The sequence below is a fragment of the Sciurus carolinensis genome, chromosome 15 (assembly GCF_902686445.1).
Source record: "Sciurus carolinensis chromosome 15, mSciCar1.2, whole genome shotgun sequence".
In the NCBI taxonomy this organism is placed as follows: Eukaryota; Metazoa; Chordata; class Mammalia; order Rodentia; family Sciuridae; genus Sciurus; species Sciurus carolinensis.
Genome location: NC_062227.1, coordinates 45,049,786 through 45,172,698, shown reverse-complemented (window position 1 = coordinate 45,172,698; position 122,913 = coordinate 45,049,786). Strand labels below are relative to the sequence as shown.

Sequence of the window (122,913 nt, the reverse complement as noted above, 5' to 3'; positions counted from 1 at the left end):
GGAATCTCCACACTGCTTTCCAGAGTGGCTTCACTAATTTGCAGTCCCACCAGCAATGTATGAGTGTACCTTTTTCCCCACATCCTCTCCAACACCTATTGTTGCTGTATTCTTGATAATCGCCATTCTAATTGGGGTGAGATGGAATCTTAGGGTAGTTTTGATTTGCATTTCTCTTATTACTAAAGATGGTGAACATTTTTTTCATATGTTTGTTGATTGCCTGTACATCTTCTTCTGTGAAGTGTCTGTTCAAATCCTTAGCCCATTTGTTGATTGGGCTATTTGTATTATTCATGTAGAGTTTTTTGAGTTCTTTATAGATTCTGGAAATTAGTGCTCTATCTGAAGTATGACTGGCAAAGATATTCTCCCACTCTGTAGGCTCTCTCTTCACATTGCTGATAGTTTCCTTTGCTGAGAGAAAGCTATTTAGTTTGAATCTATCCCAGTTGTTGATTCTTGCTTTTATTTCTTGTGCTACGGGAGTCCTGTTAAGGAAGTCTGATCCTAAGTCAACAAGGTGAAGATTTTGACCTACTTTTTCTTCTATGAGATGCAAGGTCTCTGTTCTGATTTTGAGGTCCTTGATCCATTGTGAGTTGATTTTTGTGCAGGGTGAGAGATAGGGGTTTAGTTTCATTCTGTTGCATATGGATTTCCAATTTTCCCAGCACCATTTGTTGAAGAGGCTATCTTTTCTCCATTGCATATTTTTGGCCCCTTTGTCTAGTATGAGAAAATTGTATTTATTGGGTTTGTATCCGTGTCCTCTATTCTGTACCATTGATCCACCTTTCTATTTTGGTACCAATACCATGCCGTTTTTGTTACTATTGCTTTGTAGTATAGTTGAAGTTCTGGTATTGCGATACCCTCTGCTTCATTCTTCCTGCTAAGGATTGTTTTAGCTCTTCTGGGTTTCTTATTCTTCCAGATGAATTTCATGATTGCTTGCTCTATTTCTGTAAGGTACATCATTGGGATTTTAATTGGAATTGCATTGAATCTGTATAGCACTTTTGGTAGTATGGCCATTTTGACAATATTAATTCTTCCTATCCAAGAACATGGGAGATCTTTCCATCTTGTAAGGTCTCAGGAAGAGAATCTTACATGCATTGGATTGGGTGGGAATTTAAGGTGGTTTCTAAAGTTCAAGTACAACTGATACAGGAAGACAGTGGAAGAGTTGGAATCACAGGTGAAGACACAAATTGGGAGATGGTAAGTAGCAATTTTGGTGACTGCAGGGCTCACGGAAGGGAACAGTGTTAAAGATATTTTTAGGTCTCTGAAGATAGGGAGGTTAAACTCAGACTGTGTTTGTTTCAAATCTAGGTTAAGTGAACTGGATAAGCAGGAAGGTACAGTGGAGAAAGTGTAGAATGACCCAGGAATGGACATGAGAGAAGGAAGTGAGAAGGAGTCTCAATCATTGGAGTGAGAGAAGAAGAAAGGAGACTTAGTTCACCTCTTCTCTTTGAACTTCAAGTTATTGTCATGAAAAATGGGCAAGATAAACTGTACTTGTAACCAAACTGATGAATAAACATATTGATGAGTGCTTGGTGCAAAGTTCTTGAACAGTACTTCTCAAAAGCTGGTTTAGGAATTTCTGTGGTTTCTAACTATTTTCTTGTATTGATATTTAGACTGTGACAATGTTCACTTTTTGGTATCCTTTCTGAATTACCATAGTTAAGGCGAATATCAAGCCAAAATGTGATGGGTTAATGATGAGATTTCTGAAAATTAATTATTTGTTGTATTGCTGAGGATTGGATTTAGGCTCTTGTATATGCAAAGCACGTGCTGTACCACTGAGTTACCATCCCAGCACCCTGAAATTAAATTTAGCTGTATGAGTAATACATGAACATATTATTATCATAAAAAATGAAAATATAGCCTATAGTCCCAGCGACTTAGGAGCTGAGGGAGGAGGATTGCAGGTTCAAGGCCAGCCTCTACAACTTAGGGAGACCCTGTTTCAAAATAAAAAAAACAAAAAGGACTGGGGATGTAGCTGGATAGTAAAGCACCCTGGGTTCAATCCCCTGTACCAAAAAAGAAAAAAAAAAAAATATATATATATATAGAGAGAGAGTGTGTGTGTTTAATGGTTCCATTTGATCCTCTCCCTGAGACCACTATTAATGTGTTAATGTATTCTCCAGACCATTTGTCATTCAGATACTTGTGAATTCATATAAAGTACTTAAAACAAATGTTATATTGTACTTTTGTTTATGCAAGTTTTAAAAAAGCAAATCTATCATATCTGAGATTATTCATCTTTTAGACTGCTATGTGTACTCTGCAACATGGATGTGTAATGTTTATCCATTTACCTGTTGTGACTGTCCCAACTTTTCACTAGTACTATGTTGGATCAAATACCTAGCATATAACTCCAGTGCAAACATACTGATGTTTCTCTAGCATTGATAGCAATTAGTGAATTTCCACAGAAGTGCATGTCATTTATTTATATTTTAGTTTATTTTCTGAATCTTGTTTCTTTTTTTTTATTTTTTTTTTTTAGATGTTGATAGACCTTTATTTTGTTCATTTATTTATATGTGGTGCTGAGAATCGAACCCGGTGCCTCACACATATGAGGCAAGCGCTCTTCCACTGAGCCACAACTCCAGCCCCTGTTTCTTTTTTATATAATTCTGGGTCTGGAATCTGATACAGAGCAGCTGAGAAAGAATTATGTTGCTGAGGCTGAAGATGAAGTGCAGAAGTATGGGTCCAGCTATCTGAGGGAGAGAAGGAGTTCGGGTTAGCCTAGAGCCATTTCTTTCTCAGAGTCTTATGCAGAAGTATGGTTTCCATCTTCATGTGTGTGATCAGGATATCTGATTGTGTCTTTTTCACACACACACACCTACAAAGAGCTCATGACTGTTTCGATGTAGTTAAAACATCCAGGAGCTACTAGCTCCTTCAGAGTACAAGAAAAATGCCAGGAGAATCATGACCATGTGCTTCTGGAGGTATAAGGGGGCTTTGTTTTTTGTAGTCTCCCCTGGGAACAGGAATAATCTGTAGAAATAGGCAGGTAGTCCCAGAAACAGGGATGAGCAAAGTTAAGGACACAAAGACTTTATGTTGCCTGGCTTCTGGATTTCAAGAAACTTGGTGTTGACAATAGTGTTCAGCACACAGGGCCAAGTAGTAGTCATGAAAGGCAGAGCTCACATGTATGATGGGTAATTCTGTGTGGGGAGTAGGCAATGGCTGAGTCTGGGGAAGAAAAATCAGTCAAACCAGTGTCAACCACAGGGACCCCTTGAAAGATTGTCCCTAGCATCTGGCTTAGACCTTAAAATTCCCACAGACTGACTAGTGGATTGTTATTTATTTATTAATTTTTGTTTCTGGGGATTGATCCCAGGGCCTCACACAAGGAACGCATGCTGTATCACTGAGCTACACTCCCAGCTCCTTATTGGTATATTTTGCACCCACCCCACCCCCCTTTTTTTGACATGGTCCTACTGTGTTTCCTAGGCTGTCTTTGAGCTCCTGAGGGACTGGAACATAGGCACATGCCACCAGTGAGGCTTATATGTTGTTGTTTTTTATTTATTTATTTATTTATTTATTTTCCTACAGTGAGGATTAAACCCGAGGTCTCAGCATGCTAGCAAGCGCTCTATCATCTGGTTACATTGCCAGCCCTTTAAAATTTTAAGACGGGATCTCCCTAAGATGCATAGACTAAACCTTGAGTTTGTGATACTCCTGCCTCAGCCTCCTGAGTAGCTGAGATAATGGAGTAGTTTTCAATGTAATAATCATGCAAATAGTCTTCCAAGGTGACTGCACCAATTTAAATCAATATGCCCACCCATGTAGTTATCTATAATAACAGCTTATTTTGCAGAGACAGCGTTCCCCAAAAGGACTCTAGGCCCGACCAACACAAGCCCTGCCTTTAGTGCTGACCCCGCCCACTTCCCAGGCACTAGCTTCGGCCCTACCCCTTCCGCCCGGTGGTCCCGCCTCTCGGCGGCGCCTCCTTTCCCAGGGCTAGTAGCGGGAGGGGCGGGGTGGGCAGGCCGTGACGTCACTGCCGGCCGGACGCCATCTTGCTGGTTTGCGGAGGGACTTGGATGTAGCGGCGTCGGTGGTGAGGGCGTGGGGAAGGGTGGGGTGAGGGGGCGAGGCCGCGACGAGCGCGGCGAAACTCTCCTCCCCTTGGCCCCACCGCGTGGGACGGCGTGAACGCGGTTTTGGAGGGATGTCCGCTTTCTCTGAGGCGGCGCTGGAGAAGAAGCTGTCGGAGTTGAGCAACTCGCAGCAGAGCGTGCAGACCTTGTCCCTGTGGCTCATCCACCACCGCAAGCACTCGCGGCCCATCGTCACCGTGTGGGAGCGGGAGCTGCGGAAAGGTGAGTCTCCTGCGCCTCTCGGCTGCTGGCCCGCCACTTGGCGGGTTTCCTGGCGCCCCGGGGATCCTGTCCCCCTCCCCCGGTTCTCGGCTGGCTCCCTAGAGGCCCCCGGGGCCCGCCGACTCCCCAGCGTCGGGAGAGACGTCTTCGTACCCTCGCGCTGTGGTCCGTGAGCTTGGAGGAGCAGCGTGCATCGCGCTTCCTGCGAAGTCGGCGCTTAGTACCTATTTATTGAATAAAGAAGTGAATAATACTTTTATAAATTCCACTAATTTAACGCAGGTACAGCAGCAGGAGCTTGAAACTCTGCACCCAGCTAGGGCCAGAAACTCAAGCTTTCGATATCCCCCCCCCCCCAAGTTATAATAGAGGATGGGAGGGAATAGATAGGGAAATAGAAAGGAAAATATTGGGAATTATTTCCATAGTGTCTAGGACATATCAACCTAGTCTTGTAAAATTAATGAGAGATCAGTTTTAGAACTGAGAGTCTAAAATAAGAAGACGCGTGATGCAGTGGAAAGAGCCCCGACTTTGTGGATTTTTAGAGGATCTGAATTGGTAAATTTCTTTTAACCTCTATATTGTAGATTCCTCACCTGAAAATGAAGGGGTTAGAGCTAGTGATCTAAAGGCCGGTTTTGCTTTATGATTATATGCCTCTAGTACAGTGTTTTTGTTTTGCAGAACATTTGATAGCGTTCCTGTAAATAAAGTGAACTTTTTTGAACCTCAGTCTCGATAAAATATCCAAAATCATTTCACTAATGCAGAGCACCTGAAAAACAAATTATGTTAGTGTGAACGGAAAGAAAAAATTCCCCATTTCCACTTGCTTAGTCTGAGTTTGTATCTTTATTCCTAATTCATCGGGTTGAGTGGGCCCTCTTATTGTTTTAGACATCTTGATGGATATGGTGATTATTAAAGTGTGAAGGTTTTAATAAACTTATTAATCAAAATAGATCACTACTAAGTGGCCCTTGTGAAAGCCAAAATATGGTGATAACTGTATAGAATGGAGACAGACTGTGCTTGTCTTGTATATTTACTGTGGTTAAGGAAATGTCATCCCTTAGAAGAAATTGAGTTACAGCCCTGTTTCTCAGTTTATGTAGAAGTATATGTGTATTGACTTTGAAGGAGTGATTCACCTATGAGTGGACAAAATGTTTGAGAAACATTGATATAAAGGTCTTCAAAGTAGCTGTGAACTTGAGAAGTCAGGAATTGACTTTGTTTCTACAGTACTAGATTTCAAAATCAGCACCAGGTTTATCCTTTTGGGGGTTGGGGGTGGGGAAAGCATGTAGAAACACGAATAACCAATAAGGTTTGATACCCAGGCTACATTAAGAACTGTTAGAAATTAATAGAAAAATGACAGTACTGTTTATGGACTTTTCACAAGAGGAAACCTGAATGCCAACAAATGATACTTAGTAATGAAAAATAACCAGCAAGGTATCACTTTATGTTTATCAGTTAGGCAAAATTGAAAAGAATGACAGTAACAAGAATTGCTGAGGATGAAGAGAAACAGTAACTTTTATTTATTTATTTGGTATTAGGAATTGAACCCAGAGTTGCTTTACCACAGAGCCACATCCCCAGCCCTTTTTATTTTGAGACAAGGCCTCACTTAGTTGCCCAGGCAGGCCCCAAACTTGAATTTGAGACCCTCCTGCCTCAGCCTCCTGAGATGCTGGGATTACAGTTGTGGGCCACCACACCCAGTGAGAAACAATAACACCACACTGCTTGGTGGAAATGTGAAAAGGTAAAATAATTCTGGAGGTCAGTTTAATAACCTCCAATGAAGTTGAAGGTACCCTTTAACTTAGCAGTTCTCTTTCTAGGAATATATCCTAAAAATGAGTACATGCTACAGAATTGTTTTATTGCAGCTTTGTAACAAAAATGGAAATAATTTGAACATTCTATTAGAGAATGGGCAATTACTTTTTTAAATGCATACAATATAATATTGTCCAACAGTTTTTATAAATGAACTAGAGCTACATGAAAGGACATGACTGAATTAAGAAACAACAAACAAAATCTTGAGGTAAGAAAACAGTATAGACCAGTATGCCATTTGGTAAAGTTTAAAAACATGCAAAATGATACTCTTTTTTTTGCTTACACGTACATGTAAATATAATTAAATCATGAATAGCAGTGTTAACACTATATTCCAAGATAGTAGTTACCATAGGAAGAGAGGAAATGGAATGGGATTTGTGCTAACTAATGTTCCATATGTTTTAAAACATATATAGGTACAAGCCCAACACAGTAGTACCTCTCCCAGTTACTTGGGAGATTGAGGAAAGAGGATCACAAGTTCAGGCCCAGTCTGGGCAATTTACAAAGACCCTATCTCAAAATAGAAATAAAAAGGGATGTAACTGTAAATTTTGAAAAGTCAAGAATTAACTTTGTAGTGGTAGTGTTCTTGCCTATTGTGTGAAGCCCTAAATTCAATTCCAGTATTGCAAAAGTTAGAAAAGGGTATAAACATGGGAAAATGATAAATGTGCTGTTAACTGGATTTAAGGATGTTTCCATCTGTTTTAAGTACTTCATAATTAGAACAAAATAAGGCATATAAATAGATGCTTTAGGAAGAGAGTGGCGATGGTGAAGATAGTAGTGGTGAACATGCTGCTGCTGCTGCAGTTCTTAAGTTGGTCTGGGTTAGTCTGCCAGGAGTTTCCTTTCCTTGACATACAGACTACTTTTGCTGGGTACCTTTGTGTCCTCCCACTCCCTGCAGTTTTACTTGTCAACTTCAGAATTGGGAGTCTCCTGTAGCACAATGATAATGGCAATCACATACTGATTGTGTACTAGGAAACTATCTCTTCATGCTTCGTGTAGACTGAGGGTGTGTGTCATATTAGATGGTGGGTTTCTTTGTGTTGTTTTCCTGTTTCAGTTTTTAGCTTTCTTAGCCCCAGTAGACTACTTTTATTTAAAAATATTTTTTTAGTTGTCAACGGACCTTTATTTATTTATTTATTTTTATTTATATGCAGTGCTGAGAATCGAACCCAGTATATCACGCATACTAGGCAAGCACTCTACCACTGTGCTACAAACCCAGCCCCCCACCAGACTACATTTGATGAAAGTTTTTGGTATTTGTTGAATTCATATTCACTAATAAGGTTCTAGGTTAGATGCAGGTTCTTGTGTACTGTTTATTTTTAACTGCTCTGTTTTATTTGGTTTAGAAAAGTAGAAAGTTAAAGAACATTTTTCATTTGCTTTAAAAACATAGTGATATAAGTCATTGAAACAGAAGGATTCTGAGTTGACAATTCTGTGGCCTCTATATTGTTTGATAATGTTACTTCTATCTCTTTTAGAGTTAGAACTGAACAAGTAGACAATGTTTATATTTTCTAAGTTGTATACTTAAAAGGATTTGATGTTTTCAAACTAACTGTGAACTTAATCATATTTTCTGCATCTTTGAAGATAATTGTCAAATTATATTCTGGTTACTTAACATTGTTTCATTTTCCTTTTCATAGATTTTTCACATTCCTTTCCAATAACTAGATCTGTAGTATAAAGTGATTTTTGTAGCATTTTGATGGCAGTCAGTAGGCTGATTAAAAAACAAGACAAGTCATTATAAAAGATGTCAAACAGGTATAAATTCCCATTGTAGTCATTGCCCAACTTCAACAGTTTTAGTGTTCTTTAACATCTGAAAAAAGTTACTTAAAATATCAAATATTCAAACTGTATTTGTTCTCTTGGTTATCTTGTTCTTTTTCTTATTTTTAGCCATTTGTTTGATTCAGGATCCAAGTAAAGCTTCCTTATTACAATTGATTACCATATTCCTTAAATCTCTTTACATCTGTGTTTTTTTTTTTTTTTTTTCATTTTAAACTTATTCATTGAAAAAAATCAAATTGGTTATCTCATAGAAATTTCCACAGTCTAGGAATTTCTGGGTCTTTCAGGTTTGAGGATTCCTTTACTTTTAAAAATTATTGTGGAGTTCAGTGTGGCGGTACACACCTGTAATCTCAGCTATTTGAGAGGCTGAGGCAGGATCACAAGTTAAGGCCAGCCTGGGAAATCTACTGGGACCCTGCCTCAAAATAAAGTAAAAAGGGCTGGGCTGTAGTTCAGTGTTAGAGTGCTTGCCTAGCATGAATCAGAACCTGGATTCAATTCCCAGCACTTGGGTGGGGGTAACTATTGAGCATTTCAGGGTTTTTTGTTTTGTTTTGTTTTTTTATGTAGATTAAATCTATTGGCAGTTACTACACTAGAAATTAAAACATTTAAATAATTAACTTACTAAAAATGACAAAACTAAATTGATTTTAGGTTAACATAAAATAACATTTTGAATGAAAAATAATTATATTTTCTAAAAAAAAAATAGAGAAAGGAGAGATTGTTTTACATTCTTAAAAATCTTTTTTGTGTTTATGATGCTGGTCCAGGGCTTCCTGCATGGTAAGCATGCACTCCTCCACTGAGTTATACTTAACCCCTGCATATCTTTATAATGTCTTAATGGAAAACAGTTGGATTCTCACGTATGTTTCTGCATCCAGTCACACATCACATGACCTCTGGAAAACACCACTCTGTGTTTGAGAGAACAAGAGTAAAAAAAGACAAATGATAACTTAGCATAATTGTGAAAGAAGTTCTAATGTCAGAGACCCCTTGAAATAGACCTGAGGACCCCCAGGAATCCACAGACTATTTGTTAAGAACTAGATAATTTCCTGTAAATTGTTGATAAGATCAGGAGCCTAGAATATTATGCTTTTCCTTGAGTAGTCGTGTTCCCTTTCAACTGTTGATTCCCCTCAAATCTTAGTGAATTTATGAAATTTCCCTTTGACCTAAAAATGTAATTTTCTTTAACTTTACTTACCTATAACATAAACTTAAAAAAGACTTGATATCATTTTGCTTTTGGTTAAGCAAATTACATTGAATTTCTAATAAAAGTAAAGGTGTGTTTGTACATAAAACAAACAATATGACTGTTTAATTTTGTTTTTTTTACAAAATGAATTTTTATTCAAAATGGACAAGTAGACCTTTCCTCTGTTGGTTTCCTTTATTCAGAAAATAATTACTGAGCTCCTTCCTCTGTTAATAGACTAATAATGATTCAGCAGATAAAAGACACAGCTATCTTCATGAAGCTTATGTACCAACTAGGGAAGTAGACTATTAAATAAGTAACAGTACAGTAATACAAAGGAAAAATATGGTTGGACATCTGGCTTACTTTAGAGACACTGGGAAGGCTTCCTTTTTTTAAGTTTTGAAGTATGAGTAAGTAGAATTTGCTAGAAACTGCACAAAGAATATAGACATAGTGTTTGCTGGTGCTTTAATCATTTGAATGTATATTTACATTTGACATTTTATGTAGAACATTTTAATTCAGAAATCATTTTTGTAGCAAGGTTTTACAGTATAAATTTTAGTTAAACCTTTAGTTTTTTAATGTGTGGAAAGAACTTCAAATGGTTTAGGATATTGTAATCTGTTCTTCAGAATACTTTAAGGTGATAATAATGATTAATTTTTTTATTTCTTCACTTCCTTGTCATGTAGACTTTTTTAGTCATTTTTTTGTTTGTTTTGCTTTTTGTTTTTGGTACTGGGGATTGAACTCAGGGGCACTCTACCATTGAGCTATATTCTCAGTTCTTTTTATTTTTTTATGTTGAGATAGGGTCTTTTTTTTTAATTGTAAACAAATGGGATACATGTTGTTTCTCTGTTTGTACACGGCGTAAAGGCATACCATTTGAGATAGGGTCTTAATAAGTTACTTAGGGCCTTGGTGAATTGCTCGGCTGTTCTTGAACTTATGCCCCCTGAGTTGTTGGTATAACAGGCTTGTGCCACTGCACCCTGGTTTTTGAGTTATGGGATGACTCATGGCTGCTATCAGGTGCCGGTTAGTCTTGCTGTCTTTCTTAGAGCTTTTCTTTAGTCCTTTCTCTCTATAATGAGAAACTGAAAAAGTTTACCATGATATTGTAAATGCTTGGATTTTTCAGGTATAGTTTTTAAACTATACTCATGTTTGATTAGGTAATTGTATGCACAGTTAAGTTTTAAGTAATCATCCAACTTTGTGTTATATACATCTGTTTTGTCAATTTTTTCACCACTGTGACCAGGGAACCTGACAAGCACAATTTTTAGAGAGGAAAGTTTATTTGGTGTTCATAATTTTAGAGGTCTCAGTTCATAGATGGCCAACTCCATAGCTCTGGTACAGGTGAAGCAGAACATTGTGGTGAAAGGGTGGGGGCAGAGGAAAGTTCTCCAGGACATGATATTTAGGAAGCAAAGAGCTCTCCACTGACAAGGACAGGGGCAAGACCCTAGTGACCCATCTGCCCTAACCACAACCTACCTGCCTACAGTTTCTGCCCAGTTAATCTGTTCAGATGGATCAATACACTGATAGATTAAGATCTCATAATCCCATCATTTCACCTCTGATCGATCTCGTCTCACACATGAACTTCTGGGGGGCACATTAGAGCTAAACCATAACATGAATCTTATTTGGTTCTTGATTCCTCTACTAAGAGGAAAGTGTTAATTCCTTAAGTTACATTCCAAAAAAACCTTAAAGTTGAAGAATTTTTTTTTTATTTATTTAGAAAAGTGGTCTGAATTGGTCAGTATTTGTGATGGCATATTTTGGTTTGATTCAAGTCACATTATTATTTTTCAAAGAGCATGGCTTAAAAAAAATCTTAGGCATTTAATCCTAAAGGTTGTCTTTCTCCATCATTTGCTCAAATTATAAGTTATACTGTGTTCTATTTTATAGATTATTATTTGGAACAAATTACATTTGTTTGGGTAGCCAAGGATTCTATTTTTGCCAAACTACAAAGAAATTTAGTTTTCTTAATACAGTATTAAAAAATATTATAATACGTGTAAAGGTTGATATGGGTCATCCTTTTTTTTTTTTTTGGGTGCTGGGGATCGAACCCAGGGCCTTGTTCTTACAAGGCAAGCACTCTACCGACTGAGCTATCTCCCCAGCCCCCATATGGGTCATCTTGACTGTGCTACAAGGTACCCAAGACATTCCGTCAGATATTTTGGATGTGTCTGAAGGTATTTCTGGATAAAATTAACATTTGAATGTAGATTGAGTGAAGTAGCTACCTTCATAATGTAAGTGGGCTTATCCAGTCAATTGAAGACCTGAATAGAACAAAAAGGTTGACTGTCCAGTGAATAAGAGAAAAGTCATGCCCGACTACCTTGTAGCTGGGTCATTGTTTCTTTCTTGCTTGATCTGAAATACCAACTGCTTATTATCCTGGGGCCCAGTTTATAGCCTTTAGACTGACACTTCTGGTTCTTAAGTCTTTGGGGTTGAACTCATCTTCACTGTTTGCTCTCTTGGGTTTCTCATTTGTCAACTGCAGAACTTGGGATTCATCAGCCTCCGTAGTCCCATGAACCAGTTCATTATAGTAAATCTCTATCTCTATCTCTATCATATTGGTCCTGTTTCAATGGAGAATCCTGAGTAATAGCTGAGTAAAAATAATCTGAACTCCTAACATTTACTAACATTTAATCATTAAGTCAACTGTATGTGTTTCTAATTTGATGGTTTAGATGGCATTGTTTCTATTTTATACCATCAGTTTGTTGATAACTTAGGATTCCTTTCTCTGTCATGGACATGAATGTCCAGTGACAGATGAATGGATAAGCAAAGGTGGTATATCCATACAGTGGAATATTATTCAACCAAAAAAGGAACAAAGTACTGATACATGCTGCGGTGTGGATGAACCTTAAAAGCATGCAAAGCAAAAGAATCTAGACACAAAAGATCACGTCATATGATTTCATTTATGTGAAATAATTAGAATAGATAAATCTGTATGATAGAAATTGGTTGCCAGGTGATAAAGGAGACAAGTGGGGAGTGACTGATTAATGGATGTGATGGGGTCTTCTTTGGAAGTGCTGAACGTGTTCTAGAACTAGATAGAGGTGATGGTTATACAACCATACAAATGTACTAAATTCCTTGAATTGTATTACTTTAATTATATTATGTGAGTTTCAACTTAATATCAAGAATGATATTAAAAACCTTGCACTTTTATGAATCTATGTACTTTTTAAAAAAATTTTTTATTTTTTAGATGTTGATAGACGTTTATTCATCTATTCATATGTGGTGTGGAGAATCAAACCCAGTGCCTCACAGTTGCCAGGCAAGCACTCTTCCACTGAGCCACAACCCCTTCCCCAGATTTTTTTTTAAAAAGTAAAAATATAAGAATACACAACAAAACTGTCATATATTATTCAGACATCCCATTCCTCAGTAAATTGATGCATGAAAATATTCGGATTCAAAGATGGTAGAGATATGAAAAAAAAAAAGGAGGAAAGTCTCAATGGAAAATTGAATGATTGCTTCTATTGACTTTGAAAAATTTTCTCAGCTTCCCTTTTCCACCAGTAGGGGAGGTTGTCTGAAGTTTGATGTTAGCTCCAGTCCAGTTGGTGCTGGACCTGTTGGGTGGGTGAGCTGACAGCAAGATGCCTTCACACCCTCTTACAGTCTTCCCACCCATTGTAGCTGGTCCCTCCCATCCCTGCACACTTCAGGACTCACTGACCTGGAGAGAGCCCAGTTCTCCCCAGTTTCTTCAACCGGTGCTCTTCCCAGGAAACTGTCCCTAGTCTCGGGCTTTCCATAGGCTTGCCAGACCCAGACTGGCCCACATAAACTCAGCTGCAATCTGATGGACCCGGGCTTCAGCTTCCCCAGGCCTTGTTTTGCTGCAGTCCAGAGATCTCAATGCCCTTTTTACTAGCAGAGAGACCAACAGGGATGCACTCACGGAAAGGAGCAACCCTGCAAAGAGGCAGCCAGATGGCAGCCACTACCACCCTGAACAGAAAGACCTCAGGTGCAACCAGACCTGCAGGTACCCCAGTATATCTCCAGGCCCTGGCCTGGATCCCCAGACCAAGGTGGTCACACCCTGAGATGGCAGCAGCCATGGCAGCAAACCTGCAGGCCCTGGCTGTTGTCCCAAAATGGCAGCAGCCACACGTAACCAAACCTGCAGGTACTGTGACAATGGACTTCCAGGAAACAGCAGGCAGCAGGTGATCCACTGGCGGTCTGCAGGCAGTCTGCAGGCTAATGCAGACAATCAAAGGGTAGACGTCGGGTGGTGGGTGATGGGCAGGCAAGAGGCAGGCAAACTGGCAAATGGCAGATGATAGGTGGTAGTCAGTGAGGGATCCGCACTCAAAAAGCAGGTGATATGCTGGCAGATGGCCGGTGATTGCAGTGGATGAATAGGGTAAATAGCAGGTGATGGGTAAGCATCCAAGACTGACTGGCAGAGAAACAGTATTTCCTGTTTGAATCCTGAGTTACAAAGTGACAAGGAATGCAGTATCCCTCTAGTCCACCATCTTGGATCCCTTCATAATAGTGATTTTTGTTTTGTTTTGTTTTGTTTTGTTTTGAGATGGAGTCTTACTATATTACCCAGGTTGGTCTCAAACTTGTGAATTCAAGCAATTCTGCCTCAGCTTTCAGAGTAGTTGAAAGGCTACAGGTGCATGCCACTGCACCTAGCCTAATAAATTCTTAATAAATATTAGCTGGGAATGTGGGAATTTAGTTGGAAAATTACCCAAAACAGCAACAGAGACATGAATACCATTAACCTCTAAACTGTGTAGCAAAGGGTATTAATCCCAAGTATTCAAAACTGGTTAATGAACAAGAGTCCTTGTAGAAGGCTTTCTGGAGGCAGTGTGGTCTTTGAAGAACCTTGAAAGTTGGGCAAAGTTTATATAAGGAAAAAAAAGAAAGACTATCCCAAACCAGGCAAAGATCCATGGACTGAATGTTTTTGCCTGCCACCAATCATCACCAAAAAAAATTCATGTTGAAGCCTAAATGTTGGTGTTTGAAGGTGGGGTCTTTGGGCTATAATTCTGTCATTAGGTGGAGACCTCATGAATGGGATTAATGTCCTTTTAAGAAGAGATGGGAGAAAACTTGCTTCCTCTTTCTGTTCTCTGCCACGTGAGGATACAAGACAAGCCACGTTTAGGAGCTTAAGCCGGGGACGATGGTGTGCATTGTCCTTGTATCATCATTCCAGTTCTGCTCTGGATCTACAAAAAATTCCTGGAACCGGACCATATACCCAATGACTTCCCCTTTTGCATTTGGATATGGCCTGGAAAACCTTATTTTTTCCTTCTAAACACATCTAATTAAAATCATCTTTACACGGGATGTTGGTCTCCTTTTGTCTTTACGTAAAGTGACTTAAAAAGAAATTCAGAATTTTCCCGTTCAGAAAATCAATTGTGGCACACCCATTCTAGATTCTGGCCCGCCTCTATTCCATCATATTTATGTACTTTTATATACTCTTCCAGTTTTTTGTTTGTCCTCTTTCTCCTTGTCTTCAGACTCTAGTGACAACAACTGCTGCTTTGCATTCTCTTCTCGGAGGAATTATTTGCCCATCCACGATCCCTAGTCTTATTTTTTGAAATGGGGTTCTTTTTAAAAATTCCACTTAATCAACCAACATCACCCTATGTAAACGTATGATTACACAAATGGTATGCCTTTACTCTATGTACAAACAGAGAAAGAACATGTATCCCATTTGTTCACAATAAAAAAAAAAAAAAAGAAAAAAAAAATGATTAAAAAAAAAAATTCCACTTAACATCCTAAATTTATAGCAGCCTAATTTGAACTGATAACCAATTTATTTTCAAAAACTCTTGTTCCTGTATGGTTTTGTCCCTTCTTTACATGGTTATTGTCACAAATTACATCTTTTTATGTTGTGTTTAATCAATAAACTTGTAAATTGCTTTATGCATTTGGTTTTTAAATCACATACAAAACGAGGTTTTACAAAACCGAAACCACAAAAATATTGACTTTTATATTTACTTATATAATTATCTTTACTGGTGTTCATTATTTCTTACTACTTTGTTTTCTAGTGTTTTTTCCACTCTAGCCTGAAGGTTTTCCTTTAGCATTTCTTGTAGATCAGGTCTACTAGTGATGAACTTACTCAGGTTTTGTCTGTCTTGAAATATTTTATTTCTCCTTCAGATTTGAAGGATAGTTTTGCCAGATACAAAATTCTTGGTTTACAAGTTGTTTTTTTGTTTTGTTTTGTTTTTCCTTTGAGTACTCTTCTCACTGTTTTTTGGGTGCCATAGTTTCTGAGAAATTGGCTTTTCATTTTATCAAGGCTGTACAGTACAGGACAATCACTTCTTTCTTACTATTTTCAAGATCCTCTGTCTTTCTTTTGATGGTTTGATTATAGTGCTTCTCACTTGGGAGCTGGGTTGTTGGTGCATGTATGCCTGTAATCCCAGTGACACAGGAGTCTGAGGCAGGATTGCCATGTTCCAGGTGAGTCTGGCAACTCATTGAGACCTCATCCCAAAATAAAAAATAAAAAGGGCTGGGGATGTATGTAGCTCAGTTGTAGAGTGCTCCTGGGTTCAGTATCCAGTATGGGAGAAATGGGGGAAGTGATTCAGTGTGGGTCTCTTTGAGTTTATCCTGTTTGAAGTCATTTATCTTCTTAGATTTGTAGACTGATGTCTTTCCTCAAGTTTTGGAGTTTTCAGCCATTACAGTAACCTCCTCTTGTCCACAGGGGATACCTTCCAACACCTACGTGGATGCCTGAAGCTACAGATAATGCTAAAACCTATATATGCTATTTTTTCCTATATACAGTATACTCAAATTTAACACATTTTTCATCTTAACTAAGTGCTTGTCATGCACTGTGGTGGAAACTTGCAGTTTGAGGTTTGACAGCAAAACTACCATGAGTTTCTTTTTCCTTCTTCACAATTTAATAGGTAGAAGATTTGTTCTTACTGTAGATCTTAGCGACCACAGCATATGATTTTTTTTCCCTTTCCTTATTAAAAAAATGATCTCATCTCTCTAGTTCTTTTATTTTACTTGTTTCTTTTTTCTTTGCTTTCTCTTTGATTGTGTATTCTTTCAGAGTAGGGATATGTTTTATGCTTTTCGATTATTTTTTTGATACTAGGGATTGAACCCAGGGGTGTATAACCAGTGAGCCATATTCCTGGCTATTTTTATTTGTATTGTTTTTATTTTGAGAAATGGTCTTGCTAAGTTTCTTTTTAAAAAATATTTGAAAATTTTGTTCTAATTAGTTATACATGATAGTAGAATGCATTTTGACACATCATACATAAATGGAGTATAACTTCTCATTCATCTTGTTGTACATGATGTAGAGTTACGCAGAATATGTAATCATATATGCACTATGGTAATAATGTCCAGTTCTTTCTACTATCATTCTTACTCCTATGCCCTCCCCTCCTCCTTCACTCCCCACTGTCTAGTCCAAAATAACATCTTTTCTTCTCCCCCACCCTTATTGCCTTACTGTGAAATAGCATCCACGTATCAGAGAAAACATTCAGTCTTTGGTTCTTTGGGATTGGCTTATTTTGCTTAGTAGAATATTATCCAGTTTCATCCATTTATGGGCAAATGCCATACTTTTATTTAAGACTGAGTAATAGTACATGTGCACATATACCACTGATTCTTTATCCATTCGTCTGTTGAAGGGCACTTAGGTTGGTTCCATACTTTAGTTATTGTGAATTGAGCTGCCATAAACATTGATGTGGCTGTGTCACTATAGTATGCTGATTTTAAGTCCTTTAGGAATATGCTGAGGAGTGGGATAACCGGGTCTAATGGTGGTTCCATTCCAAGTTTTCTTAGGAATATCCATACTGCTTTCCAGAGTGTTTGCACCAATTTTCAGTCCCACCAGCAACGTATGAGTGTACCTTTTCCCCTACATCCTTGCCAACATTTTTTGTTGCTTGTATTCTTGGTAATTGGCATTTTGACTGGAGTGAGTTGGAATCTAAGTATAGTTTTGATTTGCATTTCTCTATATTTCTTGCTAAGTTTCTTAGAGCCTCACTAAGTTGCTGGGTTGACCTCAAATTTGCAGGTGTCCTGCTTCAGCCTCCTGGGTGGCTGGGATTACAGGAATGCACCACCACACCCCTCTCCCTAGTTCTTTTTACTGCTATTATTATAGAATTTATCACATTGTTTTTAAATGATTCTGTGTTTCTTATTACTGGAGGGCTAAATCTATTACTTTATTTTTTTCAGAGCTAGTACACAATAGACATTTGAGTAATTGATTACAGGTATATACTATTGTGCACAACTTAATCATTTCTTAATGTCTAACTCATTGGCATTAAGTCCATTAATCAGTTTTGCCGCCATCACCGTCCATCTCCGGAGCTTTAATACTTGTCCCACATGAAAACATCTATAGTAACTTTCCCCGTTCCCCCTGCTGAATTCAGCTGCTCTAGTTATCTCATATAAAAGGAATTAAATTTTTTTTTTCTTTTAACTGACTTACTTAACTTTACAAAATGTCCTCAGAGTTCATCCAAATTGCAGCATGTGCCAGAATTTCTTTCCTTTTTACGGTTGAATAATATTCCATTGCATGTATATATAGCATTTCATTTATCTTGGACACTTGGGTCGTTTTTACTTTTGGAGTATTAATGAGTAATGCTTCTGTGGTTGTACAGGTATCTGTATGAGTCCTTGTTTCCTTAAGAGTACACTCAGAAGTGGAATTGCTGAATCATATGGTAATTGTATGCTTTTACTTTTTTTTTTTTTTTTTTTTTTGCGGTGCTGGGGATTGAACCCAGGGCCTTGTGCTTGCGAGGCAGGCACTCTACCAACTGAGCTATATCCCCAGCCCTGCTTTTACTTTTTTGAGGAATTGTCATTCTGTTTTCCATAGTGGCTGTGCCAGTTTACATTCCAACTAGCAATGCACCAGGGTTTCTATTTCTCTATAATCTTGCTGATACTTATTTTATTTTTTGTTTTTTCCCCTTCTTAGTAGTTGTATTAGTCCGTTTTCTGTTAGTAATAGGACCACAGACTGGATAAGAAAAGAGGTTTATTTTGGCTCATAGTTCTGGAAGTACAGGTTCAAGGGTCTGTATCTGGTTTATGCCTTTTGAAATTGGCAGTCTTGAGGTGATGCCAAGTATCACATGGCAGGAGTCAGAGAAGGGTGTGTGTGTGTGTGTGTGTGTGTGTGTATGTGTATGAATAAATGAATGTGTTTTCTGGTCTTCTTTTTCTTAAAAAGCTACCAGGATTCAGCCAAGGATGCTCCATCCTAATGACCTCCCAACGACCTAATCTAAGTTTCCACCCTCTTTGTAACTCACAGTGGGGATTACATTTCAATATATGAAGCCTTGGAGGATACTTAAAACATTGAAACTGTAGAAATACAGTTTCTACACTGTATGCACATAAAATGGTATCTGTTTCTGGTTTTAATTTGTGTTTCTCTAATGACTAGTGGTGTTGAGCGCATTGTTTCATGTATTTATTGGCTATTTGTATATCTTCTTTGGAGAGATGTCTTTTTTTTTTTTTTTTCCTTCTTTTTTTGGTACTGAGGATTGAACTCAGGGACACTAAACCACTGAGCCACATCCCCAGCCCTGTTTTATATTTTATTTAGAGACAGGGTCACTCTGAGTTGCTGAGGCAGTCTTTGAACTGGTGATCTTCCTGCCTCAGCCTCCCAAGGTGCTGGGATTACAGGCATGTGCCACCATACCCAGCCTGGAGGAATGTCTATTGAAGTCCTTTGCCCATTTTTGAATTGAGTTTTTTGTTGAGTTGTAGTTTAAAAATATATTCTGGCTATGAATCTTTCAGAAGATCTATGATATGCAAATCATATATGGTTTTCTCCCATTCTGTGGGTTTTCTTTCCACTTATTGATAATGCTTTTCATATTAAAACTTTTGATTTTTGTCAAAATCCAGTTTATCTTTTTATTGTTGTTGTTGCCTGTGTTTTAGGTAGCCTAGCCAAGAAATCATTGTCATATCTAGTATCTTGAAAATTTCTCTGTTTATTTTCTGTGGATCTTATTCTTTTGGTTCTTAGTTTTTAGAACTTTGATTTATTATGAATTAACTTTTGAATAGTATGAAATTTAGGTTGGGGTTTATTTTTTTCTTCTTATTTGTCTATGAACATTCATTTGCTCCAGCACCATTTGTTGCAAAACTATTTTTTTCTTCATTGAATTGCTTTTGCACCTTTGTTAGAAATAGCCTGGACATATTTGTTTAGGTTCCTATCTGGATTCTCTGTTCTATACTATTGACTTATGTGTCTTTCCTGCCAGTATCACACAGTCTTTATTACTGTAGCTGTATAAGAAGTCCTAAAATCAGGCAGATATCTCTTACTATATTGTTTTTAAGAATTGTTTTAGTTATTCTAGTACCTTTCTGGGTGCTGTGGTGCTCACCTGTAATCCTGGTGACTCAGGGAGGATGAGGCAGGAGGATTGCAAGTTCAAAACCAGCCTCAACAACTTAGCAAGGCCCTAAGCAACTTAGTGAGATCCTGTCTCAAAATATAAAATAAAAAGGGCTGAGAGATATGGCTCAGTGGTTAAGCATCTCAGGGTTCAATCTCTGGTTACCCCTCCTACCCCAAAACAACAACAAAAACCTGTTCTACTTCCTTTGCCTTTGTATATACATTTTAAAGTAATCTTGTCTATACCTGTAAGAAAACATTCTACTAGAATTTTGATAAGATTTACATTAATCCTATATATCATTTTAGGGAGAATTGACATCCTTAATTTGTTGAGCCTTTGAATCCATGAAACTGGTATACATCTCCATTTGTTCAGATTTTCTTTGATGCTTTTTGTCAGCATTTTGTAGGTCTCAGATACAAGTCCTGTACATGTTTTGTTAAACTTTCACGTATTTCAATTTTTTAACCACTTTAAAATGGTATTGTATTTTTAATTTTGCTTATTTACATGTTCATTTCTAATATATTCAAATACAACTAAATTTTGAACATTGTTGTGACTTTGCTAATTACATTTATTATGTAATGCTTCTGTGGGTGTACAGATATTTGTATGAGTCCCTGCTTTCACTTCCTTAAAGAGTACACTCAGAAGTGGAATTGCTGAATCATATAATTGTATGCTTTTACTTTTTTGAGGAATTTTTTCATAGATTCCTTAGAATTTTCCTTTTTTTTTTTTTGGTACTGGGAATTGAATTCAGGGGCACTTGACCACTGAACCACATCCCCAGACCCATTTTGTATTTTATTTAGAGACAGGATCTCACTGAGTTGCTTAGCACCTTGCTTTTGCTGAGACTGGCTTTGGATTCGTGATCTTCCTCTGGAGAATCTCAGCCTCTGGAGCTGCTGGAATTGCAGATGTGTACCCCGCGCCTGGCAGAATTTTCTTTATAGATAATTAAGTATGTCATCTGCAAATAGAGATAGTTTTATTTCTGACTTCTATGTCTTTCATTTTTTCTTTCCTTATTGTACTTATTGGAATTTTCAGTACTGCATTGAATAAGAATGCTGAGAGATTGTTTCTGATCTTAGGGAGAATGCATACAGTCTTTCACAATTGGACTAAAAGTTTAACTGAAGAATTTTTTATTTGTTTATTATCAAGGTGAAGAAATTACTCTCTAATAACTGGTTTCCAATAGATTTTATCATGAGTGATTGTCGAATTTTCTTAGAAGTTTCTTCTGCATCAGTTGATAGAATTGGGCAATTTTTTCTTCTTTATTATGTTAATATGAGATTATTTCTGATTACATTGCCTGTTGTGTTAATCTTGAGCCAATTTCCCATCTCTGGAATGAATTTCACTTGTCTCTTGTATAATTCAGCATATAAATTGCTGAATTTCATTTACTAATGTTTGCAAGGATATTTGCATCTGTGTTTGTGAGGACTGTTGGTCTGTAGTTCCCCCCCCCCTTTTTTTTAGTATTATATCTGTTTTTGATATCAGATTAGAAATTAATAAAATGAATTGGAGTGTATTTCCTCTTCTGTTTTTTTTTTTTTTTTTTTTTTTTTTTTGGGGGTGCTGGGGATCGAACCCAGGGCCTTGTGCTTACAAGGCAAGCACTCTACCAACTGAGCTATCTCCCCAGTCCCGCCTCTTCTGTTTTCTGGAAGAAATTGAAGAGAATTTTAAAAATTCTTCTTTAAACATTTGGTATGATTCTTTGTTTGGAAACTATCTGGACTTGGAGATTTCTCTTTTAGGAGTTTAAATTTGTAAATTTGTTTTCTCTAATTGTTGTGATATTCAAATTATTTTATATTGAATTGAGTGTGGTAGCTTGTGTTTTGTTTGAGGAAGCGGTCCACTTTGCTAAAGTGTTTCTTTAGTTGTTTATAGTATTCCCTCACTATCCTTTTGATGTCTGTAGGGTCTGTAGCAATACTCTGTTTCATTCCTGACATTGATCATTCCTTCTTTTTCATTTGTCACTCTTGTCTTTGTTGTATTGGTTTTTTCATTCAAAGAACTGACTATTTGACATATTTTTTTCTCTGTTTTCATCTCAGTTGATCTCTTACCTTTATATTTCTTTCGTTTTATTTGCTTGAGTTTTGTTGCTTTATTTCCTCCTTACTAAGGTGGAATTTGAATTACTGGTTCGAGTCTGTTCATCTTTCCTAATGAATACATTTAGTGTTGTATCTTCTCTCTCAGCACTACTTCACCTGTGTCCCACAGATTTTGATGTTGTATTTTTAACATTTTCATAATTGGAAGCATTTATTTGATAGCTGCATTAAAGTCTTTGTCAGATAATTCTAACATTTCTGACTGCTTAGTATTGGCATCCGTTGATTGTCTTTTTTCATTCAGTTAGAGATCTTCCTGGCTCTTGATATGATAAATGATTAAAAAAACGATTTACAGATTTTTATTGGATGTTGTGAAATTATGGATTTTATTTAGTCTTGTTTTAGTAGGATGTGTTTGACATTGCCCCATCAGGCAGGTGCTATTGTGCCCAAATGGGAATTCTGGTTCTCCACTAGACCTCTATGAATACCAAGGAGCGAAGGGAAAGAGTATGTGGCCCCAATACTGGTGGACCATTACGAGAATCATGCGTGTTCTACTAAGTCTCCTGTGACACAAACCTAGTGGGGCAGTTCGTCCTTACATCTTAGGGGCCAGGGATGAAAATCCAGCCTCCCTGCTTTCTCTGATGTCACCCTGGTAGGGATAGGAAGCTTTATGCAATAGTCTTGCCAGGGTGGAAGTATAGACTTCTCATTTAGTGTTTGATGGTGTGTGGGTGCAGCCACAGGTTTGTGTGTGTGTCCCCTCCTCACCAAGCTATGGTGTTTGGTTGGAGTAAATTGGTTGTTGTCCAAAAATTTTCTTCTCTTGCCTGGCTTCCCTTTCTTTGGTTCTTTGGTTAGGGAACTAACCAAAACTTTTGGAATTTTGTTAGCACTTATTACAGTTTTGAGTATTTTAACACCAGATCTGGGATGTATAAACATAAAGAAAACCCAGGATCTTACGCCTCATGTTCCTTGGATCTGAAGGTCCCTAACAGCCTGTTGTTTTCTCTCTTTGATTTATTTTATATGTGATGTTCAGGAATTGTAGTTATACTTAACAGCAGGAATAGGGAAGAGTATGTCTGCTCCACCTTCTAGACATCTCCTATAGATTGGTCTTTGTATTGGAATTGGAACACATTATTTGGAACTGTTAGACTAGTACTTTTTACTAATATTTTCTTTTTCTTGCTATTGCAGGATTCTTGGTGACCATGTTGTATACTATTTTTAATGAGTTTATTTTTTAAATTAGTTAATTTTTTTGGTGCCAGGGATTGAACCCCAGGGCGCTTAACCACTGAACTATCCCCCCAGCCCTTTTTTATTTTTAAATTTGAGACGGGGTCTCACTAAGTTGCTTAGGGTCTCACTAAGCTGAGGCTGGTCTTCAACTTGTGATCCTTCTACCTTAGCCTCCTGAGTTGCTGGGATTACAGGCATGTGCTACTGTGCCTGGCTACAGTTTTAATGTAATGGAACTGTGGCCAACATCAATTTTCACTATTTTATTGATTTTAAATGTACATTTTTTGGGGTAAAATTTAGAACAGTAAACACATGTAATATTGATAAGTAAAACTTCATTACAAAGAGGTCAGTGATCTCCAAACTAATCTGTAAACCCAAAGACATCTGTAAGGAACTTGTTTTTGCTTGTTTTTTTAACCAGAAGTTCAAAGCTAATTCTATAGATCTTTGGGAAAAGTAAACTTGGATGAAGAGTTAAGATAATTTTGAAGGAAAACTAATAATGGAGGTACTGTGTACCTTTTTAGGGGTTGGACATACTGTAATGTCATTTTAATTATAATAACATGACATTGGTACAGAATTATATATGTGGAGCAGACTAGAGATTTTTGGAGGAGACTTAATTTATGTAAGCCTATACCTCTTTGTAATGTGTTTTTACTTAGCAGTTTTATGTGCTTTATTTTTCTGTGGTAAATTAGGCACTTCAAATCCATGGGAGAAGGAATAGAATATTAATAAACGATTGTTAGATACCTATATAATACCATATATAAATCTAACTCCTGGGGCTGGGGAGATAGCTTAGCTGGTAGAGTGCTTGCCTCACAAGCACAAGGCCCTGAGTTTGATCCCCAGTACCGCAAAAAAAAAAAAAAAAAAAAAAAAAAAAAATCTAACTCCTGTTGAATTAGATACAACATTGAAAAATATCAATTGTGAAAGTATGATGAAAAGCATGAAATATTATATAATTTTGTCTTATCTTGGATTGTCAAATGAGTTCCTAAATAAGATACAGGCCAGGATTCATGCAGGAAATAGATTCGAATACAGAAAATTATAACATTTCTGAATATGGAAATTATCAAATTTCAGTTTTAAGTAGCAGGTTCAGAGGAAAAAGTTGTAATACCTAAAGCAGAAAAAAGCTCATATCTGCATAATATATAAAGTGATCTTATAAATTAATAAGAAGAGCAGACAGTTGAAAAATGGGCAGCATGATGCGAACACACAATTCATATAATGGAGAAATATTGCAAATAAAAATCATTTATTTGCACAAGATTGGCAAAAAAATTAAATAATAATGTGTTGATGTTGATGATGATGTGGGGAAATGAACATTTTTTTGTGTGGTAGGAGTTCCAACAGGCTTTTTGTGGGTAACTTGCCAACATCTGTCAAAATTTAAACTGTATATTTTTTATCATCGCTACCTTTTATAGTCCTGTAGAATTATTTGCTCAGCTTCACAAAGTTGGAAAGTATTAAAGATTTGAAATGACCTGTATATCCTGTGATCTAGTAGCAATTAAAGGGAATGAAAACTGGAAAAGAATTTGGTACTGTATATGTTTATGAATACAAAATATGTTGGCTGAGAAGTGCAAATTGTTAACCCATAATTATTTGTGACCAGGTGATGGAAATGAAAGGATATTTTACCATTTCTATCTGCTTAACTTTTAGTTTTATTAATTAAGATTTTTTTTTCCCCCATCCATTATTGGGAATTGGAGTCAGGGATGCTCTGCCACTAAGCTGTACCACTCCCCTAAAATTTTGAGACAGGTCTCACTAAGTTGCTAAGGCTAACTTTTCACTTTTGATCCTCCTTCCTCAACCTCCTGAGTAGCAGGTATTAAAGGCATGTGCCACCAAGTGCAGCTAGTAACTTTTTATATACTTTAAAGACAACAAGATATTGAACTTCCATGAACCCAACACCCACTTCAGCATTGTTGACATTTTATCATTTTCATTTCATCTAAGTCATCCTTACCCTGCTTATTTAAAATAACATGCTTACTGTTATTTAAAGCAAATACCAGACATGAAACCATTTTAATACATAATATGTCAGTGTACATTTATAATACATAAATTAAGATCTGTATTGTTGCTTTCAATCTGACTTAGTTTAATTGAGAAGTTCTACATTAATATAAACAATTATAGTTTGGCTGAGTGTGCCGTAAGCAAAGTGTGGAGTGCTAGAAAGCTTATCTAGGCTGCCTGTGGGCTGAGTTGTCAGGGAAAACTAAAGGAACCTAATTTAACTGAGGTGTGAAGGATGGTGGGAGTTTGGAAAGTTGTAGGGGACATATCTTGTAGGATCTTTGACTATATTAAAGATTTAAAATGTTACCTGGTCCTATAGATGTTGTAGGACCTTTGACTCACATTAAGGATTTAAAATGTTACCTGAAGAACAATAGAAAATTTGAAAAATTTTTAAGCAAGAAGAGACATGATCAGTCCCTAATACATAATCTTTTCCAAGGGATGGGTGCCGAAAATCTTGGTAATACAGGCAGCAATACAGGAGTACGTTAGCTTTATCTATTTTTCACCCCACCTCAGCTATTGCAAAGCAGCCAGCTGTGTGTGTCTGAACTCTTTGTCCTGTCTGGGACAGATAGACTCCACTTAGATATCATCTGTTGATTATGTATTTTCTGTGGCAAAGAAAATAAGTCAGAGCAGTTGCCGCCTTCCAACCACCTCTCCAGCCATGATGATGAACACGATTTGTCTTCTCCACAGTGCCACAGGGCAGAAGGAAAAAATCCTGAAGTTGTTATAACTTACAGGTTTGGAAACAGTTTGAGAGAATACATTCTCAGGATCCAAGTACATTTACATACACAGTGGAGATCTGTTTGTTTTTTAACTGTAGATGGACTTGATACCTTTATTTTATTTATATATTTATATTTTTTAATGTGGTGCTGAGGGTCAAACCCAGTGCCTCACACATGCTGGGTTAAGTGCTGTACCACTGAGTTACAGCTGTAACCTCCAGATCTTTTTTTTTGTGCCTCAGAAAATGTTCATTTCTACCAGTGACTCCGAAGGCTGAGGCAAGAGGATCACAAATTCAGAGCCAACCTCAGCAACTTAGCGAGGCCTGAGGCAACTTAGTTAAGTCCCTCTCTAAAAATAAAAAATGAGGGACTGGGGTTGTAGCTCAGTGGTAGAGTGCTTGCCTAGCACACGTGAGGCACTGGGTTTGATCCTTAGCATCACATAAAAGTAATTAAATAAAATAAAGGTATTGTGACCATCTAGAAATAAAAAAAATTTTTTTTAAATAAATAAAAAAGGGCTGGGGATGTGGCTCAGTGGTTAAGCACCTCTGGGTTCAATCCCTTGTACTTTAAAAAAAAAAGATTAAAGAAAAGAAAGAAAAATTTTATTTTTATGAAAATTTATTTTTAATTTCAATTTATTGTACTACAATTTTAAGATGAATTCTTAGAATATTAAGTTATCTTTTAAGGGTTAAAGGACTGAATTAGATCTCTTTCCAGGCTTTCTAGAACTAAAGAATCAGGGTTTACTTGGGAGAGGATCTAGTAAAATTGAAGGTAGGCTATATAATTCCTTGTTTTCAAGAGAGATAACTGGACATTATTAAGAAAAACATAATTAAAAAAAGATTGTTAAAATGGAAATGGTAGAGGTGATATTTGGGAAATCTAGGAGATAATCCAGTTTGGAACAGGCTTTTTTGTTTGATTGATTGTTCTAATACTTTGAAGATTATTCAGAAGACCTTTGTTTATGTCTCACTTGAATTTTACTCAGTTTTTGTGGCAGCTTTCTATGTTAAGTTCTAATATGCAAGTCTTTTTTTTCCACCTAAAATTTAGTAACATCTCTGATTCATTCTCTGAATGAGAACTAGAGTAGAAGTGCAAAAAATGAGAAATGCTAATTCAAGATTTTGTAAAATATAAATTTACTGTCAGTGAATAGAACTTTTCTTTGACATAAGCCCCACTTCCTTAAAAAGCAAAGGAATCATTAAGGGGTGATTAGATGTTGGCAAGGAGGAGCTAGGAGTATAAAGGGCAAAATTCTTGTTATCCCAACTCTACTTTTGAATTCTCTCTTTTCCTGGTCTTTCACAGTATTCAGTCTTACTTACTTGAACTTTCCTGATGTACCTGAAGGTGTTCTTCTGCATCCCCCTTACCCCCTGGAAACCTCTAAAACTTCAGTACTTTTTTTTTTGTTTGTTTGTTTACAAAATGAAATTTAAGCTTATTAGCTTGGTATTTAATTTAAGATCCCCAGCTTTTTTCCTGGCTTTATACTCCATTACCCTCATATATAATGAACAAGTATGCTGATTTGATCATGTACTAGAGCTTCTGCTTGGAATAATTCTTTTGTGAATATCCTGTTGCTCTTTTATACTTAGAATTTAAAAAGACTTTTATGAACCTGACTGTGAGTCTTCTTTTATACTTAGTACCTGATGCAGTGTTGGTGAATATGGTAGATACTAAATAATTATTTGTTGAGTAAATAAATGGCATGAGACCTTGATCATTTATAAATATTCTTTCATTATGTGTTTATGGTTTCACCCAACTCAATTGAATTACACAACATTTGATGATTTAATATGTAATGATTTAGTCAGCTTTTTCATCTCTGTGACCAAAATATCCAACAAGAATAGCTTAAAGGAGGAAAAATTTATTTGGGGCTCACAGTTTGAGAATCTATAGACCTTCACCTCTGTTGCTTTGGATCCAAGTTGAGGCAGCACATCATGGCAGATGAGCCCAGAAGAGGAATGATGCTCAGCTCATGGTGGATTTGGGAAGCAGAGTTGGGTGGAGGGGCTACAGGAAGAACAATTCTTTCAAGGCTTGTGCACAGTGGCCTACTTCCTTCAACTATGCCCCACCTGCCTACAATTACCATCCAGTCAATCCATTCACACTAGCTTGGACTGATTAGGTTACAGCTTTCACAGTATAATAATCATTTCACCTCTGAACATTCTTACATTGTCTCACACATGAACTTTTGGGGAACACCTCATATTTAAATCCTACTGTGTACCTACTGTGACCTCATTCTTGTCTATAGCAGTTCCATGTACCAGGAAAATAAATGAGACTGTCCATATGCTAGGCAAGTGCCTTATTTTGCCACCAAGTTTATCCCTGTCCCCAGCCCCACAGTTGTTAATAAATCTTTATAATGGATTTTTGTTTCAAGATAATGGCTTTTCTCCTGATTTTCTTCTGTAAGACTTATAGTAATGCTCATTCATTCCATGGGTGTGTGTGTGTGTGTGTGTGTGTGTGTGTGTGTTTGTGTATTTGCTCATTCCATTTCTTACTGTTTTCTGTGTAGAAGCTTCCCTTGGAAAGATGGTTCTTTTGCTTATAGAGAACAGTGAGATTTTTAGCTATTTGTTGTATTTGTGAACATTGTTACCTACTGTGGTAAATTTAATCTTCATAAAAGCATGGGTGTTAATTTAGACTATGATGTTGTGCACCATAATAAAATGAGTAGGTATGTGGTCTTCACAATTTAAGAAAATAAGTAGTGTTCTCCTACTTTCTAAGTGTGACCAAATAAAATCAGATTATGAACTGATTATGAGTTAGTGAAACCAGATGATATTTCTTTTAGTTTTTTCATTGCCCAAGTTTGTTTCATATTATCTAATAGTACATACTGGTTTCTTCTCAACGCTTAATAGTTTGATCTTTCTTTTATTTGAAATATTTGCGAGATATAACTGTTTCTTACTTGTACAGTGAACTGAACTTAAGATATTAGGTCCTTGGGAATATGCTCAGCTTTTTAGGCAATGTAATATTACCATATATCAGTGGCACAAGATTGTGTGTATTTGTGTGTATCTGTTGATATACAAGGTCTGGAGGTGAGAGGCTATACTTGGCACTTAGGGGAGTGTTAAGATTTAGTTTAGGGAGGTGGGTTATAAAATAGTGCTTTGTAATATAAATATTAAGTGGTACTTATTTGACTTCCCCTGATGATTGGATTCAACCCAGGGCTACACTCTACCATTGAGCTATATCCCCAGACTTTAGTTTTTTTTTTTTTTTTTTTTTAAATATTTTGTGATAGAGTCTTTCTTGTTTTGCCCAGGCTGACTTTGAACTTTAGATTCTCCTGCCTAAATTTCAGAGTATCTGGGATTATAGATGTGGGCCACTGTTCCCAGCTTGTCTTGTACTTTATTCATACAAATATATCAGTACATACACAATGGCATATAATATTTAAGATTGCTTTCATGTTGTGATTTATTTGTAGAGAGATGAAATAAAAGAAGAACGAGAACTAGCATTTTATTATTTTCTATTTTCTTTTTTTTTTTTTTAAGTTGACGGACCTTTATTTTATTTATTTATATGTGGTACTGAGAGTTTGACCCAGTGCCTCACACAGGCTTGGCAAGCGTTCTACCACTGAACTGCAGCCTCAGCCCCTAACTAGCATTTTAGTCATGAGACCTATCATCTATCAATTTGGAACTTGCAAACTCCTCATTGACAAGGAAAGATTAATTTTGATCTGTGACTAATACAGTCCCTGGCACATACAAAAATTGAATAAATATTATTTGAATTGAATGGAAGATTTACAAAACAGGTATCTTTGGAAAAAACCCTGTAAACAACAAAAATTCAGGAATTGACTCACTCAGACCCCTTGTTTAACCTTATATTCTGTTACCAGCAGAGTGATTTCTTTAAGGAATTATTGCCTTTTTATTGACTTGTACCTTGCCTTAATAATAATTTATGGTTTTGTTATTTTAAAAATTAACCAACCAGAATTCTTTTCATAAATCATTTTTGATCATTTACAGCATTCTTATGATTATTTCCATTAATTATTTGCTCTATGTAATTTTAAATTTAAATTTTTTTTAGTTGTAGATGGACACAGTACCTTTATTTTATTTATTAATTTTTATGTGGTGCTGAGAATCGAATCCAGTGCTTCACACATGCTAGGCAAGTGCTCTACCACTGAGCCACAACACCAGCCCTGCTCTAAGTAATTTTGTTTGTTTGTTTTTTTGGGTGCTGGGGATCGAACTCAGGGCCTTGTGCTTGCAAGGCAAGCACTCTACCGACTGAACTATCTCCCCAGCCCTCTAAGTAATTTTAAATGGAAGTATTCTGTCCCCCACACCCCCTTGAAAATTTGAGTAAGGGCACAAATTTTGGAGTTTTCTCATATTTAGCCTGAGTGCCTCAAAGAAATAACACCAGATATGTTGGTATTTGGACCCCATTAGGAAATCTGTAATTCTAGTATAGAATGTGTCCTTTGGGATATGTTTGGAAATATATTTTGAAATCTTATAAATTTTTATTTTAGTACATAGTAATGTGTATTGTAGAGGCACTTCTGAATTATTTTTGAGAAATTAGTTATTCATGAATCTTTTAGAATTCTAAATTTTGTGGTAAAATAGGCATAATATAAAATTTACCATCTTAACAATTTAAGTGAACAGTTCAGTAGTATGAAGTAACATTTATATTGTGCAATGAGTTTCCAGAGTTCTTCGTTTTGCAAAACTGAAACTCTTGTCCATTAAACAGTAACTTCCCAATTTAAACAATTTCCTCCACCTTCCAACCCCAGAAACTGCCCTTATGGATTTGACTCCTCTAGGTACCTCATGTAAAGAGAACTGGACAGTATTTATCTTTTCATGACTGGGTTATTTCCCTTGGCATAATTTTCTCAAGGTTTATCCATGTTGTAGCACATGCAAGCATTTCCTTTTTAAGGCTAAATAATTTCTGTTGAATGTATATAACATTTGCTTATATCTGTAGACACTTGGATTGCCCCCCCCCCCCTTTTTGGGCTATTTTGAGTAATGCTGTTAACATTCTAAAACATATTGATTTGAATTGCTGCTTAATCATTTCAGAAAGTAATCTCTTTCATTTATAACAGAAGGCTAGTCTAGTTGATTAATTCAAATCCTGGCTATTCCTTTCCTGACTCTTTTATTGTTGGCAAATAATAATTTTTGTTTGCTCCAAAGCCAAATGGGGATAATAATGGTTCCTTACATTGTTCAGATTAAATTAGATAATACATGCAAATTGTTTAGAGTAGTATGTAGTCTGTAGTAGAAGTTGAATAAATGTTATCACTGCTAGGAAAAGGAGCCCATTGGTTTAGGTACCCATTCAGAAGTACTGCAGGCAGTCTCACAATTAGATTAAAAAATTAGAGTTTCTAAACAAATTTGATGCTAAGAAGGTACAAACTGGAATTGAATAATACCAGCATTTTCTTGGTGGTATTGAGAGGGTTGGGGTAGGTAAAAAAGAGACAGGGATGAATACTGGGACTGTTGATTGTATAATTCTTTTCATGGGAAAGGATCCTGATATCTTTTTAACCATTTATAGTTGGTGGTTATATAACTAGATAAGAGACCAGAAAAAAACAGAAGTTGTTCTGTATTATTACCATTTCTTCCTTATCTTTATGCCATACAGTGAATTTTAAAAGCATGAAAAGAGGTGGGCAACAACTTTAGACAAGCAAATCAGCTTATACAGTAGCTTGACACAGGTTTTGTAAATTCTGATTAGTTGTCTCTTATAATGTATTGTTTATTGTGAGAAGGTTTGGTTTCTGGTTTTCCCTCATGAAAGATGTGAACTCTAAAGTGACTTTTCAACATATTGAAGGCTTTAATTTATAAATTAAATACTTAAATCTAGTAAGTGCAGTCTGATCAGCTAGCCCATGAATAGAATACTGGATAATTGATCTTGACATAGGTTCTCTATACCATTGTGTTGTGGTTGTCACAAGGTCTTTTTTCTTCTCAGTATAATTGTACTACCATGAATGGTTCAAGTTTAATTCTAGTAAAACTGTAATATGAATATAGTCAATATAAATTTACATTAAGCATTAACTTTTCCTTATACATATGACTTTTTTTGGTGTGTATACATGTTAGTAGGATTTGAAACTAGGGCCTCACACACTAGATAAGTGCTCTACCCCTGAAACACACCCTCCAGCCCACCTGTGTATGAATCTTGTTTGAGTCATGTTCAGAACTACTCTGTGGGGCTGGGGCTGTGGCTCAGTGGTAGTGTTTGCCGGGCATGTCTGAGGCACTGGGTTCAATCCTCAGCACCACATAAAAATAAATAAATAAAGCTATTGTATCCTTCTACAACTAAAACTACTTTGCTACTTAATAACATTGTAACCAATAAAAATGTACTATGACCCACAGTTGCTGAATTTTGTGTTTCCTTTGGATGACTATGTCCATGTAATGTAGTGAGTAAAGGAATATTTTGGCAAGACAAATTTGGTTATTAGGTTCATGTAATCCAAAGAGGGAAATATCTAAACTTTTCAGTCTTCCTAACATTCAGCCTGTTAGCTTGGCGAATATTTATTGCATCAATAAAAAACATGTAATTTATTGAAATGATACTTCTTGTAGCCTATTTTATATTTTGTATTCTATTGTTTCACAGTGAGTTAATAGTGATTGTGAATCAACATGACTATTAAAACAGTTCTAAATTCAATTTAAGATTTAGGGTTCCATCTTAATAACATGACCAGTAACCATCTTATTTTAAATGGCTCTCTTTCATCTGGTTGGTAATGGTTTTAATACAATTAAATACGGGATGCAGTCACAGAGATGCATTTATATACAGACATAAGAATTTCTGTGTATAGGGGCTGGGTTGTGGCTCAGTGGTAGAATGCTTGACTAGAATGAGTGAGGCACTGGGTTCAATCCTCAGCACCATGTAAAAATGAAAAAGGTATTAAAAAAAAAGAATTTCAGTGTATAAAACTATTTAGTTTGGGAATGATGATAAGATCAGGAATCAAATGTGTTAAGTAGTTTTGGATGCCTTAGTAAAACTGCAAGGAGATGAAAAGATCTATCATTGATCTATCTTTGCTTCTTAGGTTCTCTTTTTTTCATCACATGATTGATCTTCAGAAGCTCTAGTCAACCTGGTGAGGTTAGCAGCAGTGACTTGATAAGTTTGGTAGTAAAATGAGAAGCTAGGGTTGAACATGATACTTGAAGGTTAGTGAATTTATGTGGTTCTCAAACTGCTTAATTATGGAATTGCTGAAGTTTGTCTAAGTTAAAAGTTCATCTAAGTAGATAAATTTTTTTTCTTTTAATTTTTCAGCAAAACCCAACAGGAAGCTTACTTTTCTCTACCTAGCCAATGATGTCATTCAGAACAGCAAAAGGAAGGGACCGGAGTTTACAAAAGATTTTGCACCAGTCATAGTGGAGGCTTTTAAGCATGTTTCAAGGTATGACAATTTTGGGGGGTATTAGGTAATCTGTTTTAAATGTGGACAATATTTCCTTTTTTAAAATTTGTCTTAAATCATTACAATAAAAAACAACATTTCTTTGAAGCTTTCATAGGAAAAGACTTCTAACTGGCATTTGTAAATGTGCTAAATGCTTACTGTGAAGGAAATTTCAGTTCTTGCTAAGGTGGACGTTTGGAGTACTTAAATTATAGCTTTTCTTTAACAGAACAAAAGTAACTGCTATATTGGAATGAACTTCATTGAGAATGAATGAAGGTATTGAATTGAAAATGTGTGTGCTTATAAAACTAGTGGTCTTGTAATTAATATTTCTGAATACACTTATTACTCCTTTTCCTCATATCACTTTTAATGATTCTAAGATTTTCAGACATTTGAGTGTGTGTCTTAACATTTTTAAATGCTTTGGAAATAAAGTATTTAAGAAAATCATAAATCTATTTTGCTATAGGTGATTCTGAAGATGAAAGTCTATATTTTGTCTTACAGTCTTTTAAATATTTATTTCTAAACATTATATGCAGGTACATGGTAGATTACCAGGCAAACATTGAAGTCAAGTTTATCTAAATTACAGAATTCACTGTTGAGTGGTGGTGATTGGTGTTGATTCACATAAGGATGAAAATCTGCTTACTTCAGGCCATGCAGTTTTAGTCATAGTAGACACATTTTAAAAACATGACAGTGTCAAATGCTGCTGTATGTTGCTTTCCAAATAGATATTATTTCCCTTCCAGTTTAGATGTTGCCTTCTACCTTCTTTTTAAATGTTGGTGTTTCTTACAGCTAAGTCCTACACTGCCTTCTGGGGCCATGTTCTTCACTTGCCCTCTTGGTGATTTGTACACTGCATATATTTATTATCTATACCCCAATGATGTACAATCTTATTCTGCAGTCTAGATTTTTTTCTGTTCTGGACCTGTATGTCCAGTTGTCTGTTTATATTTGTACTTGGATGCATCTTAAATATTTCAAACTCATTGTTACTAAACTTATTATGTCTGATTCTTCTTTCTCCTTTACTCTCCATATCCCATATCATATACGTTACCGCAGTTGCTTTCTTTTCCTTTTACTTGCTGTAATGTCTTTTCTGTCTGCTTATAATAGCCTCTAGTATTTTTTAATTCCCCTTGGGAATCCCCTAGTTGCAAAGCTAGTGTTACATCCCCTTGCCTTTGAGATCAAGTCTAAGCACTTAAGATGTTCCCTCATGGCACTGCCTACCTTCAGACTCCTGTCTTATTTCTAACAGATACAGTCTAACTGAACCTTTCCTAAGTTCTTTTTACCTTAAGGCTTTTGGATATGTTTCCTTTCCCTAGAATTCAATAAAATGTTTATTGACTGCCTACTGTGTGCTAGACCCTGAAGATACAATAGGAAACAAGACCAAGTTTTGTTCTCGTGGAGCTTACATTTCAGAGTAAACTGAAATAAATAAATTAAATAAATAAATAAATAGTAATAGCTACACAGATAAGTGAATATATATTATAATGCCAGATGACAAATGCTCTAAAGAGACATAAAGCTGGAAAAGAGTATGAGGATATCTAGTCATAGGATGAGATAATTTGGGGAGATGGCTGTTTGAACAGAGACTAAAGAAGAGGGTGAAATAAGCCATTTGTCTAGGAGGAAAGGCTTCTAGGCAGAGAATACTTGGCAAAAATAGACAACTATTTGTACTGGGCATGTTGAGGATCAGCAAGGAGATGTATGGGAGAAAGTATTGGGGAATGTGGACTGAGAGGTTGTCAGGAAGCAGAGCATGTGGGCCTTGTGGCCTAGGGCAAGGATTTTGGTTTTATTCTTGGTATGACTGGTTGTGCTTGAAGGATTGAGAACAACAGGATCTGATTTAATTTTGTAGAGTGAAGGAATACGGGCTAGGAGATTGGTGAGAATGTTACAGAAATTCAGGAAAAAGATAGCAGGGGCTTAATCATTAGTAGTTGTGATGAAGGGTTACTTCCAAATGGATAAAAGTAATCTATTTCTCATTTCCCTATACATCCAGTCTTCATATCTTAGATTAGATGTCATTTCCTCAGGTACTCTTCTGGTCTCTCTTAAATTGGGAGGATCTCTTTGCTGTTCTTAGTACCTTGTTCTCTTCCATAGCACTTATAAATAATAGCTGCTCTAAGGCTCCATTTGATCCCTATGCCAAAGATACTACCTTGATCAGTAATTATTTGTTGAGTAAATTAAATCACCTATTGGATATCTCCCCTTAGTCTCACATTCAGCCCCCTTTAGGTTATAAGCTTCTTTGTAAACTCCTAGTAGCTAGTTCTAAAACTTGTATCCTTTTTGTAATTTTTTTGCTTAATATGTTTATAAGCTCTTAAAGGAAGTTATATGTCTTGACTGCATCATCCCTGAATTGCTGGCCACATAGTGATGTTCAGTAAACATCTAAGTAGTTTTTTCTAGGGTTGAGTATTTGATTGTATTTAAAATTACCCTTATGTTTTCCATAGCACTATGTATTTTTACTGTTAATATTTTTATTTTTTTTCTTCAGTGAAACTGATGAAAGTTGTAAGAAGCACCTTGGAAGAGTGTTATCTATTTGGGAAGAAAGATCTGTATATGAAAATGATGTATTAGAACAACTGAAGCAAGCTCTGTGTGAGTATATAATCTTAATCTCTTATCATGTTCTCTTCATTACAATGTAATCTTTTGTTAAAATTTAAATGTTCTTTCCATTTAGATGGTGATAAGAAGCCTAGGAAGAGAACTTATGAACAAATAAAGGTGGATGAAAATGAAAACTGTTCCTCTCTAGGATCTCCAAGTGAACCACCACAGGTAAAAGATTTTTGCTGATAAAAGTTATATTTACTTTATATGATCACTAACCTTGTTAATTCATTGTTTCTGGGTATAAGAGAGAAACTACATGAATATCTTTTATTTTCTATTTAACAAATTGCTTATGTTTGTAAGATGTTGCATATTGTATCTTTTTCATAGAAATTATTTTCAATAGAGGATTTCTTTTTCTTCTGATTTTTTTTTAAATTTAAAATATAGGATTTCAGCTGGGTGTAATGGCACATGCCTGTAATCCCAGCAGCTTGGAAGGCTGAGGCAGGAGGATTGCAAGTTCAAAGCCAGCCCCGGCAAAAATTGAGGTTCTAAGCAAGTCAGTGAGACCTTGTCTTTAAATAAAATACAAAATAGGGCTGAGGATGTTTCTCTTGAGTTCAATCTCCAATATCAAAAAAATAAAGAGGATTTCAAGTTGTTAAGTATGATTAAGTATGGTGAGATATTCACCACTTAAACAATTTATTTAAAAATAAAATGTGATAAGCATGTTTTGTTGTAGGATTTAAAAATTCTTAACAATTGCATTCTTAGAGATGGCCATTGCTCTTATAATGTGTGAAACTCTTTTTGAAAGAAAAGAATGTTAGAATGACAAGTATGTATTCATATAGTTCTATAAAACTATATATCAAAATGCAAGTCTATGGAAAAACAAGATAAATTCAAATCACTATGTTAATACCTTAAGTCCTCCAGGATGGTACAGCATAGCATTTCTTAACCAATAGATGAATTTTAGAAACTTTGAACTTTAAATTAAGTGGACATTGAGTCTTTAAGATTCCTTCTTCTGTTTAAAACATATATGAAGGACAGATAAAATTTCAAAGGAGAAAATGAAGATAGCTGTTCTCTTAAAACAAGGAAAATATCTTTAAGGGCTAGAAATAATACAGAAGCACAACTCATTGTGTGAGCCAGAGCCTGTTTTCTGCTGAGCTCATTTCTTTGCCGCCTAGTAGACATGGGGTGCCAACTATTGGCATACTATTGAGTAACAGAACTGTCAGTACTTTAGGGGAGTTAGAGGATTGAACCCAGACTTACTGTATGAAACCAGAAGTTGGGAAGAGCTCTTTCCCTCATGAAAGGCGCTTGAAAGAAAGGTAAAAATAATTGCCTAGCACTATGGATTTATATCAGTCTTGGATTTAAGGAGGAAGAAAAATCAGACCAAAGCTCTTAGCCAGAATCTGAGCCAAGCTACCTATTGGTTCAGTGTCAGGAATGAGGAATGCTGAAGATCACTGGTCATCATGAAACAGATCTGGAATAGAAAAGTAGTAAGAACAATGACATTTGGACCAACCAAGCACTAAGATGTATATTTTTCTCTGGTAATAATTCATGACAAAATCATTTTGTGCTAAGAGCTCCATTATGATTCCACGAATAGTGTTTTATTCAGTTCTGTGTAGAATCTAACCCTCTCTCACTTGCCCTGATGAAACATAACCACAGTTGTACTTGAGTATTTTTGAGTAACCATCTTTCTCTTCTCTACTACTTGTATGAAATGCTACTACTATTTGTTTTATAATGATGACTTCAGAGGTGTTCAGCTTAATTCTCAGTGATCAGATATGTTGTCACTATTTGAGGACATTGTAGAATGGCTAAAAATCCCTTTGCACATCTAGTTTAGTTCATTTCATTCTCCTCTAGTAGAATTCTTATTCTAAGACTAATGTTTTAGACAACTTGGGATTCATATTTAATCCTTGATCTAACATTTGGAACTTAGAATCTAACTCATGTAGAAAGAAATGTGCATGTGTGAGATTGGGTTATAGTTTAAGCATGCAGGCACTGTCAGGATCGTAAAGCTACCTGCCAGGTACGGTGACTCACACCTGTAATTCCAGTGACTCAGGAGGTTGAGGCAAGAGGATCACAAGTTCGAGGCCAGTCTCAGCTACTTATTGAGGGTCTAAGTAACTGAGACCCTGTCTCAAAATAAAAAGTAAAAAGGACTGGGGTTGTGGTTCAGGGTTTAGCACTCTGGGGTTCAATCCCTGGAACCTCACCACCCCCCAAATTTATAAAGCCATATTTTTTCTTAGAACTCTAGAAAATTTAAAATTTAAATTTAAGATTGATTAAAATATATTTTATATCACTTGAGGTCCTTGAGAAAAAAGTAATTGACATTGTTCTTAAGTACATTTTCATTGTAGAAGGGATATAATATTATTTGTCTTATAATTTTGGACTTGAAACACAACTTAGATTGGTGTATTTCTTATCAGGTTCATTCATTCTTTTAAAAAAATTTTTTTAGTTGTAGATGAACACAATATCTTTATGTATTTATTTATTTTTATGTGGTGCTGAGGTTCAAACCCAGTGCCTCACACATGTGAGGCAAGCACTCTACCACAGAGCTACAACCCCAGCCCCTCATTTATTCTTAATATGTTTGATTATTTCTTATGAACTAGATCTTGGTGCTAGCTTTTAAATAAGAATATCTAAGAAACATTAGTAATTTGCTGTCAATGTCATTTTTTATTTTTATTTTTTTCAAGATGTAAATGAGACAAGGGCTGTGTTGCTCAGGCTGGTCCTGAACTAGGCTTGAGCAATCCTCCTTCCTTGGTTTCCTGAGTAGCTAAGACTGTAGACAAGTGCTGCTGCACCAGCTAGATGTGAGCCTGATAAAGACACAGAATTAGTTACAGTCTGTTTTTAAAAGTATATGTGGGCTAGGGAGATAGCTCAGTTGGTAGAGTGCTTGCCTCTCAAGCACAAGGCCCTGAGTTCGATCCCCAGCACCGCAAAAAAAAAAAAAAAAAAAAAAAAAAAAAAGTATATGTAATGTCTTAGTGTCTCTGAATCTAGTCTTAGAAACTAAGAAAGACAGAAAAGATGGGATGGGGAGAGAGACTAGTAAAAATGAAAGTTATTTTTCTTTGGAATAAGTTACATTATGAACTTTTTCTTTGGAACATATTACATTATGAAAGGTAAAGCCATTAATAAAGAATCACCCTTTCCTTTTAATTATAACTAGTATGAGAATAGTGCAACTAAAATATTCTAATTGCCCTTTTCTCCTAATTATAGTTTCATGAAAATAGTACTACTAAAGGTAATAAAATAATTTGTTTCCTGGCTAATAAGCATGGAAATATTAGTCATTAGATACATGGAATTTTTAAATACTTAAATGGTCTTATTAACAAACCATAGGATAGTTGAAGATACTGTATTTGAACACAATACCAAATAACATTTCTTTATGATTTACTTAGAGCATTTAGAAATAGAGTCTGAGAGACTTTTCTTTATTGTATTAGATGATTGGTATCCCCCTTTTCTCAATATCCAATTTAATTTAAAATTTGAAAATCTTTGTAGTGATAATATAATATGCAGTGATAATATAATGAATATATTATACATAAAACTTGTATTCTTTAGGTTGAAGTTATAGCCCAAACCCTTTTACCACTGATATATCTGTCATATGTATAAATCAGTCATTTACCTAATTTTTAAAATAATCAGATAAGTATTTTTATACTATCTGTCTCCACTACTGAACTGTGAGCTCCTCAAGGTCTAGGGAAGGCCCTTGTCTCATTTACATTTTCAATACCTAACACAGTGTAGCTTAGTATACAAAAGAAATGGGGTTGTCAGCAAAAGCAATTTATATTGTAAACTTTGTGTTAGTAGGTAACTTATAAGGATTTAGGGATATGAAAAAAAGATTCAAGTCTTTTCTATTAAGATTTATTTATTTTGGTTCTGAAGTTGTGTAACTTTTTAGACTCTAGATCTCGTTAGAGCATTACAAGATCTAGAAAATGCAGCTTCAGGTGATGCAGCAGTTCATCAGAGGATAGCTTCTTTGCCTGTTGAAGTCCAAGAAGTATCCCTGCTAGATAAAATAACAGGTAAGAAGAAAATGTGATCCAGAACTTTTTTAGGAGGTGGGTGTGGGAACAACATAGGTCATTGTTTTTGTTGTGTAATAATTTTATTATCCTGTGCTTTTCTTAGATAAAGAATCTGGAGAAAGGCTTTCTAAATGGTAGAGGATGCTTGTATGTTGCTGGCAGATTACAATGGCAGATTGGCGGCAGAAATAGATGATAGGAAGCAACTCACTCGAATGTTAGCAGATTTTCTTCGTTGTCAAAAGGAAGCCCTTGCAGAGAAAGAGCATAAATTGGAAGTGCGTAACCTTTTTATTTTTAGTGCTTATTTGTTTCATATACTTTGGGGTAGGAATTTTAACATATCTGAGTACCTGCACACCTTACATTTTGGGGATAGATCTTTTAGGCAGTGGGTGGCGCAAGTATCTTTTTCAGCATCGATGGATATCCTTCTATTTTAACCAAATCAACCTGCTTAAGTAAACTTTGAAATTTAGATTAAAAGAATTCATTGCATTTGAAAATTATTTGTGTGAGATTCCATGCAGTAGTAGTAATGTTATCAACTTATATCTTTATCTTCAAGCACAAAAATAATAGAAAAATAACAATAGGCATGAAGTTTTACTGCAATAAATTGCGATTGGATTTATTAAATTCTTATTCTGAGTACATGCTGTCTTTTAGCTATACCATTAAGTCTTCAAATTAATCCCTTGTAAGCTGATCATAGTTTGCTGGTATGTGCCTGTAGTTCAGCTACTTAGGAGGTTGAGATGGGAGGATCTCTTTGAGGCCATGAATTCGAGACCAGCCTGGGAAACATAGTGAGATCCTGTTTCAAAATTAAAAAAAAAAAATTAGTCCCTTGTTCCACCTCTGATTCTGATGCTTAACATATTCTTACCATCCTGACCCATAAACACTGTTAGTTAGAAAGTGATTGCTCTTTTAGGTAGTGATTGGTTCTGTCGATGAGAAGTTTGGGGGTGCAGGAGGTGGTAAAAAGAAATAGTTCCATATTTTCTGTGAGGCATTATCAAGGATAGATGAGCTAGATTTAGTTTATTTTTTTTTAAATCCTTCAGTTGACGAGTTGTTTAAATTGCTTATTGCTGTACCAGTTTCTTATTCTAATATGTAAGAGAATTTCTAATTTATCTGGGTCCCCTTATTTACAGGTAGTTCACTGTAAGTTTGTGGATATGGCATGATACTGCCTCTGTTAGGTTGCTTTTATTTATTGTAATTTAGTTCTGAGTTCATCAGTCTCTAATTAGGCCCAAAAGGTGCTTGGACTGGCTTGCCATTTGTTAGCTGTTACTTCCACCCAAAACTCTCAGCTTTTAATTTAGCACAATCTCTTCAATTTGCTCCTCCTCTGGTCACATAAAACACACTGATTATTGGCACTATGATTTGCCCTTGAAAAATTGCTCACTTCTACGTGGAAAGGAAAGATGGAATTTTTAAAAAGATGAGTTTAATACTTGTCAGTCTTTGATCTTGTGGTAGAAGTTCAATTTTAAATATATTGTTACTTGTTTTATTGTCTGCAGAACTGAAGGTAAGTAATATACAGTTTTTGTCTTTAGTTTTTTTTGGTATCATTTCTTTAACTTCTGTTGAGCTTCTGTTGCAGATATTGGACATGGGCGTATCTTCTAACGATGTCTTCACCATTAGCATATTCTTCCTGCTAAAAATAAATATCAAACTCCAAAGCCTGTATTGTCTCATGTTTTTGAAAATTGAAGATCGAAACTTTTGTACTGCTTTCTCACTTATAATGTTGACCATTTATCACTGGTTTCAAAAATGGAATTTCTGCACCTGCTTGGGAGTCTGAGGCAGGAGGATTGCAAGTTCAAAGCCAGCCTCAGCGACTTGGCAAGGCCCTAAGCAACTTAGTGAGAGAGACCCTGTCTCTAATTAAAATATAAAAAAGGGCTGGGGATGTGGTTCAGTGGTTAAGCCTCCCGGGTTCAATGCCTGGTACCTAAGAAAAGGAATTTATGTTTGAAAGTGTAGAAAATATGGCAGATTCCCCCTCCCCCAACAGCTCACTCTTTCCTCAGTGCGTTATAGCCAGAGTTCATAGTTAATAGTCATAGTGGTGAGACTGATAATAATAACAATAACATTTACCATGTGTCAGGTATGCTATTATAGGCATTTAGCATAATCAACTCATTTATTCCTATAAAGCAGGTATAATATTATCCACATTTCATAAACATGGAACTGAGGCACAGTGAAATAAAGTAACTAAATTGTTAGAACCCAGGGTATCTGCCTCTGGAGTCAGTGTACTTAATCAAAAGGAAATTTTTTGCTTCCTGTTTTTACTTAAAACAGTGTAAGACTACAGCAAAAGCTAAAGCCCTATTTTTCTCTTTCTGATTTCATTCTCCTCAGAGTTAATAACTGTCTTGAAATAAAATGTTGTAGGCTCTTTTGTTGTTATTCAGCATGACTGGATTTTATCATGTTATGAAGAAACTACCTCGATTATGTTCAAATTTTTTTTTTACAAGTAAAGAAATTAACTTTCTATATAAACTTGGAAGTAATTCAACATTTGTAAATCTCTTTGTAAATCATAATTTAGAAATAAACATTTCCTTTGTCAGGGAAATTGAAAATGATTTGAGACAATTTAGACTTTCTTTGTACTAAGCAGTTGGCATTGCTTTGCAGTTGAAACTGAGAGGTGAAGATTTATGTTTTCCATATCAGCTGTGATGTCACATAGTTGACAGTTCTCATGCATCTTTGAACATTAACTGTGGTTAGGTATTGATATGTCATTACATTTTCTTTCTTTTTTAAGTGGAACATAAACTTAGTGTCAATTTATGAATTTATGGCTGTTTAATATTCCTATATTTCTAAAGGAAGCCACTATTAAAGCAATTGTAATGAACAAAAATACTTGGAAATCTAAAAATTTTTTTGAAAATCAATAGTCATTACTTTTGAAACTGTTAACTTTGGTTAATAAGCATATAATTATTAGGATGAATTCAATAAATTTTGTTTATATTTACAGTCTTTCATGGATTGCTATATGAATCAGTCATATTTCACCATTCAGAAGTTGAAAGTGTTACATAAATAATTGTTTATTTAACTTGTTATGAAAGAAAATATCTGCATAGTATTCTTTGTATGAATATTGTTTACTCAAGCCTGTCCCTCTTCTGAAGTAAGATTGCCTCCATTAAGTTATTTGCATTTATTATTACAGTGTTTTGTGCATTGTAGGTAGGATGACAGAGAACATCTGGTAATACAGGTTTACATAATTGTATATATGCAGGACTCATTAGAGTACTGTATAGATGGGTCAAAGGGAATGTGTGTGTAAATGTTGATAGTGTAATCAAGCTCTCCAAAAGGTTCTGCTGTGTGTGTATGTGTACGTGTCTATGTACGCAAGCATGCACACACCCACACACAAACTGCTAGTGATCAAACTTGGAGTCTCGTGACGGATAAGCAAGTACTCTACCACTGAGCAAAATCAGGTTCTGCCTCTTTAAATTTGCCATATGAATGTATAAACTTACAGTATGGGTGCATTTTTTCCTACATAACCTTACCCACACTGAGTGGTAACCTTTCTACTTTGTGTTTATCTGATAAACAGTGGAAAATTTTTTTCCACTCAGATTGAATATATTCTAAAAATATTAGCCATTTTATTTCTCTTGCAATTCTCTATCCTTAGAACAATTTTTTTTTTTTTTTTTGGGTTCTAATATTTTATGTCTTAAATTTGTCTTTGCCTCTAGAGTCTGGGCTTTTTGTATATATTAAGATGGCCTTCTCAGTTCATAACTCTAAAAATATTCTGTTTTAATTTTGTTTTTAAAAATAATTCTATTGGAATTTTTAGGCTCTGATATAAAAGGGATCTAACAAATTGATAGTGATAATGTTCCTTCATTATTTATTGATTAATAATTAATTATTGTCTTTTACTATTGTTAAATGCCATTGTCATACTTAATTCTTATGTATACACATACTTAGTAATGTAGTCCCTTTCTACTTGCCCATTTATTTTACCTTCATATGCACAGATTTTGATTATTACTTGCTAATATTGTTCGTTTATAATTTTGATTATTGTGATTATGAATTTTTATTCTTTTTTTCTCCTCATTTTTCACTGGTTTGCCTTTATACGTAATATTTTAAATGACCACGTTTGGTTATTTATCAGATGACATGTTATTCAAAGATACAGTGGTAAGGATACGGAGATATGGAGATAAGGATATGGAGAAAATGGAGTAATTTGAAGTAATTTGATAAGATGGAGTTGTGGGTTTTTTAAGAGAAATGTTACTAATGTCTGCATGTGTTATATGTTTTTAAGGTCTAAAATTTTTCATTATATATGCAGTTACTTCAGGAACTATGTAATCTTTAGCCATTTTTATTGACTATGCAAGTAATCTATTTTTATAGGGGGAAAAGCTATATGAGCAAAAAGACAGCCCTGGATATTGGCTTCATTTATTCCTTTGATCTAATATATGTATTTTACTGTGTCATTGTTTTCCTTTTTAATGTATGGATATATGACAATTTAAGTACTCTGTTCTTTATGATTGTTTCCATTGCTTTGGTATTATAAACAGCATTTCAGGGAACATCTCTTTAGTTAACTTTCTTACTCACATAGGATTATTTCTTGTGATAAATTTCTAAAGATGAAATTACTGATCCATGTTAAAAACTAGATATTTGATACCAATCTGATTTTCAGTAAGGTTCTAGTTGGTTTTATTATCTGTAGGTCTTCTTTCCTAGGCCATTCATTTTCTCCGGAGAGAAATGCCTCAGATTTGCCAGGTAGATGACAGAGGGCATCTATTTTCTGAATAGTACTTTACCTCTTAACCTCTGTGAGTTGAGTCCCTGAATGCAGATCTTTTTGCTCAGTTTCTTGTCTTTCATCTTTTAGCTCTATGGGATAAAGGTTTTAACAGAGTCATTTAAATAGTTTCAGTTAGTCCTTATTGTGTACCTTAAAACTTAACATTACATTTCAAGGAGGCTTGTAACTTCAGAATTCTGAGCCAGTCCAGAGTTCCTCTGGATGAATTACATTATTTTTGTTCATTTTGTATTGCAATTTTTTTCAGTCTTCAAAGTTTTTTGACATTCCTTTACGGCATACCTTTTCTGTCTTTGTGGTTTCTGCCTGTATAAATTGTTTTACTACTTTGTTGGCATTTTGGGAAGGAGCAGATGAATATTTCCATCTGTCATGTAGTGAGACTTTTTATGTCTTAGTAAACACAGCTAGAATTTTGTGTTTCATACCTCCTGCCATACCACCCCTAACTGGTTGTCATACATATATTGCCTGCATTGTTAATAGCTGATCATTCTGATCTCTCTAAAACCTTCCTATGTGACTTCAGCCAGACGGCTCTTTTAAGAAGAAACCAGGCCCCATTACACCTGTTTAAAACTCTCCAATGTGTCCCATCACATTTTTGGATTTTTAAAAAAATATTTTTAGTTGTAGATGGACATAATACCTTTATTATATTTTATATGGTGCTTGGTGCTGAGGATTGAACCCAGTGCCTCACACATGCTAGGAAAGTGCTCTACCATTGAGCTACAACCCCAATCCACATTTTTGGATGTTGTCTTGAATTCATACATGACCTATGAGATCCCTAGTCATGAGCCTGTAACTTTGTTTTCATCTCACTGGTTTATATTTTGTTTTTAAAGCTGGTGAAGCATGTTCTCTTACCAGGATTTTTGCTTTGTTAATTTCTAACAGAGGCTGAAATGCTCTTTCTGAGTTTTTGTTAGCTAGCTAGTTCCTCCTTTATTCAGGTAAATGGTCCTATGTCACCTCTTCAGAAGGTCTTCTATCCCTTTCTTTTGCTTCCACCCTCTCCCCAACTGTATTGCATTGTTTTTTCTTTGTGGTACTTACCATTATTTGAAAATTTAAAGCTTTGTGTAGTTATCATATGTAACTGTCATCGGCATGTGACCTCAGTGCTTAGAGCAGTGCCTTTTTCCTGGTAGTCATTTAGAGTGTATGTTGAATGAATAAGTAAAATCAGACCTTCCAGTGATAGATAAATGAATGACACTAGAAATGTGAACTGTAAGAGATATATAATATTTATATTTAAATTGTAACTTATTTTGTAATTGGGAATTTAATTAATAAAAATGATTGGAAATACTTGAGGTTTTGGGATAGAATTATACCCAGCATAATTTCTCTTTCTTTCTTTCTTTCTTTCTTTCTTTCTTTCTTTCTTTCTTTCTTTCTTTCTTTCTTTCTTTCTTTCTTTCTTTTTCTTTCTTTTTCTTTCTTTCTTTCTCTCTCTCTTTTTTCTTTCTCTCTCTCTCTTTCTTTCTCTCTCTCTCTCTTTCTCTCTCTCTCTCTCTCTCTCTCTCTCTCTCTCTCTCTCTCTCTCTCCTCTCTCTCTCTCTTTCTCTCTTTCATACTGGGGCTCGAACTCAGGACCTTGATCTTGCTAGGCCAGCTATCACTGAACTTCATCTCCAGCCCTGGCTAATTAATTTTTAAGTTGTTTTAGTATATATATGGTCCAGTTCAGTCTCCTCCCCTTACCTGTAGCTGATATTACCCAAGACACCCAGTGTTTGCCTGGTTTTGCTGATGGTACCAAATTCTATAAATACTATGGTTTTTTTCCTTTAAACATACCTAGCTATGATAAAATTTAACTTACAAATTAGACACAGTAAGGGATTAAAAGCAACAATAAAACGATAATTATAACAATATACAGTAACAAGTGTTAGGTGGATTGGTTTCTTTCCCTCTCATATATCTTAACTCCTCACTATGCAGTAGTACTAATTTTGGAACAGAGTGACTAAAGGTAACTGAACCACAGAAAGTGAAAATTTAGCTCTGGTTAAGAGAGAACTACTTACTGTACTTACAAAAAAAAAAAAGTGGGCTGTGTGTTCAAGGCAGTATCTAGAAAGAACTTCAGGTGAGCATTTTTTTTTTTTTTTAAGATTTTGGGAATTTTTATTTACATCATCCAAATTATACATTTATATACTTTACAATGAACAATAAATATCTTACTAATTTTTACACACATCTTTTCCAGTTTAAGTAGACTTTTACTCATGTATCTATCTGAACATAATTTAAAAAGGAGAATGTCAACAGCTCACTCCAGAAATCTTGCCCAAGGAATTCTGAGGCATGTAGATGAACTTGAGTTACAGAAAAGTTTTTGGTTAAAAAAGGGCAGTTCTTTTCAGTGAATGCTGATATTCAATGGGCACAACTTGTTTCAGAAATGCTCCATTTGTCCTTAAAACATTGATATCATAACTTCAGATCTTTGCTGATCACCCTTCCTACTCTTCAGGGACAATGTCAGTGAGTGTGTTGACTTTTTGTGTTCCCTCCAGGAGTGGTCTCAGATTCTGAACTTTCAAGTGAGCATTTTGAAAGAAAAATAGACATTTTGAAATGTTAAAATTAATGTTGCTATTTGTCCCAATTTTTCCCCTTCCAAAAGAGTAACAATAGCATTATTCAGGAATGAGTAATAAGTGAACAGTACTCAGCACTATTTAAGTACTGAATTTGTACAGAATAACAGTGCCACCCACGGGAAGAACTGGCTATACACAAAATCTGAATCATTAAGCCAGTGTTCTTTCTTTTACACTGTAGTACGTAAGAGAGTGGAATTTTAGTTTTAATTGCCCTCTGGGTCTGCTCACTTTTATGGATGGAAATATTAGAATACCTTTATATGCCAGGCAGGAAAGCCTGAAACATAGAAGGCAATAGCAGTGAAGTGTTTTTTTTTTTTTTTTTTTTTTTAATTTGAAGAGTAACATTTGTTTATCAAAATTTACCCTTTGATTAGGATGCACATACTACTTCAATCTTTGACAAGATTTGGAGGAATAGAATTATAGTATACCTGACTTTTTCTGCACATTTACTTTGAATATTTTCACAGAATTATCAGTCTGTTTTTTGTTTTTCTTAGGTTGGGGATTGAATCTAGGGCCTTAGAAATTCTAAGCAAGCACTCTACCACTGAACTAAACCCCAGCCCTAATATCAGTCTCATTTTAATGCCTTAGTTGTATTCTGTTTTACAGAAATAGTATTTCTTTAACTCACTACCTGTTATTTAGCATTTATTTTTCTTCCAGTTTCTTGCTGTTGAAAACATTGCTTTAAATCACCCTTTGACATTTATGTTACTTCCAGTTTTTTGCTATTGAAAAACACTGCTCTGAATCACTTGCTAGCTAAGTTTTGCTTATTTCTGGTAGTTTGTAAATAAATTTGTAGGAGAAGAAACAAGTGAAATGTAGAGCAATAAAGAGATAATGGTTTTTATGGTTGAGTCAGCTATGAGGTAAGAATACAAAGTGAGATCCTCCATAATGACAAGGGGATGTGGACATAGAAACTCTCACATATTGCTTACATAAATTCTTATAAGAATATTATTTTGGCTTAGATATTGTAGTTTTTTTCTTTTATTCTATGTATTTAAAACTTTGACTAGCACTTTTCCAGGTTATTGGTCTTTCGTTAATTTTGCTTGATATTTGAGGTACCCTTTCATTAGGCCTAAGTTGCCTTTTATTTTTGCCTCTTTTTACTAGTTTTCCATTACATTCCTGATGTGTATATTGAATGGTCTGAGGTTTTTATCCACATTTCTCATTTTTTAATTTTTCCCTACTATCCTTTATTTCCTGTTTTATTTGTCTTTTTTTTTTTTTTTTTTTTTGGTGCTGAGGATCAAACCCAGGGCCTTGTGCTTACAAGGCTAGCACTCTACCGACTGAGCTATCTCCCCGGCCCCTATTTGTCGTTTTTAATGCTGTTTTTATTCTGTGTATTTTTCCTTATAGCATGAGATCTCTGCTTGTCTAATTTTGGGCATAGTGTTAGAGATTGTTTTGTCAGAGTTTTGTAGGTCTCGGTTGAAGAAAGTGATTTATTTTCACTTTTATTTATCTAGTTCACTGTATCTACAACTCAGGCATAGTAGAGAAGGAATCAGGAGTCAAGAGATGTTAGTGCGTTCATGGCAACAGCCCACACCTGACTGGAACCATGCTTTTATTCTTGCCAGTACACCAACCACACTGTGAAATACCTCTTCAGTCATATTCACTGGATCTTTCCCAATCCTCTTCGGGAGCTACAGAGGGTCCAGGTTGTCTTGTTTTTGTTTGTTTGTTTTCTTTTTTTTGAGAAAGACTCACTAAGTTGCTGAGACTGGTCTCTCACTTGTGATCTTCCTGTCTGAACCTCCCAAGTTACTGGGATTATAGGCTTGTGCCACCATGCTGGGTCCTTTTAAAAAAGGTTTTCTTTTAAAGATGATTCAGAGAGCCAGGTGAAGTGACTCATGCTTGTATATCCAGCAATTTGGGAGGCTTAGGCAGGAGAATTGCAAGTTCAAGGACAGCCTCAGCAACTTTGTGAGACCCCCGTCTCAAAAAGTAAAAGGAACTGGGAACCTAGCTCAGTAGTAACGCACCCCTGGGTTTAGTCCCAGTACCAAAAAAATCTTTTTTTTTTTTTGAAGTCGAAGAACGGTTGGCAGGCATAAGTAATGTTTGTAATGATTGTAAAATATGTGCGCCTTCAGGGTTTGGCAAAATCTACTGAAGAATTCATACCTATTTAATGTAAATGTAAAATACCATATAATTAGATACTGTATTTTCTATAAACATGATTATATACTTCTTTGTTCATGTGTTTCTTATGCTTTTGGTTTGCTACCAATGAACTCAGTTTAGAAATTAAAGAATATTCTAAAACATATATTTAGTAGAAGTAATGTCCTCTGAGAAAAATTCTAAGGATAATTTCAGTAAGCCAAGTAAATCAATCATAGTCAAATATATCATGAATCTTTACATTTTTTATTCTTTAAAGAATATCAAGGGGCTGGGGAGATAGCTCAAGCTGGTAGAGTGCTTGCCTCATAAGCACAAGGCCCTGAGTTCAATCCCCAGTACCGCAAAAAAAAAAAAAAGAAGAATATCCAAAATCCAAATAAGTTCTAGTAAATAAATTTCATACTGTAACACAGTTTGTGGCATTTGTTTTTGCTGAATAGAAACTACTACTTACTTTTAGACTCCAAGATTTTGTGGTATATACATAATTTTGACAGTGTAGCATTAGAGATTTTTTGCTTGTGTAACTTTTGGACTATCTCCAAATCTCTTTTTTTTAAACATCTGCCATTGTTAATCTTAGAGTTACTATTTAGCATCTTATGTGATTAAGAAATATGTATCTTTTTAAAAAAATAAGTTGAGCCAATATTTTAGCTTGTAGTTTTTTTTTTTTTTTTTTTTTTTTTACACTTGACATCTGTCAATTTTTTGTTTAACTCTCTCACTTTATTTCTTCTGCAAATTTCTTATGGATATATTCTAAGTTATAGTTGTGAACAAAAATTATATTTATGCATGATAAAGAGATAAGGCCAGTAACAGAAGCCCATGGTTTGAAAGTTTCCTTGGTTGACTTTGGTCTTACTTAAATCAGTAAACACTTGGAGAGGCAGTTCAACTTTGTTGTGAAGGGTGGGGACTCTGGAATAGGGTCGTCTGTTGTAATTCTGTTTCTCTGCTTACTTGCCCTGTGGCATTGGACAAAACGTTTGATCTTTTTGTACATCAGTTACCTTGTCTGTAAAGTAGGGAAAAAATATATCTACTTTATATGATTTGAACAAGTTGGGTGCTTAAATTTGTTCCCAGCATATAGTATCTCAGAAGTTACAGCTACAAATAAACAAAAGCCCTTGGGAGGTTTTTTTCTAGCTAATATATATTTATCTGTCATCAGTAAATTACGTTCTGTTTGACAGGGTTACTTTTTTTTTTTTTTTTTTGAATTGAGGAAGAGGAGGGAGTCTTGCTGTGGTGTTCATGATGGCTCAAACTTCTGGGCTCAAGTCCTCTTCCTGCCTCTGCCTCCTGAGTAGGTGGGACTACCTGCACCCAGCTGAAATTCTCTTTTTAGTGTCAGATGTCTGTGATATTTTTCTTTTGCCTCAAAGAGAATTTATTTTTCTCTTTATAGTCTTTAGTATCTCAATGATTGCACCTGGATTTCTGAGTACCTTTAAATATGTTCAGTCATTTTCTGAGATTCTGGCTTATTTGAATCAAGCCTGCTTGTCTGTTGTTTATGGAATCTGCCTCTTTTCAAAATTAGGTATAGTGTTTGTTGTTCATCATTTTGGTAGTTCTTCTGATTTCTTGGAAGTAATCGTTTAAATATGTCCAGTCGGTAAAGTGTTTTCTATTCCTCTCCCCCAGTGTTCTAGAATGTGATTGATTAAGTTAGGAGGCCTGGATTCAATTAAAGTGTGGTGTTTGCCTTACTTTATTGCCTGATTCAGATGTTCATTGTCTTTTGTAAACAAAAGCAGATATTCTTGACTTTTTAAGATGTTAGACTGAGAAGCAGTTTTTTTCTCCTATAACTATTTAAAAATAGGATTTAAGAATATAATAAACATGTAAGACCTAGTATATTGTATTTATTATATTAAATAACCACATAAAGATGTATGTAAATATATCTTGTGTCTTATGTTACATATCTTTTATATAAATACAAAATATAAGGATAGGTATAATGAAGAGAAAATGGAAGAGAGAAAGACGGAATGGATAGGGAGTGGTGAAATGTGAAGAGTTAATAGAGTTAAAGGACTGTGCTGTTCAATGGGTAGCCACTAGCCACATTTTATTTAAATTAATTAATGTTAAATACGATGTAAAATTCAGTTTCTCAACAGAAGTAGCCACATTTCAGGTGATGGTAAATAGGTACTTATGACTATTGACTAGTTTGGGTAGTGCAGATACAGAAGAACTTTTTTTTTTTTTGGCGGTGCTGGGGATTTGAACCCAGCGCCTTGTGCTTGTGAGCAAGCACTCTACCAACTGAGCTATATCCCCAGCCCCAGAAGAACATTTTTGTTGTCATAACAAATTCTATTCACATCATTGATGAAGATTGTCAAAAAGATTAGATAAAATAAAGAATTGATATATAGGAGGTGATGAAATTAAATTTACAGTGTATGAAATATATAATGTTTCTGCTATAACAAGCGAAGGAATATTTTGGGCATCCCAGAGAAGGCAGTATTCCTCGATGGTGGAATACTGATGGATTGAATTGAAGAAAGAATCCATATCCTTGCATGTACTATCATAAAGACAAGAGGAGCATTCACAGTGATCCTCCATGTCACAAGTGAGACACCTGAAAGCAGGAGACTGGAAGAGCAGAGTCACTGAGGACACTGTACTGTGAACAGTCAGAAAAGTTAACCCTGTACAGACCCTTTCTGGTGTCAACTAGGAGTGATGAGGAACCGTATTGGAGCTTGGAGTAGATGGAAAGGGTAGTGTCCCCTACAGGTTGGTAAGGGCCAGGAGCAGTGGGAGTCATTTGTCTATGGAAAACTAGTTGTTGGGGAAGACTACGTAGTCTGTAGTTAAAGATGACAACACAAACTACCAAGCATTTTTGGAAAGATAATTAATAAGACAACAAACTTAGGGAGAAAAAACTGAGAATTATGCTGAAGTTTGAACTTAATATAGTCTGGTGGTGCTCTACCTGGGTATATACTGTTGTCTCAAAAATATACATAAAGTAAATTCTACAAATTTCAGTATATCAAAATCAATGAAATACTATGATGGTTAGTTATATTTTTCCCTCCCCAGAGAGTTTTAAAAAAAAAATTTTTTTTTTAATTGTAGATGAGTACATTACGGATCGAACCCAGTGCCTCACACATGCTAGGTGAGCACAGTACCACTGAGCCACGACACCAGCCCCTAGAAAGTTCTTTTAATTACAGAATTCTTTGCTATACTTATTGGTTTAAGACACTGAGTACTGAAGGCATAAAATTAGGAAGATCATAGGTAAGTTGTAAAATATAAACAGTGCATTTTTTAAAATAATGTGTCCTCTTTCAACTAAATAGTAAAAATATGTAGTAGTTAGGAAAAACTGAACATCAAGTTTAAAAGGTTTATTTTTTAGTGGATCGAACTGGAGATTTTAATGCTGATTATCATGGCAATCTTGTTGTAAACTTTAAATCTGTCAGACAAAAGACTTGACAGGGATGGGGATATAGCTCAGTTGGTAGAGTACTTGCCTCGCAAGCACAAGGCCCTGGGTTCAATCCCCAGCACCACAAAAAACAAAAAAACCAAACTTGTGACAGTTTCATCTCTCACTTTTTCATTAGATATTCAAGAGAAGTAGTGTCTTTGAACCCATGAAATTCCCTTTGTAACTGGAATTTTTTGATGCTGAGTTCCAATTCTGAAGCATAAAATTCTCATTTTCCTTTAAGATGTCAGAGTCAATTAGCTTAAATCCAATCATCATCTGATGGATCTAAATATTTGCCAGCATGTTTAATTTCCGTTCTTGTTTCTTGATACAAGTATCAGCACCCACATTAGTATGTAGACTCCACGGTATAAAACTAAAATGTACCTGTGGGTTCATCTTGTGTTAGTTTTGACATGTTTGCTAGTGAAAGCCTGAATTTGACATCAAAAAAGTCATATGCAGTAGTAAAGTGAACTTTGAAAGTTAGAGATGCCTTGTAGGTGATGCAGAACTGCTGAAAAAAACTCAGTACTTTTGTAAATGATGAAGATGTTAAGAGAGTTTCCTTTGGTAGTAGAACACTGAGTAAAGCAAGGGAACAAAAACCGATGAAGCAAAGACAAAAGGAAAACTGGGAAGAGGAAAGAATATGAAAGTGATCATTGTGCTTTCTTCACATCTTCCAGAGTTTAGTATGTGTTTCCTGTCCAGCAGCTGGTCTCACATATGCCAGATGACCATTTTCCCTCAACTCACTATGTAGGCCTGTCTTAGAATTTATCATCTCCAGGAAGGACAGCATCATCACTGTCTCTAGTACTAGTGAACTGGACTGTTTTAGGATAAAAGCTCTGTTGTGGCCTGCTACATTTCCTTTGGTCTGTATTCCAACACTGTTGCCTTTTTCTGACTAAATCATTGCCTTTCCCCTTCAGTTGAGCATCTGTACTCACAATGAAAAACAAGCAAGCAAAACCACTGCTTTTAATCAGGAATTGCTGTTGCACTTGAAGCCTCCAGTATCTTATTAGATTTGAGAGTCACAGAATTCTTAGGCCTCTTTAATGAAATGTTCCAATGTTGCATCAACGAGACCATTCTGTACACTACATGGGTGAAAAATTACTATATACCTAGTCTGAAACTCTGCTATTTCACTTAAATTCCATTGTAGGAGAGAGAATCCTTTACAGTTTAATCTTAATAATCTAAGTACTTTTCTAATAAAATAGGAAAAGAGGTAGGAACTATAATATCTACTTTATGGATGACAACACTGAGGCACAAAAGTGTTAGTATATTCAAGAGACATTTGAAAAAATACTATTAATATTAAGCTCCTGAAAAGATTTTCATGTGTTTTCTCTAGTCTTTACAAAAACCATGTTGGGGATGTGGCTGCACAGTAGAGTGCTTTCCTAGCATGCTCACGACCCTAGGTTTGATCCTAAGCACTGAAATAAGCAAACAAACTAGTCATTATAAATATATTTTAAGAAATAAACATCAGTTGTAGCCATCCTCTGCACAAATTTGCATCCTACTTGGATATCTTTCTTGGCTGGTCTTCTTGGAATATGTAATACAGAATACATTTGAATATGTAATATGTAATACAGAGGTAGAGTGAAGTAGTAAACTGAGAATTAAAAGCTACAGGTTCTAGACTTACTATGTGAACTTGAACAAATTGTGTACTGTCAAGATCATTCTTCCTCATCTTCAAATATGAATTTCAAGCCTAATTTATAAGATTTTTTCTACCTATAAATTCAGTGCTTTTGAATTTCACTGTTTTGTTGCAGAGTACTTTAGTTTTAATTAAGCTTATAAAATGATAAGGATTTTCTTTCGTTGCCCCCCCTTTTTGCTAAGCATTTCCCCATCATAATACATGCTTATTTAGAAAATTTGAAAGATACAAGTTCACACAAACCTCTGAAAATAACTTATTAACATTTTGATGTATTTTATTCCACCACATTTTCTGGTTAGTTATATATGGTTGCATATGTGTATTTTTACCTTTTAAAATGTATTTGTGAAAGTTAAGACAACTTTCACAAATACATTTTAAACTTAAAATGCTAGTTAACCAGCATTTATTGTACTTTTAAAATTTCATAGAGGAATGAAACTTTTTTAAAGATCTGTTTATCTGCATTGGACAAATAAGTTACACTTTTGTGACCTATTGAAAGGACTAGGTCTATAAGAGAAATGGGAGGGAGGATATATTGGAAGATATTTGCTTAATAGAAGCCTTCATTGCTTCTCAAAGCCTAATTCCCTCAGTGCACCAGTACTTATTGGTGGAGTGGTGTTATTGATAGCTGTACCATCTAGTGTTTTTAACCCCTCCTAGCTTTTGAAATAAATTTGGTGTTAGAGCTAGAGTGTAAGTATTTTCACACACACACATACACATATTTTTCCATGGTGCTGGATGTTGAACCCAGAGCCTTATATATGCCAGGCAAGCTCTCTGCCACTGAGCCACATCCCAAGCCCAAAGTGTTGGTAATTTTGATATTATTGCTTACACCAGATTTGTTAACTAAGATGTGAACATCTTAAGCAGTTATATCAATCAAAAATTTAAGGAGAGCCTTGAGAATTCTTGTCAGGCTTAACTGCCTGATTTTTAAAATTTTTTTTAAATACTGAGGAAACATCAGAAAGGTGGATTATAGAATAAGAGAATGTGGACGTGAGTGCACACAAATTTGTTTCTATTATCAACATTTCTAGCAAAACCTTAAACACCGCTCTACTCCTAGTCAGAATAACAATCAACTTGAGTTGATTAGGGCTGCCTCTGAAACTCATCCATGACTGACTGACTTAACTACAACTAAGGTGCATTATTGTTGTTGTTGTAATTATTTTATTATTTTAGCAATACTAGGGATTAAACCCTGGGTCTCAGTCTCTCTACCACTGAAACTACATCCTCAGTCCTTTTTATTTAAGTTAGAGTCTTGCAAAGTTGCTGAGACTGGGATTCTTCTGCTTCAACCTCCTGAGTTTCTGGGGTTGCTAGTATGTGTCACAACAAGCACTGAGAAACATTTATTGGTTAATGTTTGTGGAGGTCCAACCATTGAGCCATAACCATTGCAAATTGAATGAGAATCACTGCCAAACACTGCATTTTCTTGTCATCTCTGTTCTCTTCCTGAATATTTGCATTATAAATTCCTGTGTTTAGATTCCCCCAAGTTAACTTTGTCAGTACAGTGAGGACCTCGCATAGCATCTTTACATGGGAGAAAACCCTGGTGATATGTAGGTGTTAGCACTGTGGTGTGGCTAGTGTAGTATTAACTTAAACTAATGAACTAAACGTTTAGAATGTGGAAAGTTCTTTTGCTTTGGAAGCAGGTAAATCACAACTAGATGTCATCATTCAACCCTAGATTCTACTTTAACAAAATAAGTTAACTTGTTACAATTTATACAGACACAGGGCCCCGGGTGGCCAAGGAAATGTGTAAACAAAACACCTTGGAGAACAGCTGAGAGATCTAGGAAGATCGAAGTTGGAGACAGTTTAAATTTATATGAATATCTGTCTTCAGATGCTTCAAAAGCTATCAGAAAAGAGGAATTGAGTTTACTTCTGAGGACAGAACTGGTACCAGTGGATGTTACAAGTGACAAGACCATTCTGCCAGTTAATACTAATGTGAAAGGACTATTAAGGTAGTGAGTTTCAAGTTCTAGTATGTACATTTCCAGCAAACCATAAACACAACTCCACTCCTAGTCAGAATAACAAAGTCTGATACGAAAACTTGTCCACCTTAGTACATGTTTGTGTTTCAGTAAAAATTAACAAAACACTAAAAGGGAAAACAAAACATTCTGAAGGGACAAAATGAGCACAAGAACCAGACTTGCGTGGCAAAATTTTGGAATTAGATCATGAATTTAAAACAATTGATTTAAAGTTAAAGGTTCTAATGGAAAAAAGCAGACACCATATGAGAACAGACGGGTATGTAAGTAGAGGTAGAAATGCTCAGAAAACAAAAATCAAATACTGGGAACAAACCACTAACAAATGAGGGCCTATGACTCAGTGGACTGGACTCTATCAAGGAAGAAAGTTGGTAAGCTGAGGGTAGGTCAGTGGAAACTTGCCAAACTGAAATGCAAAGTGGAAAAAGAACATGAAAAACAAAACAAAACCCACAATAAGAACATCCAAGAATTGAGGGACAGTTTGGAAAGATATAATATACGTGTGCTTTTGAAATACCAGAAAGAGAGAGAGTGGAGAAGAAATATTTGAATTATCAGTGACTTAAGAATTTCCAAAATTAATGACAGATACCAAACCACTGATCCAGGAAACTCAGAACCTATTAAGACTACACTTAGGCAAATCACATTCAAAGTACAGAAAACTAAAAACAACTCTGAAAGAAGCAAGGGGTAAACAGTTTTTCTAAGAGGAACAAAGATGATCATTACAGTGGACTTCTCAGCAAGCCATACAAGCAAGAAGAGTGGTGAAAGGTGTTTAAAGAACCCACCAACCTGAGTTCTGTATCTAATAGTTATTTGATTTTTTTTTTTTTTCGCGGTGCTGGGGATTTGAACCCAGGGCCTTGTGCTTATGAGGCAAGCACTCTACCAACTGAGCTATATCCCCTGCCCCAATAGTTATTGTTTGAAAGGGAGGAATAAAGTAGTGAGTTTGCTGTTGCTATTGGTGATGAAGAAGAGAATGAGTGACGAGAAAAAAATGAGGTCCAGTGTTTGGGTAGCAGCATTCTGTTATAACCATGAGCTCTGGAAGATGGTGATAAATGTTCAGCAAAAAGGTTTCAGTGATTTTGAATAATGTTGCAAACCAGATTCCACTCTTGGAGCTTCACTCTGGATATCAGCATATTGATGATCTGAGCAGGGCAGTAGCAAAGAATGATGTTTTTTTTTTTTTACTTTTGCTCCCAAATACAAGACCCAAACCTCTGAGGTTTGGCCTGCTTGTAAAATCATGTGGAACAATGTTCCATGGGACATCCGATTTGAGAAATACCAGATTAGATGACATTTTATAACATGAGATAATGTGTTTCTTTAGTAACTATAATATGGATAAAGAGAGACTAAAAGGTAACAAAATATGAATAAAGGTAACAAGTCAGCCTCCTCATTTAAGTATCAGTACATGTCAATGTATGCCACTTCACTAAGTCACTTCTAGATAATAAATAGCCAACGTTTTATGCTGCCTGTCAGCTCCTGGCTTACCCATGTCTCCACCACTACTACTCTCAAGGTTGAAAATGGTCATTGGTGCAAGGTGTGGTGGCATGCACACCTGTAATCCTAGCAACTGGTGAGGCTGAGGCAGAGGGATCTCAAGTTTGATGCCAATCTCAGCAATTTAGGCCCTAAAATACTTGATGAGACCCTTTCTTAAAAAGGAGATGTAGCTCAGTGGTTAAGTGCCTCTGGGCCCAATCCCCCCCCAATTTGGTCAAGGGGTCAGTCTATCGATGGTTGGGCTAGTCCGAGGCCCCCACCTTTTCCCTTATTTCTTTATTGATGGTAGTATACTCTTGTTTTTAAAACTATTCATCTCAAGACCCATATGCTGTTGTCCATTAGAAAATTATAACTCTCCTTCATTATTGGTAATGGTAATGCCAGGGATGTTTTAATGACAGATTTACCCAACCCCCAAATAATTCCAGAATATAAGAAGCAGGATAGCATAATGGTTATGTATGAGGACCCTGAAGCCAGTCTGTCTTGTTTTGAGCCCTTTTTCCCAAATATATTGACTTTGGATGAAGATTATCAGTGGTTTATTGTGATTCAACTTTGCCATCTGTAACACATGGTTAGGAATAATCTCTACCAGTGAGGATTAAATGGAGTGTGAAACAATGGTTGGCATTTAGAAAGCATATGAAAATGTAGTAGCTATTTAGTTTGAGTCACAGTGCTAGATGAGATCTTGGAATATACAAAGCTTATTTATAATATCCTTCATTATAATGTAGTGAATTGGTTTTCAAAACTCAGTCAATAGCCACTTAAGCATCAGGTTCCTTGCAGAAAACCTGATACAACATTATGTTTTTTCAACATTTTTGATAACAATCATTAGAAGGTTAATGAAATCTTGCAGTAGTTGAATTATTAAGAGGATGATGATAAGTCCGGAAATAAACTAAAGGAAGCAATATAGTTTAGTAGATGACATTTCATTTGCACCAAGTAATTTTCACTGAAAGGTAATATTTTCCCACAGTTAAGGAAGAAAATGACAATTCCATCCAGAAAATATTGGGTAACATGAAAAGAAATGAGAATGTATTTGATATATTGTATTTTGTTTAAAAAACTCATCAATTCCAACATTAGATACCAAACTAAATTTAAGCATGTTGTGTAGAAGGTAAGAGCAAACCATTGAGATCTTTATGTACTTTGCACTCTGTCCCTTAGGGATGGTAACAGACTTGACTAATCTTCTGTCTTGGAAACTTCCTGATGTCATGTAATTCCTTAGCCTTGTTTTTTTTTTTTTTTTTTGTGGTGCTGGGGATTGAACCCAGGGCCTTGTGCTTGCAAGGCAAGCACTCTACCAACTGAGCTATCTCCCCAGCCCCTTAGCCTTGTTTTAAAAGTGTGTATGTGTGTGTGAGCTTGTCTTGACTAATACCCCAATTAACTTTTCTTATCTAACCCAGCGAGGAAAATCAATCCCAAGGCAAGCAAAATGAAGCAAAAATAAATTTTGATGGAAAAATGAGTGTCAAACTAATAGTTAAAGGCATTAGCTTAAGGAAGACTTGTATGTTAACATCTTTAAGAGAGGGCAAAGGACATGATGAAATATATGTCAAAGAACAAAACCATGAAGGGGTCAACAGAACTGATAACGAGGAATCCAGATTGTGAAGATTACCATCTGCCTAAGGACTTGTATAATGCATTCTGAAGATGATGTTTCCTTAGCACCTTTGAGTGGAAGACAATTGGTTTTACCTTTAATGTTAATTTGTTCTTTTTCAACCCAAGAACCCACTTATTTTAATTCTCCAAATATTTAGTTAAGTCAAAAACAGAAGAATGATGAAATAGATAAATTTGAAGTAGCCAGAACTGATGATTCAGTTTCAAAATAAGGATACATCTGTTGAGATTTGCATGAAAAATTCCATTGCTTGGATGTTTATATAGATGCAACTTATAGAATTCTATGAAAATAAGTGTTATGTGGAGGTAAATATATAATTGTCTCCATTTTTAAGAAATACTGTTAGTACTGTTAGGCAAAAAGTCCCCCCCCCCCCCCACGCCTGTACTGGGAACTTAACCCTAGAGCTATCTAATACTGAACTACCTCCCTAGCCTTTCTCCTTTTCCCACTTGAGACTGTTTTGCCTGTTGGCTGAATCTGGTCTCAAACTTGGATCCTCCTGTTTCCCAAGTACCTGAAATTATAGGCATGTGCCACCACTGGGATGGAAAATATTTCCATGGTAGGATGTCACTTTGCTCTGCCGAAAAAAAGTTCTAGGATATTTTTTTTACACTGGGTGTTGCCTAGCCTAATTTTACTGTTATACTTGGACAGGAGAGATGGATTTCACAATCGAAAAGTGAGAAAGTGAGTTAGAACCAATCTAACTTGGTTTTCACAGTATTTTGAAATCTGGGTTTTTTCAACTTGGTTCCTATAAAAGATGCATAGTTAAATCATTAGAATCAGGATTCAGCTTTCTGATTGGGTACAGTAAGTAGTTCTCTTTCTGCCACAATAAGTGATCTCCAGAAGTGGATAGTAGACCAGTGGGGCTAAAATACAGTAAGCGTGTTGCTTGGAATTAGCCACAGTCTTCAATTGGACACTGAAATTCCCCATGTGGAAGCAATAGAAATTCTCCATGTATTTTTAAGATTCACAATTATAAATGAAAGAGAAGAGCAGAATTATTAGCTTCTTTAAGAAAAGTGCAGCCATAGCTGGGCATGGTGGTGTACACCTGTTGATACCATCCCAGAATGATAACCAGTTATATAGCACTTCATAATTTTAAAGCTTCCATATTATTTAAGTCTCAACTCTAAAATACACACCCCTAGTTTTATAAAGGAAGTATCTAAGTTGATTGTAGGTAGTCCCTGCTCAAGTCATAGGCATCAAGGAGGCATGACTTCAGACTCACTGAGGAATATTGATGTGGGTAGAATGGCTGTTATGCCTCAGTTCTTTCCTGGATACTGCAGGAAACACAGATTTGTGTAAAGTATGTTTCCCTCTAATTATGCATATGAAACTTGAAAACAGTAGCAGTTAAGTTCAGAAATAACTGGGGCTAAAAAAACTAGAAATATATCAAGTAGTAGCACATCATAGTTTGAGGCTAGAGTAGAAAAGGTTTCTGTGGCAGTGTTTGTTCAGTCTTCATGTAGGTCTTAGAAAATATGTAAGGTTTGGATACTTGGTATATACTAAGTATTAGCCATAAAGAAGTTTTTTTAATGATTCGGACTACAAGCTATCTCTGACTCACTTGCAGTGCCAACCACAGCAGATCACAGCTCCTAATTCACTAGTGTGGAAGTATCATGTCAATACAAATAAGGCTTCTGCCTTTGGGAAAATAAGGACAGCAGACAAAACATTAAGCAGTACAGAGGTAGTTTCAGCTGGGAGCATAAAGTGAAGATGACAGGGACAAGGGAAGGATTTTTAGACAAAGTGAAAATTTGCCAGAATTAAAATAATGTGGGTTAAAATTTGAAGAGTGAAGAGGCTTGAATTTCACCAATGGAAGTGAGCCTTGGTGTGAAGCAGGAACTGAAAACACTGACTTGAGGGCTGTGAGAGACAACAAGCTTTAGGATAGTAGTGATGACATGGGCACATAAAGGGTCTGTAAATAAATGAAGGATAGATGTGGGCCTTGTTGAATGAGAAAGACTCAGGGAAAAGTGGAGTGACTTGTCAGCAGTCAGAGTTGAGAAGAGTGAGGTGACGTGAGTGCTGTAGTACTGCCTGAGAACATTTGACACTGATATTTAACGTGTGGGTCAAAACCAAGACAAACCTGTTATTGCATAGGTGTTATTTCTTAAAACACAAGTTTGTTGAAAAGTGACTGACTTAGATACAAAATCTTAAATAATGGTGTAGGGGACCTGTAAAGACATTACAAAGGATGACCCTTAACCTAATTGAACTTTGGAACATAGTGATTAAAAGTTGGGAAAGCTAAACTTGGCACAGTGACACATGCTTATAATCCTAGCAAACTGAGAGGCTAAGACAGGAGGATTGCAAGTTTAAGACCAGCCTCAGCAACTTAGACCCTGTCTCAAAATAAAAAGGGCTGGGGATATAGTTCAGTGGTAGAGCACTTGGTTCAGTCCCCAGTACTGAGGGGGTGGGGGAGGGAAATGTAGTATGAAGAAATCTTCTGGGGTTCTAAAAAAGTCTGTATCTTGATCTAGATGTCAGCTACACTGGGACACACACATTCACTGAAGTATTTACTTCATAATACTTAATGGTACTGGGAATTGAAGTAGGGATGCTTAACCACTGAGCCACATCCTCAGCCCTTTTTATTTTTTATTTTGAAACAGGGTCTCATTGAATTGCTTAGGATCTCATTAAGTTGCTGAGACTGGCCTCGAACTTGGGATCCTCCTACCTCATCTTCCTTAGTTGCTGGAATTACAGGCATGTGCCACCGCACCTGATCCATTTTATTTTTTTGTCATTGTATTTATATCTGAAATAATATTTATATATTTTTATGCCCCTTCCCCTTAAAATGTTAGTTTTGCAAAGACAGTAGACTTCACCCATTTTGTTCAACAGTGTATTTCCAATGCTTAAACATGCACCTGCCACATATCAGACTGCCATGACAACACAGTTCTAAAAGTGTTTTGAAAGAGGAGAGTGCATGTGTGGTGTTGTGATGGTTCTTATCTAAGAGGAATATTATTAGTGTACATCAGAACCAAAGTAGTATGTACATATTATTGTAAGAATTGTTGCCCGAGAAACCAGGCTGCATTCTTTGAGCCTTTTTTTAGACCACCACTGAAGCAGTTTAAAACTTTCAGGACTATTGCCTGGTTAACGCAGTCAGATAATTACCAAGTTTCATTTGGGGGACTGGGGCTGTAACTCAGTGGTAGAGTGCTTGCCTTAGCATGTATGAGGCACTGGGATTGATCCTCAGCACCACATAAAAATAAATAAAAAAGGTATTATGTCCACCTATAACTATAAAATATATATTAAACTATTTTAAGAGTTTGATTTGGCTTTGTTCTTTAACATTCAGCAGTTTGCTGCAGCTATTTAAATCTTGCTCTTGGTTTAACAATAACAAAGCATTTGACTACCACTTTTGTTCATAGTTTGTTAATTATTTCATATGCTTATGAAGGATAATTTCTCATGGGATTATTGAAGATGATATGTATTATGTTTTAGTGCGTGGTGTATAATGGACTTACAATAAATGGCTTTTAGTTGCCACATATCATTTGAATCAAATAATTAAGATATTTAAGTTTTCTCTTGAGACAGGGCCTTGCTGTGTTGCCCAGGTTGGCCTTGGACCCTGGTCTCAAGGGATCCTCTTACCTCAGCTTCCCAAACCACTGGAACTACTGGCATATGCCACTCTACTTGACTTTTTAAAATAAAACTTTGCAGCATAACCTACCTGGATGCTATTATATTTGATGTCATATATATATATATATATATATATATATATATATATATGTGTGTGTGTGTGTGTGTGCTTGCTTATGTGATTCAGAGAGATGTCTGCACTATAGCAGCTTGTTTTCGGCAAGAAAAGTACCAGACGTGTAGGTGTGTAACGGGAAGTTCTGTTGAGAAGTATGCAGCCAGAACTGAAATAGTCTGATGCTTATCTTCTGTATGACACTGAGTTACTGTATTGAAACCTACCCGACGTTCCAGGATGTATCACTGGTGAAGGGGGGAAAGCAAGAGGAAAATAAATGATACCTTAAGATGGTAGATCTATGTTAAATTAACTTTTACTACACCTTGACCTTCAGGAAAATTGGAACTGCAGGGACATGTGGACAACAGGACCCAGAGACTTCTGCTTCTTTGGGCTGTTTGTAGGCTTTCCTGTCCTTACCTATTTTTGTGCCAGTCTGGTGAAACCAGGATACCTTCTCAAGTTAATGTGTTTAAATGCATAAAATAAAATACATAGCATTACAAAGTTATATTGAAGTAAAGCTATCACACTTAGAAAATTTATCCAATAATATATGCTTCTTTATTAATAAATAACATCAGTGTTGGTTGTAAACAATAATTCAAGATAGCTGTAAGTACTGTAATGTAATATGAAGCAGCTGGTTTCTATTAGAGACAAAGTCACAGGTATGATAATAACTACTGTGGTTTGTTGCCAGCATTCAAAATTGAAAACAGTGCTAAATTTCAGCTTACATTTGTGAAAATGAACATGTGATTTTTCTTTTTCTTTTCTTTTTTTTTTTTTTTGGGACCAGGGATTGAACCCACAGGCACTTAATCATTGAGCCATATCCCCAACCCTTTTTGTATTTTATTCAGAGACAGGGTCTCACTGAGTTGCTTAAGGCTTCACTAAATTGCTGATACTCAATTTGAACTCTTGCTCCTCCTGCCTCAGCCTCCCAAGCCTCTGGGATTATAGGCATGCACCATCAGTCCGGCTGTAATTTTTCTTGTTCAAACTCTAGAATACCTGAGGATCTTATATGCAGGGGTTAAGCATATCAATGTAGTTTTCTTTGTACAGGTGTGAAACAGCAATTAAAGATTATAGTTTTTCATAAGAGCAATAGAGTACCTAATTCAATACTTCCAAAACCTCTCTTTGGATATTAAACGCGTGTTTGGGTAATTTTTAAAAAATTTGGCACTGAGTAAAGTACCAGATTTTATGCAGAGCATATGCTAGATAACTCTTTGAATCCCTGGATACTAACAAAAATGGTTTGATGTTACAGGAATACAAGCGCAAGTTAGCCAGAGTTTCCCTGGTGCGCAAAGAACTCAGGTCCCGGATCCAGAGCCTGCCAGACTTATCTCGATTGCCCAATGTCACTGGCAGCCACATGCACCTGCCCTTTGCGGGGGACATCTACAGTGAAGATTGACGACCAGTCTCTTTCCAGGGCCCAGGACTTTGTAAGAGATGGAGACGGGTTAGGTGGATAGTCCTGTAGCGTTATTTTTGTATATTGTTGAGAGAGTGATACTAACAAAAGAAGTGACAAGTAATTTATAAAATTGTTTAAAATGTTGGTTTGTTTACTATTTTATTAGTAAGTTAATATGACTTAGTTTAAACAAAGTGATGATCTCTGTGTATTAATAAGCTCACATAGTGATTATTTTCAAACGATCTTTTTGTAAATTTTTTTGATCCAGGGCCTTGTGAGAAAGTCCATGTTTCTATTTCTTCATGTATTTTTAATTGTTCTTCTTTATTTTCTTTTTTTCAGTATCTAATCATTGTATACTATCTAATTCCTAAAGGGGAAGAACTAATCAGGAGTTGGTTGAGACTTTATTATGGTATAGTTAGGACTTGATTATAGAAGGGACTAAATGTTCCAACTTAATCTTCATCCTTCTCCCCAACCCAAATATCGGTTCTGTGCCTCTCCCTGCTTTTGATTCCTTATTCCCTAGAGGTCAGTAATTTAACACTAAACATGGATGCCACTTATAGGGTCAGATCAAAGCCTAGAGAACTTTTCAGATAGCACTGTAGGAGTTCCATTCCAACTGCCATCGTACAGTAAAAAGATTGTGAAATAGGGACTCCCTTGATTACACTGTTCAGAATTTTTTGAATAGATCAATATGAAAATGCTGTAAATTTTGAGACTCTACCAATAGAACAGTTTTGGTTCTAGAACTGATTTCTATTTGTCAAATCAGTCTCCTTTTAACATAATCAATCCCTTTAATAAAAAAGCTATCTATGGGATTAAAAGAAACATGAAATGATACTTTTATTATTCCCTCAGCTGTATAACTTAAAAAACAGTAGTATTTTTAGCTCTAATAGTGCAAGAATACAATATTCATTAATGTTCAGTAAAGTAGTCTGGAACATTTTTAATGTTCCCTTCAAGTTTTTGAATGACTGTATATTTGGAAATTAAGAGTGCTACACTACAGGGTAGATCTGGTAAATTTTATATTTGTATATTTACAGATGTAAATACAAAACAAATGTACTTTTACCTTTTATTTCTAACCCTGTGTGTTAGAGCATTTGCATGCTCTCCAGCTTTCTTTTTAAATCATATTGATAAGCTGTGGATTTGTATTCAATAATGACTTAGGATAAACATTTTTCTCATCCATTGCTTTACATTAGACATTTCTCATTGTAGGCAAATTCAAATTAGATAGTCAATAAAACATCTTTTAAATCCCACAAGCCAATTATGTCTCACTATTCTAAATGGCTTCACTCTTTCTTTCTCAGTATTAGAGATTAGAGTTAAAATTAGTTTACATGTGAAGGAGAAGGCAAAATTTAGTTTTGATAGCCAGTAGTTCTGGAAACAGTGATTTTTAACAGTTTGACCTATTTCCAAAACAGATGCACATATGTAGTCCCATCCATAAATGTCTTACATTCCAAAGTGTTTTAGACAACTTTGGTAGTTAGGACACATTTTCTCACAAAAACAGTAGTAGTTAGGTTCCTTATGCACACTACTATTGAAAGGTCACCTGGGAACCTAATCCATTTAACCATGAATGTACTTAACTTGTAATATGGTTGATAAATTGCTAATCATAGATCTTGACCAGCATTTGTAATAACATCACTTTAAGCAAGGAAATTGTGTGCCGCAGCCAGACTCACACATTGGGGTATCTGCTTGTGCTGTGTACCTCTGTCCCTAGGTATAGGGAATGGAAGGAAAGAGCAAAGGGGGAGGTAACAAATGCACAATTATAAAACCTGGTTATACCTGCTGTGAAAGTATACCAAGTAAGTTAGGTTTTTTTGTTGTTAATGTGAAAGCAAGAACTTGTATGTTAATTTATTTTCAATATCTTGACCTTATTTATGATCTGCTAAAGTGGTGATTTATCCATTCAGAATATATATTTTTTCCATTTAAAACTAATTTATAAACTGTGTACTCCTGGAAAGATTTGAGATCTTTTAGAAGTTTGTTGGAATATTTTCACCATTTAAGACAGACTTCTGACTTAGATACTGATTTTGATGCCAGTATCTGCTCTAAATATTTATGATAAAAATGCATTATTTTTTTAAAGAGCTTGATGAGATTTGTGATAAGTGATAGTACTCGAGAACCTGAATCCCACCCCTTGACCAGTCCTCCACAAACCTCAGTTGTTGGTTAGTTCACTAACTGAACACATACAATAGTCTGCTTTAGTCATGTTTTCCGCCTTATGATAGTTAACATGGTAAGCCTTAGCAGTGAATAGTCTGCCTTCCTAAAAGAAGGCTAAATTTTTTCAAGAAATGGGGTTAGGTGGGATACTGTAATACCAAATTCTAAATCATGAGCATTTTCTCCACTGTGTACCTGAGGCAAATCATGCATCTGAGTGCAGTTTGGCCTGGCCCCTCAAGAGAAAAGCATGTCACCATACTTGCAGTAGGGGTACTGTGCTTTGAATGGATACCATCACTCTTTTCTCCACAAACAGTGCAGAGAGTTGTCTGGAATGGCAGTCTGAACAGATTCCCTGGCACTCCCTCTGCTCCTTCCATCATTGCAGTAAGTAAAAGTTCATAGTGGGGGGAACCTGGAGTCTGAGAAAATCACTTGTGCTCAATAGCCGCCCTCCCTTAAGGAAAACCATTCCAAATGCAACTTTTTTGGTACCTCTTTCACATGCACTCTGAATCAGGGTTTTTCTATAAGAAATCCTTCAGAATCAGCAAAAGCTGGGGTGACCCAGTCATCTTGATTTGCAAAATTAAAAGAACAAACTTAGGTTGTCAGTTGTCACTGTAGATGAGCAACACATCTTTTGCAGTATAGTTACTGAACTGGTTCTGAGAACTCTTTAGAGAGAAAAAACCCTCAAAAGTACAAATCAACTTATTTTAGGGAAAGATAGAAGGTCCTTTTGGAATTTTCAATTCTAAAAATTTACATAATATGAAATAACATAAAGCTACTAAACTGCTTTGTATTCTATTAAGAAATAGCTCCTAAAGGTGTAGTCTTGTTTCATAGCTGTTGCACTATATCAAAGCTTTTTAAAGTGTAAACCCAGTTCTTCTCTGTATAGAAAGGGAACATTGTGTTACTTGATGAGTTTATTTATACAGAGCATTTGTTGCCAACTATAATTCCAGCCATCCACACAAGTCTGTTCTGAGGTGGCAGTAGCACATGGGAAGATGAACTCTCCCTGTTTGTTTACCCCTTTTCTTTGGCTGTATCTGATGACAGTATAAGATGTTCTTAATAAAGTTTTATGTTCTTTTCAAAGGTTTATTTTGTAGGTCATTTTTGTGAATCTGATTTATTGGATGTGGTGGGAAGGGATTAATAGACTAGGAGGGAAGCAAAATCCCGGAAGTATTCAGTGATGTAATGGCAAAGAAATGCTAAAGCAGATTGTTGGACTTGAACAATTGTTCCTAAACTTGAGCAAGCATCAGAATCACCTGGAGCATTTATTAGACTATTGATGACTGGGAGCCACATACAAAGCTTTTGATTCAGTAAGCCAGGTAAAGCCTGATAGTTTACTTTTCTAACAACTTGATGCTGATGCTGCTGGGTTTGGGGACCATATACTAATAACTGCTGCTCTGGACCAACTTTGAAATCTATGACTTGCTTCATGATTTAAAATATTTAAACAACTCCAGGTAATAAAGAATGGGTTTATAGTTCACTGTGTAGGAGGTTCCTTATGGGCAGAGAACCAGACCTTCTTTTGTGACCTGGTGCTTAGTAGTGCTTACTACATGCTTTCAAGTGAACAGATTGACTTGGTACTGGAGCACAGTTCCTCTTACCACACCTTGAATTTAAAGCAAAGTTGGAGAATACTAAAAATATATGGGACTCTCTAGGACAATGTTTGCCAAACTTCTTTTATTAGACTTTGGGGCATTTGCAAAAAGGAGATATATCTATAGAGTCAAAACTTTCTGATTCTTCTAATTTAGAAAGTTCGTGAGATGTAGTCCTCTGGATAATATCCCTGGTACTCCTTTCCTAGATGACATCTGGTCACTTCACCTGAATTCAGGTGCTTATCATTCCTATCCAGTTTTCCCTGTCTGTGATAGTGGGTTTTTATTCAGAGATTCTGTTCTCAGAAGATTTAATGTAGATCCAGAAATGTACATTTTAAAACAAACTGTGCATATATTCTGATGCTTGTAATTAATGGACTGTCTTTTGAGAAACAATGCCCTACAAAGCATACTTAATATATAATTAGGGCAGCTGTTATGGTTTGGATGTGAGGTGTCCCCCCCAAAAATGCAAGAAGACTTAGAGGTGAAATGATTGGGTTTTGAGAGCTTTACCCCAATCAGTGAATTAATCCTCTGATAAGGATTAATTGAGTGGTAATTGAAGGCAGGCTTAGTGTGGCTGGGAGAGGTGGGTAATTGGGGGCATGCCATTTTTATCTGCTTAAGTAGAGTCTCTTTTTTCTTCCTGCGTGCCATGTTCCCAGCTGCTTCCCTCCACCACACTCTGCCATATTTTGCCTCACCTCAAAACCAAAGGCATGGAGCCAGTGTTTTATGGACTGAGACCTCTGAAACTGTGAACCCCAAGATAAACTTCCTCCTCTAAAGTTGTTCTTCTCAGGTCTTGTAGTCATAGCAGCAAACAAACAAACAAACAAAAAACGGACTAAAACAGCAGCTCACACAAATAAGAATGCACCAGAAACTGTTCTAAGTACTGCAGTATGCTTTGTGATAGAATGATTATGCCAGTTTTACATATGGGTAACTTAGGGTAAGTTCTGCATGACTCTGAACAAGTCAAATGTTGAATTGAGATTCAAACCCAACCGAGTGTAGTTCCAAACCTGTTCTCCCTAAGCATATGTTGCTTCTTATATTGATATATAGGGTAGCAGCCCCACTATCACAAGTCTATATTTTGCATAACATGTTCAGTTAGAGAAATTAACATTATGCAAGTATTCAAATTAAAAAGGAACAGCTCAAAGCACCATTGAAAGATGGGTGCTTGTGGAAGGATGTTATACAAAGTTTTTTTTTTCTTTTGTTTTGCTTGCTTGTTTGTTTTGGTACCGGGGATCGAACCCAGGGATGCTTAACCACTGAGTCACATCCCTTTTTATTTTTTGAGACAGAATCTCACTAAGTTGCTTAGGGCCTTGCTAAGTTGCAGGCTGGCCTTGAATTTGCAATCCTTCTGTCTTAGCCAAGTGTACTCTGGCAATTAAATACATTGACATTGTTGTGCATACATTGCCACCATCCATCTCTAGAACTTTTTTCCTTTTCCTCAACTGAAACTTTGTATTAAATAACTCCCTATCCCTACATCACCACCCCAGTTCCCAGCAACAACCACTTTCCATCTGTATAAATTTAACTTTTCTAAGTTCCGCATACAAATGGAGTCATAAAATACTGCTTATCCTTTTGTAAGTAAATGACTGACTGACTTCCTTACATGTCTTCAAGGTTCATCTATGTTGTAGCATGTGTCGGAACTTTTCCTTGTTAATTCCAAATAATATTTCATTGTCTATGTGTACTATATTTTGTTTATTCCCGTCAATGGACATTTGGGTTGCTTCCACCTTCTCGTTTTGGTGAGTAATACTGAAGTGAATATGGATGTACAAACATCTGTTCAAGTCCCTGCTTTCATTTCCAGTTGTTTTTTGTCTTCTTGTGTTAAGTCTTTTGAGGTGTACAAGACTGCTCAGCTGCATGTCTGCTCTCAAAAGATTTACAATCAGTGGAAATGGAAGTAATTTTTAGAACTCACTAAAGCCTACTTTAGTTTTAAGCTATTTCTTGTAAGCCAGAATGTTAGACCAGCAGTGTTAGCCTCAGAAGGGAATTTCTTTGAAGTGCAAATTCTTTGGCCCTAGGTTACTAAATCAGAAAATCTGAGATTGGGGAATCTCTCTGGGAAATTATGATGAACACTCTGTTCTAAGCATCCAACACTTTACCTTAAGTAGATTTCTTCTCACATATAAGGGGAATCTTCAGAGGGAGCTAAAGGACTCAGTCCAATAAAAGCAGTAATAATAGTGTCCTTTCCTGACAGGCCAAGTTAATACTTTTCATCTGCCTTGTCTCTTCAAAACCCCATTCTCCACTCAGATAAATTCCTCCACATTTTCTCATTTCATTTCTTTGGCTAGTGTAACTCTTGTTATTCTTCTGAGGGTGGTAAAGTGAAGAAGAAACAATACAGTTTGGGATTGGACCATCATCTGCTTTATCTAAGACTCATTAGCCTTTGGTATTATTATACTGTCATAGGCTTAGCCATTTTAATTGCCAAAGTGTATATGATTTTATTTCAACTTTTGGGATAATATAAAAAATGGAAAATATTTTAATGTCTTTTTGATAAATAGATCATTGAAGTGGAACATGCAATGAACTTTAGAATTGTATGCATTCTGGGCTTCATGGGAAATGTACAAAACTGAAATTTTGAATTAATTTGAATGATACTGTGTGACTCAGAGCCATTAGCTTGTTCAGATATATCTAGAAATAGTTGTATAGATATTGTTTGGTTAATTTCATCATCTTTTTAAAGTTTTTTTTTTTTCTTTTTCCAGTGTTGGGAACCAAGGGGTGCTTAATCACTGAGCCAGCGCCCTAACCCTTTTTATTTTTTGAGACAGGGGTCTTGCTAAGTTGCTTACACACCTGTAATGCCAGTGACTTGGATGCTGAGGCCAGCATGGGCAACTTAGTGAGACCCTGTCTGAGGTGGGGGGAAGAACTCTTTAAGTATTCATTATCTCAATTCATGCTGTATCCCCATACATGCCTTCTCACCAGGTTTTTCTGTCTCTTGTTTATGAATAAAATCAGAACTCCAGGACCAGCTGGACCATGACCAGCTGGAAGATGAACTGAAAAACATTTCTTTGCTATCTGTCTTAATGAAGAGTTTGATGGGTTGTTCACAACTTTGAAAATAATGCCTACTGGTCAGTAGTGACCAGTTAGAGGCACGTTTCCTAAGAATAGCCATGGTAGAATCCTTCCCCAGCTTTTCAGTGTTTTAGGAACCTAAGTTGTCAGAAACCCAATTAAGAGTGATAGGGGCAGATGCTTCTGGATACAAAGGGAAAACCTGTCTCAGTTTACCATTCTTTTGGTGCTTGTATTTGTTAGCATAATTTCCCACTGGTTAATCTTAGTCTTTCAGTTTGCCAGGCCCTATAAATGAAATTTAAGTTTTAAACTTTCAAGCAGCAGAGAGGAAACATTATTATTCAAAGTATTGAAATGATTTATTCAAAAGGTTTTGTTTTTTACTTATTTTTCTCTTTCAGTAAAACTTATCAGATTCACCAAGGGCATTCTTGTGCATCCATTTTATTATTTTATTCTTACAAGTAATTGTATATAACTACAGGTACAATGTGATGTTTTATTACATGTGTACATTGTGGATTAAATCAAGCTGATGGACATATGCATCATATCAAATATTTATCATTTCTTTGTGGTGATAATATTTAAAATCTTTCAGTTATTTTGAAGCATACATTAACAATGCTTTACATGTATTACCAGAACTTAATCCTAATGGGAACCTTGTATTCTTTGACCAATCTATTTCCCAGCCTCTGGTAACCACCATTCTATTCTTTAATTTTCTATGTGTTCAACTGTTTTAGACCCATATGACAAGATAAGAGATTTTTTTTCTCTATGCCTGGCTTATTTCACATAGCATAATTCTGCAGGTTCATCCATGTTGTAACAAATGACAGAATATCCTGCTTTGAAAAGGCTAAATAGTATTCCATTATGTATTTTGCATTTTAAAAATCCATTTATTGGACTGGGGTGTAGCTCAGTGGTTATAGTACTTGCATAACATGTGTGAGGTCCTGGGTTCAATACTCAGCACCACATAGATAATAAAATAAAGGTTTTTTTTTAAAAAGTCATTTGTTCATTGATGGCTATTGGGTCATTTCCTTATTTTGACTATTGTGAATAACACCTGCAACAAACATGCGAGTGCAGACATCTCTGCAACATATAGATTTCAGTTCCTTTGGATATATACCCATAAGTGGGATTGCATGCTGATCTCAGAGTTTCTCACATCCTAGGCAGGCACTCTACCATTAAGCCAGTTCTACTTTTAGTTTTTATAGGGACTTCCATATTGTTTTCCAAATGGCTATATGAACTTACAGTACTGTATAACAGTTCCTTTTCTCTTTTATTTTTGTGGTACTTGGGACTGAACCCAGGGGTGCTTTACCACTGAGCTATATTCCCAGTCCTAATATTTTACTTGGAGATAGGGTCTCGCTAAGTTGCTGAGGCTGGACTTGAACTTGGAATCCTCCTGCCTCAGCCTCCCAAGTAGCTGAAATTATAGGTATGTGCTGCCATGCCCAGCTAAAGGTTCCCTTTTCTAAAGAGCTTAAGACAGGTTGAATACAGTCCTACTTTATCATTAAAAAATGAAATTATATATATGTGTGTCTGTATATATTCCAGATGTATATGTATATGTATTTAATGTATGTATATACACATATATGTATATGTGTGTGTGTGTGTATATTTATATATATATATATATATATTCATTCCAGAAAGATTTAAGGTAGCAAAACTGTTACTCTTTATGTTCTGATAGTTTTCAGACCTAGAAATGAGTCATCTCTAGAGCAAATTAAAATGCCACTTCAAGGCAAAATATTACTACAGTAACAAAAGAAGTTGTAAAATGGAAATTTCAGTACCCTGTAGATCACCTAAATCAAGAGTGTTGAGCTGGTAGTATGGCTCAGTGCTAGAAAGCATGCCTAGCATGCATGAGGCCCTAGGTTCAATCCAATACTACAAAAAAAGAATGTGCTAGATACTTATTTTTGCATTCAAGATAGGAATAATGTTAAGAAATTACTCATATAGTTATGTATATGAGTGAGAAAATAAGAATACACACTGGATTCCTTTTCTGATAGGGCTACACATATACAGAAGAAACCCTCATGAGTGACAGACCCTCTCATTAATTTCTCAAATTTATTTTGAAAGAAAATGACATAATGAAAACTGTTAAGACTAAAGGAGGAAAAAATACTATCACTCAAGGTTCACATATATCCTTACTATTTATAAGAACCTTTCATATATTTTTTTGATTCTCAATGACCACCTGTGATGTTTTAGTTATTCATTCTAATGAGATGTTTTCCCTAATATACTGAAGGATGCCAAGGAAAGTCTGCCCTTGGACCTAATTTTCATGTATTCAAAGAATAAATAAAAGTTTCTTTTTTTTAATCGTTAACTTAGTTTCAGAAATTGTATCAGAAAAATTTCTTTTTCTTAAAGTTCAAGAGACTTCATAGAGAGAATAAGAAATTTCTGAAGTCTACCTTTGGATTCTTTTGGGATTCATTCTGACTAAGCAACATTTTTAGTTGAGAGAAGTGTTTCTTTCTTTTTGTCACACTCTTTGAGGAGCAAATGGGTGTTGATCGTCCAGATGTAGGTGTTCTGAAAAGAGAAAAAACCCCAAAACCCAACTAAGTTATACTGACAAGTGACAAAACAGACCTCCTATACAGATAGTTGCTACTAGAATAATTTCCTATTCTTTTGTATTATGGCTATATAAGGGCAGTGGCTGTACTCAGAACAGTCATTCCTATTTTTAAAACATCTCCTCATGAAGTATCAGGCTATGGACAACATTTAGGAGGTATAGAGGGCAGTTGTGGAAATATCTATCATACCTGAAAGATAAGCCTAGAAGTACAGCATTATCAGATCTGAGTTCTCTTTGAGCCTGAAGTTTAACATTCATGAAATTCTAAGCAAGGATTTTAAAACCTGTTCCTTTGTCACAGCTCAAGACTACTTTATTTCTCCAAAGTGAAGGATCTCAACCTACTACATGAAGGTACCTTTCCACTGTATCTTCCCCACTAGACTGTCAGCTCCATAGGGCAGATATTATACACTAATTTTGCAATCTACTACTTTTTGACAGTGCCAGGCACATAGAAAGCATCTAGAAATGTCCACTGAATAAATAGTTCCTCATCTAGGATGAGTGTATTTCATTTCCTCCAACTGTGTTCTATCACCTTGAATCCTTACTTGGGGTTTGTCAGTCTGAGCTTTCTTTTGATACCCCATCTATATAGTAAATGTGCAGTATCTTTGCCATTCCTGCATATTCATCTAAGAAGTACAGTGGTCCCTTGGTATCCACAGGGTGCTTGATTCCAGGACACACCATGGATACCCAATCCACAGATACTCAAGTCCTTACTGGCATAGCGTTTGCATATAACCTATGCATATCTTCCCAAAGAGTTTTAAGTCATCTCTAGAGTACTTACAATATCTAACCCAACTAAGGTAAGTGCTATGTAAGAGTATTTACACTGTGTTATTTAGGGAACAGTGACAAGGAAAAAAGTCTGTACACTTCAGTACAGACAAAATTTAATTTTTCTGAATAAAATCTGATATTTGGTCCACCACTGGTTGAATCTGCAGATGCAGAACAGTGGATATAGAGGATCAGCTACAGTACTAGGTAAATGCAACTTAATTCTTTTAAATAAATCAAACTTTCTTTCATTCACACTTATTCAATAGCAAAAATTGCTGAATTCTTACTATATCAAATATCAAAATAATTAAATCAAGAATGTAGTGAAAACTGACTTGAAATTTTGATTTTTAACCCAATTTTATAAACTTCAAGCCCAATATAAAAAATTCAATTCAGGTTGGGTGTGGTGGCGCACACCTGTAATCCCAGTGGCTCGAGAAGGCAGGAGGATCAAAAACACCCTCAGCAACAGCCAGGCACTAAACAACTTGGTGAGACCCTGTCTCTAAAATACAAAATAGGACTCAGTAGTTGAGTACCCCTGAGTTCAATCCCTGGTACCCCACCCCACCAAAAAAAAAATCAATTCTAAAGCAGAGATAATTCAGTCCTTGCTGGATTTTGTCATTAATGTCCAAGACACCGGACTCATTTTCTCTTTCGTAATTAAATGTCCCAAAATTCCTTTCATAGTTTCTATGGAATTAAAATTTAAACTTGGTGACTAAAGAATCAAGAATTATTAAAATAAAAACATGTACGAAGACATTTAACAAATCTCTATTGATTCAGATTTCATAGGATTCATAGGATTTCTGATAGAGGAAAGAACAAAAGCAAAGGCTTAAGCAGGAAAGTACACTGTGAATGATTCAGTTTTGCTGGCACATAGCTTAAACAAAATAAGCAAAATAAGATAGGCAGTCAGGTTGGTGCCAGAGAGTAAGGGCAGGAAAGCCATGCTTTCCATATGTTACATGCTTCAGTTAGGTATTAAAGGCTGCTAATCAAAGCTGTGCTTCAGGAAGATGATCAGACTAGAAGGACTTGAGACTAGAAGCTGGAAGACCCATTAGGAAATCATGGCAGTAGTCCTAAACAAAAGGTGAATAGGGACCTCAATCAGGAATAGCTGCAGTTGGGGGAAAAGGAGAGTGGATGCAAACAGCATGTAATTACAATAGACAAACTGATTACAAGGACCAGGTGAACAGAAGTTGTCTATTATTCTGCTTTTTTAGGTAAGAATATCTAGAAGGACATGTTCACTCACAGAATAAGGAATTATGACAATGGGCAGTTCTGAGTGGTTAGCTGTGGGGACATTAACTGCTTTGGACATGTAGGAGGCAGGAGTGGATATATTTAATAGGCAGTTGAGAATACACCCATGGAGAGATTGAAAAATACTTGCAATTCATACATACTGAAATGAAAGTTGAAGATACAGAAATGTGTGACATCAAAGAAAAGCACACAGAGGAGAAAAGGAGCAAGGCCTGAACGGCACAGAATATTTAGAAGCATAAACAGGAAATTAGAAGAAATACTTGGGTTAACACTGGCAATTCAAATAAAATTGATGAATTAAGATACCTGTCAATCAATGCTGGGCTCTTGCCTTTGGAGCCAGGCATATTAGGACTGAAGTTTGCAGAACCTGGAGTCTGTCTCTTTGGTCTCTTGGGGCTGAGTTTGCTTGTAGGAGTAATATGACTGCTCTTCAATGCTGACAGAAAGCTTCTGCTTTTACCCTGATGTTTAACCGTTCTGTTACATGTTTTACAAGTAATCAACTACCATAAAAAGAAGAAACATCAATCCTATGAATTCTCTTATATTTAATCCAACTAAACCACATGTTCCCTGAATTCTTACGTCTGGTTGCTACAGAAATAAATAACACATAGGCTGTCCTTTGAGACTGCAATCTAGCAGTAGGACTCAGACAAGACAAATTTAATATTATAAAATTTTCTACAAAAAATTAATGGTTGAACATAACTGGTTTTAAAAGTTTTTTTTTTTTTTTTTTTTTTCCCTGAAGATAATGAGCTCTTTAGTTTCTCACCACAAACCATGTTTGGAAGGAATTAGGAAGGAGACTAGGGATGACATTCTAACACTTGAATGTTCTTTGTAAATTAATAGGCATTAATATTTTTTGCAGTTGAACTTCAAGTCTTTTCCCAATAAAACACAGCAAAATATCACTGAAAATTTAAGTGCCCCCTTTAAATCCGTAGAAATTCTGTACAAAGTTACATAGTAATTTATAAAACCAAACGAGTTATCAATATTCTCACACCTCTTCATTCCTGTCATTAGCTCTAGAGGCTGACTTTCTCTTCAAGATTAACTTTTAAAGAAATGGTTCATTTTCTAGGTAAATGCCTTTCTTCTAAATATCTCACTCAAAATGCACAGAATTCAGCCCATACTTCAACATAATTAATATAAACTGGTTTAGGTGGGAAAATCTCAGATATTCTGCATATCAAAGGTTTGTTTGGCTTTATACTTTTCCAAAAGAGCCTGTATATAGGTTAAAATAAATCAGCAAAACAAACTCCCCTAGCACCCTTTAGCTGACCTCTGATTAAACTACATTAGAATGTAAGCTTCATGAAGGTAAACACTGGAAGTCAGTGAGGAAGCATTTATTATTTTCTCATTTAGGGACACTTAACAAATATGTGGCAGTGATGCTTTTCGAAAAATATAATTCTCCAAAGAATAATAGTTAATTCTACTTACTCCAGTATTCTCTCTCTTCTCTCTTGCCCTTTGAATATTCAATTTTATGACAAAACAAAATGCACTTATTTATCCAATACTGGTAAACTCCTAAATATGGCAATTTTTCAATCCAAGTTATTACTAATTATAGTCTTGGGCCAAACCTAAGCTGTCATAATGTCCAACACCTGGCAGTGCCTGCCACTTGAATCTGGATAGTTGAGATATGAAGGATATAAAATATATCTGACTCTGGCTTCCACTTATTAAACTGTAAGTAATTTGATTTTGTTTTATTCTATTTTATAGCCTCAGTACTAAGCATATAACAGACTCAATGAACACAAGATTCACTCACTTTTGTTGGGCATACATGGGGGAAATGACTGAACAAAGGACACTGATACGTATATACATAAAATACAGTAGTGTGAAGAAAAGAACCATTAACTGAAAAAAATAGTGTAGTGGTAATTACAGTTCAAATGGAGTCATTCTGGTCTGCCCAAGAAATCCTGATATTTGTGAAAATAACTGCTCAACGAGATCTGAGAACAATTAAGAGCATACAATGTTTAGTTTTGAGGTAATTATGAAAATAAACAAATGTACTCTTGAAACACTAATCACTGAAAAAAATTTATGTATATAATTTAGATATACTACTTACTATATAAATCTCTGAGTTACAGTCAGGGCGATTCTTAACATTATTTTAAGTGAAAGAAAAGAATTATAGTTTATTCATATATCCTGGAACTGAAATCTTACCAATACACTTTTGGAGTCTTTATACTTTTTGATTATTTTTGCTTCTTTAAAAGTGAGTGTATTACTTCTTGCTTCTCGATTAAGAAGTTTCCATATTTTGGGTGTCAATTTGGCCTTGGGTTTGAGGCGCACTCGAGAGTTATCCAGAACCAATAGCTGGAAACAGTATGGACATGTTTCTTCAAAAGTGCTCTTGTCATCTAAAATTATGCAAATGAAACAATTCAATAAATCGGACTATTCTGTTACCTCAGACAGCTGACACTATAAATATTAAAAGAAAAGGTATTGGTATGAGCAGACAATACGTTTTCTTTAAGCAAACTCAGAATACAAAAATTTCAAAAGCACAAACTGGCAACAATTTATTTTGCAAAATCCTATAATTCTATCAATTTGCTCCTTTCAACAGACAGGCAGGTCTCTAATCTTTTCTACCTGCCTCATTATTTGTTACTACTTTTAAAAAAAGGTGACTATGTTTCACCAATATATTTACAAAATAACAAATCACAGTATGATTTTCTTTTTAAAAACAATTAGGGAGGGCTGGGGTTGGGGTTGTGGCTCAGTGCAAGAGTGCTTGCCTACCATGTGTGAGGCACTGGGTTCGATCCTCAGCACCACATAAAAATAAATAAATAAAACAAAGGTATTGTGTCTAGCTACAACTAAAAAAAAATTTAAAAAAATTAGCACAACCAATACTTATTGAGTACCTACTGTTGAGCACTGTTCTAGAGATTACAAAAGATCAAAGGACATGTCTGTAACTTTGCTCTGCCAAATGTAAAATTCATTCATATTTACTGAGTGATTATTTAGTGCCAGATGTTGTTCTGGGTGTCAGAGAGACAGCAGTAAACAAAGGACCACAATTCAAGGAGGCAGCTGTTAAGTGCTGCCAGGAAAAAAGGTACAACAGGAAAGAACAATGTGTTGTAACTTTAAATAGGGAGTCTAGGGAAGGCTTCATTAAGTGACATTTACAGGTAGAAATCAAAGCAGGTATGTAAGGCAAGAGTTCCAGGTAGAGGACAGGGCAGCTCCAAAGGCTTTGAAGAAAACAAAACAAAACCAGCAAAGAGGCCGACCTAGTAATCCTGGAGTCAAATGAACAAATGAGAAAACAGGTCAAAAAGGTTATGGGCCTATTCTGTAGGACATTCAGTTTTATTCTGAGATGGGAAGTCATTTATGGCAGGGAAGGGACATGATCTAGCTTTCGTTTTTATCCCATTCTGGCTGCTGACTTGAGAACAGACTGTATAAATGCATGGGAGCTGCAGGCAGTAATCCAGGAGAGGTAGTGATAGATCAGAAATGGTGTAGAAGCATTAGATGCTTTGTAGAAGCAAATTGGCTTGACTTGGATTTTTTTTCCGGAGGGGGGGGTGGAATCGGGGATTGAACCCAGAGGCACCATTACCACTGAGCCACATCCCCAGCCCTTTTAATTTTTATTTTGAGACAGAGTCTCACTAAGTTGCTTAGGACCTCACTAAGTTGATGAGGCTGGCTTTGAACTTGTGATCCTTCTGTCTCAGCTGCCCCAGCCACTAGGATTATATGTGTGCACCACTGCACTGCTAGATTTGGGGAATCTTTTAGAGCAAACAGGATTTTCTGGTCTATTGATGGGGGAAAGGAGTTTTTAGGGAATGGGTCCAAGAATGGCTCCAAGATTTGAGGCTGAATAATTCAAGGGATAGGGTTAGCACTTACTGAATGGGAAGAACCAAGGTGTTTGTTGGGGGTTATGCTCAGGTTTTAGGCAGTTAAGGTTGAAAGGCACATTAGACATTCAAAAGAAGTTGTCAAGAAGGCATCTGATGTGAGTCTACAATTTGGAGGGGGATGGGGCTGGAATTTGGTAGGTCTGGTATTTAAAAGCTATGAGACTGGATGAAAAACTATCAGCAAAGAATGAGTGTAGATAGAAAAAAGGTCCAAGGACTGAGTCAGGGGACACTACACTATTTAGAAGTTGCGGAACTGGGAGGAATCAGCAAAGCAGATCGACCAAGTGCTGGAAAAGGTACAAGACGAATGTGATGACCTGGAGCCAAAACGGAAACTATTTCGAAAAAACTGAAAAATGTGTCAAATGCCATGAATAGGTCAAGCAAGGTACGACACACTGGGGAATGTGGATTTCTCACAAAACTTGGAAGCTTCTGGTTTGTTCTGCTTTTAAAATGAGATGGGTGAGTCGATCAGCCTTAGATCATTCGGAGAGCTGTGCAGAGCGAGGAGAACAGGGCAACAGGAGCCTAACCCCCAACAGACCGGGGTTCTCCCTACCGTGTGACGAACTGTAGGCCCAGCTGTAAAAGAGAGACACACGTTAGGAACAAAGGAACACCTCGCCGCCCGCTCCCGCGTCCCTCCGTCCCTCTCCTACAGGAGATAGCGGGCCTGGCCTGGGCAGCTCTCGAGTAAGCCTCGCGCCGCAGCCTCCAGATAGTGCTTCTGCCTCATCTTCAACGCCGCTTCCTCGCCATCCAGACCAAGCGAAAAAAGGAGACGCCGGACGTCGGCTTTCTAGCGTCATCAACATTGGCCTCAAAATCCAAGTTCCCGCCGGAAACCGGCACACGCAGCTAAAGGTTCCTGTTTCCTTCGCGTCCCGCCTGGCGCGCAAGCGTGCCCAGCCCGGAGCCCGCCTCCACCCTGCCTGGCTCCAGCTCCCTCGGCTCCGCCCTGTCCTTTGAACCCTCCGCGAGGTTCTTGACCAGGCAAGGGTGGCAAGGTCTGCAGCTCAGAGTTGGATCTGAGCTCTGTCTTCCTCCTCCGCTTACTTGCTCTCTGACAGCTCGGGGCAGGGTCAAGTTTTTCTGGGTAGCGGAAAAAGGCATGGTTTATGATGGGTTAGTCAACTAGCTATTCCTTCACATCTTTTTCCCCCTCACACTTTTCTGGTTCGATTTTATTCAAGCACACTTTTAATTAATATCAAGTGTATTTTCACCTACGTGTATGGTAGAGCAGCTGACTTTTTTTCAAGGTGGATAGCAGGTTATGCAAAGACCTCTTACTAGTTTTCCATTTGCATTGAAATAAAGAATATGCAATGAGCACTGAATGTGTGCCAGGGACTTCTTAAAAGCATCTTAATAAGTATTAATTCATGTAATCCTCAGGACAACCTATAGGACAGGTGAAATTTCACTACATAATGTAGAAAAGCCTTTTAAACATAGTCGAATCTATTTCTGGATTCTTCGTTCTGTTTCACTAACCAATAAAGCAGAAAAGAGGGGACGTGCACACATTCTGCCAGTTGCCCAGCACACTTTCCTTCATTCAGTCTTCTCTCCTCTGAGCACCACACTCCCACATACAGAAGTCCCATCAGCATCTCTACTTAAATTGCAACTTGTTTTCTCAATCGAAATGTGACCAAAGAACACTCTTGTTCTTTCTCACCAACCTGCCTGGCTGTCCAATCTTCTTCCTTCTTAGCACCCAGCATCACTGCTGTTTCCTCTTTCCTGATTTGCGGTTGGTCTGCCCACAAGTCCTGTTGGCTGTCCACCAACAGCAAACCACTAATTGTCCACTTCTCCGTAAGACCATGTTCATCCTGTTCTCTTGCCTGTGCCTCTTACATTCTTTTCCTGATTCCTCTCCTATTCTCCAAGTTTCTTCTCAACAAAGCAGACTAACAGCTTTCTTTAAAACTATAGTAAATGATTTTTGTGGATATAGAATGTTCCTGCTCAGAGACTTCTCAAGGCTCCTTAATGCACTTGGAACATCAGCACCTGGTCATGCTCTCCAGGGCCCTGACTGCACAGGTGACTGCCTCTACCTCACACCTCATCTTGTCTCACCTGCCCACTGCTCTTGCCACAATAACCTTTTCTTTTGTCTCTCAAACACATCCTGTTGAAACCTACTCCAGGGCCTTTGCTGTTCTGTGCTTTGAATGAGAATCCTTCCCATGACTGTTTGTCCTTATCAGAGGCCTTCCTTGACTATCTGAATAAAGGAGTTGTTTCCCCCTCACCAAGTCATTCTCTTCCACTACTGGTTTTTATTTGTGTCATATGTTAAATGAAACTAAATCTGGCCTGAGGATGCTTTTGTATTTGAATTCTTATGTAATGAACTACAACCTAACTAAGTATGTAAACTAACTGAGTGTCAAACAAATGGATATACTTTTCTAATAAACAGCTGAATCTCAGCCAATCATGATAGTTGAACTTCAGATAATCACAGGTGGCCACTGGATCACCCAAGTTCAGACAAGGCAAACCCAGAACTGTAGCTAGTCAAGATGTCTCTGTACATCACTTCCATTTTTGGCCTATAAATGCTGCCAGCCCACGTTGCAAATCAAAGCTCTCTGAACCTGTTCTGCTTTTGAGGGCTGCCTGGTTTGTGAGTCATTCTTTGCTCACTTAAACCCTGTTAAATGTAAATTGTCTAAAGTTTTTCTTTTAACACATAGTAACCTTGGTATCTGAAATTACCTTATCCATTCATTGTTTACATGTACCTTTCCAGAATGAATTAAGGGCAGTAGGACTTGGTGTGTCCTGTTTGCTGTTCTGTATGTGGTCTGTTGCCCAGGGCTTGGCACAGAGAAGGGGCTCAATAAAGATTTGCTAAATGCATAAGTTCTCACAATGGCAGGCAGATACTGTTGTTATTCCTACTCCACTGGTAGGACTGAGACTCAGAGAAAAGTTACTCAATCACACAACTGATCTAACTTTTAAGCCAGCTCCCTTTGGCTCTGAGGTCCCTGATCTTCATATTGGTCCTCTTCTTCCCTGATTCACCTATCATTGATCTCCTAGTACATCACAAACCTTTAACAGAAGGGTGTGTTTTTTGAGTCCAGGTTGCTTCAACAATATTAATTTTCTCTGCATCATTTCCTTGTGTCCCAAACCTGAGTCTAACTAAACTCACTGTCTAAACATCAAGCGTTCTGTTTATATCTCACCAGCACCATGTCTCCTTTCTCTAGAGAGCTTGTACTTTAAATATCTCCCAATCAGAAATTATTTTTCCATTTCAACAAGAAGGCAGAATGAGTGTAAAGATCAGCAGGCACACTTGGACTCTGGTCTGGCTTTGTAATAGTGAACAAATTTTCCTCAGTTGGACTTTACCTCAGATTAGCTATCTGAAAAAGAAGGGGCTAAAACTATAACTAAATGTGGTTCTAGATAATTTATCATTTGTGCACTCACTCACCACGTACCTGGAACATGAAGGTCAGACTACAAAAGGGATGGGAGCTTGCCTTTCAACCTTAGGCCCCCCCAAATCCAGGGAAGGGCTGGTGACCCAGACCAGTGCTGTCACCCACATACCCACCCAGTCCCCCATGCTCGTCACCAGCAGCTATCCCCACGCCATTTCTCTCAAGAGGTAAGATAAATGTCTCAGAACCATTGCTACAAATTGATTTTTTTTTTTACTAATTTTGACTTTAAAAAACTTAGAGCCTGTCTTTAATAATTACAGGCACAAATGCGTAAGGATGAACTTGTGTATTTAATTAGGAATTATTGTAGCAAATATTGATGTTGATGGGGAAAAAAAGAAAGGCCTGGAGAGAAGTAGAAAAAATTACTCATCAATAATTTTATGGTTTGGAAAAAAGTCTTTTTTGAGGGTCCATTCCAACATCCCAGGGAAATCAGAGTTTTTGATGTACAAGGTTGAATTATTTTGTGATCACAGTGATTTAAGCCTGCCTTTGTCTGGTGTACGTGTTAGCTGAGACTTTCAGTGTCACATAACATTTACCAACTTCAATTTGTGAAAGCCATCAGAGGAGAGCAGCTCTGTCAGGTCCAAGTGCAGGCCTTGTCCAGTAGTCCAGTGGACTCAGAGGGAGGTGAAGCGGCAAGCGCTCAGGGTCCTGAGCAGAGCCAGGGATGCAGAGGGCCACCTCTCTCCCAGTGCACACTCAGGAGCGGGGGTCCATGCCTGTGTACGCAACCCAGCTGTGTAGACTCACATGCTCACTGCCTGTTTCAGCTTCTGGAAGGTTTTTCTTTGTGAGAATACACTTATGAATCATGTTCTACCCATAGTAGTTGGTAGTTTTGTTTTTGACTTCATTTATTTTCCCCCTTAAAAACACATTTTTATCTTGGAAATTTTCAAGTGCAAAAGTAGTGGGAACGTGAAATGAGTTCATCACCCAGCTTCAATAAATGTCGATAAATGGTCGATCTTATTTTGTCTGTACTTCCCTTTACTCCTCCACCCCTTTGCTTTCCCACCTCGTGTCTGAATTATTTTGAAGCAAATGTCTGTAGGGTTTTCAGGATGAGGGAAATTGAATGATTTGTAGAGACAAACCAGAATGCAGCTGGAAAAAAAAAAAAAAAAAAACAGCCACATAAATGTTGCCAATTTTAAATATCCACCTGTTCCCCTGAAGTCATTTCAGTCCTTCCCCATGCCCTTACCATCTTCTGCTTCACCTCTTGCTTCACAGACAACTAGAGTCCATCATGTATATATCATTTAGGAAGAATCAGCAAACTACCAGAAGGGATCAGTGAGAAATCTGTGGGGAGGCAATAGAGATGTAGGCTGAGGGAACACACCAGGGACATTGACTTGTTCTGTCTTCCTGCTTCAACATCCTTAGCACGTGGCTTTATCCTCATGTTTCCAAGATGGCTGCTGCACCTCAGCATGGTGGCTTTTTTCCAGGCAGAAAGAAGGAAATCCAAAACACCGAAGGCCAAATATTCTCTCTGATATGTGGATGCTAACACACAACAAGGGAGGGAAGGGAAGGGAAGAAGGGAAGGGAAGCATAGAAGTTCATTGGATTAGACAAAGAAGAATGAAGGGAAGGGAGGGGGTCAGAATAGGAAAGAGTATAAAATGAATCAGACATAACTTTCCACATATAGGAAAATATGACCAGTGTAACTCCACATTATGTACAAGAAGAATGGGATCCTAATTGAAATGTGTTGTACTCCATGTATGTATAAAATGTCAAAATTCACTCTACTATCATGTATATCTAAAAACAACAAATAAAAAAAAAGAAGTTCAAAAACCTTTGCCCCTCCCCTTTTTATTTTAGCAAATAAAATCCCTGACTCCTTAACCGAATCTGAGTTACACAACTCCACATAAGTACAAGGGGTTCCATGAAAGAAGGTAATTTTGCTTTGTTAGCCTCTGTAATGAACTTGGGGTGACCAGTTAACAAAGAATATGCAATGAAGGGGTTCCTTTGGTGTTCTGCCCCTCCCTCCATCATCATCCCTTTTTCCTCTCTCTGTGTTTGGGGGGTTCTCTCTGCAAAGGCTGCTCCTGACTTGTGCTTGCAGACTCCAGTCTCCTCCCTGGCTTCCCCAGGAACCTCTTTCTTTAGTTGCCCTCTGTGTCTCCATCCTCTCTCTCTCTCTCTCTCTCTCTCTCTCTCTCTCTGTCTCTCTCTCGACCATCCCTTTCTCCTCAGCTTATAAGAATGTTCCCCCTGACTCACCTTACAATGCACATTCAGAGTAGCCATCTAGTTGCCTCTCAGTGTTCTGCCCCACTTACTTCACGGCCCAGCTTCTCAAACCACCTGTCCATACCCAGTGTCTCCCCTTTCCCTTCCTGTCCACTCCTTTCAATACTGAAATTTTGTTTTGGTCCCCGTCACTGTCCTGTTCTTGTGTCACCAGATGATTTTGAACTTCCCCTCCTCTGTATCCTGATGCTTCTCAATTTATGATGGGATTACATCCGGAAAATATCATAAGTCAAAAGTGCATTGACTATATCTCACCTACAAAACATCATAGCTTAGCCACACAGCACACTTCAGATTATAGATTGTTGACTCTCCTAAGTGTGGGACTAACTGGGAGCTGTGACTCACTGCCACTGTCCAGCATCACAAGAGCTCTAGGGCATTTTTACTTGTCCAGGAAAATGTCATAAATCAAAATATGGTTTCTACTGAGTGCATATCACTTCTGCATCATCATAAAATTGAAATGTTGAGAGTCAAGGACCATGTTCTTGGCCCTGGCCAATATCATCCCTCCTTCCATCAGTCTCTGCATCTCTCTGTGCCCCTCTGTCTCTAGGTTTCTCCTGATCTCTGAACAAATCTCTCTGGTCTCTAAGTCATCATTTGCATATCTCTATGTCTTTATATCTCTTCCTATATATTTTGACTCCTTTCTCTTTTCCTCTGCTACCCTTTTGGACTCTGCAAACTGGCTATCTTATCTTTAAAAACTGAATTGACATTTGAACCACAAACATCAGAAGATAGGTTGAACTTGTGACCTGAACCTAAACAAGTCTATTGCCTACAATAAAAATATGTATATTCTCTTAGGATTTAAACAAGACCTAGTACATCATTTCAAAATATTCAAAATATCAAAATGAAAAAAAATATCAAGGACTCGCTTCAAAGTTACAAGGCAGATGAAAAACCAGGAAAATCTCAACTCACATGAGAAAAGATGATCAAAAGTCACCAACACTGAGATTGACACAGATGTTGGAATTATCCAGCAAAGATTTACGCAGGTATTATACAAATGTTCCAACAAGCAGCCATGGACATTCTTGAAATGACTGGAAATATAGTGTCAGCAAAGAAAAAGAAGATATAAAGGAGAAGCAAATGGAGATTTTAGAACAGAAAAATAACACAACACATAAAAAACACATCGTATATGCTTAGGGACAGAATAGACATGACTGAGGAAAGAGTCTGTATACTTGGAGATAGGCTCAATAGTAATCATCTAATCTGAACAACAGAGAGAAAGAAGTGATAAGCAATGAATACATCCTCAAGGACCTGTAGTAAAATACCCGAAGGTCTAATACACATGTCATTAGAGTAACAGAAAGAGGAAAAAGACTGATGTGCTGAAAAAATATTTGAAGAAATAATGATAGAAAATTTCCAAAATTTGGTGAAAGACATAAACCTACAGAGTCAAGAATCTTGGTGAACCCCCAAAGGATAAACTAAGGAAATCTGTGCCCAGAGGCTTCACAATCATATTGCTGGAAACTAGTGATGAAGAACAAATTCTGAAGGTAACTGGAGAGAACCTATGTATTACCTATAGAGGAGAGATGATTTAAATGGTTGCACCATTCTCATCTGGAACCACAAAGGTCAAAATGAAGTGGCACAATATTTTTTTAAGTGCTAAAACAGATGTCAGTAGAATTTCAGATCCAGTGAAAATATATTTCATGAATAAAGATGAAATGAAGCCATTCTCAGATGAAGGAAGGAAAAGTAAGAGCTATAAGTCGCCAAAAAATCTGTTCAAACAGAATTGTTAAGCAAAGTTTTTCAGTTGGAAGGGAAATGATAGGGAAAGAAAAAAGACTGGATTGTCAGGAATGAAGAAAAAGCAACAAATGGTGAAAAGTTATGGCATCATCTTATGGGGCTTTCAACTAAATGTAGACACAACATAAATGGAGAGGGTAAAGGGGATTCTATGGTGCTAAGATTTCCACCTTCCACTTGCATTGGAGAAATGTTAATTAATTGTGAAACTGTTATGTATAATATTATTCCAAGAAAAGCCATGAAAACCCTATATAAAGAGATATAGTCAATATTGCAACAGAAAATTAATGTAAAATACTAAAAAGGTTCACATAATCCAAAAAGATTGGTAAAAATGGAAAGCAGAGGGACAAAAAAAAAAAAAAAAAAAAGGAGGCAACAAATAACATAATAGACTTAATTCCTGATATCAGTAAATTTTGTTTTCTCTTTTTTCTTGATGAGTCTTATATAGGTTTATCAATTTTATCTTTTTAAAGACCCAAATTTTGGCTTTGCTAATTTCCTCTATTGATTTTCTATTTTCAATCTCATTTATGTTCACACTGATCTTTTTTATTACTTTACTTTTGCCTAGTTTGTGTTTGATTTGCTCTACTTTTTCTAGGCTGTTAAGGTGAAACTTAAGGCATTGGTTTTAAGCCTCTCTTCCTTTCTAAAGTACCTTTTAAAGGCTGTGAATTTCCCTCTAAACACTGAAATTGCTGCAACACACAATCATAATATGTTACTTTTCATTATCATTCAATTTGAAATCTTTTCTAATTTTCATGTGATTTCTTCTCAGGCACATATATCATTTAGAAATGTGTCATTTAATTTCCAAGTAGTTTTGGACTTTTCTAGATATATTTATTAATTTATAATGTAATTCCATTATGGTCAGCTAACATACACTGTACTATAAATATTCAATCTTTTGAAGTACAGATGCTTCCAAACTTACCTAAAATTTGAATTTTAATCCTTTGCTGGGCTAATAAGTGATACTCTACTCTCTCATGATGCAGGCCCCAGCAGTGAGCTGTAACTCCCAGTTAACCAGTTGAACACCAGCTTAAACAATTAACACTCTACAGTAAACTGTGTTGCTAGGCTATGATATTTGGTAGGTTAAGTGCAGTAAATGCATTTTTAACAATTATTATATTTTCAACTTGAATGAATTTATCAGGATGTAACACCATCCTAAGTCAGGGAGTATCTATATATCAAGAGATTTTATGGCCAATCATGAGATCTATTATGGTGACTGTCCCATATTAGTTGAAGTCAGTGTATATTCTGAGATTGTTGAATGCTGTGTTCTATAAATATCTGTTAGGTTGAAATGATCTAAAGTAGGAATTAGCACATTTTTTTCCCCCGTGAGGGGCCAAACAGTAAATAATTTTAGGCTTTTCAGGCCATATAATCTCTGTTGCATCTACTCAATTCTGCAAAAGCAGATGATTATAGACAATACACAAATGAACAGATTTGCCTGTTTTTCAATGGAATTTTGGAATCTGTAGAATTTGACTGAATGATCCCTCCTGGGGGCGGGGTGGGGGGCGGGGGGGGGGGTAGGGGGGTGGGGAAAGCCCATGTTGCCCGTTAACAACTTGATTTTGGCCAGTGAGGTCTATGCAGGACTCCTGACCTCCAGAACTGTTAAAATATATTTGTATTGTTGTAAGCCACTAAGTTTGTGTTAACTTGTTATACTGTAATAGAAAACTAATAACATATTTTGATAATATCCACAGATTCCTCCCTCCCAGAATTAGCCACCCCCAGCTTTCCAATTATTCTACCAGCCACAAACACAGTTTTGTTCCCTTCAAGTCATTCAGGCTGTGGCTCCCTGAAGTTGGAGCTGCTTATAGATTGGGGTTGTTTTTGGGTGAAAGCACACAAATCTCAACAATTTTGGTCCACTTTTCAAGGGTAGTCTTTCCTCTAGTTTCTGCCTTCTTTTGGTTAATTTCTAATGACTTCACTCATTTTTAAATGGGTTTTAAAACAAATTTTAGACTTGTTATTTGCAGAAGGATGAGTCCACCATTACCAAATGCTGAATCCCCTTTGTACTCTTTTGCCTACTTTTTAACGTTTGCAATTTTCTGTAAGAATAAAAAAGAAAAAAGAAAAAAACGGTGGCCTGGGAGGTCTTAACTTTCATTCTAACGAGTCTAAAGCCTAAAAACGAGTTTCCCACTCTTAGTATGGCGCTTAAAATAAAATGCATTAAGAAAAAATTTTCAAAGTCTTTGATGTTGGTAGGGGAGACCCCAACCTGAGCGTCCAGGGGAAGGAAACTTCCTGGGTTTATTCCGTTACATGTAGTTCCCGAAAGACACCAGCAGGGGGAAAATAGTTTTGTGTTTCGCACCGACGCCCGCGCCGCGCGGCTAATTCCCCAACCAGAGGGAAGAAAGGGAAGAGCGCCCGGAGACCTCGGTCATTGCTAGGGGAAACTGGCCTGGAAGAATCACTCGGAACGCAGAGGCCCCGCGAAATGGGTACACATACTGGCAGCAGCCCTCTCTTTCGAGGCACACGGGGTAACTTGGCTGGGACTCCCTGATGATTGCCCAGCCTGGGACTCTGCTGCAGCAGCCCTAAGCCTCCTCAGAGTGGTGCGTGCAGCAGGGGACCCAGGTGTGGCCGCGCCCCGGGCGGAGAGCACCAGGTAAGCACGCACCCCAGGCCCAGGGCGATCCAGGTGAGCATAGCCGTGGTCCGCGGTGGACCCGGCGAGCCCGCGCCCAGGTGCGCGGCGGAGCCAGGGCAGCCCGTGCAGCCACACTGGGGTCTCGATCACCGCTGGGCTTAGGACGCGAGCAGTCGGTGGGCAAAATGAGTTGAAGGGAAGAGCTGCGCGCTCCTAATCCAGGCTACGCGCCCGGGTACAGCTGTGTCGTCAAAGGCTGCGGCCAGGTGATCGCTGAAAGGACCTTCTTCCCAGTATGAGCGGTAAAAACAAGTGATGGTAATGAGTCGGTGTGTGAGGGAGGGGCCGGGAGAGTGGGTATTTTGTTGTTGTTGTTGTTGTTTTTTTTTTAATTAGAGTTGAGCATTAATAATTCCCTTAAGGACCTTGGCTGAACTATTGGGTAGGCAGCGGCAGAGCCTGGCTGCGTGCCCCAGAGTTTTGAGTAACTGCGTGGGTCAATAAGCTGCAGAGGGGGAGAAACAGCCAGCGCTTTTAGGATGCTGTTAAGTCAGTGGATGCTGAAGGAGCGAATTAGACTGAAAACGGAAATCAAAGAATAGAAAGATAAGAAGCTAGGCATGTGGAAGTAAAAAAGGAAACCGCATGAAAACAGCCGGAGGGATCCCAGCGCTCGGTGGGGGCGAGCAGCTAGAGCGCTGTCTTGATGGACGTCCGCCCCGAGGGGCGCGAACTCGGGCAGATCACTGGAGTCGGGAGGTCGCGGGTTAAGCACCCACTAGTTATCATTGGTGCTTCAAGGGTCTTCTGGTAGGAATGGAAACGAGTGCAGCGTGCAGGCAACAAGTTTTCTTTTGACAAATGAGAAAATAGTAAGATGCAAAAATTAATTGGATTAGGAGATCAGTTGCACTGTATTGTGTTTTTCTGTACCCTGTAGAACATTCAAAGAGGAAGTTCTACAAACGCATTAGGTGTAAATAATTAGACGTTAAGACTAAAGAGTTGGAAAACTGCACAATAAATGATTTATTTATTCTGTCTCAATAATATTGTATGCAGCAATAGTAGTACTGTAATTATATTTAAATACATTCAAGAAGGTGCCTATTTTTTAAGACAGTTAACTGCTAGTTTAAAATAGATGGGTCTATAAAATATCTCAATAATTTGAAATATATGCAAAAGTTTTGCCAAACTCTACATGAAAATGAGTGAAACGATTACACAGCCAAGTTCAGCTACTTTTCAAAAGAAATCTATTATGCAAGGCTGCTGTCCTTTGCCCTGTTCTTGTACTTGAAGGTTGAAGGCTGTTTGTCACTGCAGACCAGCATCTGTGTGCCCCAGTCAGCCCTACAATCCTCCGCTGTGCTTCCCATTCTCAGTTTGCCAGTTCTAGGGTCCTCTTGTGCACACCTATGGACAAACATTTTGTTCTTGTCTTAAAACTTATCTATTCCACTTAGTGTTTTTAAAAATGTGGAAGGAGGAGGAAAAGACAGCTTACCTTTCTGTGGATTAGTCATGTCAACAGAGCCTCAGTGACTTGAGGGGGATTGTTGACTGAACAAAAGACAGAGTAGAAGGTGGATGGGATGACCTAGTTTGAACTTTGTATGTTATTTCTTCCTAAAGGGAAGGCGTTTGAAACAGGAATTCAAGCTTGCTTTTGCTTGCAAGACATTAAAGGGTTTTTCTCAAATGTTAATTTGAGAGTATTATGGATACTCTTAAGTGTCCCTTCCTTCCCTCCCTCCCTCCCTTCCTTCCTTCCTTCCTCCCTCCCTCCCTCCCTCCTTTCTTTCTTTTGTGTGTGTGTTATGGTGATTGAACCCAAGGGGGCTCTACCACTGAGCTACATTTCTAGATTTTAAAAAAATTTTCATTTTGAGACAGGATCTTGCCAAGTTGCCCAGGCTGGCCTTGAACTTGTGATTCTGCTGCCTCAACCTCCTTGGTAACTGGGATTACAGGCATACACCATGGCACCTGGCAAGAAACTTGGAGATTGTTAATGCTGAAACAGGGAGGAAGGGAATGTAAACACTATTAATTCATACAGTCAGTAAAGCTGGGCATTAAATTTTTTCCTTTTCTTTGTATATGTGTGTGTGTGTGTGTGTGTGTGTGTGTAACTTGAGATTAAACGCAGGGCCTCGTACATACCAGGCAAGCTTCATCCCCAACCTTTAACGTTTTCTCACAAGACCCCAGAACTGACTCCTAGTACCAGAGCCAAGGCACTTGTCACTTGTGCTTTAATATATTTTACCTGGCTCTAATAGAAGTTAACAATCAGGATATGTGCTGTTAGTTATATATAGTTTTTAAAACAGGAACTGTTGCATTGTAGTCTCTGTATAATTCTTTCTGTTCGTTGTTCACATTTGAGCTTGTGCCCACTGTGTTTTATTTTATTTATTTATTTATTTTGCGGTGCTGGGGATTGAACTCAGGGCTTTGTGCTTGCGAGGCAAACACTCTACCAACTGAGCTATCTCCCCAGCCCCCCATTGTGTTTTATAATGAAAAAACCAAATAACCTTTGCATAAGTAAGATAGAAGTCTATATTTTTCCTAATGTGTGAACCCTGGAAGAAGGTAGTCTTTAGCTGGTGTGGCAGCTCCTCTATTTCATCAGAAACCTAGGCTTAGTCTTTTCTGCTATTCTCAGGGTGCAGCTCTTATCTTCCAGGTTGCTTCATGGGTGGAAGATGACTGCTGAAGTTCCAGTCATCACACCCACATTCTAGGCAGTAACAAGGAAAAAGGGAAATGGGCAGAAAGATACCTTGTAGCTGAGTAAGATTTAACAAGTTACTTCCATTTAAAATTAGTGGTAGCTTGTCTGCAAATGACTCCTATAGATTCACATCACTTTTCCTATCAAGGAAATGGAATCTGTTTCTCTTTCCCTGAGTCAGGTCTGGCCCTATGACTTGCTTTGACCCAACAGAATGCCTAGTAAGGCCTGTGCTTCTGTTTTCATCCTCTTGTGATCCAGCCGCTGGGTAAAGAACCTTGGACTACACTGATGAGCCACTGTGTGAACAGAGTCCTGGCACAGCAATATCCCGTCAGATTCAGAGAGGGAGGCGGCTTTGTGAGGGTCTTGCCAACAACAGAGGCTGTGGAGGGTCAGGCTCCCTGGGACAGTAGGGTGAATGTAGCAATCAGTGTCTTCTCTTCCAGTGTTGTGAGCAGCAATGAGGCAGGGGAGGAGCCCACGGGACATGGTGCATGGCCCTTGCACTCTAGAAGGACTGAATCAAGTCCTGGCTACACTCCTTCCTGCCCGTGTGACCTGAAGCAGGCTTTGCTGCACTTTGTCCCATCTGTAAAGTGGGGCTGTGGTGAGCATTTCAGAAGGTTGTTGTGAAGATCAAGTAAAACATGTCTTATGTGCCCTCTCAGTGGGCGCCATTGTGTACTGATTTGTTTAGACTTACACGGGCAACTGTGGGACCCCTTCGTGGGATCAGTGTTCTTGAAAAGTGAGTTATCAACCAAATGACAGTTTCCCCACAGATGTCCTTCATAAAATGGAGAATTCTTTCCTACTGAAAGGTTTATTTCTACTGATGTCACAAATTAAAAAACTTATTTTTTACTAGCATTCCTTTCAGGATATTGTTTTCTCATCTACCTTCTGTGAATGTCACTTTAGATTTTTCCCTCTTTTATTTCATTATTATTATTATTGGGTACTGGGGATTGGGGATTGAACTCAGGGGCACTCTACCACTGAGCTGCATCCCTTTTTATTTCTTTTTTTAAAAAATATTTTGTTTCAGTTGTAGATGAACACAATACCTTTATTTTATTTATTAATTTTTATGTGGTGCTGAGGATCAAACCCAGTGCCTCACGTGTGCTGGGCAAGCACTCTACCACTGAGCTACAACCCCAGTCCCTCATTTTTTATTTCTTATTTTGAGACAGAGTCTCCCTAAGTTGCCAAAACTGGGCTAGAACTTATCATCCTTCTGCCTCAGCCTCCTGAGTAGTAGGTAGGATTACAGGAGTGTGGCCACGGGGCCCAGCTCTTAATGGCTTGTCTGCCTGCCTTCCTTCCTTTTTCTTTCTCTCTTTCTCTTTCTCTCCCCCACCCCACCCCCTGGCATAGACAGAGATTTATTTAGGAAAGTAAACGCATATTCAAGAAAGAGTAAGGGTGATCTCAAGTAACAAACATTCAAGGGAGAATGCAGGCTATCTTCAGAGGAAGAGACAGCCTATCAATGACTTCTCTTTTCAAAAGAATTCAACCTAGGAGGGCTTTGAAAGAGCAAGGGGGACTGAGGATGGCCCTCAGGGCCTTGCAAGTTAGGCAAGTGCTCCAGCACTCTACAATTTATTTTCTTTTACTTTTTGGTACCAGGAATTGAACACAGAGACACTTAACATGGAGCTGCATCCCCAGTCCTTTTTTATTTTTTATTTTGAGACAGGGTCTTGCTAAGTTACTTAGGGTCTGGCTAAGTTGCTGAGCTGGCTTTGAACTTGCAATCCTCCTGCCTCAGCTTCCTGAGCCCCTGGGATTACAGATGTGTGTCACCGTGCCCAGCTCAAACTTACTTTAAAATATTGCAAAACTTTTTCAAAAATCTTGAATCAAAAGGAAAATTATCCAGTTATATTCTAAAGCAAATGAAAAGTCTCCCCATCTTGTGTATATCTGCTTTTGCTCTGTCTGGGGTAGGTGGGGGTTTGAGAGTCTGGAAGCAGGAATGCCCAGCTACCTATCAGGTCATGTGATCGGCAAGTGCTGCTTTGGGCGGGACTGAGACTGCCCCCTTGGGGCAAGGGCCGCTTGAGAGAAAAGCCAGTGATGTCTGGGGCCTTTGCTGTGCCTTAAGCCAAGGCCTCAGTGACCTTCCATGTGGGGAGTGTTTTTTTGCTTTTTTGTTTTTTGTTTTTCCTGAAGTGGGTTCTCTCGTTTACCTTAACAGCTACAGGTAGGGATGTTGCAGGTTGTTGGTGTGTTTATTTGAATATTCTCATAAGTGTTTATAGTAAGAGTATGCATTCCATTCTGCTAATGATGTATCACTAAAATTATTGCTTGCATAATATAGTTCATGATATAATCACATATATGTAAATAATTTTCATACAGAAAAATTCCTCACAGAAGGTTTTTGCCTTCCTACACTACAAGGCACTGGAGAAGTTCACAGATCACTACCATTCTTCAGTTAGACATTACCTTACTTGGAGGACATATCTTTCTAGATACTTTCAGGTCAGGTGACATCACACCTAGAAATTGATGGTGGCTTTTGTGAGTTTGAGGCTGACATGGTTTATAATATCCCACTAGAGAATATACTTACAATTTAGTGCAGTCGGTTTATATGCAAAAAATAAACAAACCAACTCACTCACAGTGACTTTTCCTAACACATCTAGTTTTTCCTATTTACAAACTAATCTACTCCTATGAAGTTCAGACAGGGCATGAGGCCTCCCTGCTCTTCCGCTCCCTTCAGGTGAACCACAGATGCTAGGGTCTCATCCTCCTTCCAGTCTTTTGTGTGTGCTCACTGACGCACGGCATGTGTAGCTCAGTTTTGTTTGGCCACAGATTCTTTGGCACTGGACACATTGTTCTGGCATCTGTTCTCTATCTACACATCTCTGTTCCCAAATAGGCCATATCTAAAGGTAAACACTTTATTAGGTTTTTCTTTGTTTGTTTTGGTACTGAGGATTGAACTCATGGGTGCTTTACCACCAAGCTACATTCCCAGCCCTTTTTATTTTTTTCATTTTGAAACTAGGGTCCCAAGTTGCTTAGGGCCTCACTGAGTTGCTAATGTTGGCCTTGAACTTGTGATCCTCCTGCCTCAGCCTTCTGGGTTACTGGGATTATCCACATGCACCACTGTGCCTGGCTAGGTTTTTTTTTTTTTTTTTAAATACAGAAGAAGAGCACGCCCACTGTAGCACATGCAACAAATCAGAGATATATTGTTTTAGGAAAAATAATAATCTATACTTTGCCTCTAATTATACTCTTGGAGGTACAATCTGAACCATTTAATTTGTAACTTTCCATATCTTTCTTTCTGTGTGCCTATGTGTAAATATATGTGGGATTTTCCCCTTTTATATTTGTTAAAGAATTCACTTCTGTGTTGAGGCAAAGCTCAGTGGAAGGGCACTTGCCTAACATGAATAAGACACTGGGTTCAATCCCCAGCATCACACAAAAGAAGGGAATTAAAAGGACAAAATGAAACTTCTCAATACACAAATCAAAATAATACAAACTCTCTAAATGATATATCATTGATTTATTTCCAGATAAATATGCAAAATGTAACTTACTCCTTTTCCTGGTTGCCTAATACTCTTTGACACAGATATCATAATTTAGCAAGCTATTCCTCTATTTTAGATATGTAGGATATTTCCACTTTTATCTTCCTCTCCCATTGTAAACAATGCTGGTGATTTATTCTTATAGGAGAAAGTCCCCAAAGTGGAACTCCTGGTAAAATGCGTTGTGTATATTTAATTTTAATAAATGTCACCAGATTATTTTCCAGAAGATTGTGAAGATTTGCGTATCCCCAGCAAAGTATGAGATTTACATTTCCCCTCATCCCCATCAATTCTAGATTCTAGCAGTCTTTTTTTTTTTTTTTTTTTTTTGTACTGGGAATTGAACCCATGGGCACTTAACCCTGAGCCACATCCCCAGCCCTTTTTTGTATTTTATTTAGAGACAGTCTCACTGAGTTGCTTAGGGCCTCACTAAATTGCTGAGGCTGACTTAGAACTCTTGATCCTCCTGCCTCAGCCTTCCAAGCTGCTGGGATTACAGGTCTAGAAGTCTTTAAAATGTTCCCATATGTTGGTATTGTTTTAATTCTCATGATTCTCACAATTTTTGTTGTTGGACATCTTATGGGCAGCAGATTGTTCATATCCTTTGCTCAAGTGTCCAAATGGGTTTAAACATGATGACCTTGACCATGATACCTTCCTAGGCTGGAGGAGGATACAGCAGAAGGGAGCAGTGCAGACACAGATTTAGGGTGGACAAAGGGCATGGGGGGGGTTTCCTGTCCTCTGAGCAGCTTCCACCCTCACAATAGGATGGGGATGCTCAGTATGAGTAACCCCTTAACCATCTCTGTTGTTCATTCACATCCTGGGCTTCTGAATTGAACAGCTCCAGGGGTTGCATTCACATGGAAAATGGACAAGGAGCATCAATTCCAACAGACTCCCATAGATTATGTCCTCTAAAGCCGTGCACTGCGGGGACCCTGTCCTATTTTAGCGAAAGTACTTGATGGTTGCAACCAAACCTCAGTGTGTGTGTGTTTCCCATCTTTCGCGACTCTGAGCTTACTAAACATTTATTCCCCAATGTTTAATACAGTGCCTGGTGCATAGTCAGGTCACCAAGGTGTTCGCAAACTGAGTGAATAAAAGTATCTGCAAGAGCTGGCAGGTCTCAGAAGGCGGTAGTTAATGGACACTCGGGGCTGTGTCTATGCTCAGAAATGTCAGGCATGACATGGCTTTGGGGGCTGCTGCCTGGAATCTCAGCTCTGGGGATAGAGGAGAGGCACCAGCAGGCTGGAGCCCTCTGTCCTCACCGGCTGAGATGGTAGCCTCCAAAGCCTTTCTCCAGTTCCCTCTCCCTCTGACTTTACCTAAGGAGTCACTGTCCTTCCCTGAGAACTCCCTCCCACACAGCTCCAGGGGCCTGTCTGCACAAGGGCATGGGATTGTGTTAAACGAGGCCAATTATTTCCCATTAGCTTACTCTGAGAACACAGGGTCAGCAGACCAACATTTGACTTGTGTGTGGTTGGAAAGGAACAGGCCCAACCCCAGAGAGTGCTCAGAAAAACCATGAACGACTATTAATGATTCAAGGGGCGGAGAGAGTGTGTGTGCCTTGGTGGGGGGAGTGCAGCATGAAGGGGTGAGGGGCTGGGGTCAGGAATTGAATGGACCACATTTCCCTCATGTCTTCATTTTCTTCCATTCCTTCACACAACGGATTTTGACAGGTTCAGCACTCTCAACCCTTTAGAGGTCAAGAATTCTCTGAGAATGTTGTGAAAACAAATGACATTTTCTGTCACAAAGCACCCCATGTATACAAAAGACTTGCATATAGCTTCTTAGGGGTGGGGGTCTTCGACAGTCCCCTGAGACTGCTAGGTTTCTCGGCTCTCTGCCTGTAGCCTCAAAGAGAAGAGAGAATCTAGAGGCATCTGACTGCCTTTATAAAGCACTATTAACCACATTATAATTACTTTCCCCCCAATACTAATTAAAGCACCCACAAAGCACCGCGATTTACTTAGTTGGGTTGAGTCACAATGAAACAGTCAAGGAGGCAGGGGATGGAAGCGAACGTTGCCAGAGCTCATGAATGCAGGTAAAGATTAGAAAAAAGCAGTAGAAGAAAGATAAAAGGCAGGGTTTTCACTTTGAACTTGAAAAACATCCACGGGGCACAGAAGCATGTGGCCAAAGTTAAATGAGACAAAAACAAACACCTGAAAGTGTTCAGAAATATAATCATGGGCATTTAGAGCCGGCACCTTTTTAGGAGGTGGGTAATGCATCTCCCTCACGGTGCTCTTTTGCACTTACTCGTCATTTTGTCATATTTTTCTATCTGAAACCCAAATGTCCTCTTTATCATCACTTGATAGGAAAGGGCCTTGCAGGGTACCCATGCCAGAGGTCACATGCTGCCCTCCACAGTGATGAACCCAGGGTGATGGCTGGTGAGGCAGGGTTGATGTAGCAGAGAACCTTCTGGAAAGATGGCTGGGGGAAGGGGAGGGGTTGTCTCTCTTTCCACTGAGCAGCTGGATTTCCATCCCGAGGGGCTCAGGCACTGAGTGCCAATCTTTTCACAGAGACTATTTCCCTAGCATTTTCTTTCCTCAACTATCACAAAGACCATGACCTTGTGCCATCTTTGAACACTAATTTTCTACATTAATAAATGTCAATACTTTATGTTCACAAGCCCTGTATCTTTGAATGGAAATCTTTCCAAGAACTTCACATGTTTGGAGCCCACCGACCTGAAAGGACTCCTTTTGTTTGGAGAGTGTGGAGCAGAGGGTGAGCCCAGGACATTGGTTAATGCCCTGGGAGCACGAGGACATGTGGGCTCTGAAGAGCTCCAGTATTGGCCTCATTTCTTGTTTGCCTCCTTCTCACCGAAGTGCAAAGGTGAATGTGGGGCCACAGACCTCGAGATAGTATAATGTGGCTGTTTTCTCTTCAAGATGAATTATAAACAGAACCCACCTGTTCCCATAATGCACAGCACTTTCTTAAATGCTGGAAAACTCCTTTTTCTTTTTCTCTGCCAGTCTCTGCACCCTGCAATTTTCCTGTGGCATCCCAACCACTGCCTATGCATCTCTAATGCAATGCGGCTCTTAAGTCTGCTCTTCCTACCTTACCGATGTCGCAATTGCTACAGTATGCAGGAGATGCATCTCTTATGGTTTTCAGATTTTAACAAAGCACATCTTGTTCTCAAAGTGCACTTTCGTCAGGATAATTCTAGGCCATAGCTTCACTGTGGTTTCCTTGATATTTTGCTTTTTTGTGACTCCCAAGCAAAGGCACACTATTTGAAAATTTGAAAATTACATTGTTACTGTTCTGAGGCTGAGAGTCTTGCAGAGTGCTACTCCATTTATTAAACTGTTGTTGCTCAGCTGCAAACCCACCCTGCCCTGCCCAGCCCTGCTCTGTGGTGCTAGGGGCAACCCTGGCACACCTCAGTTCTGCTTGTTTAGCTAGGCTCCGCCAGTAGGGGGCGCCAGATGGAGGCCACGAGGCAAGAGGGAAAAGGGACTTAATCCAGACTTTACTTCCGTGCTGATGTTTCTTGTGAGCATCAGTTCGATAATGATCTTCATCCTGGCAGATAGTTCTTCCCATGGAAGTAGCTGGAGCCTCGTGGTTGATGTTTGTAATTTGTCCCGTATTTGGAAAATCAATCTCATTGTGCCCCTGTGAGAGACACCAGCAGTGGCACCCAGAGCCTCCCCAAGGGCTGAGTCTCAAGCCCGCTGAGCTCATCGTGTCCAAGCCCAGAACACCAGCATGGAGTGGCTTGTGCCCTCTTTTTAGGTCCTGGGCCGCCGATCTAAATTCCATATCTCCAAGCAACTCAGAAGCAGCAGCTCTGGTAGAAGCAGATTGGCCTTTTGTATTTGAGGATCCTTGCCTTCCCATGCTAGAGAACTTTCTCTTGAAATGGAATTCCCTAATGACATTAAAAAAAAAAAAAAAATATATATATATATATATATGTATATATATATATATATATATATTAGTTGTGGATGGATACAATGCCTTTACTTTGTTTCTTTTTTTTTTTTTATGTGGTACTGGGGATCGAACCCAGTGCCTCACTTGTGCTAAGCAAGTGCTTGACCAATATCATTTTATTTTCTGATTAATATCTTGGACCATAAGCTGAATCATTGAGGCAAGAGCGATGGACAGAAAAAGAATAACAATATCCTCAGACTTTTTCCTTGCTCAGGGGGAGCCCCAAATCTATAGCAGTGTCAAGTACTGTCCTCAGCAAACCCCTGGTTCTGTAATGACCTGAGTACAGTTGCACGCATACACTGCAACCATAGAAGCCTCTTTCTCAGCCATGCATGGGCTGTACTTTGCAAACAGCTGGAGAAAATGTGACACCTTGGAGAGCCTGGAAGATTAGATTTTCCTCCCAGGCACCAAAGTGTCTATTATTAAAAAAATGGGCGCTTAGGGCATTAGAATATGCACCAAGAGTCAATGTGTCCTTTTCCCCCTGCCTAGTATCAGAGGCATAGGCTTCATTTTTAAGGAGACTGGAAGCAGCACTAAACAAATCCATTTCATCAGCCTTAGACAACTGCCCAAGAGAAAGAATGCTTTGAAATACATTTATCTGAGAATTCCACACGTTGTCCAACAACTCCACGGTCTGGTGATTCCTGTCATGAATCACTTTGAAGTGGACAAGTCATTCTTCAGAAAATGTATAGCTCAGGCAGACATATTTGTTCACTGAAACCTTTTGCCTTTGACTGAGCACTGAGCCAATTTCCCCCCCGAAAACCTCTTCCTCCTCTGTGGCTTCTCTCTCCAGAGCAGGGCAGTGGTCAATGACTTTAACAGCAAAAGTGTAAATCTGCTAGGAATTTGACGGGTTGTCCTTTCTGCTCTCTGGTGTCCTACTTGGTTGATACTTTCTCTTGGTTTACGTTTCTTTTTCTCAAAGCCTAAGGCAAGGGTTTTGCTGCAGGCAGCTTGTTTGGGTGGTGATTCCAGGAAAGAGAAGAGTCGGATAGAGGAGTGGGGGTTGCCTCTGTGGTGGGGGCTCCATTCTGCAGGGACCTGGGTGACTGGGTAATGAATGCCTGTCGGAACTGCTTGCAGAAGGCCTGGGGCTGCAGCCTTAGGCTCGCAGTGCCTGTGGGTTGAAGGCTTCCTGGGGCTGCTCACTATCTTGCCCTTCTGGACTGCAGTAGAGGGATCTTGTGACCGTGGAAAGACACAGCACAAACTGGGGATTGGGATGCTAGCACTGGCTCTGAAGGAACTGCCTTCATACCTGTGGGCCCAGTCAGAGGTAGCTGGGATAAATGTGGCCACAAGGGATGAGCAGCTGGCTTTGGCGCTAGACCACCTTGGATTAGGTTCCTAGCTCCATCATTGATTAGCAGTAGGATCTTGAGTTAATAACCAATGATCACTTTCTCCATCAGTGTAATGGGAGTCATAATAGAACTGTCCTGACCACATCAAGTGTTGTGATCAGTAAGGATTACCTATGATTCTCTATTCTCATTTGTGTGTGGATCTCCCTTTTAACTTTCAAGGTAACCCCAAATCCTCCAGAACATTTTGTCAGTCAAGGTAAAAGGTATCTTATTATCAGAAAGAGAAAAATATCCATGTTTGCCAGGAGATATGACTCTCTTTCCTAGCAGTATGTAAGCTCTAGAGTGGTTAAAATCAATTTGAAAAATTTAGGCTGCCAGATACTGACATTAGCTGAGCTACTTCAGCTTATCCGTATCTAAAGTGTCACCCAAAGTGCCAGCATTCATCCAGGACTGGTGCTGTTGGAATGTTATCAGATTCTGGCAGAGAAATATAAACATCAGCACTTGCAAGAAAGTACAGCCAGTGGCAGGGAATTTTTCAAAGAAGTATAATATGATACCAGCCCCATGGGGCCAAGGCTGGCTGCAGCAGGAGGGCGCACTGAGAGGTGAGCCCTGCAGCTCGTCTGCATGCCGAGGATGGACAGGGCAGAAAGGTGGAGAAGAAGGATGAGTCTTGTGGGGTGTTCTCAGAGGGGAAGCTGAGCTGCTCGACTTGATGCAGCAGGGGAGAGAGGGGGCAGGCTTCATCAGTGCTGGCAGGGCCTCCGCACTTCCTGAGAGAACCGAGGAAACATGGCGAAGTTGTCGATGCCTTAGTAGAAAACAAGGGAAATTGACACACCATTGAGAATAGAGAATGTCATTGGGTAATCATAGCTGATCCTTACTGATCACAACACTCGATGTGGTCAGGACAATTCTATTATTGCTCCCACTGCACTGATGGAGAAAGATCCCACTGCTAATCAATGATGGAGCTAGGGACCTGATCCAGGGTGATGTGGTTCCAAAGCCAGCGGTTCATCCCTGTGACCACTCCATCCCAGCTACTCTTCACTGCGGTTTTCTGTTATAGCCACCTTTCCCCCTGGATAATTAATTCTTATTTTAATTGTTCCATGAAAATACACAGTCTGTGTAGATTGTTGGTCATTTCAAACCCAGGATTTCTAAAACTAATTATGTGAAATGTTTTTAAGTTTCCAATCTGTTATTGTTTAATAAATCAGAGGATGTGTGATTTTTAGCTAGGATGTCTCTGGGGGCAGGTTACGGAAAATCCCATCCAAGACACAAGCGTGAACATTAGAAGGAATTTATGGGGTTTGTCAGCTGAGCTAAGTGGGGAAATGACCTCCGTAAAATGCCTTGTCATTTATTGAGGAGCTCTGGCCTAATGCATGTGGTTTTTGAGTTCCCCTCGCAGGGCTGTGACTTGGTGATATGCCACACAGAACACAGGAAGTGCCAGATGTATGAATGAAACTCTCTAGGGCCAGAGAATGGGCAGCTTGGCTGGTGAGGATGGAACCTGCCCCAGGAGACCACCTTTACCTGCGAGGCCCAGTGCCTGCATCTTGCCAGGCTTGGAGCTGAGAAGTAGAGTGTTTGTGACTTTGTCCTCCCTCACAGGGAAAACCAGGCCAAGGTGGCCCAGGTTCTTTGTATAACAGGGTAAGTGCTGTGTACTTCAGATGGTGTTGTCACCTTTTCAGTAATTACTGTCAACTGCTTACCACCGTGCCCAATTTGCACTCACTTTGACCTAAAAGAAGGAATGAGGAAATCGAAAGGGCCATTTGCCAAACCCACTGTGTTTTTGGTGATGGCACAAGACGAGTGAACCAGGACTGTTTTTACCTTGAGAAACCTTGCTGCCTGTCTCTGCCAATAAGTGAAAATCCCATCTGTATGGATCCAGTTGGGGGTGTGTGTGCAGGGGTACTGTATGTTTGGTGGCAGGGTGCACCAGGGAAGACAGGGTGGGGACTGGGCAGGGCTGGGAACCAGCTCAGTTAGAGGGATCACCTCAGAGTAGCCAGGACTGGGGATATAGCTCAGCCTCACATGTACAAGTCCCTGGGTTCAATCCCCAGGACCACAAAAAAAAAAAAAAAAGAGGAACCAACCCCTTAGATTGTGAGGCTCAGAAAGCTGTGGGCAGTCCTGGAATCACCCATCTGGAATACAGAGGTGTGTTGGCCTGAGACTTTGGATCCTGGGGTCCAGCCTGCTGGTGAAGACCCTGAGGCCCAGAAGCCCTACGGTATGGATTTGTGAGTCCTGGGATTTTTAGAAGGTCTTACCCTTGGCACCCACGCTGCTGTTCTGTGAATAGCTAGTCTGGGTTCAGGCTTCACTTGCTGATGAATAGAGGGCAGGACTGCAAATACGGAGCCTGTCCAAGTGTATATTGGTTTGGAAGAAGCGGGTTTGGCTCATAGTTGCAGAGCCTCCAGGACTCCTGTTTAGGGAGTGTGGTAAGGCAAACACTACGAGGGCTATTGTGTACAGTTGTAGTTTCTGCTCTGCACAAAGGCCAAAGGTGAGAGGGGTTGAACTTCAGTTAGTATGTTCTGTCCCCAAGTCACACCCCTGGGTAAGGTCTAGGTCTATGAAGGGATTCCTCTTTAGAATTTGTACAAAGCCATGGTATGGATTTGTGCTGGCCGAGGTCAGATACTTAGTCATGAACTCCTCCAGGGCAAGGACTGTGTCATCTCGGCTTCTGTCCCTGGAGCCTGAAAGTGTTGAGCTCACAGCACTTCAGCAAGCTTAGTGCATAGAAGATGGGCCACGTGTCCCTTAGGTGCACTTATTGTGCTCTCTCCTGTCTGGCTCTGTCAGTTTTTTTTTTTTTAAATCCCAGTCATTCTAGTGGGTATGTAATGGTAACTCATGGTTTGAATGTTCATTTTCTCTGCTGACAAATGATGTTGAACAGTTTAATATGCTTACCAGTCACTACTTCACGTTCCTCTGTGAGGTATCGACCAAGTCTTTAGTTCAGCTTAAAAACATTAGGTTCCTGTGTTTTTGTTATTGTACTGTGCACATTCTTTACATATTCTGGATATCAATCTGTTGTGAACTATGTTTTGTGAATATTTTTACCCTGATGGCTTGCCTATGCATTTTTCTTATTGGTGTCTTTCGATGAGAAATTCTCACCTTCTATGATGTTAATTTTGCAAACTTTTACTTTTTCTTCCTTTTCCTCCCTCTCTCTCCATCCTCCCACCCCTCCTCCTCCTCCTTCTGTTATTGCTTTCTGTAACCTAAGCAATCTATGCCCAGGTTGCAGAGATTTTGTTTTTCCCTGAAAGAGTTATAGTTTTAACTGTATTGTGTTTTAAAGGCTATCATTTATCTGAATTTTTTTTGTGCATGATTTGAGGTAGAAATTGAGATCCTTTTTTTTTTTTTCTTTCCCCCTTTGGCTATCTACTTGTGCTAGCGTCATTTGCTGAGAAGAGTTTGCTTTTCCCATTAGATTGCTTCAGTGGCTTTGTCAGTCATTAAGTAAACTTGTTAAGTGTTTGCTATTTCTAGGCTCTGTATTCTGTTTCATTAATGCATTTGTGTAATCTTTTGCAAACACCATACCAGTTTGACTAATGGGGCCTTGAAGTTCAGGTCTTATAAGTTCTCCTACTTAGTTCCACTTTGTCAATATTGTTTTGAAGATTCCAGGTTCATTGCATTTCCATATGAATTTCAGGATCAGTCTGTCAATTTCTCTAAAAACATGCTGAAATTGTGATTAGGATGGCATTGACTCAATTTGGGGAGGTCAATATAGGGAGAATATATATTTTTAAAACATTGAGTTTTCGTTTATTTAGGTTTCTAAATTTATGGTTTTCTCTGGAGAGATCTTAAACATCTTTTGTTAACTATATTCCTAAGTATTTAATGTTTTAGCTATCAGTATAAATAGAATTGTTTTTGAAATTTCATATGCTATTTTTTTTCTGGTAATAAACAGAAATGTAATGGATTTTTGCATATTGACCTTATATCCTGTGACCTTGCTAAGTTCATTTTTTAATTCTAGTGGTTTTCATGGAATCTCCTTCAGACTCTACCTGAACAATGATGCCATCTTCACACAGAGAGTTTTAACTCTTCATTTTCGATTTTCATGTCTTTTCTTTCTTGTTTTATTTAATGACTGGATATTGGACAGAAGTTCATTTTTTACTTGTTCTTGGTGATAGAAGAGGAAAAGTTGGGTTGGGGATATAGCTCAGTTGGTAGAGTGCTTGCCTTGTAAGTACAAGGCCCTGGGTTCAATCCCAGCACCACAAAAAAAGAAAAGAAAAGAAAAGAGGAAAAGTACTGGGGATATAGCTCAGTTGGTAGAGTGCTTGCCTTGTAAGTACAAGGCCCTGGGTTCAATCCCAGCACCACAAAAAAAGAAAAGAAAAGAGGAAAAGTACTGGGGATATAGCTCAGTTGGTAGAGTGCTTGCCTAGGGTGCATCAAGGCCCTGGGTTCAATCCCCAGCACCACACACACACACACACAAAAAAAAAAAAAAAAAAAAAGAGAGGAAAAATGTTTGGTATTCCACCATTATCATGAATAGCAGTTAAACTCTGAAATTTTTTCTGTTTATGAAACCATTGCATTTTTGCTTTCCCTTTCATTTTGATACGGTGGATTACATTGATGATTTTAATATGTTAAATCAATATTGTATTCTTGTAATAAAATTCATCTTGTTCATGGTTCCATTTGTGCGTATTTTTGCATTCAACTTGCTAGTAGTTTTGTTGAGGATTTTTCTACTTAGCTTCATGAGGGACATTCTCTAATTTTCTCTCATTGTAATATCCTCGTTTAGTTTGGGGTATTAAAGCTATACAGACCTCATAAAGCCCTTGAGGGAACTTTCTATTCTCTTCTATTTTTAAAAAGAGTTTGTTCAAATTGAATGTTATTTCTTCCTTAAACGTTTAATAGAATTCACCAAAGAAACCGTGTGAGTGTGGAATTTTCTTTGTGGAAGAGTTTTTGATAATACATTTATTTTCTTTAGTAAAGTGTAGGGCTAGAAACTTTTTTTGTCATCTTGTGTCAGTTTTATTTTTCATGGAATTATTCTATTTCATCTAAATTGTCAAATTTGTTGCCATAAAGTTATTCATAATATTGCCTTATTTGTCTTTAAATGTGCGTAAGGTACTGATTTTATTCCCTCTCTTCCTGCTGCATCCAGGTAGAAGTTTATTATTTTACTGATTTTTGAAGAGCCAACTTTTGCCTTTGTTATTTGTCTGTTGTTTGACTTTTCCATTCCATTGATTTGGGGCCTTTATTATTTAATTGCTTAGTATTATGGTACAGGTCTGTTGGTGTTGAATTCACTCAATTTCTATTTGTCTGAAAATATTTTTTTCCCCCGCTGAGTCTTGAACCTAGGAGTGTTCTTCCACTAGGTTACACCCCCAGCCATTTTTATTTTTTATTTTGAGACAGGGTCTTGAATTTGAATTTGCAATATTCCTGCATCGACTCAGAAATCGCTGGGATTACAGGTGCACGCCACCATGCCTAGCCTGAAAATAGGTTTCTCACCTTTATTCTTTTTTAAAAAAATTTTTATTTGTTCTAATTAGTTATACATGACTGTAGAATGCATTTATGCATTTTGATAAATCATACATAAATGGAGTATAATTTCTCATTTTTCTGATTGTACATGTTATAGGATCACATTGGTCTTGCAGTCATATATGTACATGAGGTAATAATGTCTGTTTCACTCTACTATCCTTCCTACCCACAAACCCTTTCCTCTCCCTTCACTCCCCTCTACCTAAATCTAAAGTATTTTGTCTGGGTATTGAATTCTGGGTTGACAGCTTTTTCATTCAACACTTTGACCATTACATTCTGGTCTCCATTTTATTTGATAAGAAGTTGACCATCATTGATATTGCTCCCTTGTATGTCATTTATTTATTTATTTTTTTCTTTTCTTTTTCTTTTTACTATTTGCAAAATATTATTTTCACAATTCTGACTGTGATGTCCCTTAAAAATGTAGGGTTTGATTCTCAGCACTACATATAAATAAATGAATAAAATAAAAGATATATCAACATCTAAAAAATATATTAAAAAAGTGTATATGTGGTTCCTGGCTTGGGGTTCACTGAAGTTGTTTTATAGAAAGATATTTATTTCTCTCATCAAATTTGGGGATACTTTGCATTATTTATCAATAAATCTTTTACTTTTGCTATATATGTTTACCTTCTGATATTGTCCACAGGTCACTGAGACTTTTTAAAAATCTTTTTCCCCCTATTTTCAGAATGGCCTATATTGATTAATCATTCTTTAAAATCACAGGTTATTTCTTTGGTCATTTCCAATCTTAAGTCCAGCCAGTGATTTATTTTTATATCAGATGTCATTCTGAGCCTGTTTTTTTTTTTTTTTTTTTGTACCAGGGATTGAACCTAGGGGCACTTAACTGAGCCATATCCCCAGTCCCGCCTTTCTAAAATTTTTTTTTTAAATTTTGAGACAGGGTTTCTCTAAGTTGCTGAAGCTGGTCTTGAACTTATGATCCTCTTGCCTTAGCCTCCCTAGCCATGGGAAAACAGGTATGCACCACTGTACCTGGCGAGCTTGATTTTTTTTTTTTCTATTTCTTGGCAGAGATCGATCTATCTATTTATTATGAACTTGTTTTTCTCTACAGTTTTACTTGCTGCTTTAAAAATCTTTGTGCACTAAGTCCACAATGTGAGTTATATTATGACCAGGCTCCACTGACTGCCTTTTCTCTTGCATATGGGTTAACATTTCCTCATGTTTGTGTGTGTGTGTGTGTGTGTGTGTGTGTGTGTATGCGACTGTATGTGTATATGTACATGTACACTTATGTGTGTCTAATGATTTTTACTGTATTCTAGAGTTGTGAACAACATGTTGTATAAGTTATGTTTTCTGTGATAGTTCCTCTGAAGAGATTTCAAACTAAATTTCTGTCTTAGCAGACAATTAATTTGGCTGAACTCAAATTCCAAAGCCTGTCTTAGCTGTGGTGAACGACAGCTGATGTTTCTTCAGACTCTTTCGGCCCTACGTGGGCTGTCTCATACATTCATACTTTAGAGGCTTTGAGAAATTTACAGTTTATATTCTGAATGTGGAGTTCCTTCTCTTAGCTCTCCTTTAATGATTTCTTTCCTCACTGCTCGGCTGTGGCAATAGCTCCGAGCTTCATCCTTTGATTCCCTGAGCCAGTAAGACTGCAGGTTTCTATCTGATTTCTAGAATCCGGGAGGTGCCAAGTGGGATCAAGAAGCCCTCAGGTGAGGATCTGTGAAGACAGAAAATTCATTAGTGTGGATCACTTGTTTCAAGGATAGACCCCCATCCAGTGTCTGCCTGCTGTAGACCCCCTTCCAGTGCTTTAGATCATTAGTTTAAGATAGTCTTAAAAAATATTTTGTTCAGCCTTCATAGCTGTTAGCTGCAGAATATTTGGTTTTATACAAATTACTCTACCCATTACCAAAGTCTTTTGACTTTGTTTAGAACATTTCTTTGACATGCAAACATTGGTTTGTTTTTGTTTTGTGGTATGGGTGGTAGAACTGAGAGGCTTTTTACCACTGAGCTACATCTGCAGTCCTTTTTATTTTTTATTTTGTGACAGGGTCTTGCTAAGTTGCCCAAATTGGCCTCGAACTTGCCATCCTCTTGCCTCAGCCTCCAGAATTGCTGGTATTACAGGCATGAGCCACCATGCCCAGCTATTTTTATAAATGTAAATGTGTTGCTATTTTCTTGTATTGCTTCTGGATTTTGTGGTCACAGAAAGCCTATCTTCGCATCCAAATTAAAGAAAAATTCACCTAAGTTTTCTTCTAGTGCTTGTAAAATTTTGAACATTTTTCCTAATATGTTTGGAATTTATGTATTAGAAATGCATGAGGTATGAACCTAATTTTATCTTTTTACAAATAGTTGATCAGTTATCTCAGCATTATTCATTAAAAAATCCATTTTTTATCCCAATGATATGAGATGCAACCTTTATAATATTTTAAAATTCCACAGGATTGGGGTCTATTTTGAACTTTATATTCTATTCTACCAATCTTCATATTCTCTTGCCACTACCTCATTGTTTTAATTATAAGACTGCAGTGTATGTTTTAATATGTGATAGGGTTAGTCCTACCTTGTATTTTTTATTGCTTTCCAATTTCTGTATGTTTATTTTCCCATGTAAATATTATTTGTCTTATAATTTACATATCTTGCATTTCACTTATTTAAAGTGCGTATCCAATTTATTGTCAGTTGTAGCACAATGAAGCTGTTAAAAGCATATTCTTAAGAATATGCTTATTATTCTTAAGAATATTATTATTATTAAGAAAATATGCACTGTTTTCGAAAATATGAGGTTTTCTTCTCACATACAGGAAGGTATTTATTTAAGTGATGCAAAGTTGGAATAACTAAATTTTGCCAAGAATGAAGGACCATTAAAACTGATGAAATTGTTATGATTTACTCAAAATAGATTACTCAAAATTATTCAAATTTGTTATTTTGCTCTTCATTTCTTCTTCAGAAAATAGTTTCATTTCAAAGAACAGAGAATATACTGAAATGACAAAAATAAAGCTCTGTGCAGAAAAAAAAATAAAGTGTGGCAAATCAATACATTTTAAAGCATATTCACATGGTATAGAAGCCACCACTACCATCAAATTTTAGAACATTTTTCTCTCTCCTAAAAGAAACCCTGCGCCCCTCATTAGTCCGACCCTCTTCTCTGCTCTACCTTCCTCCCAGTTCCAAGCAATCACTAATAGTTCTGTCTCTATAAATTTGCCCATTTTGGAGATTTCATATAAATATATTCACACAGTATGTAATCTTTTGTGACTGCTTGTGTAAATTTCAGTGTCAACTTACCTAGCTTGATAAAGAATGCTTTTTGGCAATTCTGTTGACATTTCATTACCTTCATAAATTAATTTGAGAAGAACTGACGTCTTTATGATGCAGCGTTCCTGCCCAAGAACAAGAGTTGCTTTTGCATTTGTTCAAATCGACTTTTCTGTCATTCAGAGTTTGAAGTTTTTCTCATTTAGATTTTGCGCATTTCTTATTGTTTATTCCTGCATATTGTATTTCACGTCTTACTGCTATTTGTAAGTGGGACTTGCTCTAGCATTATGTTTTGTAACTGGTTGTTGATGTCATATGTGAAGAATATTGTTTCTAAAGTTGATTTTGCCTTCTTTTACCTTGCCAGTTATTTTATTGTGTTAGTTCTATTGCTTCTCCAGGATTGTGAAGGTATGCTCTCACACCTCTACTCGCAGAAATCCACTTACTTCCTCTTTTGCACTTCTCTAACCCTTCCAGGTCTCTAGATGTTTCCCTGTCTATAAGCCTTGGCAACTATCTGCAAGACAATGTTGAACAACAGGACAGATAGAAATCACCCCCACCTTGTTTCTTATCTTAATAGAAATGCTTCTATTGAGAAATAAATCCGTTCATGATGATATACACTCTGAATGACTTATTCTTGTTTCTTTAGTGAATTAATATTTATTCCTCTGCATCTTGGACTAACAATTAACTTCAAATCTTTGAGTTAACAAATCTGTTTATTTCATAATTCCAGTGATAATAGATTGAATAGAGTTGTATTACAAACTATATTAGTGTTCCAAATCTCTCACAACATCTTCACCTTGGATCACCTATATTTCAAAAGATTTTTACTTACATTTATTTAGTGCACTACTGGGGATTGAACCCAGAGGTGCTTTATTACTAGCTACATGCCCAGTCCTTTGCATTCGTATTTTGAGACAGGATCTGGCTGAATTGCCCAAGCTGGCCTTGAACTTGCAATCCTCCTGCCTCAGTGTCCTGGATTGCTGGGATTACAAGGCATGCACAACCATGCCTGGTTGGTTTTTGCTTATTTGAGTAGAATGTTACCTTTTTGATACAATTACTCTGGCATATTTTATGACAGTATTTATTAAAGCAATATAATATGATCCAGTAATTTCTTCTGCATATAAGCCCAAGCAAATGATTGCTATGTTCAGCAAAAAACACATACTAGGATGTTTATAAAAGCTTTACTCATAGCTAAAAATGACAACTCAAATTCTCATTAAAAGGAAAACGGACATATTGGGATATATTCAAATGGCAGAATACTAAGAATGAACCGTCTGTACCTATTTGCAACCAGGTGGATGAACCTCGCAAACGTCTTGATGAGTGAGAGCAACCAGAAATGAACCACTGCTAACCATATGTGTCCATTAATACAAGGTTCAGAGCAGGTAAGAGGAGCTAGTGGTGCCTGTGGTTATGCAACAGAGATGGGAAGGAAGTGTGAGAGTGCAGTGGGGGCAAGCGACGTTCTGCCTCGTGACCCAGTGCTGATGTCCTTGCTCTCTTTTCATTATGAAACTTTTCTGCATGTATATTATACTTCCATTAAAAGCTGATGTTTTAAATTAAGCTTTCCACCAAATTCCAAAAGGAAAAGGTGACCTTTTCCTTTTTATGGACCTTTAGGAAGGAGGTTGATAAAGTTGAGAAAATTCTCAGTTCACTGCACAGCTGTCACTCCCATCCTCTCCTTTTAGACCCATAAAACCATCATGCCAGTGCAGATCGAAGCCTGCACATTTCACATTTGCATTTCCTTCCACACTTTGACTATTGCACCGGGAATTGCTCACTTTGAAGTAGAGGAGCCATGGCTTCATACGAGACTCCTAGTAGATGCCTCTGTTTTCCAAAGGGAATATCACTCTTTCCTGTGCCCTGATTGCCAGAACACCTGGGTCAGGGTTTATGGCCAGTAACTATTCCAGGTGAGAGGGCACTTTCAAATTCACCACAGTCTGATGTTTAGCAAAAGCCCAGAAGATCGCCCCAACGCTGTGGCTCATATCCACAGGGGTTGGCTGGGAATGCTGGTCCCTAGACACGGACTGCATCCCCTGGCCTGTAACGTTGCTCTCAGCTCTTTGCAGTTCCCAGGTCAGATCACCAGACTGACGTTGCTGATGTGTGCACTTCGTGACACAGTCTGCTTTACAGGACCCTCTGGAGGAGAAAGGCGACCTACTTGAAACACAGGAAACTGGTCCTTCTCAGCATGCAATTTATTTTTGTCTTAAGAACACTGTGAACCAGGTAAGTTTCTCCTTTCAGTGCTGGCTGTCTCCTAGAGTCAAATGTATTAAACATGTATCTATGGCTTTATCATATGAATGTTCATATTTACAAATCCCTGGTTCCATCTCATACCTCTAGCCTCGTTACTTTCCTTCTTTCTCCCTACCTTTCATGTATGTTAACTTGGTGCATTTCCATATCTGTTTTTAGATTGACTTCCAGTGATGTACTAGAACGTTTGCATCTGCTAAGTATCATGGAATGTTGTGAACCCCTTCTTGAACAGTTGACAACTTGAAATTAGCCACAGCTGGAGTATTTACACCATCCATATAGACAATCACCATAAAATAGATCTTGAATTTTTTCTCCCAGGGAGTTACTGTACTAGCATACCACTGTTTATATCCTTTTGGGAAAGGTTAAAGCCAAAATAAATGTTTTTAAAAATTATTATGAATAACGTACTTAGTTAAATATTGTCTATTATTTAGAATCTTTTCCCTTATTCTTTTTAAAATTTTAATAAAATGTTTTAATTTTTTAATGATTAAAAGAGTGCTTTTATTTTGACTTCAGGTAGTGTCAGAGATATAGGGGACTCTCCAAATAGTGCCAAAAGGTATTGCAGATACAAATGAGGAAGTTATTAATGACCAACTAAATGGGAAGAAATGATACTCAGAGAGAAGGGATGGGTGGAGTTCTGTTTTAGGTGACTGGAGAAAGGTACCTCAGCAGAAAAAGTGACAGAATGGTTAACAGGTCTGGGATACTTTAGAAAATGACAAGAAAGAAAGCGAAAAACTGACAAGACCGTTTGAAAGTAAAATGAATGATATTCAATTGGATCATCTCATTGAGGAGCATGGCTCCCACCTCCACTGACTGGGACCAGGGTGGACCTTCACAGGAGCACCCCCAGCAGGTGGGGAGGACCATACCACCAGACAGTTATTTTTAACTGATCCCTAAAGACATAAAATCATACATATTCACGGAATACCACGTGATATTCCAATATTTAAATCAGATCTCCCCAAACATTTCTTTCTTTGTGGTAAAAACTTTAAAAACCCTTTCTTCTAGCTTTTTGAAACATACAGTAACATTATTATCTATAGTCACCCTACTATGGAGTGGCACACCAGAACTTCTTACTCCTGTGCAACTACCCAGCAGTGACTAATTAGTACTCTTCGTTCAACATCTCCCATTGCCCCTCCCTCCAACTCTTCCAGCCCCTGGTATCCACCATTCTATTCCCAACTAATATGAGATGGACTTTTTAAAAATATTTCACAAGTGAGTATAGTACTTGTCCTTCTGTCCTGACTTATTCACTTAACAAAATGATCTCTAATTCTATTCATGTTGCCTCACGTGATAGGATTTCATTCTTTTCATGGCTGAATAGTATTCCATCGTGTTATGTATACTGCATTTTCTTTATTCATCTAGTAGTTGATGGACACTTAGGTTATTTCTGGGTGATTGTGAGTAGTGGTATAATAACCATGGGAATGCAGATGTTTCTTCGATGTGTTGATTTCATTTCCTTTGGGTATACACACCCAGTAGTGGGATTGCTGTATCATATGGTAGTTCTATTTTTAATTTTCCATAATGGTTACATTCATTTGCATTCCCACCAACAGTATACACAAGTTCCCTTTTCTCCTCTTTCTTGCCATTACTTGCTATCCTTTATCTTTTTGATTAGAGTCTTTCTTCCTGGAGTGAGATGATATCTCATTGTGTTTTTGATTTGCATTTCCTTGACAAATTGAGCTTTTTTTCATGTTCCTATTGACCATGCGTATACCGCCCCCACCTTATTCTTAAGAGCAGTGAAACTGTTTTGACCCCAAAAATGTTTTAAGGAGAACATGTCCTTGAGATTGCTTTTATTGATGGCAAGGAAAACATAGGCCTCATCTAAAACATGTGTTCCAGTCAACTTGGCGATGGTGCACTTTTCGGTAAAGGATGATCTTTGTGTTTGTGGATGTGGTGAACGCTCTTCATATTTCTCATTATCACATTTTAAGTTGTATTCAGAAAGAGCTAAGATTTTGGTAAATCTAGCAGTATTAGGAGGAAGCTGGCATCACATTCAGTGTGGGATGGCTGCTAAGGGACCATTCAATGCAAATTAGAAGTAATAATAGCTCTGGCTTAAAAGGGCAAAGAATTAGGGCTGGGAAGGGAAATGAGTCCCCGTAGAAGGCAAGGGTTTTGCACTGACAAATGGGAATGCCTGCTACACAGCTCCTCTTTTTGCTTCTGGGGGTAGGAGGGGGCCGGAGACACAGAAGCAAAGAGGCCTGGGGACAAGCTGGGATGAAGAAATGGTGACAGTAGATCAGGTTGCTCTGGTATCTGAGAAATCAGATTGTGTTGGAATTAAGAGCAAATAGCTAACAGAAAGCAAGTTTCTTATCCAGAGTTGACAGCCCAGCAATCTTGAACTTCAGCAACATCATAAAAGAGAAGGGAGAAAGGTCCCTGACAGTAAAATGGCAATCCCCAAGTCACAAACAATACTGAAGGCAGCTGGAAAGTGCCCCAGACCTGAAGATCCCCAAAGGCACTGCAGCGAGATGATGCGGCTCACTGACCACGGGAAGAACTAGGGATGACTGTGTGCTTACCGCCAGGCGTGTGACTGTGCTAATAAGCTCTCTACTCCATATAGCCATTTAATCTCGCTACAGAGGAAGACACTGAATCATAGAGGGTTGCCCAGCGTGATTTCCCGAGGTGCCCAGGGAAAAAGAGAAGGAACCAAGATTTGAGGCTCTGCTCCTAACTGCTCAACTCTGAAAGAAAGGCTTTGTATTGATGGTGAGGGTCTGAAGTGCCAGTGGTCAGGAGATGGGCAGCAAGGGAGTGAAGAACGATGGCCTGCATAGTGTGAGGTCCGTGGGAGGACCCAGACACATTGAGGGGTGGGGACCAGACAGGAGACCTACCGCCTTGAGCCAGAGGGAGACGCAGCCCACCTAGAGACCCTGAAAATCTGTCGTTCATTTGGCCAAACAATCCCATCCATCAGGACAATGCTGAGGCTTGGTACTGGTAGAGGCAGCCACAGTGGTGGAATTTGAGGGGTTGGACATTTAGTAAAAGGCCCAGCCCAGGCTTACTCAGTTCTTCCTTCAGTAGTTCAGAGATGTCCTGCCTCAGATGGAGCTGGCATCAATTCAGAGCAGTTTTCTAGAGAGGACCATGCTGAGCTGCATGTCACGTACACGGCCCTGTTACCCAAGAGGCAGACAGAATCTACCTGGGTGGGGATTGGAACAGAGATTCAGAGGCCTTGAGACTGTTAGGAGCAACCCCGGGCAAATGCTGAGCTAGATTTAAGGGAGAAAGTGGGAATCTCGGTGTAAATGAAATAGGTGAGCATAGAAGATTTCACTGGATGAGCCCTGGTTTGGATATGGCTTGAGTCTTCCCCAAGGGCTCATGGGTTGGGAGCTGGGTTCCCAGTGTGGCAATATTAAGAGGTGGAGGGACTATTAAGAGGTGGGGCCTATTGGGAGTCAGTTAGGTCATTAGGGGCACTGCCTTAGGAAGAAATCGATATAGTTCTAGTGGGACCCTGGTTAGTTTTCTCGAGAGCACTGTTATAAAAGAGCAAGTCTAGCCATCCCCCCCCCCCCACTTTGGCTTCCTATCTCACCCTGTGATCTTTTCCTCTAACACACACTCCTGCCATGATGCTATCTGCCATTAGGTATTCACTGGAGCTGAGCCAGTGCTGGCACCATGCCCTTGAACCTCCCAAATTATCAGTTAAATAATCCTCTCTTCTTTATATATTACCTGGCCTCAGGTATTTTGTTATAGCAACCAAAAAATGGGCTACAATATCAAGCTGGCATTGGTTTCTTTTGTGAACTCCCATTCGTTCATCTCTGAAGACTACCACTATTATCAAAGAGTGCCAGACATAGTGCTCTTCACTGGCTGATAAAAATTTTTATAGGTTGTTGATCAAGGAATTATGGATTAAATTACCACTCAAACATACCTGAGGTCTAGACCTTGTACTATCTGAGAAACTCTTAGATGCCACAAAGAGTCCTAACTTGTGCAGGTGGCTTTGGAATTTCCATATCCAGCAGCACTGAGGTCAAACTCTGGCTTCTAAGAAGGAAGCAAGAAATCCTGGAGCTAGAGGGGAATAGCATCCTCCCAGAGGACTGGGGTCTTCTCTGAACAATTTTCTTTCTTTCTTTTTTTTTTTTTTGTAAGTATTATTAAGATGTAATATATACCACAACATTGGTCTGCCATAAGTGTCAAAATCAATGGTTTTTAGTGTATTTAAAGAGGTGTTAATGTACTACATAGTATGATTTTACAACATGTCCATCATCTCATAAAGAAGCTTCTGGCTTATTTGCATTCACATCCCATTTTTACCCCCAGGCCCAGTCAAGCACTAATCTGCTTTCTGTGAACAGTTTTAAATGTTGATGAAACAGAAGATGTTTTGCAAACACAGCTTCTGCCCTGCACCTGGGGCAAAGCAAATCACAGACAAGTTAACTGTTTTTACATAAGTTGATGCTTAGCCTCAAAGAAATTGGTAACGGATTTAATGCATTAGAAGATACACTTACCTGTTGCTTATCGTCTTCTGATATATATTCTGTGAAAGATCTGTTCAGAATTATTGGCTGACTTGCTGGTCCAAACTTTTATACTGGTAGATAATTGTACAGCTTCAGAAGGTACAGTAAATGCCTAGATTTTGTTTGATTATTTGCTTATTATTGTCCTTTTGTCAGAAATTCTGTGCTACTGATTTACCTTTACCCTGGGATGCTTTTGGAGGATGAGCTGCTATTACAAAGTGGACCTCGTGAGGAAGCTGGCCTGACATTTGAACTTCCAGATGCGCCGGGTCTTGCTTATTTCCTCTAGTTCAGATGGCTGAGTGTGGAGCACTCCCTCTCCTCTTTCCAAGATGCCCTGTGCTCCTGCAGTCCTCCCCCTCCCCTTCTGTATCCTTTCTCATCTCTACTGAATTGTTTTCAACAGATACAAGCTTGCTGCAATTTCTTCCATTTACAAAAACCCTCTCTGTGACATCCCCTTTAGATACTGCCCGTTATCTCTGATTCTCTTTCCAGAAAGTTCTATGACGGAACTTCCTAAATTAGCTGTCCCCTCCTCTTCTCTGATTCCTTCTTGAATTCACTCTAGTGGGAGCTTTGCATCCACAGCCCAGAGCATCGCTGCCAGTGCAATGAGTGACCTCATGTGGCCAACGAAACAGTTAATCCTCAGCCTCTCTTGGCTTATGAATTGCTTCTGACGCGTTGACCACACTTCCTAGCCCCACTTTGTTTAGTGGTACTGGGGATTGAACAGAGGGGCACGCTACTACTGAGTTACATCCCCAGCCCTTGTTAAGTTTTTAAATTTTGAGACAGGTCTCACTAAGTTACCTTAGCTGGCCTTGAACTTATGATCCTCCTGCTCAGCCTCCTGAGTGACTGGGATCACAGGTGTGCACCAGAGACCCAGCCACTCTTTCCTTCTTGACACCTTCTTTTGCCTGGTCTTGGGAACAGCACTGTTCCACCCTCTGCCTGGGACACCTTCTAGGTCACTTCATGCGGCTGGTGAGTACTTTATTATTTTTTTTTTAAATTTTTTTAGATGTCGATGAACCTTTATTTTATTCATTTATTTATATGTGGTGCTGAGAATTGAACTCAGTGCCTTGCACATGCTAGGCAAGTGCTCTACCACTGAGCTACAACCCCAGCCCTGGTGAGTACTTTCAGTATAACTTATGCTGACTTCTAAATTTGTGTCTCCAACCCCATTGCTTTCCAAAATTGTGGGAGTTTAAGAGGGTGTTCATGGAGCTGGAAACGTCAGAGCATCTTCCTTGGACTGCTCTGTCTCTGCACCCTCTCCCTCCCTGGATGGTCTTCTGCTTTATTTTAATACAGTCCAGCCCATCAATATTTTCTTTCATGGATTGTGCTTTGGGTGTTGCATCTAACAACTTGTTACTAAACTCCAAGTTACAAAGATTTTATCCTCTATTTTCTTCTACAAATCTTATGGTTTTTGTATTTTATACCTCAGTCCACGATCCACTTTGAACTACTTTTTGGGGAAAATGGAAGGGGGTCCGTGTCTATTTTATGTTTTTGTATATCAACATCCAATTATTCCAGTGCCATGTGTTGAAAAGAGCATTCTTGCTCCACTTAATTGCCTTTTCTCTTTTGTCAAGGATCAGCTGGCTGTGTTTGTGTGGCTGTTTCTGGGCTCTTTGTCTTCTGTTTCTTGTAGGTGACTTGAAATCCCTTTAGATGCCAATGTCTTTATACATCTAGTCTGTACTTCTCCCATAAAGTCTAGATGTATATAACCACGGTCTCCCTGATGTCTCCACTCGAATGCCTAACATAAGGCTCAACTGAATGTGCCCAGATGAGTGTGATGTCCCTCCCCTGACTGATCCACTCCTCCTCCCACCTCAGTTAATGGCACTTCCATCGTTCCTGGGACTCAGGCACAAAGTCTCCACTCCTACCATTCTCTCATACTTTTCATCAAATAGGTCAGGAAATCCTGTTGGCCTGCTTCAAAATAGATCTAGATGTCAACCCATTTCCCACCATCTACACTGCTACCAAACTGCCCCAAGCCCACTTGTGTGCCTTGCCTGGGTTACTTGGTCGCCACCTGCTGGTCTTGCTGTTCTGTCTTTGCTTTCCCATAATCCCTTGTCCTTGGAGCAGGTGGAGGGACCCTGAGACAAGTCAGAGTATGTCTCTCTTCTGCCCAGTCCTTTCCAGTGTCTTCCTCTGGAATCCAGAGCACATTGCAAAGACCTTAGTAGCTGCTATGATTTGGATATGGTTTTGCGTGAACTCCAAGAATTCACGAGTTGGAATTTGATCTCTAGGGTGAAGTATTAAGAGGGTGGAATCATCCCATGATGGTGTCCCGAGGCAAGGTCTTTGGGAGGTGATGAGTCTTAGGTAAGGTCCTCAGGGTGGAGCCCCGTGATTGCATACTGGTGGCTTTATAAAAAGAGGAGAGAGACACAGATACACGCACATCCTCCCTGTCTCTTGCCATGTGATGCTCTGTGTCACCTCAGGACTCTGCCAGCAAGAAGGCCATCACCAGATGAGACCTATAGAACTTGTGCCTCTGAAATCATGAGGCAAAGTTAACCTCTTTTTTTAAAAATAAGGTAGCCAGGCTGGAGATATAGCTCAGTTGGTAGAGTGCTTACCTTGCAAGCACAAGGCCCTGGGTTCAATCCCCAGCACCACCAAAATAAATAAATAAATAAGGTAGCCTATCACCAGTATTTTATTACAGTAACAACAGTAAAAAGAAAATCAGAATAATATAGTAGCTTATAAAATCTTTTACCATTTGCCTTCTCTACTCACCTCTCTAGTCTTACCTCTATTGCTCCCCCTTGTTCACTTGGCTCCTAGTCTCCTTTTGACTCTTTAGACCTTGCACAGCTCTTATCTCAGGGCCTTTGCACCAGCGACCTCTGTCTAGCAATTTTTTCCCTGATATATCTACAGGGCCTATTTCCTTGCCTCCCTCAAATCTTTCCTCACTTGTCACCTTTTCTGACCAACCCCTTTACATCCTCCTTGCCATTGGCACTCTTAGTCCCTTACCCTACTCAGTCCTCTTCTCTCCCATTTCTTTACCCATTTGACAGTCCTATGAGGGGAGGTCTTTTTGTCTTTGCTACATTTCCATCAGTTGAGCTTTCCTGCCCGCTAGTGTTGCTGAGTAAAGCAATGATCCGAAGGAGGTGCCGTTCTCCGCTCAGGTGTCCGCACACACAGCACACATGTCGGGCAGAGGGATAAGCGCCTGCGAGAGCTGCGAGCTGTGGTGGTCAACAGAGGGCTGCTGACAGTGGAGCAGCTTAAGGCCTGCCCTTCGATGAGGTTGAAATGGTGGTGCTTCCCTGTTGGGTGGGGACTGAATCGCTGGCTGAGCCAGGCACCAGGGGAGAGGGAGATGCTGGAGGCTGGAGCCAGGGTGGGGTTGGAGGAGGCTGAACTGAGCAGCTCTGCCATGTTCTGGGGTGAAGGAAAGGTGGGGTGGGGAGGCCTGCAGCCTCTGAGGGAGGCTGCTCACCCCTCCAAGAGGCAGTGCTTGGATGCCTCCTTTCCTGAAGATGGTGCCACGGGTAGCATCGACCTTGAGGCACCAGATAAGGCAATCATTGTCCTGGTCCTTCCTGCCCATCCTTCTGCTGAGAGGAGGGGAGAGTATTGGGTGCTTC

General features: G+C 37.9%; 2 protein-coding genes, 1 long non-coding RNA gene and 1 pseudogene across 6 annotated transcripts; 2 read left to right on the top strand and 2 right to left on the bottom strand.

The window, feature by feature from the left end:
- Positions 1 to 1,787: 1,787 nt before the first annotated feature.
- Positions 1,788 to 3,427, bottom strand: LOC124965374 (membrane progestin receptor gamma-like; annotated as a pseudogene).
- A 677-nt stretch (positions 3,428 to 4,104) lies between these two features.
- Positions 4,105 to 69,140, top strand: Rprd1a (regulation of nuclear pre-mRNA domain containing 1A). Its single transcript, XM_047526608.1, is given in 8 exon segments — positions 4,105 to 4,406; positions 33,499 to 33,628; positions 36,195 to 36,301; positions 36,387 to 36,484; positions 40,284 to 40,410; positions 40,517 to 40,543; positions 40,546 to 40,691; positions 65,636 to 69,140. Coding segments are annotated over 8 exon segments (936 nt in total). The 5' UTR covers positions 4,105 to 4,255; the 3' UTR covers positions 65,786 to 69,140.
- Positions 69,141 to 74,888: 5,748 nt separating this feature from the next.
- C15H18orf21 (chromosome 15 C18orf21 homolog) lies at positions 74,889 to 82,315 on the bottom strand. 2 transcript variants are annotated; one of them, XM_047526947.1, is made up of 5 exons: positions 82,149 to 82,306; positions 82,049 to 82,071; positions 79,745 to 79,944; positions 77,831 to 78,030; positions 74,889 to 75,384 (listed from the first exon to the last, which is right to left on the bottom strand). In XM_047526947.1, the coding sequence occupies exons 1-5, from the start codon at positions 82,223 to 82,225 to the stop codon at positions 75,231 to 75,233; spliced, it is 654 nt and encodes a 217-aa protein (XP_047382903.1). In that variant the 5' UTR covers positions 82,226 to 82,306; the 3' UTR covers positions 74,889 to 75,230. The 2 variants fall into 2 exon arrangements, with proteins under 2 accessions (XP_047382903.1, XP_047382904.1); XM_047526948.1 differs by lacking the exon at positions 77,831 to 78,030 and having other exon boundaries at positions 82,149 to 82,315.
- A 9,151-nt stretch (positions 82,316 to 91,466) lies between these two features.
- Positions 91,467 to 115,101, top strand: LOC124965829 (uncharacterized). Of its 3 annotated transcripts, none has more exons than XR_007105238.1 (4): positions 91,467 to 91,570; positions 113,665 to 113,758; positions 114,528 to 114,623; positions 114,816 to 115,101. It is a non-coding gene; the product is annotated as an uncharacterized LOC124965829 (long non-coding RNA). The 3 variants fall into 3 exon arrangements; XR_007105237.1 differs by having other exon boundaries at positions 91,479 to 91,740; XR_007105239.1 differs by having other exon boundaries at positions 91,479 to 91,740; positions 114,516 to 114,623.
- The last annotated feature ends 7,812 nt before the right edge of the window (positions 115,102 to 122,913 follow it).

Bases quoted from the DNA above. Each gene is read 5' to 3' on its own strand.
- C15H18orf21 (XM_047526947.1), bottom strand. From the start codon at position 82,225: ATGAGGCAGAAGCACTATCTGGAGGCTGCGGCGCGAGGCTTACTCGAG. The intron at 82,072-82,148 runs GTAGGAGAGGGA...TCTCTTTTACAG, and splicing joins GGCCAGGCCCGCTATCTCCT to CTGGGCCTACAGTTCGTCAC. The intron at 79,945-82,048 runs GTAGGGAGAACC...GCATAATTTTAG, and splicing joins GGCCTACAGTTCGTCACACG to ATGACAAGAGCACTTTTGAA.